Source organism: Saimiri boliviensis, chromosome 5 (genome assembly GCF_048565385.1).
Source record: "Saimiri boliviensis isolate mSaiBol1 chromosome 5, mSaiBol1.pri, whole genome shotgun sequence".
Taxonomy (NCBI): Eukaryota; Metazoa; Chordata; class Mammalia; order Primates; family Cebidae; genus Saimiri; species Saimiri boliviensis.
In genome coordinates this window covers 107731402-107875580 of record NC_133453.1, presented here as the reverse complement: position 1 = coordinate 107875580, position 144179 = coordinate 107731402, and positions in this window count along the sequence as shown.

The following is a 144179-nucleotide window of genomic DNA, read 5'->3' as shown; positions in this document are numbered from 1 at the left end:
CAAGCTGACGCTCTCACAGGGGGGCCAGGGGTAAGGACAGGTGTCAGTGGCTCCCAGCCAGTGCCCTTAGGCTGGCTCAGCAGTGCTGCTCCTCTCCCAGCTTCCACTGCCCCCAGGATACCTCCTCTCAAGCTCCCCCAGAATGGACCACACCTATTTCTGCCTCCTTCTTTGTCACGGGAATCATCAGCTGTGTGCCTCGCATCCCACCCCAGACTGGCAGCCCCAAGGGTGGGTGATGATGATCATTTTGGGGTATCCAGGGCAGCACAGGGCTGGATGGCAGGTGCTCAGTGGGCATGGGAGAAAGGGCAGCAAGACAGGCTCTCCTGGCTAGTGTGAGTGGAGAGGCTGTTAATTCTGTTGGAAGGTTGCTGTTCTTGGTATGTGGGGATTAGCTACGTGGCCTTGAATGATCTTCCACTCTCTTCTAGCCTGATGTTGCAGGTTCCCTAACTCCCAAGGGCTGTGGGCTCAGATTTCTTTAGCATTTGGCTTTCCTTGGGGACCCCTTAACCTCTCCTCCCACCTCTGAGCCTGTCTTGTCAGGGACCTCTGAGCCCTTGCTGCAGGCCGCAGTCTGCAAAGCATCTTTGCTTTACTGACGGAATTAGGAAGCCCAGAATCTTCTCTCCTTATGTCTGCTATGCCTGTTGGCATCCTGGCCGGGCCTGGCCCTGCAAACTGTGCAAGAAGCTGTTTGCCTGTGTGCCCCTCCGAGACCTTCCCCCTCCAGTTACCCTCCTGGGACCAGAGCCTGCAGGAGATAGGAGGTGTGGGCAATTTGGAGGGTCCCCACTCTGGCAGTGGGCTATATAGACAGAGTAAGGTTGTGTCTCAGCTTGGATGCTGACCAGCCGGGTGACCGACCCTGTCACTTTGCCTCTCTGGGCATCTGTGGGATGGCAGGTGGGAGGCAGGGTGATTGTAAGTTTCAGCAAGGTACCTCATGGTGAGCTCTGAGCACGGTGCTTGCTCAGAGCTTGTAGCAGGGACTACTTCCATTCAGACCACTGAACTCCCAAGAAATCTGAGCCTGGCAGTGGCATTGCTGCCAGGCTCAGATTTTCTGGGAGCTCAGTGGTTTAAGGAACCTCTTTTGAGGTGGTATTTTCCACTTGTGGATGTGCGTGGCAGCTGCTTCCTTGGTCTCTGAATAACTCAGCTCAGTTTGGAATGGCGGTGAAAACCTTAGGCCTCAGCCCAGGCAGGGGCTCAGCACCTCTCCGGGGCCGGCACAATCCCATTTTCTGATTCTTGGAAATTCCTCTCCGAGAAAAGACAAAATTTACTGGCCCTTGGGAAGCTCTTGGCAGTGCTGGGTTACATTTCAGCCCATCTGTGCGAGGGCCCAGTATTCCAGCTAGAAACCACAGCCCGCCTTGACTGTGATCTTGACGAATAGGAGAGGGAAGTGCATTCCAGATGGGATTTCCGATTCACGCAATTACAGGGAGCCTTGGCTCTGGCTCCTGATGGGGAAGACAATAAATTAGTTGCAGACTGACATAGGAGAGATGACACCCTGTGTCTCTGAGCTGGTCCCGCTGCTGTCCGGGCATGGAGAGTGCTATTGCATTGTATGTCCAAGAGAGTTGTGGCAGGGATTCCATTCTGCTGCAGAAGGACTGCAAACACCTGCCAACACTTTCTCAGCCCTGAGGATAGTGGCAAGGATTCTGTGTGTGTCCTTAGGCCCTGTGCTCAGCAGAGGAAGAACCGACAGCCTGGACGTCGCTCCGCATCTTTAACCAGCAAGGGGACTTTTACCTCTGTGAGAGCTCATTGTAGCCAATGCCTGTAGGTGATGCCATCCACACAAGCGACCTGGGGCCTCCAGCGTGTCGTAGAGTGGTCCAGGCCCCTGCTCGTGTTATCCTCAGCCCTCGGGCTTAGTCAGCAGTCTTTGCCTTTTGTTAAAGGGATGCTTGAAAGGAAGAAATGCAGCTCTCCCTACCCATTTCCTGCACAGTGTTAGATATTTTACAAGTGTTTTCCTTTCATCTTTCAAGATCTTTCCAGCAATAAGCACTGTTGAGCCAGGTTAAAGATTTCAGCTTAAGAAGATGGGCAAGTTGGGACTCAGCAACGTGAAGAACTTTTCAATTCAGTAAGTATAAGTATTCTGCCTGCCAGTACTGCTCTAGGCACTGGACAAAATAACACAAATCTCTGCCCTTGCAGAGCTTCGGTCTAGCAGGAAGGAGACACATCACCAACTATGGGCATTCTATAGTATATTAGGAGATGGTGCTTGAGACATTCCAGTAGAGTAAGTGAGATTAGGAATCCTAGGTCGGGCAAGGGCCGCCGGAGGCAGCTTGCAATTTTGTGTGAAGTAGTCAGAGCAAGCTTCCAAGCCAAGGTGATGGTGAGCAAAGGTTTACAGGAGGCGAGGGAGTTAGCCGTGGGTTTATCTAAGGGAGGAACATTCCAGGCAGAAGGAACAACGAAGCTGGCCATGCCTGAGTGCTCCAGGAAGAGCCAAGAGCCCGGCAGGAGAATGTGCTTGCAGGAAGAGCTGTAGCTGGAGTGAGGGAAGCCATGCTGTGGGGGGCTTTGAGGGCACAGCGAGGATTTGGGCTCTTCCTCCAAAATGGGGTACAGGGAGGGTTGGAGCAGAAGAGCATCATAATCAGGACTTTATTTTAAAAAGGTCACATGACTGCTGCGTATGGAGGCATGGGTGGGGCAGGTAGAATCCTTGGTGGCTACTACACTAATCCAGGTGAGAGGTGGTGGCAGCTCATGCCAAGGCCATAGCGGTGGAGGGTTGTAGCCAGATTCTGGATATATTTTGCATAGTGAGCTCTCAAGATTTCCACATCAATTAGAGCAGATGAGTCGACCATGACCTTAAAGGTTTTTACCTGAGTGATCAGAAGAATGGAGTGGAGCTGGGCAAGGTGCAGGCCAAGGGGGTGGAGGAGGATTGAAGAGTTCAACTCCTCCATGGTTGAGTTCGAGATGCCCATTTAATATCTAAGTTGGACTTGTGAGTAGGTGATAACCCTTGATTCCCTGAGCATATTAGGAGCAGCTGGAAGGGGAATTAGGGTTTCTCTCCTCTCTCTGTCCAAGCCTCTCTCTGTTACTCCATGATGATTTTCTCTCTTCCAGTGGTTTTGGAAACTAGAAAGTAGTTTATGTCACTAATGTCATATTTGCTTTAGGATTTGAAAGCTAGAATGTCCCCAGTTCCAGGGGCCCTTTCCTTAAACGCCTTGGGTGGAGCTGGCAGTTCCCACCTGGCGGTGCACGGCCCTTTGTGCAGATATCCATTTGGCATCCTCTGTGCAGGGGTGTGGGTGTTCGTGGCTCTCACTCTCCCTTTGGAATGTGAGGTCCTAAAGGCAGGGCTGGCTGACTCATCTCTGGGCTTCCCATCGGGGCTCATACCTGGAGAAGTTAGTGTGAGGCTGAGGTACAACAGGGCCTCCCAGGGACACCTGCCTTTACTGGGAGGTCTTGAACATCTTTTTCTGTGGCTCCCCTCTTTTTATGAATTGCTCATTCACAGTGTTTACGCATCAAAAAAATTGGGTTATTTGTCTTTTTGATTTGTAGAAATTTTTCATATATGTTGATTACTAATTGTGTGTTATTAAGTGGCAAATATCTTCTCCCAGTATGGGCTTGTGTTTTTATTTTGTCATAGAATTTAGAAATTTTGGCTCTGCATGGTGGCTCATGTCTGTAATCCCAGCACTTTGGGAGGACAAGGCAGGCGGATCACTTGAGGTCAGGAGTTCGAGAGTAGCCTGGTCAACATGGTGAAAACCCATCTCTAGTCAAAATACAAAAATTAGCTTGGCATGCTGGTATGCACCTGTAATGCTGCTTGGGAGGCTGAGGCAAGAGAATCGCTTGAACCTGGGACTTTGCAGTGACCCGAGATCACATCACTACACTCCAGGATGGGCAACAGAGCGAGACCCTGTCTCAAAACAAAAACAAAAACACAAACAAAAACACCCAAAACCAAAACCGAAAACAAAAAAGTAATTTACAAATTTTACTATTGTCACATTCATTAATCTTTTCCTTTATGGATTGTCCTTTTTGTGTTCTGTGTGAAAGCCTTCTTTATAGAAAGGCCATGAACGAAAGATGCTTTCCCATATTTTCTCCTAAAACTTTTACTTTTCATGTTTAGCTTTTTAGTTTAGTTTGAATTGATTTTTGTGTGTGGTACAAAATGAAGATCTGCTTTTATATTTTCCTATACGGATAACCAGTTGTCTTGGTATCATTTATAGAAACATCTGTCCCCACTATTTTTTTTAAACTATGTTTTATTGTTATGGAGATACAAATTAGGGCTTGCTATGTTGCCCAGGCTGGTCTCCAACTCCTGGCCTCAAGTGATCCTCCTGCCTCACCTCGTTATGCGCCAGGACTGCAGGCCAGAGACACCATGCTGCTCAGTCCTCACTGTTTTTAATGCCAACTCATACATTATCTCCACATATGTGTGGCTCTGTTTTTGGACTTTTTATTCTGTTCCACATTCCTATTTGATGGTTCCTGGGTCAATGCCACACTGCTTTAATGACTATAGCTTTATTATAACTTCTGATATTTAATGGGATAGATATTCCTAGCCACTTCTTTTTATTAAACATTTTGCTATGGCTCACGCCTGTAATCCCAGCACTTTGGGAGGCTGATGCGGGTGGATCAGGCGGATCACGAGGTCAAAAGATCGAGACCATCCTGGTCAACATGGTGAAACCCAGTCTTAACAGAAAATATAAAAATTAGCTGGGCGTGGTGGCATGTGTCTATAGTTCCAGCTACTCTAAAGGCTGATGCAGGAGAATCTCTTGAACCTGGAAAGCAGAGATTGCAGTGAGCCAAGATCATGCCACTGCACTCCAGCCTGATTGACAGAGTGACTCCATCTCGAAAAAAAGAAAAAAAAAAATTGCTGGTCTCTTGGTCCTTAGTTCCTCAGATATTTTTCAGAATCAGTATCATTACTTTGTCAAGTGCCATGAAATAGGCTGTTGAATTTTAATTTGAATTACATTTAATTTATAGCATAATTTGGGAAGAATCAATATCTTTGTGATGCTAGATCTTGCTCATGAACATGGTAAAACTCCCCATGTATTCACATTTAATTTAAACTTTTTCAATGATGTCTTAGAACTTTTTCTATAAAGGCATGGCTGCAGTTGTGTAAATTGTGTATCTCAGTCTAGTGATATGCCCTGGAGTTATGCAGTGTACAAAGGTCATTGCTGCACAGAGTAACAATGTGTACAAGTCTGGTACACATTTCTTAACTTTATTCCTAAGTACTTATAATTTTTATTGTCATTGAAAGTTGTATCTTTCAAAAATTTGCTTTTTAAATTTAATGTGGCTGGTATGAGTGTACACCCACCCCCCCCCACACCATCATCATCATCTTATATCCAGTGAACCTGCTAAACTCTTCTCTTAGTTCTAATAGTTTGCAGATTCTTTTAATTTTTTTGTGCAATCATATTACTTGCAAATAATAAAGTAGTATTTTCTCTTTCTAATCCTTATACTTTCTCTTCCCATTGCATTGGCTAAGACCGTCAGCACAATGATGAATGAAGTAGTTATAGTAGATACTTTTGTCTTTGATTTCAAATAAGTATGCTAAGTTATGATTTTTTTCACTGGATTTCGAGAGATAGGCTTTATTGAGTTAAATAAGTTTACTCCCATTCTTAGTATATGAAGAGATGCTTTACATTGAATTTCAAGAATCTATTTATAGGGAAATTATTATTATTATTGTTCTTTTTTGAGACAGAGTCTCACTCTGTCACCCAGGCTGGAGCGCATTGGTGTTATCTCTGCTCACTGCAGCCTCCCCATCCTGGGCTCAAGCAATTCTCTTGCCTTCGACTCCTGAGTAGCTGGGATTACAGGCACCTGCCATTAAGCCTGGCTAATTTTTGTATTTTTAGTAGAGACAGGGTTTCACCCCGTTGCCCAGGCTGGTCTTGAACTCCTGGCCTCAGATGATCCACCTGCCTTGGCCTTCCAAAGTGCTGGGTTTACAGGTGTAAGCCACAGTAACCAGCTGGAAATTATTATTTTATTCCCTTATTTAATATTATTTCATCCCTTTCTTTAATCTTAATAATTACATTGGTGAGTTGCATCCATGTATTTTCTTTTTTTTAGACAGAGTCTCGCTTTGTTGCTTACTGCAACCTCCGCCTCCTGGGTTTAAGTGATTCTCCTGCCTCAGCCTCCCGAGTAACTGGGACTGCAGATGTGTGCCACCATGTCCAGCTAATTTTTGACATTTTTAGTAGAGACAGGGTTTCACCACGCTGGTCGGGCTGGTCTCAAACTCCTGACCTCGTGATCCACCTTCCTCGATCTCCCAAAAATGCTGGGATTACAGGCTTGAGTTACTGCGCCAGGCCAATGTATTTTCTAATAGTAAATCAATCTTGCTTTCCTGAGAGCAACTTGATCATGATATATTGTTGTGTTTATTCATGACTGGACATGGTTTTCTAATAATGTATTTATGATATTGGTATCTATGTTCATGAGTGTAATTGACCTATAGTTTTCCGTTTGTATATTATCCCAGTTTAGTTTCGCCATCACAGCTACACTAGCTGCCCAGTAAGCTAACGTTCTATCTATGCATTGAAATAGTTTGCATAATAGTGAAATTATTTATTCCTTGAGTGCTTTTCGGAACCCACCTTAAAGCCATCTGGTATCTGGGCTTGATTCTAATCTCTGTCTCTGTCTCTCTCTATAGAATTTTAAAGCTCAAGCAATCCTCCTGCCTCAGCATCCAAAGTAGCTGGGACTACAAGTAAGTATCATCCTGGCTTCCTGGCTGAATTTTTTTTTTTTTTTTTTTAAAACAGAGTCTCTTTCTGTTGCTGAGCTGAAGTGCAGTGGTGCAATCTCGGCTCACTGCAATCTCTGCCTCCCAGGTTCAAGTGATTCTCCTTCCTCAGCCTCCTGAGTATCTGGGACTACTGGCATGTGCCACCATGCCCAGCTAATTTTTGTATTTTTGGTAGAAATGGGGATTTCACCATGTTGGTCAGGATGATCTCGAACTCCTGACCTTGTGATCTGCCCACCTCGGCCTCCCAAAGTGCTGGGATTACAGGCGTGAACCACTGTGCCCAGCATGCCTGGATAATTTTTAAACATTTTTTGTAAAGATGTTTAAAAATTGATGGGATGTTGCCCAGGCTGGTCTCCATCTCCTGGCTTCAAGCAATCCTTCCACCTCAGCCTCCCAAAATGCTGAGAGTACACATGTGAGCCACTGCACTCAGCCTGTTTTACATTTTTATTGAGTGGCTGCCATGAGTTGACACTTTTTAAAAATTCAAGAACGCAACAAAAAATATTTTCAAAGAAAGGAAATATATCCTCTTCCAAACGAGTAAGCCTTGTGCTTTGATGAGTCACATCCCTGGGTCCCAAGGTTACTTTAGCTTCTGGTTCTGGTTTCTTCATCTCAAAGAACACGGACTTGCATCTGGGGCTCTTCAAGAACTCCCCGGCTGAGAGGACTCTTGGCATAGTGTATGCTGGGCCTGGTTCATCCGTATGCCAGGAGGGAGGCTGAACCTCAGGATACATGCCAGGAGTTTCAGGACAGGGATCCCCCGTTTCCTCCTTTCCTGCATCGTCATCTTCCCCGTTGCTGTTGGCTCATTCCCACCAGCATGCCAGTGTGCTGCAATTTCTCTTACCTGGGAAACCACCCTCTCTGACGCTTCGTTGTCCTCCAGACATCGCCAGGCATGGGGCATATTTGTTGCTGGAGCTGGCAAGGTGGCAGGTGGGTTGGCTGCCTTACAGAGAATGGTGTTGTGGCTGTCACTGGGGCATTTTGTGTTTCCTCTTTGCTCTTTGGGGATCTGCAGGTTGCTCCAGGTGAAGCTGATTGAGTTCCTGGGCTGGAGGCAGGGGTGGAAAGGATCACAGCAGGGGAGGCCCAGCCTCTTCAGCCCATTCATTGCCCATGAAAGACTCCTGGGAGCCTGGAGCGTGTTGTCACCTGGTCTCCAGACACAACCTGCCTTCCCTGCTGCAGCCAAATGGGGCTCACCTCCCAGGCACAGTGTCTTCCTGCAGAGGGGGTGTGTATTAGGCTGTTCTTGTATCGCTATAAAGAAATACCTGAGACTGGGTAATTTATAAAGAAAAGGAGTAGAACTGGTGCATGGTGCTGCAGGCTACATAGGAAGCATGGCAGCGTCAGCTTCTGGGGAGGCCTCAAGAAGCTTCCAGTCAGGGGGGAAGGCAAAAGGAGAGCAGGCAGTTACAGGGCACAGCGGGAGCAAGTGAGAGGGTGTGTGGGGTACCTCACACTTCACACAACCAGATCGTGTGAGAACTTACCTGTAACCTCTAGGACAGCACCAAGGGGATGGTGCTCAAGCACTCATGAGAATTCACCCCCATGATCTAATCACCTCCCACCAGGCCCCACCGACTGCCACCATGGGGATTACAGTTCAACTTGAGATGTGGGCAGGGACAATTACCCACCTTCATCAACGTGGTGATGCAGCCCAGGGGGACTTTCTGGGACAGTGCCTGGGCTTGGAAAGACTGAGCCATTGAGGGACGTCAAGTCCTAGATAATCTAGGATTGGCAGAGCAGTAAGGAGAGAGACTCCATGATGTCCACTCCCAGGGGCAAGGAGACGAGGGCCCTTACCGCAGGCGTGGACAGCTGATGTTCTGATCACTGACCATGGCTCTGGGTTAGTCTACACCTCGTCAGCACCAACACTGCTGTTCCCCCAGTCAATCAGGCTCAGAAAGCCCAGGCCTCAGGCCCGCTTCCGAGCTGGGGGTGATATGCAGCAGGGACACTTTCCCAGGCCCCGCCTGACCTCCCTGTCACTGCAGTGTGACCTCCCAGGCCTCACCTCCTTCCCTTTTCCCACGGAGACACCTCCTGCAAGAGGCCAGGAGAGCAAAGAAGGCCGTGAGTGGAAAGAGCCCAGCTCTGGTAGGCACTTGTAAGTACGATTCCCCATCCTGCGTCTCTGCTTGGGATGGTGGCGAGGCAGGCCTTGAGCCTCGGTTTAATCATTTGCTAATCAGAGTGAATAACTCAGGTTCTCCTAACCTCCCAGGACTACTGAGAGAAACACATGGAAGAGCGAACATGCTTCATCCATACCTAGGGCCAGCTTGGCCTGCAACCAAGGCATTCCTCGTCTGCCACCTGCTGAGCCCTGGGACCCACTGGCCTCTTTCCTGGGATGACTGCCTTTTGCTGTTAAGGGCCGGTGCTTGAGTCACCTCCCCTGAGGAGCCCCCAGCCCGCCTGCTCCAGACACGACTGGCACAGGCCCTCCTGTGTGCCCTGCAGCCCCACACCCCCGCCACCGCAAAGCTTATCACGTTCTGCCTTGCCTCCTTGTCCGTCCTCCTGAGCAAGAACGAGGTCTAATTCAGACCTGAATCCTTGGACTCAGCAAGAATTTATAAACAAATGGCTGCACGAATGGCTGGGTGAGTGTCAGTGAGCCGTGAGCAGGGCCCAGCTCAGGGAGGGGGCACGGAGCCACGCTCAGGCCATGGAGGCCCTCACTGGGTGCGAAAATGCCTGGGTTTCCAAGTTTCCCATCACGCTGGTGTTTAGCTCAGGGTGACCCCAAAAGAAGCCCCAGCCCTGATGAAAGGTGGGTCCTGAGGCCACACTCAAAATCCCTGTCCTGCCCTGGGCTCATCTCTTGGGCGTCCTCTTTCTAAGCATCAACATTTCTCATGGACTGAAAGTCGAACCATGAAAATGAAGATGCCGGCCGGGCATGGTGGCTCATGCCTGTAATCCAAGCACCCTGGAGGCCAAGGCAGGCGGATCACCTGAGGTTGGGAGTTCAAGGCCAGCCTGACCAATATGGTGAAACCCCATCTTAAAAAAAAGAAAGAAAATGAAGATGCCTCTATCAGTTTTACGATCATCCCTTGTGTAAGTCGGTTACTAGAGCTGCTCTTGGCATACGCTCTCATTCTCACCTGCGTCCTGCTCCACGGCCTTCCTCCCCAGCCATTCTACCAATGACCCTGGCCTCCCACCCCCACGCTGCCAAATTCACGCTTCCCATTCTCTCAGCACCATCACCCGAGGGACCACACCTGAAGCCCTCCCTACTTCATGCCATTTGAGGCCCCATTCTGTGTGGCTTCCCCCTTCCTTCTCAGATTTGGTGAGGCTCGTTCCATCTTCCCAAGGTCCCTGAGCCCTGAGGGCCCTCATCTTTTCTCCCTGAGCCCATCCATCACGTGGCCTCCAGCACTGAGGCCTGGGCGTGCTGGTCCCTCCAAGAGGCGCTACCTGATCCCATGATTTGGATGCCCAAGAAGTCGCTCCAACTCAACATGCCCCAAACAGAATCACTAATTTTTTCACTGAAATCTGTTCTCTCTGGGTCTTTCTAAGTCTGTGTGAGCCACCTCTGTCCACCTTGTTTCTCAATGTCCAGTCTTAGAAATTGTCCTGGGTCCTCTTACTCCTCACTCTCTGCATCCGGCTCATCGGCCAGTTCCGCTGGCTCTGCCTTTACATGCATCCCCAATCTGTCCACGTCTCCCTACTTGTTGCCTGGGTCCCCCCTGAGATATAAGCTCCCTTACGTGCAGGGACTTTGTTCTGCTCACTACTGTGGACCGGACCCAGGACCTGGCCAAGGGCCCGCTGTCAGTGAGTTCTAAGTTCACTGCTGTTGAATGAATGACCAAGTCTCATTTCCTCTAGCAAGGAGCCCTGCAGAGTAGGAAGAGTGAGGGTTATACCCCCTCTTTAAAAATGGGGCACAGAGAGACCTGAAGCAGGCCATACCTCAGGTCCTGGGAGGAAGTGGGACTGGGCCCCAGCCCCTTCTGTTTCTCTGCCTTCCCCGCCACCATCTGGCTCAGGAGTTTAGCAGGGGGCTGAGAGCACAGCGCACAGGTGGAATATTTAGGCTGTGATCCACACCCCCCACCCCGCATTCTTAAATTGCCTCAGTTTCTCTGACTGTAATTTGGGAAGAATCCCATTGCCATGTTATGGGGTTGCTGTGAGATCTAATGAACAAACCTATGGAATACCCTCAATGCAGCATGGGCACTGGCAGCACGCAGGGTGTGCAGGGTGCTCCTCACCACGTCACACGCCCAAGAGGCTGGCACCAGGGCTCTCGGCAGGGCAGTCCCTGCCGGCGGCCTCTGCTTCACTCCCTTTCACCCCCAGTCACTTGCGTCCAGCTCGTCCCACCCCTCCGCCAAGCTACCTGCTCAGGGCCCACAGGCCAGGGCAGCGTGAGTCCAGGCGCACCGGTGGCTGCATCTGACCGGCTCTCACAGAGCACCTGCTTCCTCCTTCCTGAGATGGTTTGTTATGCCCCCATTTTCCTCCAACGTTTGAGTTTCTCTCTCTCCCTCTGCTGGCCCCAGTCTTCCTCCTCTACTGGACTCTAAGGATGGCTCTGTCCTCCTGGCTCTCGGCCTTCCTTGCTCAGGGTGGACTCTCCTCCTAGGATGCTCTGTCCGCCCTGGTAGCAGCCCCAGCCAGCCTGCCCCCACATCCAGATGTCTGAGTCTTCCTGACACTTGCTCTTGGCATCTCCCGACATGGCTATTGTGCTATGTCTAAACTAGATGGTGCCCTTCCCTGCCCTTGCCTTTTCCAGTCTCAGCACAGGGCACCCCACATTCAGGACTCCTTCTCAACCCCGTCCCTTCCTTCCACACTCATCTCCTGTGTGGGTCACCTGCCTCTGGTTTCTCAGCTTCACTGGCTTTTTCCATCTCTGCAGACGTTGGCCTGGCCCACATGTGTCATTTTTCACCTGGACAGATTACTTTGCTTCTCCAATCCCCTCTCCACAAAGCAGTTTCTGTGATCTTTTCAAAACTCAAATCGGATCACGTCGCTTTCCTGCTTAGAACTCTTCAATCTTCGCCTGAGGCCTGATGATAAAATCCCACATCAGACATGGTGCCCGCTCACTGTGCTCTCAAGATGTCCCCTGTGTCACCCATCTCCACCCCTGCTTGGCTGGCTCACCTCGGTCTCACCTTGCTGGGCCCCCAGACCAGCTTGGGACCCGCCACTGCCCAGGCCCAGGGGAGCTGCTTCTCCGATGCCTGTGGCTGCGTTGAAGAGCTGTGCCTGTCATTTTGCTACTTGTAAGAGATGCTGCCAGGCATCTCCTGGTATTCATGTCCACTTAAATATTGATGCTTCCCAAGTTCTGCTCTTCAGCCTTGACCTCTCCCTGGGCCCTTGGCCTGGATAACTGACTGTCCACTTGACAGCTCAGCGGGGATGTCCAGCTGGTATCACAAGTGGAACCTTCCCGAAAACCTGATTCCTGCTCCCTGCCCATGCCCAGCCACACCTGCCCCTCCCGAAGCCGGTGCCAGCCCAGGCACACCGACATCCCCCGTCCTCACACTTGCAGTCAGCTCTCACCTGCTGGTTCCACCTTCCAAACATACCCTGAGGCCCTGAGATTAGGTTATGAGGGTGGAGCCCCGCTACAGGATTCCTGCCCCTTTAAAACAGAAAGAGATAGCAGATTTCTCTCTTTCTGCATGAACCCAGGAAAGGCCAGGCCAGGACCTCGACCATGCTGCCTCCCTGAGCTTGGACTTTTAGCCTCCAGAGCCTGAGGAGGGAGTGTTTGCTGTTTAAGCCACCAAGTCTATGGTACTTTGTTACGGCAGCCTAAACTCACCCAGATACCCCTTTTCTGTATGGCAGAATTATTATCAGTCATAGTCATGAAATAAAACTAACAACCATGTCCAGAAAACAAATGCAGAGTGTAAAGTGTCTTAAATTGAACTTTGTATGTATAATCATGCCATGATAAAAGTGATTTTTTTTTTGAGACAGAGTTTTGTTCTTGTCACCCAGTCTGGAGTACAGTGTCGCGATCTTGGCTCACTGCAACCTCCGCCTCCAGGGTTCAAGTGATTCTTTTGCCTCAGCCTCCTGAGTAGCTGGGATTACAGGCATGTGCCACTACACCCAGCTAAAATTTTCTTTTCTTTTCTTTTCTTTTTTTTTGTATTTTTAATAGAGACGCGGTTTCATCATGTTGGTCAGGCTGATCTCAAACTCCTGACCTCAGGTGATCCACCTGCCTCAGTCTCCCAAAGTACTAGGATTACAGGTGTCAGCCACTGTGCCTGGCCAAAAGTGAATTTCAATAAGACAGAACTGACCATAAGAGGTGCAATTTAGGTCACTGCTAAATGATATCACTGGTTGATTTGGTTTGGATCTGTACCCTCACCCAAAAATCATGTTGGATTGTCATCCCCAGTGTTGGAGGTTGGGCCTGCAGGGAGGTGATTTGAATCACGGGGGTGGATTGCCTCCTCAGTGCTGCTCTCATGAAAGTGAGTTCTCATGAGATCTGGTTGTTTAAAAGTGTGTGGCACATTACTCTTCTGTCTCTTCCTCCTGCACCAGCCACGTCGGATGTGCCTGATCCTCCTTTGCCTTCCGCCATGATTGTAAGTTTCCTGAGGCCTCCCCAGCCATGCTTCCTGTACAGTCTGCAGAACTGTGAGCTAATTAGACCTCTTTACTTGATCAATTACCCAGTCTCAGGTATTGTTTTTTTTATCGCAGTGTTGAGAACAGACTAATACAGTGGTGAAACACTGTATTTCCTGGATTTTTAGTTTTATAACAATCCTGGATTTTTAGTTTTATAACAATCAATTAATAATAAAAGTCTAATTTCATTTTTAAAGGTAGTATTTAATATCAGCAGTATTTCACGTATGAACAAATATGTATATTTGTCAAACAAAAAATGTTATACCTTGAAGTTCACAATGTTACCACTTTACATATTTTAAACACAAATAAACATCCCAAGTCGTCCCACAGACTGGCAGAGTTGAAGTAACTGGTGTTCTGTTTCCTTGTTTTTATTTTATTTTATTTTATTTTTTTATTTTTATTTTTATTTTTTTTTTGAGACGGAGTTTCGCCCTTGTTACCCAGGCTGGAGTGCAATGGTGCGATCTCGGCTCACCGCAACCTCCGCCTCCTGGGCTCAGGCAATTCTCCTGCCTCAGCCTCCTGAGTAGCTGGGATTACAGGCACGCGCCACCATGCCCAGCTAATTTTTTGCACTTTTAGTAGAGACGGGGTTTCACCATGTTGACCAGGAGGATGGTCTCGATCTCTCGACCTCGTGATCCACCCGCCTCAGCCTCCCAAAGTGCTGGGATTACAGGCTTGAGCCACCGCGCCCAGCTATTTTATTTTATTTTATTTTTTTGAGACAGGGTCTCCCTCTGTTGTCCAGGCTGGAGTGCAGTGGTGTGATTACAGCTCACTGCAGCCTCAAATTCCTGGGCTCAAGTGATCCTCCTACCTTAGCCTCCCTAGTAGCTACGACTACAGATGTGTGCTACCATACCTGGATAATTTTTATTTTTATTTTTGTAGAGATGAGGTCTCACTACGTTGCCCAGTCTGAACTCCCACCTCAGCCTCCCAAAGTGTTGAGATTACAGTCATGAGCCACTGTGCCTGGCCTTCCCTTCCTTTTATAATTGTTGTGCTGTCAATGTTTATTTTAAGTGTCCTGTTTACTTGAAGGGGTTGCAGACCTGATTTTGCCCATGGTGGTTGGTGTGATTCTGAAACCCATGAACTTTGGTGGGAGCCAATGCCTATGCTCCTATGCAGCTGGGAGCTCTCCGAATTGACGTGTCTATAGAGCACCATGCTGACGAAAGGAAAAGTGACAGAGGCACAAGCTTGAGGTTCACACACATGTTATTAGAACTCAACAATCACAGCAACAGTGGTAGAAATGAGAACATGTTTTGAAGAAGTATTTCATCAATGAATATATTATTGTTTGCACATGGTGATATTTTGAAGTCACCAACTTTTCATCAGTGGCATTGGTGGTGGTAAACTCACTGTGGACCATGTCTCCCTTACTGCCTTCACCTGGGCAGGCCATCCCTGTACCCTACCTCAGTGCCTGCCTGTGGGCTCTGACCCCTGCTCACCCTCTTCCCTGCCACTGAGATGGCCCCAGCCCCCAGGATGCCTCCCCAGGATTCCTGTCATTGTCACTGTGGTGGGATGAACTGTGATCCTCCCCAAAAATTCATATGGTAAAGTCTTAACCCCAGGACTTCAGAATGTGACTGTATTTGAACCTGGGGTTTTAAAGAGGAGATGAAAGTAAACAAGACCACATGGGCAGGGCCCTGATCCAAGGTGCCTGGCGTCCTTCTGAGAAGAGGAGATGTGGACACAGACACACAGAGGGAAGGCCACGTGAGGATCATGGAGAAGACGGCATCTCCACGCCAAGCAGAGAGGCCTGGAAGGAACCAGCCCAGCTGACACCTTGCTCACCGGCTCCCAGGCTCCGGAACAGTCTCTGCCAGGCAGTGGCATTTGCCATGGAGCCCCGAGCTGGCCGGTGCATCACCTAGGAGGTTCCCCAGCCTCCCCTGCCTCCCAACAATCCTTCCTCACACAGCAGCACGGTGCTCCTCGACTCCAACTATTTCCCGCTTCTGTGCAGACCCCTTCCAGGGGTCCGAAGTGTCCGGCAGGGGCCACAGGCCCCACCTCCTGCCCACTCTGGCCGCTTACCTGCTCCTGGGCCCCAGGCCTGTCATGCTCTTCAAATGCCCACCCATGGCGGGGCCTCTGTCCACGCTGGCTCCTCAGCGGGGATGCTGATTCCTTGGCATCCACATGGCCACCTCCCTCACAGACTTCTTCGTCCCAAAGCCACCCCTTGTTGAGGACCTGCTACCCAGCATGCCCCATGGCCCTGGCCGTCCCCTTCCTGCTTACTGCATGGAGTCTCGTTCTAACACACTTTGTGAGTGCCCTGTGCGTGCCACCGGGTCTTGGCACCTGGACCTGGGTTGAGCACAGCGCAGAGCAGGGCATGGTGGGGGGGTGACTGAGGATGCCAGCCCTGCCCCACTCTCGAAGGTAGGGGGTCAGCTTGGGGCACATTAGCCTCCATCCCCAGGGCCTTGGAGCAGATTTACAAAGATAGCCAGATTGTAGAACCAGCCCCCCAAGGCCTGACTTTTCCCATAGGAGGAGAAATGGGATCTTGGAGAAGAAAATTGGAGAAGCTTGAGGGGCTGTGGCAAGGATGTGGGGTTAGTGAAAATTTCTAGAAGTTACCCCACCCATGCAGACATCGGGACATGGGAGAAGATGGTGTCTACGCCAAACAGAGAAGGCTGACAGGGACTGCCTAGCTGACCCCTAGCTGGGATCAGATAGGTATACCTGGAATCTAGACAGAAGAAGGGCTTTGGGTGGGAGAGGGGCAGCCCTGAGTCACTGCCCACTTCATCTTAGGGCACACAGGGCAGGGCAGAGCCGCACAGCATTTACTAAATCAGCAGGCACACTTCAACACCCCGGTCCCAGCCAGGGACCCCACGGGATTCATCAGCAGCCTCAGTTTCTTTCCCTGTCCCTGGACTTTTCCTGTGAGTTCTCCTTATGGAGACCACACTCCTCCCAGGAGGGGCCGGCCTTGAACCCAGGCCATGCTGAATTGCCAGTGGTCTGGCAAGGCCCTTTGAAAAGGCAGGCACTTTGAAAGCGTCATTTCGGGAAGGGCTTTGAAGTCAGACACATGGGTCCTTCTGCAGGTGAGGACAGGCAAGTTTTCTCCTTCTGAGCCTCAGCTGTCACCTGAGGAGGGGCATGCTGGCCTGGCAGGTACGAGCAGGGTCAAGAATGGTGTACAGGGAAGCTCCTGTCCTGTGGTCTGCACTGAGGCAATCCAGGGACAGCACTGTCTACAGAAATAGCGCCAACACCACAGTGACAAACAGGGGAGGCAAGTGGGCATCTCCACGTCTGGAAGAGGCACAGGCACCTGGCGCGGCCACCTCCTCCTTCCTGGCAGACAGCTCAAGGCCGGTGACAGTGCTGGAGCTCTGCGGTCCCCAAGTGACAGGACCATTTCCCCTTAAGGACTTGAATACAGCCCAGCCCGAGTCAGCCTCAGGAAGGGAGGGAGGAGCCTCCTGTCCCCAGCTCTCCCCCGTCCCTCAGGAAGGTACCACCCTCTTCTGGGTGCAAGGGACCTTCATGTCATGGGCAGCCTGTCTATGCCAGACAGCTTGTTGTTGAAGGCTGCCATGTATGTTAAATGTGTGTAGGGCTGCAGGTCTTTAAAACCCTATCAGATAAAGGACTCTTTACTAACTTCAGAGCCTGAGTGATGGGACAGAGAAGGCCAGAATTCCCTTTGGGAATCAAATTCCATTAGTAGTGAAGAGATTCTCTTTCGCTGATGATAGGGTGCTCGTAAGAATGGGGAATCTCAAAGGAAGCCCCAAATAGTTCTGAGCGCATCTTGGCTGACACCTGAAGATCACAGTGGCCTGTCCCAGAGGAGCCTGGGGAGACATCAGATCCAGGCCCTGGTGATGCAATGAAGCCCTCTGGGGTTGGGCCCTCGGAGGGCCATGTGAGTGACAGGCATCTCAGCCCACCTGTCCCAGGCTTAGCTCTAAAGTGCCGTCAGCCTAGCACGGCCTGGCCCCGGCAGTTCTGCGCGATGGTCCACACCGCCTGGCCACCACCATAGCTACAGCCATGAGTATCCCTCCCGCCCTGGCTATGGGCTCCATACCCCGACCCCCACTTTTGATCTTCCTGATGAGATCAGCGTGAGGGCTTCAGGGACGGTGTCAATTAAGCCCATGGTCAGACCCTCGGTGCCCCCTGACCCTGGAGTGTTACAGGGGGAGAAGGGAGGATGTAAGTGTCTGGATTTAATGGCTTCTAATAGACCAGAAAGCAGCAGTGCAGCCTCCGGGGAGTGGAGCTCCTCTGCTGGGGTCTCGGAGCATTTGCGCAGGAAGATCTAGATTCCCTGGGGGAAAAGTTGTCATTTAACTCGCCTGGATTAAGGAATTATTTAGCACACTTCTTTGAATCCTGGGTCTATCGTTGTGTGTAAAGCTCAGCTTGATGCTCCTCCTAAATGGGCTTTAATGCTATGTGTGCCTTCATGGAATGCAGCTTCTTCCCTAATGAGATGCTTCCCAGATCACCCACACCATCGTCTGTCCCTTTGGTACAGCTGTGCTGACGGATGTGCGGAATTCTGCCATGTGAATGAGCTACATTCTCTTCTGTGTGGCACCTGGGATGTTTCAGCAGTTTTATTCTGTGAATGCTGACATGAACATGATTGTCCCCCTGCACTGGTACACATGCGCCAGAGTTTCTGTTGGATATGCACCTAGGGTTGGCGCTGCTGGCCGTAGGGTATGTGACTGGTCACATTGATACGCCAATTATTTTTCAACTTGGCTGTACCTGTGTGCACTCCCACCAGCAACGCGGTCGTGGTCCGCACCTGCATCCTCTCTCTCTAGCACCACTTCTGTTTAGACTTTTCAGTTTCTGCCAAATGAGAGTAAAATGGAATTTCACTGGGGCCTTGCTTTGCATTTCTCTGATCACTAATGAGGAATAACATCTTTTCTTATGTGTACTTCTTCTGCGAAATGCATGTTTGTGTGTTTTGCTCATTTTTCTTGAGTTTTTAAAAAATATGGATTTGTAAGAGTTCTTTATTGATGCCCTCTCCAATCACCTTTTCCCCTTTGTAGTTTTGTGCATGGTTTTTGTTCAACTTGATTTAGGGACTCCCTGTTGGTGTGGGGGAGAAATTTACCCTACAGCTTCTGGCTGAAGGAGCCACACAGGGTTTATGTGGCGTGGGCCCAAGGACATGTGTCTGGGCAGGCGCCTGAAACCTCACCTCCTCAGATGCCACAGTGAGTGAGGGAGGTCAGTGAGGGAGCACCCTCCGTGAGTTCACGAACGGAGAGACCGAGCACCAGTGTAGACATCTAACTTTCTGCCGCAGTGTGCTAGGGGTGGGGCTCTTATTATTACTATTTTTTTTTTTACAAAAACATTTAATAACTTCCAGGTGAAAACTTCCAAAACAATCATACTCAGTTAAACAAATTTTTAACTGAGTATGATTGATAAGGTACTGCCATATGTATACATAGAAGTTTTTTTAATTACCAAAATTACGCATCTATGAGGCTGAAGGTGTGGAAAAGCCCCACAAGGTTTGTTAGGCAAGGCCACAGTCCCTCGTCTCACTTCACAGTTTCTGGCTCCCTGTAGGACTCCAGCCCTAGCCGTTCTTCTGATGGTGTGTTCGTAGCTCTAAGTAAAATGCTTGCATGGCTAATTTTGGCTTTCCAGTTTCTGGTGTTACCCCTTTACTCCCCTCCTTGGAAGGCGAGGAGGTAGGCAGTACCACACAGAGATTCCCCACACTTCCAATCCCCCTTTATCAGCAACACAGTTACATCCTAATTCCGCGTGGCTTGAGAATACTAACGTTCCCACACTCCTGGGAAAAGACTCATTGTTCTATAGCCATGGCAACAAGCAGCAGCAGGACCGGTTTAAAACTCTTTCAGTAGCCGTAGGAAATCTGTTTTGCAGCCAGCCAATCAGTGTCAGCCCCTCACTGAAACTTAGCCAATCAGGGAACAAACTACTCGACAACCCAGGAGTGCCAGCCAATCAACCACAGTCTCTTTCACCCAATAACCTTCAAGGGATGGCTGACGGCATCACCCCCGACTGGGTGGTCCGCTAATTCCTGCACTCCCAGCTCTGCCTCCCCTGGGAGGCTGCCTGAGCAGCAGCCTTTTCCCTTCCTTGAGTGGGCAATAAGTTGAGCTCTGCTTTTTATTTTGAAGTTGAGGAGGGTGGTCCCATCATGCTTGACAAGATTAACATCCAGTGTTTATATTGTGACTTTGTGACTATGTTAGGGCCTTTCACAGCCAAGCCCATTCCTGCATAACTTTTTTGTTTTACCTGCAGTTGATGATTGCTTTATATTTTTCACTTACTTCATTTTCTTTCTTGCATAACGTTTTTGTTTTATCCGGAGTGAATAATCATCTGTATTTTACAATTATCTTTTTTGTCCTTGTCCTTAATTGAGCTCCAAACTCCTCTCCTATTGCAGGTGCCTCTTCCTGTTGGTGTGAATTTCCTCTCATGGTGTTCCAGCACTTTAGCTGTTCCATTAATTTCATTTTCCTGCAAAGTCTCCCTGGGAGCCCCTGACCTCCCAGCTGCCCTGGCCATTCTGGCCCTGCTACTCGGTCATCGTGGAGTCTCCTTTCATTGCTAGCCTGGAGACTGTCCTCAGCTCTCCGCTGTTTCCTGCAGCCCTGGCAAGATGATGCCAGCCTTGATGATGTCACGCCCTTGGTTTGGAGAAGCTCATTTCCTGAAGGGCTGGAAGGAATGGTGCATGGGAGGGCAATCCAAAGAGCTGCATGTCTGAAAATGTCAGGTTTGTCTGCCTGGCGGTAAAAGCTGAATTGTGTCCCGCTGCCTCCCAGACTTGCATGTTGAAGTCCTAACCTCTGTACCTCCGAATGTGACTGTATTTAGAGGTGGGGCCATTGAAGAGGTAATTAAGTTAAGATGAGGCTGTTATGGTGAGCCCTAATCCTGTCTAACTGGTGTCCTTATAAGAAGAGAAGATTAGGACACAGGCCATACAGAGGGATGACCTCAGGGGTCATAGGGAGAAGGCGGCCCTCACAAGCCAAGGAGAGAGGCTTCAGGAGAAGCGAAACCTGCCAACACCTTGATCTCAGATGTCCATCCTCCAGGATTGTGAGAAAATACATTTCTGTTTAAGCCAGGCTGCAATACTTTGTTACAGTCACCCCGGCAAACTGATAGAGCTGGTATAGAATTCTCTGATCCAAACGATTTTTCTTTAGCATTTTGAAGGTATTGCCATATGTATATATAGAGGTTTTCTTCAAACAGATTTTAGAATTACTAACAAGACTCTCTGGCATTGCAGTTCCCGGATTATTACATCTAACCCAGGTCAACTTATTTGTATGCCTCTCTTGAAAGCTTGTAGGATTTTCTGTTTGTCTTCAGTGTTCTGAAATTTGGCTGGGCATGGTGGCTCACATCTGTAATCCCAGCACTTTGGGAGGCTGAGGCAGGAGGATCACTTGAGCCCAGAAGTTCAAGACCAGCCTAGGTAACATAGTAAGACCTTGTCTTTACAAAAAATCAAAACATTAGCCAGGCATGGTGTCTAGCCCTTTGTAGTCTCAGCTATGCAGGAGGCTGAGGCGGGAGGACTATTTGAGCCCAGGAGTGCAAGGCCTCCGGGAGCCACGATCATGCCACTGCACTCTGGCATGGGTGACAGAGTGACATCCTGTCTGAAAGAAAGAAAGAAAGAAAGAAATGTAATGATGTCAATCTCCTCTATCCCAAGTGTTTTCAGTTTAAATTTACTGCCTTCCACCCCAACCGCCAAACTTTTCTCCCTTGGCTCAATCCAGGCTCTGGAAAACCGCAGCTCTGGGAAACCGAGGTAGGGCTTTAGAGCTGGTGAGAGAGAGCCAGGGGGTCTCCCTTGCTAAGTGTGTCTGGCCCAGGCTGGGTCCTGGCGATTGCTGTCTATTCCACTGGTGTCTGATGGGGCACCCAGGTCCTGCCTTGGTCTGTGGTCCTCTGATACTTGACACATACTCTGCGCCCTCTCTGCATGGACCCCAAGGCCACACGCATGTGCCTGGCCACGCTGTTGCTCCTCTAGGCACGGGGCACGGAGAGGCTCACTCGGGCCTTCTCTGCTGCCTACCGGGGTCTCTACAGGAAATGTTCTCATAGCTCTGGGGGTGTCCTGAGCTTGTCTTGTGGTGTCTCTGCCCTAGGTGCAGGCATCTCTGGGAGTCTGCAGGAGGCTGCCACATGGGTTTTCTGTCACCCACCTGCTCCTGGATGATCTCAGCTCCTGGAGCTGCCCTCGCGGCTCAGCCCTCCTTGCTTGTCTTCCTGTGACTTCCCTCCAGCGCCGCTGCTTCTCTGACCTGCGCCTGCCACTCTCCCTCTTGTTCTCCTGCTCAAGGCAGTGCGCCTTGGTTTCCTTCAGCCGCCTGACTGACCTCAGGGCCCTTGAACCACTTTCCCTGCCTGGACACTGTCCCTGTCATTCAGGTCCCCTGCGTCTTCAGCAGAGGGGCCGCTCCTCTTCGTGCCGGGAGAGCCTCTCTTCTCTTACCTCTGTTAAGAACACTTATGGAAGAACACAGGATGCCAGGAGCGCCCGACCCTCTGTGCTTTACTTCACGAGTGGTTTCATAGCCCCAGACTCGCCTTCCCAGGGCAGGACCTCACGGCTTCCAACTGCAGCCTCCAGCCTGACTCGGTGACTCGTTCGATGCTTGTATTAGCGACTCTGAAGCAGAGAGTTGACTCACGACACCACCTTCTCTCCTCTGCTGTGAAAAGCCTTCCCTGGGAGCAGGACCGATGCGGAGCCCCTAGGCTGCCCCGCTTCCCAGCCAGGAAACCCACACACACCTGCGCACAGGAGGCAGTGGAGCAGCGTTCCTTGGGCCGAGAGCAGCTCCCCTCGTGTGTGCTCCTTCGACCTCTGGACGTCACTCTACGCCAGGAGCTTTCCTGCCTGCCAGTCTCCACCTCTGAATCAGGAGCACCCCTGCCACCCCCAGCCAGGCCCCACCTCTGAGCTCAGAGTCTCATCCTGGGAGGAGAAGGTTCCTGGGCCTGCCCGATGTCCTCGCTGGACGCCTCGTCTGATGGCCCGTGCCTCTTCCCAGCCTGCGCTCTGCTTCTGACTCTGCGCAGGCATGGCTCAGACACTCCACCTGTTTTCACGCCAGCACACCCCCAGCCCCATGCAGCCTCACTGGGGGCTCCTCCTCCTCCCGGGGTCCACTCTCTCTTCCCCACAGTTAGGCCCAGACCCTGGGGGCTGAGTAGGGGGCACACTCACGCGTGATGTCATTTGTGGGAGATGAAATCACGACCGCCTCTACAGCGCATGCGATATACATCAAGAAAAGCAGCAAAACCGTCAAATTCTTCACCATTTTCACGGGCCGAATAGAGATGAAAGTTGTCTGAAATTAAGGGTTTAACTGATTTAAAAAATGTTGCTGGCCCTCTCTGCTAATTTGTTCGTGTTCTGCTCTGCCTGGGAGAGCAGGTGATCAGCAAAGCGACCCCACTGCTCTAGGCTGTGCCCAGGATTACCCCGCTGACCCCTCATTCTCTCGCCCCGCCGGCTGGGCCTCTGCACTCCTGACTTCTGATTCCATGAAGCCTTCCAAGAGGGCGGCAGAGTGCCCAGATTGTGCCCACAGCCCTCAGAACTTGGCCACCCCATGTGCTCGGTCAGGCTTTTGTTCCCAGTACCTGAGGACTTGCCCTGGAGCCACACTGGCTGTTTTGTCCTCTCTGTGGGAGCCACAAGCATACCAGGAATTACTATTCCACAAAGCTGTCAGCAACCAAGGACACTCAGGAATTTGTATGAAATCTGCCGGCTCCCTCCCTGGGCAGGGATAACTCTGAGGTGTGTGTTCTGTGTGTTCCTCAGAGTTTTCCTATGGAATTAAGGCCATATGGGCTGGTAAATTGTGATCAGCTGGCTCTCTGGGGAGAGGAACCTGACTTGTAGTGTTCACTGATTGTTGTGGTCTAAAAACTCCCACCAAGGGCAATTTCAGCCACTCTCGTGACATCACTGAAGATGGAGCCGGGAGGAGATGCCTCCACCATCAGCTCTGCTAGCAGGTGTCCGCCTGCTCCAGCACGCCAGGGATCATGCTCTCCTCCATCTCCCTGCCTTCTCTTTCCTTTCATCCTCTACCTCCTCCCTCCTGCTGGGATCCTGGCACCTCTCAAACTATTTCCACTTGAATCCTTGCCTGTGGCCTGCTTCTGAAGGAGCCCACTTGGAGACAGTGAAAGCTCTAGAAGGGGCTGCAGAGATCATTCATTCTGCGGATTGGGAAGCACCGGCCCAGAGAAGGGAAGCGACTCCCCAGGGTCCCAGCTGGCCCGCAGCAGACACGGCTTTGGAATTCCCATTCCTTGGCCACCAGACCTGGGCTGGTGCTTGATTGCCTCCTCTACAGTTTTATGCCTGAAAGCCGTATCAGCTGTGCAGAGACTGGGGTCACACATGGCTACAAGGCTGGGGAGAGCATTGTTTTCCATGTCCGGGGGACAGGCCTTCTGTAGGTGAGGTGCCGAGGAGCCCTGCAGTCCTGGATCCTGGCAAGACAGTAGGAAGGGAGGAGGGAGCTTGCAGCAAAGCAGCCGGGTTTCAGGATTCTCACTCGATCATTTCTAGGGTGAGCCTGGATACATCACTTTCACACCTGCAGCCTGCCCATTGCTATACGGTTGCGGCAGTGATGCTGCCCAAAGGGCCTTCCTAGAGTTCCACTTAGTGCCCAGCACATGGCCATCCTCAAGGAATGGTGAGGAGGATGCCAAAGAGAGTCACAGAATGTCCTCTAAGCCTCACCCTCCTCATCTGCAAAATGGGAGTACTGCCTGTGCCAGCAGGCCGGCTGGTTGATGGGCACTGGTGAGCTGACCAGTGTGAGGGAGTAGATGAAGGAGCGAAGGGAGGGTCTGCACTGGCAGGCATCCGGGGGTCACCTCGACATGGTGTCCTGCGTTCTCTGGGGTCCAGGGCTGTTCTGAGTCCCTTTGGAGGCAAGGAACATCCCAGCACATTTGTGGCCCTGAGCACTCAAGCCCCCAGCTCCTCTCATGAGAAATGGGTCAACTGCAGAGCTGCTGTGGTCAGGAGTGGGTGTGTGGCTACGGCTCATTACTGTTGCATAGAAAATGTGGATCATCGCTTTGCCAGAATAAAGGTGGCAGGGTGTGTTGGGTGAGGGGTTAGCTTGGATTTTTGTCCTGCACATTTGCAGATAATAAAACTATATGTTATCCATGTCATCTATGATGATGATGATGATGATTTTATAAACAGAAAAATATTTTTCAAAACAAATCAGAAAAGGTCAATTGTCACCAGTTACAAAAAAGCTGAAAGGCCCACAAGGTATAGTTACTAAGAAAAATATTGTTCACATCATTGTGTTTGTTCCTTTTATAAATGTCACGTGGGCATTGTGTATTTAAGACACTGTGAGCACAGATTGGTTGATTAGTTTTTATTTGCATTTGGGCTATTTTTAAAAGAAAGATAGCCAGCAAGAGATTAAAATTCTCAGGACAAGTGCGATACATTAAGATCTAAGATGTATTAAAAAAACCTATATATTTAGAAAGTATGTTTATGCAGCTCCCCATGGCAAATTTCCCCTTGTTCTTCTATATCCTGGTGAAATAAATTGCTCAATGACTGGTTAACTGGAACTTTTAAACTTTTGTTGAGGATAATTATCAAATGTTTGCCATTGGAATTAGTAGGAATTAAAAAAAAAAATCAAATGGAACATTTGCAGCATTCTGAGCTTCGGCTGTTCTGGACAGGGAGGCAAGTGGTCCAGGCAGCCCTGTGCTGAGGTGAGAAGGGGCCAAGCTTCCCTGTCCCCAAGGACACTGCCATTGCAGAGGGCTGTCCCAGGTTCCAAGGACTCTGTGCTCAGATCACCAGGAGTCTGAGGGGCAGCCCAGCATGGGGAGCGGGCGGATTTGAGTCCATACCCTGCTTTGCCTGTGTGACTTGAGGCTGTTTGCTTCTGCTGCATTTCTGTCCCATGGTTGTCACACCCACCTTGGACGATGATGAAGATGCAGGAGCCACAGGGAAAAGCTCAAAGTCCAGTGCCTGACCTGGCACAGGGTGGGCACGGGGAACTCACTGATCTGCTTCTCTGCTGTGTGCACACTTGTTGCAGGCCTGGTCCTTGCCCCCCAGGGACTCTGATTTCTTCCGGGCCCCTGTGAGAAAGAGTGTGAGGTAATGACCTGTAGTAGTGGGTCCCACCTGCTGGTCACTGTTCTGAGGGTCCACATGATGTCTTCATCCAGCCTTCCCAAGAGTCTTCTTCCCACTTTACAAGTGAGGAAATTGAGGCACAGGGAGATTAAGTAACCTACCGTAGGCTTCAAGGCCAGAGTGGTAGAGCTAGGATTTCAACCCAGGGCCCACTTTCTTAAGTCCTGTGATCTGCTGTGTCCAACATGCATGCTCCTTATACCAACAGAAGGGAGCATGGTGAAGCCCTCCTGAGGCCAGGTGGATGTGGTTTAGGTCGGCTGTAGGGCTCACTTCAGAGGGAGCTGAGGAGGCAAAGCTGTTAGGCAGTGTTAGGCAAAGGGTGGGTGAGACCACAGGAGGGAGCTGCACCCCATGACCCCAAGCCTGCTGCCGTAGGAAGCCTTCCTCCGACTCTGACACTGTCCAAAGGCCATGTGGGCTCAGGATTAAAGCTAAGACAAGGGGTTGGGTAGCGTTGCAGGAGGCAGGAATTGAAAAGCAGACAGAGACATGTGGAGGGTTTTGCTGATGCTCTGAGCAAGGCAGGAGGTGTGGAATGAAAGGCTGGGAGCCTTGCAGGACCTGGCCGTGGAGGAGCTTGGGCAAGAAGCAGAGAACCTGTGAGTTTCACCCAAGGGCTCTGGGGACCCTTGGAAGAGTTTACAGCAGGGCAGGGTGTGATGGGATTTTTTTTTTTTTTTTTTTTTTTTTTTTTTTTTTTTTTTTTTGGCCAGGAAGGGGACACTGGCGGGTCTGTGTGTCTGTGTTCCCATGGGGAACTTTCACAGAGCTCCACCCTCCCACTCGTGCCAGCCGTGATAGTGATAAGCCAGCAGGGCCACCCCTAGGCACCACTGGACCACCTTCCCAAAGGACTCCAGCTGAGACCCACTCATCTCTCTACATTAATTTTGTTTCAAATCATGCAACTGAGCAATCTGGTTTTGGGAAGTCCCCTTGTAGAAAAAAGATTTTCACTTCTTAATTACAGCCTCATGGAATTCTTGGAATTGCAGTTGCCAGAGGAGAGTCCTTTCTGAGCTTAGCATCTCGTTCATTTCCAAAATCTTCTTAGATATAGGGGCCCAGTGAACACTTGTGGGCATAGCCTTCCGTAGCATGACAGTGTACTTTTTTGTAAATAATCTGAACAATTGTCAGACTGAATTATAAAGTAAGACCAAACTATATGCTTCCAATGAGAAATTCACATTAAATATTAGGATATAAATAAATCATAAGCAAAAGGGGAAAAAAAGATGTAACATGCTAACAGTAATCAAAAGAAAACTAGAGTAGTGATAGTAATATCAGACAAAGAAGATTTTGGAGTAAAACATATAACCAGTGACAGAGTGGGTCATTTTACACTGGTAAAAGAATTGATTTATCAAAAAGATTGAACAATCCTAAACATCTATGCATCTAATAACAGCGTCCCCAAATATGTGAAATAAAACCTGACAGAAATGCAAGGAGAGATAGGCAAGTCTACAGCTGGAGTCAGAGATGTCAGCATCCCTCTCTCAATAACTGCTAAAACAAGGAAACAGAAAATCCATAAGGACAAAGAAAAATTGAAAAACACCATTAAGCAACTTAACATATTGGCTTTTATAGAATACTTCACTCAACAATAGCAGCACACTCACCCATCATATGACTCAAGCATTCCACTCAGGTATCTGCCTAAAAGTAAAGGAAGCATATGCCCATAAATATTGACTCATGAATGTTCACTGCACCTTCATGTGTAGCAGCCAAAATCTGGAAACACCTAAATGTCCATCCACAGGCGAATTGACAAACACACGGGTGTATTTATACAGTGGAATACTACTTAACATATAAAAGAATGAACTATGGATACGGCAATATGGATGAATCCTAAAATAATTACACTTACATTGAAAACTATCAAACAAGATTGAAAAAAATTGAAGAAGACACAAATAAATGGAAAGATCACCATATCTATGGATTGAAACAATTAATATTGTAGGAAACACCCAAAATAATACTACTATCTGAAATGATCTCCTACCCAAAACTACCCAAAATGATCTACAGATTCAGTGTAATCCTTATCAAAATTTCAATGGCATTTTCCACAAAAATAGAAAAAACAATTCTAAAATTCATATGAAACCACCAAAGACCAAAAATAGCCAAGACAATCAATCTTGAGCAAGAAGAGTAAAGGTGGAGGCATGATGCTTCCTGATGTAAAAGTATACTACAGAGCAAAAGTAATTAAAGGAGTATAGGAGTGCCATTAGATCAGACATAGAGACCAGTGGAACAGAATGGAGAGCCCAGAACTAAATCCATACATTTATAGCAAATTGATCTTCAACAAGGATGCCAAGAACACACCATGGTTTGAGGATTGTGTCTTCAATAAATGCTGCTGGGGAAACTTGATATTCACATGCAGAGGAATGAAAGTGAAACTTTGTTTCATCTTATATATAGCAATCAATTCAAAATGAATTGAAACATAAACTTAAGACCTGAACCCATAAAACTACTAGAAGAAAACAGGAAAAATCTTCTTGACATTTGATCTGGCAGTGTGGTTTTGGATATGACCCCCCAAGGCACAGGCAACAAAAGCAAAAATAGACAAACGAGATTGTGTCAAACTAAAAACTTCTGTACAGCAAGGGAAAAAAATCAGCAGGGTAAAGAGACAGCCTACGGTATGGGAGAATATATTTACAAACTATACATCTGTAAGGGATTAATATGCAAAATATATACAAACTCAAACACTCAGTAGCAAGAAGACAACCTGATTAAAAAATAGGCAAAGTGCCAGCCCCTGTGGCTTATGCCTGTAATCCCAGCACTTTGGGAGGCTGAGGTGGGCAGATCACTTGAGGTCATTGAGACCAGCCTAGCCAATATGGGGAAAACCTGTTTCTACTAAAAATACAAAAATTAGCCTCTAGCTTTTCAGGAGGCTGAGGCATGAGAACTGCTTGAACCTGGGAGATGGAGGTTGCAGTGAGCTGAGATGGCACCACTGCACTCCAGCCTGGACAACAGAGTAAGACTCTATCTCAAAACCAAAACCAAAGCCAAAAACGAACAAAAAAAATAGGCAAAGGACTTAAATAGACTTTCTTTTTTTTTTTTTGAAGGAGACATACAAATGGCCATCAGGTACATGAAAAGGGGCTCAATGTCACTAATCATCAGGGAAATGCAAATCAGAACCTCAATGAAATATCACCCCACACTGGTTAGAATGACTAACAACATGCTCTCTCACTCATAGGCGGGTGTTGAACAATGAGAACACATGGACACAGAAAGGGAGCATCACACACTGGGTTCTGCAGGGGGGAAATAGGGGAGGGACAGCGGGGGTTGGGGAGTTGGGGAGGGATAGCATGGGGAGAAATGCCAGATATAGGTGATAGGGAGGAAGGCAGCAAACCACACTGCCATGTATGTACCTATGCAACAATTTTACATGTTCTTCTCATGTACCCCCAAACCTAAAACACAATTAAAAAAAGAATGACAACAACAACTACGAAACCCCCAAAGATAACAAGTATTGGTGAGGAGCTGAAGAAAAGGGAATGCTTGTTCACTGTTGGTGGGAGTGTAAGTTGGTACAGCCACTGTGAAAAATAGTATGGAGGTACCTCAAAAAAATTAAAAATAAAACTAATACATGCTCCAGCAATTCTACTTCTGGGTATATAGTGAAAGAAAATAAAATTAGTTTCTCAAAGAGATATCTTCAGTTCTGTGTTCATTGCAATATTTTCACAATAGCCAAGACATAAAATCAGCCTGAGCACATGATATATATATCATATATGATATATATCTCATATATATCATATATATAAAATATATATCATATGATATATATCTCATATATATCACATATGATATATATCTCATATATATCATATCATGTATCTATCATATATATCACATATATCACATGTCATACATATGATATATATGATATATGATGTAAATGAGAGATCTATATGATACATGTATGATATATATAATATATGAGATATATATGAAATATACATATATTTATGTACACACACACACACACACACACACACACACACACAGAATGGAATAGTATTTATCCTTAGAAAGAAGAAAACCTGTCATTTGCAACAGCATGGATGAACCAGGAGGACATTAAGTGAAATAAGCCGGGCACAGAAAGACAAACAGTGCATGATTCATTGACATGCGGAATCTAAGAAAGTCAAACACGTAGAAGCAGCGAGCAGAATGGTTGTTTCCAGGGACTGGGGATGGAGGGAACCAGAAGATGCTAGTCAAAGAGCACAAGGTTTAGTTTCAGATATTCAGGACGAATAAGTTCTGGATGCCTCATGTATAGCATGGTAACTAAAGTTGATAAGTCGATAATGCTGCATTCTATACTTGAAATTTACCAAAACAGTAGATCTTAAATGTTTCACTATATAAATAAAACGAAACAAAACAAAATTTTGCTGTGCCACAGAAAGCAAAATACAAAGAACAATTGTTATATAGTTTAATTTCTATATAGTTGTAGAAAATGCAAAGTAATTTATAGTGACAGAAAGCAGCCTGGTGGTGACCTGGGGACTGGGAGCGAGTGGGAGCCAGGGGCGCCTGGAAACTTTAGGGACAGTGGATATGTTCACCATCTTGGTTGTGGTGTTTCATAGGGGTATAGTGAAGGGAGCCAACCCTACATCATTCACCTCACTTCATTTCATCATGTAGGTATTTTGTTATCTCACGTGATCACAAGAAGGGTTAGTACAGTACAGGAGGATATTTGGAGGCAAAGAGAAGGAGAGCACCTTCACATAATTTTTATAACAGTTTATTGTTACAATTTCTCTATTTCATCATCAGTTACTGTTGTTGAGAAAGAAAAGTGTTTTAGAGCAGTCTTAAGAGTGTAGGTCTGCAAAATGGATCAGGCGCAAGGAGGCATGAGTGTGAGATTTCAGTCACATCCCCTGCACCCGAGCCCAGGGTTAATTGTTTAAAGTCATTCTAGTTTCTTTTTTCCTTCCCTGTAGTTTCCAGAGCAGCTGGTTAATTACTGAAAGTGTTACCAGTGGCACAATGTGGCCCTTGCCCTTTATTTTCATGTTCCTGGAATTTGTGACACAAAAAACAGTGTACAGCCAATGAATAGGTTATGCCAACTAGGGAGCTGCCTGCTCCTCCTTTTTCTCTTTATTTTTATTTATTTATTTATTTATTTATTTATTTATTTATTTTTGAGACGGAGTTTCGCTCTTGTTACTCAGGCTGGAGTGCAATGGCGCGATCTCAGCTCACCGCAACCTCCGCCTCTTGGGTTTAGGCAATTCTCCTGTCTCAACCTCCCAAGTAGCTGGGATTACAGGCACGCGCCACCATGCCCAGCTAATTTTTTGTGTTTTTAGTAGAGACGGGGTTTCACCATGTTGACCAGAATGGTCTCGATCTCTTGACCTCGTGATCCACCCGCCTCGGCCTCCCAAAGTGCTGGGATTACAGGCGTGAGCCACTGCGCCCGGCTCCTTTTTCTCTTTAAAAACCCACTTTAACCGCTGCTATCAGAGCATATATTCAGGGAAACTTGAGTCTACGTCCCCTGGGTTGCAGTCCTCAAATTTGTCCCCAATAAACCCTCTATCATGTTAATTTTGCCTCGGTTTCTTCCTTGGGGTCGACGTCGACATTTCATAATGATGTCCCCTTGCCACTGGGCGCTCTTGGACTGGGCCCTCAGTACCAGGATGAACCTTGTGTTCCTTTGACTCCAGAGGTTTCCCTGGGTACAAAGAGTGAGTTCTCTTGAGTCCAGACCTCACTTCCTTTAAGCTGAGGTCTAGATTTGGTTTTCCAGCCCTCTCTTTCTTTTAAAAGTGAGGGCTTTCATCTCTATCTCTGGACAGGAAATCGGCCTCTACTTCATGGCAAAAGGTTTGGGTTACAGTATTGGTAATCTAGCATAAGTTGTTTCACTTTATTTTTTGGCCTAAAATTACATAGCACCCTTTAAAAATTGCAGCTGCTTCCGATGATTTGTAATTTGGACTTATATTTTAATGTAGTCCACTCTTGCTAGTTTTAAACTGAAAGGAGCATGTGAGTGAGTTCTCCCACCCAAAGTTAAGAGACGCTTGCTCCCTCCAAGCTAGCAGGGGACTCTAGGCGACTAGAGACTTTATGGAGGTATCGAAACGTTTGCTTGCAATACCTAGCAGCCTCTTAGGACCTCCCTTTAAGAAAAATATCTGCAGGGACTTTGGGCTCGGCCAGAAGGTGCACATAAGGGCTGCTCACCTGGCACCTGGAGCGCTCCGCCACCGAAAAGCAATGAGAGATTCTGAGACGTGTACAGAGTGAATCATGACTCACTTGTGACTGACGAATGGCACTCACAAAGCAGCACATGTCAGCCCAATACATTGTTCCAGCCTCGGTCACTTTTGAAATGAAACTTCTAAAATGATGGAAAACTAATGGTCAAAGCTGGGCTTTCCCGTAAGGATCACCCCCTGGCCCTCAGAAACACCAGCTGCATTTGTGTATAACACCTGTGGAGCTCCACCTGGGACCCCCACAACTCAAGATAATCCCAAGTAGCAATGGCCAAGTTGGGGGTCTTTTGAAATTTCTAAATTAATACATTTGCATGCACAGTGGGAAAATGCAGGTGTTAGAACCGGAACCAGACAGATGAATGGGAATCCTACTTTCTGACTGGCCTGGCTGAAATCTGATAATAAGAGATTCGAAAGGATTTTCTAACCAGCTCTATGGCCAAAGTTGGTTGAAAAGCTGGTTTTTAAGCTATAATTTTTTAAAAAATACCTTTCTTCCTTTTCTCTTATGGATCCCGTTTCTGGGAATTGTTTTTAGTTGACGGAATCTCCTCTTCAAATACATTTGGTCCCTCTATTCTCTTCCTTTCTTGTTGGCATGATACTTTGCTGACAAAAATGTAAAATTGGTCTTCTATTTTATTTATTTGTTTATTTTGAGACAGCGTCTCAGCCTTGTTGCCCAGGCTGGAGTGCACTGGTGCAATCTTGGCTCACTGCAACTTCTGCCTCCCGAGTCCCAGCGATTCTCCTGCCTCAGCCTCCCACGTGTCTGGGATTACAGGCCCCTGCTACCACACCTGGCTAATTTTTGTATTTTTAGTAGAGATGGGGTTTTACATGTTGGCTAGGCTGGTCTCCAACTCCTGACCTCAGGTGATCTGTCCACCTCAGCCTCCCAACATTGGTCTTTTAGAAAGCTTAAAGTCTCCTCTAATGGGCTTCTCCAAGACTTATTCTTCCATTTCCTTCTATTTCTGCGCCTCCTTCCTTTTGCTAGATTTGTTACATACCACATGAAGAAATCTAGAGTAGATTTCCAACAGCCCTGAGCCCCCTTGAGGACACAGGAGAGGGCACCACAGCCCCTTTGTGAGGCCTTTTGCTTTCCTTGGGGGGTTGCAAGAGTAGTGAGTAAGCTCCTCTCAGGGCTAAAACTCTGCTCTCTTTTGCGTTGAGTTACCAGATGGCTTTAGCTTTGAGGGCACCAGAGATTCCTCTGTATTATGAGAGGGAACGTGATCTTTGTGTGTGTGGTAGCTGGTGTGACACTTGCGCGAGCTGCAGTTTTCGAGGTGGCTGCAGCAGGTGCAATGAATGTATTTTCTACAGGAGTTACTTGTTTCTTTGTGTGTTTAGATAAGAAAAGTGTGGTTTGGATACTTGCAGGCTGTGGGAACACTCACCGCCGAGGGACAGGACTCCCATGGGGACTGGGCTGATGGCAGAGGGGGCCGGTTGGTGTTGGACCACCCAGCAGTCTCAGGTGACTGTCTTGTAGTGAGGCGCACTGAGGAGTGTTGCAGGACCTGGTCCCATTGTATTTTCCTGTTTTTCTTGTTTGGGGGACGTGGGATTCAACGTAAAGGTAGAATTCTTGATTTCTGAAGATCTGAATGCTCTGTTTTTGACATTTGCAAATATTAGGCCCTGGAAGCTACAAACGCTTTGTGGGCTCTGTTCATTAATGGGCTTTGCCCTGAGCTCGGTGGCCCAGTTGGAAAACAGAGACCAAATTAGAAGCTACCAGCTAAATAACACTGGGCTGCTTATCAAATCCTGTGGTGAATTCCTCTGGTTTTGTGTGACCCTGGCATCCATTCTTAATCTTTCTCTCACAAAACCAAATCCCTTCTTGAAAATGTAAATTCTTTCTCTGTGTTTTGTGATGTAAATTTGCTACACTGTTTTCTCCAAAACCCAGTAAGGGCTTCAGCCATGTGGGACAGATAAACTTGAATGTGTTCCACTTACAGAGGCACAGTGTAATCCAAGTGTCCTTTTAAACCAGTGAGTTTTACTTGTCTCGTGGCTAAATTTTTAAAGTCAAAGCTGTAAAGTTTTTGTGCCCATCCGATTTTGTGCTTATGTGGGTACATGTCTGTGTGCATGTGGTCTGCATGGTACCAAACTGACTTATAAATGCGTGAGTACTCACAAATTAAATAGCTAGCCCAAATGCTTTCAAGTTTACAGGACTTCAGCAATCTTTGGCAAATAAAGCTAGCTTAAAAATCGCTGCTAAAACAAAATAGGAATGTCTTCAGAATTTTAGACATTTTTTTTGACCAAGTCTACTGGTGAACAAATATATACTGTTTCTGCTAGATGTTTTAAGGTCATAAAACTGTTGCTTCTGTGATACTTTTGGTGCTTGTGTGATTTTTCTGTGAGCTAAAGCTGGGAAGGCAGGCGGCTGGGCTTTGCTGGAGTCTTTTGCGCATCTTACTGTGAGCTTACATCCTGGTTTTGAACTTGAGATTCTGCTGTCCAGGAGGTGACTATGGTGAGAACTGAAGTCATATGGATGTCCACAATGCCTAGGCCACCAGCTGTGGAGCAGATCCAAGCCCAACACATCCTCGCTGGCCAACCTCTGCCTCCTGGCCAACTCTGCCTCCTGGCCATGCTGGGAGGGATCGGATCCTGCAGGCATTGTCTTCATAGCTCTGTCCTCTGTCCTGAGCTCTGTACCTGATATATAACAATTAAAATTGCTTACTTTCTTGGTTTTTCACCAGAAATTAAGGTTGCCAAGAGTAAAGATTGTAGTTAATATATATAATTAAAACTATTAGGTATAAGAAAAACAATTCTATAAGCAGAATGTATATAAAAAGTAGGAGGGTGGTTGAGGTGGCTCATGCCTGTAATCCCAGCACTTTGGGAGGCCGAGGTGGGTGGATCACGAGGTCAGGAGATCAAGACCATCCTGGCCAACATGGTGAAACCCCATCTCTACTAAAAATACACAGATTAGCTGGGTGTGGTGGTGTGCACCTGTAATCCTAGCTACTTGGGAGGCTGAGGCAGGAGAATGGCTTGAACCCAGGAGGTGGATATTGCAGTGAGCGAAGATCACGCCACTGCACTCCAGCCTGGTGACAGTACAAGACTCTGTTTAAAAAAAAAAAGGGAAATTAGAATATGGTTTTGGTAAGAAAAATTATAAGAAAGACAGACAATGTGTTACTTTGCTTAAGAACAGGTAATTTTGCCTAGTTATTTAAAGGTTGTTTTAAATTGAAAGAATAAAAAAGAATGATACATAAAATTGAATGGATATAGAAAGTTGCGGAAAGAAAAAGAATGGGAAAATGGTAATAAATTATGAAAGATTTATAGAAATCTTATTTTGTGGTCAAAGTTGATTAGATAGACCTGTTTATAAGGTTTATTAAAATTAGGTTTAATATTAACAATACACTAACACAAATGTACAAATACTGAATTTGTTTGAATAAGATTCTTTTTTTTCTTTTTGAGTCTCGCTCTGTCACCCAGGCTGGAGTACAATTGGTGTGATCTTGGCAACCTCCGCCTCCTGGGTTCAATCGATTCTCCTGCCTCGACCTCCCAAGTAGCTGGGATTACAGGTGCCCACCACCATGCTGGCTAATTTTAAAAATATTTTTAGTAGAGACAGGATTTCACCAAGTTGGCCCGGCTGCTCTTGAACTCCTGACCTCAGGTGATCCACCCGCCTCGGCCTCCCAAAGTGCTGGGATTACAGGTGTGAGCCATGGCACCCTGCACCTTGAATAAGATGCTTTTGTAGTATTAATAAGAGGTAGTAAAATATTTTTGTGCACCTTTTGAGTAAACTGAAAACGAAAAGCCCAAATTTCTTTGCCAATTGCATCTTTAATCAGGGCCATGTTAAGTCTTCCTCTCTTTTTTTCTGGGGGAGGTTCTTCTGAGCTTCACAGCAGCCTGGCAACCCATTTTGGTGTCAAATCCTTCATCCTGCTTATCATTTTCGGCCTATTTTTCAGCATTTCTGTTGTGCATGACACCCTCAGTCTTCCAGACCAGTGGGACGCACAAATGAAATGGTAAAAATCAGTCGGCACAGGAGGCTGAGACGGGCAGGTTATCACCTGAGGTTAGGAGTTCAAGACCAGCCTGGCTAACATGGTGAAACCCTGTCTCTATTAAAAACACAAAAATTAGCCAGGTGTGGTGGTGAGCGGCTATAGTTCCAATTACTCGGGAGGCTGAGGCAGGAGAAATGCTGGAACCTGGTAGACGGAGGTTGCAGCGAGCAGAGATTGTGCCACTGCACTCCAGCCTGGATGACAGAGCGAGACTGTGTCACATATACACAAAAAATAGCTGGCAAGGCTTGCAGGGACGTGTAACCTTCCCTGGCCTAAGGCTCTTCTGTTGGTGTCACTAAACTTACGTTCTACCCCATTTGGAAAGCGTCAGCTTTGTGTGTTTGGGATAATAGCAGGAAAGCCCACCCACCCAGATGAAGGAGCAGAGTTAGCTCTCCTTAAAATGTGACATTCTTTGTTATTGCCAAGGCCTTATAAAGCTTCTCACTAAAAATTCTAAATTAATTAAGGATTATTTTAACAGCGAGCTCCCCAGAGATGAAGTCATCAAAGATCATGGCTTCCAATTTCATTCCAATTTTATTTATTGGAAATGCCACGAAATAAAGAACTCCCTCCAACCATGCCGGAAGGGTCCATATCAGGAATTGTCAATCCATCCTTGTGCAGCTCAATGGCATTGACGCACGGGTTCACATTCCTCATTTTAAAAGGGCAGCCCTGCCTAAGTGGACATCTTCCGTCACCGAGATCTCTGACTGAAGCTGGCCCACAGCCAGGTGCCTCGTTCTTCGGAGCAGGATGAGAAGTGGAAACTTGGTCAGGAAAAAAATCACTCAAAGGGTAAGATGGCTGCAAGATGTTGGAAAAACAGACCGCTTACAGCATTTGATTGATTACCTTCAGGAAAAGGAACACTTGCAGGTCTGGATTTCAAGTGCTTTTGTTAATGTTGGTCCTTATTTGCATATTTTTTGATCCTTAAATTGACCATGCCTTGTATTTCTAGATATCTAACGGCAATGATGAAAACTAAAATCATGATGGCTGGTTGCTTAGAAATGATCCAACACACAGCTGCTCCTTTGTATGTGACGGCCTGAGTAGACCTCACTGCTCTGACCCGTTGTGTTGCCAATCAACTTGGCCTTGAGGCCTCACTGAGTTCTTAAGCCATGGTACCTCTTCTCCTTCCATCCGACATGGGATGAAATCACCTGGGAATGAGCGTCCCCAGTGACATGGGATAAACTTACATTTAAAATGTTGGTCATCAATGCTTTTTTTTTTTTTTTTTTTTTTCTTTTTTTGCGACGGAGCCTCACTCTGTCACCCAGGCTGGAGTGCAGTGGTGTGATCTAGGCTCACTGCAACCTCCACCTCCTGGATTCAAGTGATTCTCCTGCCTCAGCCTTCCTGAGGAGTTGGGATTGCAGGCACTCACCACCACGCCCAGTGACTTTTTTTTTTTTTTTTTTTTTTTTTTTTTTTTTTTTTTTTTTTAGCAGAGACAGGGTTTCACCACGTTGGTCAGGCTGGTCTTGAACTCCTGACCTCAGGTGATCTGCCCACCTCAACCTCCCAAAATGCTGGGATTACAGGCGTGAGCCACTGTGTCTGGCTGATCAACACTTTTATAAGAGAAGGATGTCAACCAAAAGGGGAAAATGAGAAAGAAAAATAAAAATGACTCAGAGCAATCAAAAGAATGTGAGGTCTGCAAAATGTATCAGGCTCAGGGAAACATGAGCGTGAGATTTTAGTCCTGCACCCTGCACCCATCCCCAGGGCTAGTTTTAAAACACATTTTGATTTTTTTTTTCCTGTAGTTTCCAGACTACCTGATAAATCATCTATAATGTTACCACAACTTTCACAATGTGGCCTCTATCATTGCCTCCATGTTCCTGGAATTTGTGATACAAAGAACAATGTGTAGCCAGTCCATAGCCTTTGTTCAACTTAGGAACTGCCCTTTCTTTTTCTCTTTAAAATCCCTCCTGGATCCGACTTTCAAGATGGCCGCCTAAGAACAGCTCAGGACTTCAGCTCCCAGTGAAAGTGCAGAGGGTGAGTGGACGCCGCATTTCCAGACGAACTCTTATTGCCCACAGACCAGGAGATACCCAGGCAGAGGGGTCGCCAGCGTCGCAGTCCCAGCCGGTGAGGCTGTTTTGGCCCCCGCGGGGCTGATTCTGCCCGCGCGGCTGCTGTGACCACTCCCTGTTGCTGCGGTTCTCCGTACAAAAGCCACTGGTCTGGGAGCCCTCTTAGCTGGCGAGCAGAGCCTTGAGACGGCAGAATAGCCCATTCATCTGAAATAGCAAGCCAGGCCAGGAGATTCCTAGGCAAAAAATCCGCCAGGAGCTGGCGCCGCGGTTCGAGCCGACTCCGTGAGTCGCAGTACGGGAGATCCCGGCGCCTTTTCAACAAGCGACCGGAACGCGGGGTCGTTCAACTTAAAAGAAAAGACTCTGAGTCAGGGAGCCAGGTGATCAGGCTCGGTTGGTCCCACCCCTCCACCCCCAACAACAATGAAAACAAAAACAGTAATTGGAAACCCTCTGGGTTGAGCCCTTCAAACCAAGCACAGCTGAACCGGGACGGTCCGGCTCCGTGGGGGAGGGGCTTCCGCCATTACTGAGACTCTCCACCGCTACAGAGGCAACCCGCCGTTGCCGAGGCAACCTGCCACAACAGAGAGAGTCCGCCATAACAGAGGCGGGGCCACCATTGCCCAGACAGTTCTAACTACGCCCATATAAAAAGGACTACAGGGAAGAGCTCAGGGCAGCTGGGCGGAGCCCACAGCAGCTCAGCAAAGCCCCTGCGGGCAGGCAGAGGCTAGGCGTGCTGCTAGCTGGGCGGGTCCGACCTGAAAAAAAAAAAATAAAAAAAGGCAGTAGTGCAACGGAAACTCATAAAGATCCAACTCCCTGGGACAGAGACAGACAACAGGTGGATAAACCCACAAAAATGGGTAGAAACCAGCGTAAAAAGGATGAAAACTCCCGAAACCAGAACACCTCTCCTCCTAAAAGTGATCACAACTCCTCACCAGCAAGGGAACCAGACCGGATGGAGAAGGAGGGTGATGAAATGACAGAATCAGACTTCAGAAGATGGGTAGTAAGAAACTACAATGAGCTAAAAGAACATGTTCTAACCCATCGCAAAGAAAATAGGAACCTTGAAAAAAGATTGGACGAACTGCTGACGAGAATGGACAGCATAGAGAGGAGAATAAGTGAATTGATGGAGCTGAAAAACGCAACACGAGAACTTCGTGAAGCATGCACAAGCTTCAACAGCCAAATTGACCAAGCAGAAGAAAGGATATCAGAGGTCGAAGACCAACTCAATGAAATAAAAAGAGAAGGCAAGAACAGAGAAAAAAGCGCAAAAAGGAATGAACAAAATCTTCAAGAAATGTGGGACTATGTGAAAAGACCTAATCTACGTCTGATAGGTGTACCTGAATGTGATGAAGAGAATGAATCCAAGCTGGAAAATACTCTTCAGGATATTATCCAGGAAAACTTCCCTAACCTAGCAAGGCAGACCAATATTCAAATCCAGGAAATACAGAGAACACCACAGAGATATTCCTCAAGAAGAGCAACCCCAAGGCACATAATCGTCAGATTCACCAGGGTTGAAATGAAAGAGAAAATGCTAAGGGCAGCCAGAGAGAAAGGTCAGGTTACCCACAAAGGGAAGCCCATTAGACTCACAGCAGATCTCTCAGCAGAAACCCTACAAGCCAGAAGAGACTGGGGGCCAATATTCAACATCCTTAAAGAAAAGAACTTTCAACCCAGAATCTCCTATCCAGCCAAACTCAGCTTCATAAGTGAAGGAAAAATAAAATCCTTTGTGAACAAGCAAGCACTCAGAGATTTCATCACCACCAAACCTGCTCTACAAGAACTCCTGAAAGAGGCTCTACACATATAAAGGAACAACCAGTACCAGCCACTCCAAAAACACACCAAATGGTAAAAAAGCAGCAACACAATCAAGAATCTGCATCAACTAACCAACTAAACAGCCAGGTAGCATCAAAATGACAGCATCAAATTCACACATAACAATACTATCCCTAAATGTCAATGGACTAAATGCCCCAATCAAAAGACACAGACTGGCAAATTGGATAAAAAGCCAAAACCCATCAGTGTGCTGTATCCAGGAAACCCATCTTACATGCAAGGATACACAAAGGCTCAAAATAAAGGGATGGAGGAAGATCTACCAAGCAAATGGAGAGCAAAAAAAGGCAGGAGTTGCAATTCTCATCTCTGATAAAATAGACTTTAAAGCAACAAAGATCAAAAGAGACAAAGAAGGACATTACATAATGGTAAAAGGATCACTGCAACAAGAAGAGCTAACGATCCTAAATATATATGCACCCAATACAGGAGCACCCAGATACATAAGGCAAGTTCTTAATGACTTACAAAGAGACTTAGACTCCCACACAATAATAGTGGGAGACTTTAACACCCCATTGTCAATATTAGACAGATCAACCAGACAGAAAATCAACAAGGATATCCAGGACCTGAACACAGACCTGGAACGAGCAAACCTAATAGACATTTACAGAACTCTCCACCCCAAATCCACAGAATATACATTCTTCTCAGCACCACATCACACCTACTCTAAAATTGACCACATAATTGGCAATAAATCACTCCACAGCAAATGCAAAAGAACAGAAATCATAACAAACAGTCTCTCAGACCACAGTGCAATCGAGTTAGAACTCAGAATGCAGAAACTAACTCAGAACCGCACAGCTTCATGGAAACTGAACAACTTGCTCTTGAATGTTGACTGGATAAACAATGAAATGAAGGCAGAAATAAAGATGTTCTTCGAAACCAATGAGAACGAAGACACAACATACCAGAATCTCTGGGACACATTTAAAGCAGTCTCTAGAGGAAAATATATAGCAATGAGTGCCCACATGAGAAGAAAGGAGAGATCTAAAATTGACACCCTATCATCAAAATTGAAAGAGCTAGAGGAGCAAGATCAAAAAAACTCAAAACCTAGCAGAAGACAGGAAATAACTAAGATCAGAGCAGAACTGAAGGAAATAGAGACACAAAAAACTCTTCAAAAAATCAATAAATCCAGGAGCTGGTTTTTTGAAAAGATCAACAAAATAGACAGACCACTAGCCAGATTAATAAAAAAGAAAAGAGAGAATAACCAAATTGATGCAATAAAAAACGATAAAGGGGATATCACCACAGATTCCACAGAAATCCAAACCATCATCAGAGATTATTACAAACAACTCTATGCACATAAACTAGTAAACCTGGAAGAAATGGATAAATTCCTGGACACCTGCAACCTCCCAAGCCTAAACCTGGAAGAAGCCGAAACCCTGAATAGACCAATAACATGGTCTGAAGTCGAGGCAGCAATAAAGAGCCTACCACCCAAAAAAAGCCCAGGTCCAGATGGGTTCACAGCTGAATTCTACCAGACATACAAGGAGGAGCTGATACCATTCCTTCTGAAACTATTCCAGACAATCCAAAAAGAGGGAATCCTTCCCAAATCATTTTACGAGACAAACATCATCCTGATACCAAAACCCGGCAGAGACTCAACAAGAAAAGAAAATTTCAGGCCAATATCCATGATGAACATAGATGCAAAAATCTTCAATAAAATACTGGCAAACCGATTGCAACAGCATATCAAAAAGCTCATCCACCATGATCAAGTAGGATTCATCCCGGGGATGCAAGGCTGGTTCAACATACGCAAGTCCATAAACGTAATTCACCACATAAACAGAACCAAAGACAAAAACCACATGATTATCTCGATTGATGCAGAGAAGGCTTTTGACAAAATTCAACAACCCTTTATGCTAAAAACCCTCAATAAACTAGGTATTGACGGAACGTATCTCAAAACAATAAAAGCTATTTATGACAAACCAACAGCCAATATCATACTGAATGGGCAAAAACTGGAAGCATTCCCTTTGAAATCTGGCACTAGACAAGGATGCCCTCTCTCACCACTCCTATTCAATATAGTACTGGAAGTTCTAGCCAGAGCAATCAGGCAAGAAAAAGAAATAAAGGGTATCCAAATTGGAAAGGAGGAAATCAAATTGTCTCTATTTGCAGATGACATGATTGTATATCTGGAAGACCCCATCATCTCAGCCCAAAATCTCCTGAAACTGATAAACAACTTCAGCAAAGTCTCAGGATACAAAATCAACGTGCAGAAAGCACAAGCATTCCTATACACCAGTAATAGACTTCAAGAGAGCCAAATCAAGAACGAACTGCCATTCACAATTGCTACAAAGAGAATAAAGTACCTAGGAATACAACTAACAAGGAACGTAAAGGACCTCTTCAAGGAGAACTACAAGCCATTGCTCAACGAAATAAGAGAGGATACAAACAGATGGAGAAACATTCCATGTTCATGGTTAGGAAGAATCAACATCGTGAAAATGGCCATACTGCCCAAAGTAATTTACAGATTCAATGCTATTCCCATCAAGCTACCAATGACCTTCTTCACAGAACTGGAAAAAAACACCTTAAACTTCATATGGAACCAAAAGAGAGCCCGCATAGCCAAGTCAATTCTAAGCAAAAAGAACAAAGCGGGAGGCATCACACTACCGGACTTCAAACTATACTACAAGGCTACAGTAATCAAAACAGCATGGTACTGGTACCAAAACAGAGATATAGACCAATGGAACAGAACAGAGGCCTCAGAGGAAATACAACATACCCACAACCATCTGATCTTCGACAAACCTGACAAAAACAAGCAATGGGGAAAGGACTCCCTGTTTAATAAATGGTGTTGGGAAAACTGGCTAGCCATGTGCAGAAAGCAGAAACAGGACCCCTTCCTGACACCTTACACCAAAATTAACTCCAGATGGATTAAAGACTTAAACATCAGACCTAATACCATAAAAACCTTAGAAGAAAATCTAGGCAAAACCATTCAGGACATAGGTGTAGGCAAGGACTTCATGACCAAAACGCCAAAAGCAATGGCAACAAAAGCCAAAATAGACAAATGGGACCTAATCAAACTCCACAGCTTCTGCACGGCAAAAGAAACAGTCAGTAGAGTGAATCGGCAACCAACAGAATGGGAAAAAATTTTTGCAGTCTACCCATCTGACAAGGGGCTGATATCCAGAATTTACAAAGAACTAAAGCAGATCTACAAGAAAAAAACAAACAAGCCCATTCAAAAATGGGCAAAGGATATGAACAGATACTTTACAAAAGAAGACATACAGGAGGCCAACAAACATATGAAAAAATGCTCATCATCACTGGTCATCAGAGAAATGCAAATCAAAACCACATTGAGATACCATCTCACACCAGTTAGAATGGCGATCATTAAAAAATCGGGAAACAACAGATGCTGGAGAGGATGTGGAGAAATAGGAACACTTTTACACTGTTGGTGGGAATGTAAATTAATTCAACCATTGTGGAAGACAGTGTGGCGATTCCTCAAGGACCTAAAAATAGAAATCCCATTTGACCCAGCAATCCCATTACTGGGTATATATCCAAAGGATTATAAATCATTCTACTACAAGGACACGTGCACACGAATGTTCATTGCAGCACTGTTTACAATAGCAAAGACCTGGAACCAACCCAAATGCCCAACGATGATAGACTGGATAGGGAAAATGTGGTACATATACACCATGGAATATTATGCAGCCATCAAAAACGATGAGTTCACGTCCTTTATAGGGACATGGATGAACCTGGAAACCATCATTCTCAGCAAACTGACACAAGAGCAGAAAATCAAACACCGTATATTCTCGCTCATAGGCGGGTGTTGAACAATGAGAACACATGGACACAGGGAGGGGAGCACTACACACTGGGGTCTGTTGGGGGGAAATGGGGGAGGGGCGGGGGGTGGGGAGGTGGGAAGAGATAGCATGGGGAGAAATGACAGATACAGGTGAGGGGACGGAAGGCAGCAAAGCACACTGCCATGTGTGTACCTATGCAACAATCTTGCATGTTCATCACATGTACCCCAAAACCTAAAATGCAATAAAAAAAATAAAATAAAATAAAATAAAATCCCTCCTGTAATTGCTGCCAGTTGGGGCATATATTCAGGGCAACTTGAATCTGTGTCTCCTGAGTTGCTATCCCCAAACCTATTCCAAAAAACCTCTCTACTTATGCTAACTTACCTCAGTTTCTTCCTTTAGGTTGACATTGGTATTTTACATATACATGTTTTTTGTTTTTTTGTTTTCTTGAGAGTCTTGCTCTGTTGCCCAGACTGGAGGGCAGTGGTGTGATCTCGGCTCACTGCAACCTCCGCCTCCCGGGTTCAAGCGATTCTCTTGCCTCAGCCTCCTCAGTAGCTGGGATTACAGGTGTGTGCCACCACACCCAGCTTATTTTCGTATTTTTATTAGAAAAGGGGTTTCACCATGTTGGCAGGCTGGTCTTGAATTCCTGACCTCGTGATCCACCTGCCTTGGCCTCCCAAAGTGCTGGGATTACAGGTGTGAGCCACTGTGCCCAGACCTTGAGCCCATGTGCCTGGTCTAGGTTGACATTGTCAATCTCTTGTGCCTAATTTATAAATTAAACTTTATCAGAGGCATATATGTATAGAAAAAAACAGAATGTATAGGGTTTAGTATCATCTGCAGCTTCAGGAATCCACTGGACGTCTTGGAACGTATACCCGGTGGCTAAGCTGGGACTACTATAGTTATTGTCATGTTTTCTCAATGAATTTTCTGGTTTACATATTAGATATATGATGATGGAAATATTATTTGTAAAGCAGAGCCATATAATATACTATAGTTATATATATATTTTCACTGAAATTAGTAACTGGCTTATTTTTACTTTTCATTTGCTTCGTTTTTTCTGTACTTATTCTTTTCATATTCTTCTGTTACCTCTTCATGACATTTCTCACAAGGTCAATTACACTGGGTTGTTTCACATTCCTGAGTTATATCCTGGAGGTCTCCAGCCTCCTTCTCTCTGGGCTGATAACCCTCCAGGCCTGCTGCGTGACTGTCTTATGGGGAATACCTTTACTCTCATCCCCAACTCTTTCTGGGATGGAACCCCTGTATCCCAGACCCCAGGTCCCTCTTCCTTATGTATTCCCGTGGTTGGACATCTCCTCTGTAGTTCCACTAGGGTCAATGGGGGTAGAAGATCAGAGGCAGGTGATGGCAGCCCTGGCCGACTCTGTCCTTTGAGCCACCCTACTCCAGTGTGGACCGATTGACCTCTGGCTTACACGGTTGTCATGTGGGGTTTTCCTTGGCTTTGGTCCTGGGGATTCCTTTATATTTCTCCCATGGTGGGGGGGGGGGCGGGGTTCTCCTGTGTCGTGAATTCTGCGCCTGCCTATTTCTTGGTTGGCGCACATTCTCCAGTATCTTCTGAGAAAGGAAGCATGAGATACCTGTTTTATGGTGCACATTCTCCAGTATCTTCTGAGAAAGGAAGCATGAGATACCTGTTTTAGGACTTGGCTTATCTGAAGCTATCTTCGTTCTGCTCTTACAGATGATAAATAGGTGTCTGGGTATAGAACTCTGGTGGGAAGTAATTATTCTTTAAGAAGGTATTGCTCCCTAGTTTTCTAGCTTCTATATGCTTCTGAGAAGTCCAAAGGCATTGCTAAGTCTTCCTCCAATGTATGGGGCCTGTTTTTCTCCTTGCTGAAAACTTGTAGACTCTGATTTTATCTCCGTGATCTAAGCTGTCTCAGTGAGGTGACTCAGGGTGGCTCTGTCTTCATCCATTTTACTGGGTGCTCAGCAGACCCCTCAGTCTGGAAATCTTCAGTTCAGGGATTTTTCTTGTTTATTTGGTTACCTTTACTCTGTTTCTCTGTTCTTTTGATTTACCAGATTTTTTTTCAGTTATTATTTGAATATGTACACTGTCTGGGGTCAGGTTCCCAGAAGCAAGCCTCTAGATGAGGTTTGAGTGCAGTGGGTGAGGGAGTTGGGAAGCGGGGGAGGGAGGAGGTGAGATTTTAGGTGAAGCCCCGTGGAAGGGTCTTCGGTTGGTCCAGCAGAGAGCTGGAGTGTGAAAGCTGAAGCTACAGTTCAGCGTCTTCCTGCCCTAAGGCAAAAGAGCTGGCTTTTACATTCCTGCAGCTGGCTGTCACTGCTGAAGGCCACCCCGGGGGATCTGGGCTCCCAGCATTCCCAGTCCCAGTGGGTGCAGGCCAAGTGACTCTGGTGGCTGGAGAGGAGTCCTGCAAGAGGGTGCAGTTGCAGAACTGAGAGCAGAGCACCCCAACGCTGGGAGAGATAGAAAAAGATGCAGATGAGAGCGGATATCCGGATGGGGCAGTGACAATGCTGGCTGCATGGCCTCATTTCACAGACAGGCCCTCTATTCAAAACGTGGTTTTCTACCCTGCTTTCTAGCTCTTCGATTTTTCTCTCCTTTCTGTGAAATATCCTCAACTGTTTATTATGGCCATTGTCTTTATTGATGTAAACTTTTATTATTCGGTTTGTAATTTCCAGGAGCTCTGTTTTGTGTTCTGAACACCCTTTTTTAGAGCGCCCCTTCTTATATCCTGGCCGTAATACTTTGTGTCTCTCAGAGGATAGGACTCGTGGTTCCGTTTGCGTCTCTCTTTCTGTGTGGGTTCCCTTCAAGTTGCTAGTTTTCTCTCGGTCACGATGGACACTTTCCTCAGATGTCTGATTCTTCTTGACCCAAGAGCAGGAGGGAAGCCACTGGCTGGGAGCTGTGAGTGGGAAGGTGGGGCGTGTGGAGCGATCTGGAGGGAAGCGGTCCTTGTGGGGACCCCTGTGTCTTCATCTTTAGGCTTTTCCTTCGGAGTCCCTAGAGCTTGAGTTCCTTTCTCTTCTTCTGCTTGAGGGGTAACAGGTCCGGCTGCCCTGTTCTGGGAGCCAGGAAGGGGAGCAGTGTGTGCAGACGGCGCATGGCCCCGTGCTGGGAAGGGCACAGTGCCCTCTGTGCTGACCAACTGGCCTCACACTCTCTGCTTACCTGCCAGAGGGAAGCCTCCAGTTATCTTCAGGGGGTGGAAGTGGCGGGGGTGAGAGTTTGGGGGTGTGGGGACATGGGGGTGGGGGGGTTGGGGTGGTGGTGACGGGAAAGGCAAGGGTGCTTCCCTTGCTAGGTGCAGAGTGGAAGAGGGGCCTGGGGCGGGGGGGGTCTCATGACGTCTCCAGCAGCCTCCGGATCTTATCTTCACCCCCTGGCCTGGTCTAGGAGTTGCTGGGGCTGCAGCTTCTGTGCGATCTGAGGGGTCTGCAGGGCGAATTGCACTGATTCTTCGACTCCGTTACTGCTGGCTCAGGTTTTCCTCCTTCCCGTGTACTTCCCACATTTTCCAGTGTTTGGTGTTGCGTCTCTCCTGTTCTCCTTGTCCTTGTGGATTTATGGCTTTTTAAACACTTTCTTTCTGTGTTGTTTGTTTCGGAGTGGGGCATCAGGAGGAGGTGAAACCAGGGCTGCACGCTCAGTTAGCCGTCTGAAGCCGGGAGCCCTTTGTCTCCTGGTCCTTCAGAGGCCATGTAGCCCCTCGGGGAGCAAGTGGGGCCGTGCCCTGTGTCTGTGGAGTGGCCGAACTCCACTCGGCTGCTCCTGCTCTGTAAGCCAAGCACGTCTGGAACACCGCTGGGCCTATGGGGCCCGTGAAAGTGCATGGACCCTGTGCTGGGAGCCGTGAGGCCGACATTGGCCTGTGTGGAAGAGGCTATCCAGCCTCGGGGAGGCAGGGGCGAGAGGAGGCTCCAAAGGGTAGGAATGGTTGGGAGGGTTCTGGGAGGGGGACTGGGCAAGGTCAGAGGGATGGTGCCCTGCACTCACGGGCCACTGTCCTCATTCACCAGCTGGTGTCTATGTGGCACCTCGTACCTGGGACATGCTTGTCCTCCTGACTTTCCGATTCTCACAACGACCGAGATTGTTACTGTCATTGGCCTTTTAAAATGAGGCGGGGCAGGGCCAGGCAGGAGGGCCCGCAGAACTAGAAGCTGGGGAGGGATGCATGCCCAGCTCCACGCAGGCCTCCTTGGTGCACCTGGGGACATCCTGGAGGCAGAGGCATGGTGGCCCCAGGGTGGGTGTCTGGGATTGGGATTTTAGCCAATTGTTGCGTTATCCGTATGATTTTAAACACTTTACCCAACTTCCCTTTGCACATGCCTGTGGTGAGTATTTATTCTTTGGCAAAAGAAATACTCAGAGAGGGAAACAAGCGCGTGAAGAGCATGGGGCTTGCCGGGGGCCTGCGCGGCTTCATCAGAAACAGGTCGTGGCTTCATGACTTTCAGTTTCACTGGGCAGATAGGCTGAGCTGTAAGACCCGGCACTCTTAAATAAAGTACACTGTGAGTTCTGGAAAACTATGACAACATTTCTAATTATGTTGCTGTGGAAAAAACAGGAACAGAGCACCACATGGCGGGGTGACTGCAATTAGATGGACACAAAGTAGGCCAGCCTTCTGCACCCACAGCTTGGGCGAGGAGCCACATAGATTCAGACACATTTTCTATACCATGGCTGCAGGGCTGTGTCTGTGACTGTGACAGTTCATTTTAATCAATGACCTACATCATGGCAGGCAGATGGAAAAAAAAAAAAAAAGCTGGTGGAGAGAGATGCTTTGTTGAATGAGCAGGAGTCAGAATGGTGACCAGACCAGGAAGGTGAGGCCTTGGAGGCACCATGGAGGCCTGATGAGCCCACAGGGAGGATGAGCTGGGGTTGCCATGGAACTCAGACACAGCAGGTATGATGTGAAATGTAGGCTTTCCCAGGGTTTATGGTACTTAGACTGCAGATAGACTTTCAGGATCTCAGAGAAGTTAATCTGAAAAGTCCAGGGTGAATCTTTTTTTCTTTCACAGTCATTCCTCACTCACTTTCCTACCAGCCCTCTCATCCATGTCTCCACTGCCATTTACCCATCTACCCCATCATTCAACCCACCCACTCATCCACCCACCACCCATCCATCCAACTACCCATCTGTCAGTGTACACAACCATCCATTCACCCATCCATACATTTACCTACCCATTCACCTACCCATTATCCATCCATGCACCTATCCTTCCTTCCAACCACCGATTTACCTATTATCCACCAATTCATCCATTCACCTATTACCCACCCATCTGCCCATCCATTCGCCCATTCTCCATCCATCCATCCACCCATCCGTCCACCTATCTATGCACCCATTCATCCATCCACCCATTATCCACCCATCCGTGCAACCATCCATCCACCCATCCACCCACCTATCTATGCACCCATCATCCACCCGCCCATGCATCCATCTGTCCATCCACCCATCTATCCACTTATCTATGCCCGCATTCATCTATCCATTATCCATCCATCCATCCATGCATCTATCCATTCCATTTATCCGTAATTCATACATTATCCATTTATTCATCCACCCATCCATCCATCCACCCCCCAACTCCTCCATCCACTCACCCACTGATCCATCCATCCACCCACCCATGTATCCATCCATTCACCCACCCATTCATCCACCTACCCACCCACCCCCCACTCACCCTCCTGTCCCGTTATCTTCCTGTCCAGCATACCAGGCACCGTACTGGGTGCTGGGAGCTAGCACATGAACTAGACACAGCCTCTGCTTTTAAAGAGCTCAGAGCCTATTCATGTGTGTGAGTGGAAAAACAAAGGAAAGAGTCAGAGAGGGAGTGGTAGTGGAAGGTTCCTGGAGTCAAGCAAATGGTGGAAAAGGATGAGGCAGGCGTTCAGCAGGAAGTGCCATGGCAAGGTTTGAGTGTTAGGACCCTGTCATTAGCAGCTCCGGGCAGGCGGATTGGAGGAGAGCCATGAGAGGCTCGATGGCTGGCAGTGGGTTGCAGTAGCCTCCAGGAGGGATGACATGGCCTGGGGAGCAGCAGGGGAAAGGTCAAGGAGGGCCACGGGCAAGACGCTTTGATGTGTAGGATTAGTTGAGTATTTCAAAAGTAGAAGCAGAGACCAGTCTGAGGCTCTGGGAAGCACTGGGGCCCTGGAGGCCAAAACATCATTATTGCCTGATAATGGAATTCTCTTAATCCCCAGGCTTGGAGGCCCTCGATTCTTCCTCCTCCTGCTATCTGTGCTTTTCATGACACATGCTCCCTTTTCTAGAATTGTGAGAGCCAGAAACAGCCAAGGGTCAGGGGAGAACAAGTGCATTTCCTGTCTATAAATCACTGGAGAGCACCGCCTCTTCTTTGCCGTCTCACCCCGACCAGCAGCCACTGACCTGGATAATGCATTTATTTATTGCCACTCCACCATCTTGCATGAGATATATGTGCAAAGCAAAGTGCCAATGATTTGCTTGCAAGCATCAAAGGTAGGAGAAGAAAATGAACTTGGGCATATTAGATTATTTGGTATTGAGTTCAATGTCTGCAGCTCCCCATTTTTCTCCATCACCCGCTTTTCCTGCAAATCAATTTACAAGACTTTTGCTGGAAGTATTACTTAGTATCAAAATCTGTGGGCAGAACCCAGCCGCAGGATCATTCTCCTAGTAGAAGGCGGTGAGATGTTGAGTGGGATGGCGCCAGGCTTGTGCAGGACAGACCTCCTGCCTCCACCCTTCAGACCCCACAGCGCTGGGGCAGGAGCGCAGACACACGCATGCACAGCGTGTGTGCACAGTGATCTGGCCCCAGAAAGCTTCCTGGGCTTGGGGAAGTCACAGGGAGAGGCTCTAGGTCCTCAGGAGAGATTTGGGGCATGGCGCCTGCCTCTGCGTGTGTGAGGATCAGGGCTACCATCTTCTCTGGGTGGAGGCGTGAGTGGGCCAGCATGAAAGGATATCTGCAATGTGTCTGGAAAGGTGGTCATTGTCCGGCCACCTGTGCAGGCAGCTGCCCAGCCTGCAGCGCGGCCAGCCAGCTCCTCTCCTCACTCCGAGGGGCCTCCTTGTCCACTTGGCTGCTCCCCGCTGTCCTCTCTCTGACCAGGCTTAGTCTTCACTGTCCTTGCCCTCCCCAGTGGTTTCTCCTCTACCCCAGGCTTCATCCATCACAACATCACGTTATCCCTGTCAATGTTTAATCTTTTAAAATTGCTTTAGAAGGAAAGGTTACCTGGCAGGACAGGACAACTTAGGGACCAGAGCATGGGACGTTTAGGCTCTGACTGGCTTTCTCTCCCCAGGCTTCGCAGTTCCTGGCAGGGCCCTCTCTGGTCTCAGTTTTCATATCTGTTACCTGGGGTGATTCTTGCCGTGATTACTTCTCCAGCCTTTGGAATCACGTGAGGGAATGAATGAACGTGAAAACACTCTGCTAAGTTACGACCCACGCACTCAGCACTTCTGCGGCCTCAGCCCAGTTTCTTCGCTGTGTGACTTGGGGCAGGTTGCTCAGCCTCTCTGGACTTGGGATTCCTTGTCTGTAACACTTCCTTCAGAAGGTTGCTCTCAGGCATGGAGGCAGCACGGTTCCCAGTGACCCTGCAGGCTCATGCTTCACTATGGGCTGGCCGCGTACTGAGCCCTCAATAACTGCTAGTGAGTATCATGCATTTTTAAAAAGACATGAAAACATGTGGATGTTGGATAATTGAGAAAATGTGAATACCTTATGAATCAGAAAGGAATTCAAGAAAGCTGGGATCCTGAGGGGAAAAGGGCCTTTTCTTCCAGGTGGAATTTCTTGTCTTGCTTTGGAGATCAAAGAAGCAAATGAACCTCAGGAGACAGGACAGAGGGATTCTTAGTCAAGCACAGTTCTGTAGCCCTGCTGCCCTGTGGTCCTCGGGCCTTGCACCCACACTGCCCCGGGGCTGGCATGACCTTGCTTAGCAACTCAGGCACCGCAGCAAGCGGCGTGTGCCAGAAGCCCATGGTCCCTCCTCCTTGCCCGGGGTTACTGGGCAACCCCCATGCACGGGCACCTATCCTGTGCCAACCACCTACAACACCTCCCTGCGTCCACACAGCCTTTCCTACCCATCCCTGTCGCCTGCAGGAAGCCAGACTAATGAGGGCACTGGGCTGCCTGCTGGGGCGGACAAAACCACACCGTCAGCATTTCTACAGTGTCTCATAAATTCACAGAGAAACTCCTTGCAGACAGAAGCTCAGCACTGAGGCTCTCTGCTCAGAGAGGCGTCTTCTCCTGAAGCAAGAGTGGAAATCAGTTTCCAGACGGTCCTCCAACTAGACACAGCTTCCTTTTGGGAAAGGCTGAAGAGGGGCTGAGGAGGGAAGAGGGTGGGGACAGTCACTCGGACATCGGACACTGGGGCTTGCCCTCTCTCGCCACTCCCCTTAGTCTTCCCTCCTCCTCCTTCTGCCTTCCTTCTCCTTCCCTCTCTGTCATGTAAGGGTCTGGAGGGCTGTTTACAAACCCTGAAATTCCATCCTCACACTCTACCAGATGAACGCTGCAATTGTGCCCCTACAAAGTGTCCCAGTTCCTGACATGGCTACACCTAACGTCTGCGGCTTTCTTATACATTGCCACTTGGTTCTGGCTGAAAACCTGGAGGTTTTGGAGTTGGGGGACATGGTTTATATTCCCAGTTCTTCCTCTTAGTGGATATGGGGCCTGGGCATGTTCACATCCGTGCACGCAAAGATGCCCAGCACACCAATGGTGCTCAGTGAAGCTGTGGTGTCACCCTAACTCACGAGTATCTCTGGAGCTCCTCACACACACCTTCTTGTTGGCGTAGCAGGATCATTTGATGTCTGAGGTGGAGCCAAAGATTAATAAAGCCAACAGTACTTAAATTGGTGAGAACAGATTTCTTCATGCTGCTGACAGTTGGGGAAGAGCTGAGCTCCCTTTCAACCTATGCAAAGAAGGAAAGAAGGGCCTTTTGCTGCCTGGTTTCTTCCCTGGATGGGTTTGCATTCCTAGCAATGAGTAGAGAGCAGTGAGGCAGCCCCTATTCTTCACAGGGAGGGAGATCTGTGCTCATGAAAGCTGCCTCCTGCAGAACCCTGGCCTGGGAGCCCCAAGGTCACAGGACAGTGTGGGGTGGGAGGGGCGTAGAGTGTTCTGGGTCCTGCAGGGTTGGGGGGCTACTGTGGGTGCTGATCAGGAAGCATGCCAGCTGGGTTGTAGTGGGCACTGTCTGGTCTGGGCTGCCCCACTTTGCTGGGAGCAGAGCACCATGGAGCTGACCCGAAGTGCCCTAAAAGCAGACCTGGGCCTCTCTCTTGGAAGAATAATGTAGGCGGCACATGATTGCAGCATGCTGGGGTCTTTTGGCCTCTGGAGGTGCCGCCTCCATGAGGGATGAGGGCTCCTCTGCTGTGCCTGCCAGCAACTCCCTGAGTGTTCTCATGGGTTTGATTCTCAATCAGAGAAGCCATTTCCCCTTGGCTCTGCTCCTGCCATACCAGCATCCAAAGAGTTGAGGCGTGCAGTGGCAGGGTCAAGCATCTATGCTGGCACAGAAGCTTCCATAGATGGGAGGTGCGGGGATGGGTTGAAGGCTGTGGCTGGGCTCATACCTGCTGGCAGATGTGGTGCCTTCTGAAAGCTGGTGTGGAGACTGGGCCTGGAAGAGGGACAGATCGGCTGGTTAGAGTGGGGTCCCAGCCACTCAGGGGCGAGAGGACCTAGAACAGAGTAGGGGCCTGGAGGGCCAGGCTGAGGAGTGAATGCTGGGTGAAGGGACGCTCCCTCCCAGGTTGAACAGCCTGACCACGGAGGGCTCAGTGCCTGGGAGCTCAGTCCCTGCAGACCCACCCGCGCCGAGGGTGGGAGTCTCAGGCTGTAGCCAGGCCTGCAGTCCAGGGTCAGGTTCTCAAAAACGGGCAACCTGGAAGGAAGTTCAGAATATCACATTGATTAAACACAGCCGGACCAGGATCGGGGAGAAAGGGCCATTTAGGGCGCTAGATTTCCTGATTAACCAGGAGTGTCCCCAGACTGTTCCAGCCTCTTCCTTACTGGAGACATTTCCCTGATGCCCAAGGCCCTTTCTTACCTCTGTACCCATTAATAGGATGTTCTCCAGACTTTTGACTAAAGCCCAGTGCCCACGGCCTGGGCCTCCAGCCACAGGGGAGGAGGTGGCATCAGACCCGCCCCGGGACCTCCAGCAGGATCTTGTCACTGTTATTCCCTCCTCAAAGCAAGGGCAGGGAAAATTCTGGATCACTAGTGCCCAAGGAGCTGGCTTCTCAGGGTACAGGGAGGGAGATTTTCTGAGCATTTGTTATCTTCTCTTTCTTCTAATTGCTGGGGTACAGCCTGGACCAGGCATCCCAGGCCCCTCTGCAGGGGCTCCCACTCTGAGAGACAGGCAGCTCTCGCCTTCCACCAGGTTCTCCTGGATGAAAGGAGCCATGCCTACAGGAACCGTGCACGTGCAGATGCTGGCTGCAGGGCGGGAGCTTCCCTGTCCTGGAGTTTGTTCAGCTGGGAGCCACGTGCCTGCAGATGCCCTGGGTGCAGATGGGAAGTCTCTGATTCCCAGACACCTGCTTGAGAACCCCCTGTGGGCTTGTTTAGCGTTTAGTCCCTGCAGACTCACCCCAGGCCGACAGAGTCAGCACCTCCATGCTGGTGAGCGGTGCCCAGGAACTGCACATAAACAACGGCCTTCAGGCTTGGGGGCTAGGACAGGCTGGCGGCAGGCTGTCTCCCAGCCCTGGATGTGTGGCTGGCCTGGCTTGGGCAGTGCAGCTGCTGGGCCTGGTAATGCTCAACCCTGAACAGAGCCCAGTGAGGACATGAGGAGCCCCTCCTTGGCCACTGAGGGGTACACAGAAGTCAGGGGAGCCACACCTTACCTAGTGGGGCCGGCATTGTGCATAGCAACCTGTCTCTTAAAAACACCATATCTTGGCTGGGCACAGTGGCTCACGCCTGTAATCCCAGCACTTTGAGAGGCCGAGGAGAGTGGATCACTTGAGGTCAAGAGTTCGAGACCAGCCTGGTCTACACAGTGAAACCTCGTCTCTACTAAAAATACAAAAAATTAGCCAGGAGTGGTGGTGGGTGCCTGTAATCCCAGCTACTTGGGAGGTTAAGGCAGGAGAATTGCTTGAACCCGGGAGGCAGAGGTTGCAGAGAGCTGAGATTGTGTCATTTCACTCCAGTCTGGGTGACACGAGTAAAACTCCGTCCCCAAAAAACAACAACAAAAACGCCACCATTTTTCAGAGGAAGTTATTTTCCCTTTGATATCTGTATGTTATTGTCATTTCTTCCAGGGTTCAGGAAGGAAAGCTCTCCTTCCCTTTCCTCAGCTGGGAGCAGTATCCTGGGGACGGTTAGTCCGTGACTGGCGGGGAGACTGCCCTGGGCCACCCGACACGATCACTGTGGCACCCTGGCGGCACCCTGGTTTTCCTCTTGTTCCCAGGCCACTCCTAGCTTCCATGTTTCCTCCAGGCCTCAGCTTCCCCAGGTGTGGAATGCAGATCTGGCTGTGCTTGTTCTCGGGACGGGGATGCCTCTGTCCTATCTGGGAGCCCGGCCTGGCTGGCTCTCTGGCCCCGCTGCCCTCCTCAGAGTCTGGTCCCTGCCGCCCGAGCCCCGGCCTACTTGTCTGGAGAGGCTTCAGTTTCATGGCTCTGGGGTGGAGTGGGTGGCCCAGCACCCAAGCCCTCAGCGGTCAGGCCTCATTGGCAGGGGCATGAGTTAGTACCCGCTCTGTGGTGCTCGCGATGTGATCTCTTCCAGGAGGCCTCAGAAGGGAGCCTGCAAAGCCCTGGGGTGGGAGAGCTGTCTCTACGAGGTTTAGATGGACAGACCCCCGGGGGTCAGGGCTGCTCCCTGTGTCACCTCAGCTTTCCTGACTCAAACATTGGGATAATAAAAGCACCTCCCTCAGGAGTGATGGGATGTCCCATGCCTCTAGATACCAGGGACTGGGCCAGGGCCTTTTGTATTTGGGCGGCAATCTCACACACTCTGCTATTCTTACCCCAGCCCGCCCCCTTCTTCGATCGTGAATGGGCAGTGTGGTGAGGTGGAAAGAGCCCAGCACTCAGGGCAAAGCTGGCTGCGCCCCAGGCTGGTGGGTTGTTCTGCCCATGTGGGTATCCCCAGGTACCGTACCCTAGACCCCATGGTGGATGCACAAGAAATAGTCACTCAGTGCTTGAACAGATGCAGATATGCTGCTGGGGCCAAAAACACGTGGGAGCAAACCAGAAACCAAGAGAATTCCCAAAACTTCCCAGGGCTTTCCCTGGGCTTCTGCCGGCCAGCCCCACTCACCCTGAACTTGTGCATTGATCTTTTCACTTCTGAGGCTTAAATCCAGGCAGACTGAAGCCTCCAGGGGCAGCCGCTCAGGAAGTATGGGGAGGGTCCCACCCCGCCCCACTGTTCCAGGTCCTCCCCCTCTGCGTGGTCTGCAGACTGGCCTCAGCCTGCCGCAGCCCTGCCTGCCCAGATCCTGTCTCCCCGCTGGGCCTGGAACGGCTTGCTCCTGGCTCTCAGGAGTCCCTGGGTCTGTCCACCTGGCACCCTGGCAGCACAGAGCAGAATGGGACTGTCGCCTGTGGACAAGGACAGCCTCACTCTGGCTGGTCCATTGTGTTGTCTGCGTGTGCCTGGTCTTGGAGGTGCCTGGTTCTGGTGCCCCCTTTGTACTCTGTGTAAGCCAGGCCTGCTCTCTGTGGTGGTACACTGCCTCTCTGGGGTGGCTCAGGGGTGTGGAGCACAAATACCCCCTTCTGTTAGAGCTGGCTCTTCCAGCATTTTCCAGAAGATGCCAGCATTACTTGGCTCCTGACCACATCATCCCAGCCTCTGCTTTCATCAGCATGGTGCTTCGTTCTCACTGGGCTCTCCTGCTTCCTTACGGTGAATACTCTGAGGGCCCACCTGGACAATCCAGGGCAGCAGCCCCCTCTCCAGAGCCTCTACCTCATCACAGCTGCAAAGTCTCTTGCCATAGAACATGGAACGCAACTCTGTGGCAAGACTCACAGGTGATTCAGGCAGCCACAGGGAGAGAGAGACAGCAAAGTAGAAGGAGAGTAAATTGGAATTAAGAGAGACTGGTTGGAAATGTGGTCTCCTGCACGTGTGGCCTGGGACAGGTGACTTCACTTCTCTGGGCCCAGCTGTCTGGGGCGGATCTTAGAGCTTCCACCTTCTCTCAACAAGGTGCTGGCTTCGTACATTCTCTGTGACTTGAAATCAAACAACTGAGTGTCTTCCTTTGGGGGAAGGAGAAATAACGGGCATCAGAAAACAAGGTCTGAACCTTCATGTCCCAGCCTGAGATCAGTCAGTGCCCCTCCTTCATCCCCCCGTTGATTCCAGAAGTCTGAAGACTGAGCTTGCTCTTTTGCTCACTGCTGTTAAAAAATGTTCGCCGGGTGCTGCCGAGTGACTTGCAACTCACCGCAAGTTGGATTCCCAGGAAGCAAACTCCAGTATACAGATGGGCTTAGCAGGTGCTGGGAGCCACTCCCGGGAAGGGGCTGCAGGGTTGGGTGGAGAGACCTGCAGAGAGCTCTGAAATGGGGGTGAGGCAGGGGCGGGGACTGTCAGGGTGTCTCAGGATGACGGCAGGGGGACAGGACCTTATATCACTGTATCTGTCAGTAATCAAATGTGCCCATCTGAAAAAGGGAGGGTCTCCCAACAGCTGGAGGATGAAGAAGGACCCTTTTTGCCTCCACGCCTTTGCACAAGGTGGCCCCTGTTCCTGGACCGTCTCTCTTTTCTTCCTGGTCTCTGCAGCTCCCTAAGTACCTTCTACTTAGTGTGCAAAGCTCAGTCTAGGGAGCTGTTCCTGCAGGGGCCTCCCCGGCCTTGTAGGTGACGTCCTCTCACCTCCGTGCACCCGAAGCTCTCGCGCTTGCTCCTGCACACACCTGTAAGATGGCAGGAGCATTTGTTCAGGGGTCATTTTCCCCTTCAGTTCAGCCCAGGGAGGGCAGCTACTGGGCCCTGTATTTCGAATTAGGCACTCTGTACATGCGTAGTGCTTGAGGCTTAGTGACAGCTGCATGATCTTCTGAGGACAGAGGGTTGCAGTGTCTTGAACTCTCCTGGGCCAAATGACTTTTCAAGCCTTCTGATAGGAATGTTGACCTTCTAACCTTGATGGAGTGGCAGATGCAGGGTTTGACTGAGTGACAGCCCAGGCAGCTTAGTCAAATGCCATGCCTGGTACTTGTCCTGTGCAGTGGAATCAGCTGCTCCCACGGGAGGAACTTGTTCTGTGAGCAATGTGGAAATATCATGAGAAGCCGCCTGAAGCGTGGAGCTGACAGTCGATGAGGGCGGGGGTCCCTGGACTGGAGTGCTCCAGAGCCCCTGTCTGTTGATCCCATTCGTAGGTCTGCCAGTGATATTCAGATAGATGTACTCAGACAGCAGACACAGGAAGGCTTGGCTCCTTCTTGATGAACTTAAGTTCTGTGGGTGTATTTCTTTCTCTGTGTTTAACAATGGAATACAATGAACTCTGGGATGTGCTGACAACGAGAGGCTGCTTCTCTGCATGTGGAAGGGAAGGCATACCTTGGACTCAGAACTGTGGGCACTGCTGGATGGGGAAGGAGAGGGGATGCCTGTAGCAGAAACGGCAGCTGCTCATTGGAACACAATGCTTAACGCTCATCCCAGCATGGGTTTCGGATCCAAGAAGGGCGGACACCCTGGAAGCCAGTGGCCCCTGCGATGGCCTGGATGTTTGTGTCCCCGAAAAATCCATATGTTGAGTCCTAACCCCAATCTGGAGGTATCAGGAGATGGGGCTTTTGGGAAGTGATGAAGGCTTTAGGGTGAAGACTTCATGAATGGGATTAGTGCCTTTATAAAAGAGGCCACAGAGAGACCCCTTGCTCCTTCTGCCATTACGGCTAGAAGGTGCTTTCTATGATCCAGAAAGCGGGTCCTCACCAGACACCATCTGCTGGCATCTTGATCTTGGACTCTGCAGCCTTCAGAACTGTGAGAAATACATTTTTGTAGTTTCTAAGCTGCCCAGTCTATGGCACTTTGATATAGCAGCCAACATGGACTAAGGTAGTTGAGGAAGGATGCGAGTTAGAATCACATGGGCGTGTTATTGCAATGCAGACTCCCAGGTCCTCTCAGAGCTCCTGTACTGAGGCCTCTGGACAAGGGGATGGGATATTACAGCTTTTAGAAGGTTCCCAGGTGACTCTGGGGCCACCAGCCCAGCACAGCCTGCAGACTGACACTTGGGGTCTCTAGCCAGGATGGACAAATGCCCAAGCAGACTGACTGTGGAGAAATGTGACATTAGTGGTGTTTGATGGTGTCTCCTCCACTCCCTTGGTGGTGTCACCTCCCAATGAATGTAAAGCTAATGTTAACTGAGCACTTACTATGTGCAAGGTCTCTGCAACCCTGTGAGTTAGGAACTATTATCATCTCCATTTTGCAGATGATGGTATTGAGGCAGAGAGAGGTTTGATTAACCGGTCCAAGGTGCCAGGGCTGGAGGGTGTCAGAGAGTGTTCAAAGCTGGCCTGCCAATCCAGACTCGGCTCATGCCCCCACACTGGATTGCCTCTGTAAGCTGGGTGCCATGGGGCCTGGGAGGGCAGGAGCTTTGTGGCTTTCTGTGCTCTGCTGCTCTCAGCTGAGTGTCTGTGGACTGTTGCTTCCCCCACCAGCCTCTGGCTCATTATTCCAAGCCGTGGGGCTGGTGAGAGCCGGGACAGGAACCCAGTGGCAGCTTTTCAGGCTGGAGCCCCTGTTTCCTTTACACCTGGCTTTGATGAAGCTGCTGTCCAGCTAAAGAATTGGGGGCTGCCTTGCTTTCTCTTTATAGTGTGGGTTTCTCTTCACAGTGTTTCTTCTCTTCTCTCACTTCTGAAGAGAAGAAACACCCTTTTTGCTTCTTCATTTTTGAAAATAAGTTTTTTTTTTTTTTGAGACGGAATTTCGCTCTTGTTACCCAGGCTGGAGTGCAATGGCGCGATCTCGGCTCACCGCAACCTCCGCCTCCTGGGTTCAGGCGATTCTCCTGCCTCAGCCTCCTGAGTAGCTGGGATTACAGGCACGCGCCACCATGCCCAGCTAATTTTTTGTATTTTTAGTAGAGACGGGGTTTCACCATGTTGACCAGGACGGTCTCAATCTCTCGACCTCGTGATCCATCCGCCTCGGCCTCCCAAAGTGCTGGGATTACAAGTGTGAGCCACTGTGCCTGGCCCAAAAATAAGTTTTTAATTGTTTTATCTGATACTGTAGTCATTGTAACACATTAGAAAAATCAAAAGTGTAAAGATGCAGAAAACTCACCACGGTTCTTCCATTCACTGCGAACACTTTTTGTCATTTCCTTTCCGGTATTTTCAAACTTGCTCTCTTGCTGTTCTCAACTGAGCTCATACTTTAAATAAAATTTTGCATTCTGATTTAATTCAGTGTTATATCGAAAACACGTCTGTGTACCTTTAAAACAGCTTTTTTGTAAACATTTTGCACCATTTCATAATATTCCATCAATTTGCAAATTTATTATTTCACCATTTCCCACACCTGGGTTGTTTCAGCTTCTCGCTATGACAAGAATGCTTGATGAACATTTTAGTGTATACGTCTTTATCCACGTCTCTGTGGGATTTTGCAGAAGCAGTATCAGTGGGTTCTTACAAAAGCTCTTGATACAAACCGCCAAATTGCTTCCCTGAAAACTCGTGCTAACTCATCTTCCTGCCCTTGTGAGTTAATATTTGACCTTAAAGGGATGCTCGAAGTCCTCCGTTATGAAATGACCCTCCAAATTAAATTGGGGCAGACAGAATGTGGAGTCAGCCCATCTCTCCGTGAAGGTGGCCCCTGGGGGACCTTCAGCCTCTATTAAGAGAGCACGTGGTCTGTTGGAATAGGGGAAATAAAACTCCTCTTCAGGCAGATTAGGCAGGTCATATTTGCCTGTTAAGCCTGTTATTTGTAATAGATCTCATTTGAAAAGATCCATTGCCAACATAATGTCAGATAATTTTCCATTGAATTGCCTTTTAGATTTTAATATGTTCCTGCTCAGTCACTTAGAGGAGTTATTTTTTTTTAAAAAAATCTTTCTTTTTAAATGTTCCAAGTTTTCCATATCCCCACCCCCTTCCTGTGTCCAGGACAGGCTTTTCCGTCAACCCTGCACTATTTTCCTGCTGGTCCTGGAGACCCCCTCTGAAGTCTTTGTAGTGCTTTACCCCAGGGAGTCACTGCCAATCAAAATAAGCAGCCACACAAGGTGTAAACTCATTTTCTGTCCCCTGCTAACCTCCCCAAATTGTGGCACGTCTCACAGGGGGCTGTAACTGGTGGCTCAGTGGTTTCTCCCACCCACTAGTGGGTGGGCTTCTTGAGAGGAGACGAGTGAGTAGTGACCACTGAGGGAGTTAAGGAGCTCTGGGTGATATTTTGGGGTGCAGTCTTCCGTTGGTCCATATGGGTTGTTTCAGCTGCCTGCTCACCAATGACAACATCATCATCCCCTTGCGCTTAAGCCCCAGATAGCCTGACCTGGGCTTGAGATGCTTATAAAGTGTCTATTTTAAACCTTTGAGAACCCGTTACCCGTGACCTCTCTCTTCTATACTTATTATTTTTTTTTTCTTGGATTCATCTAAGGAGCCATTTTCCAACAGAAAACTTAGGCATCAGAGGGAGGCTTTGAAGACGTGGAGGCAGTGGGCAGGTGACAGGTGGCCTCCTCCCTGCTTGGCCCACTCTTCATGGTCCACCTCTGTCCCATCAGGGACCCATTGCCATTGGCAGCGGTGAGTAGGGCTCTGGCTGATGGGGTCTCCTGAGGCCCAGTGGAGTCACTCTGCAAAGGAATGCAGCATCCTGACTTCCAAGGCCCTCTTTCTCTGTGGACTGGGATCTCCTTGAGAGCAGGGGCCACACCTGTTTCTTTCCTGGTGGTGTCTCTTTGTAAACTGTAATGATGATTTACTTGTTTCCTCCTTCATCAAAGTTAAGTAGCCCCTCCTAAGAGCAGGTACTGTTCTAGGTGCTTGGGATTCCTGCCCCCAGGAGTGTACATTCTTGGAGGATGGGGAGGAATGAAACGACAACCATGATGTGTTTGTAATTTATGCAGCGTGGTAGAAGGTGATTCAGTGATGAAGACGAAGTAAAACGGCCTGAGTGGACTGGAGTTCTGACTGTCATTTTATATAGGGTGACCAAGGTGAGCCTCAATGAGCAGGAGACATTTCAGTGCAGCTTTGAAAGAGCTGGAGGCACTGGCACACAGGTGTCTATGCAGAGAATGTTCCAGGCGGAGGAGACGGTGAGTGAAAGGGCCCAAGGGCAGAGTGAGACTCAGCGAGGTGGCGAATGGGGGCCACGGTGGAGGGACAAGGTCGGAGATGCCCGGGCCGGGTGAGCCTTCTTGAGGGCTTGGGCTTCCCTTGAAGGATAGGCAGGAGCCCTGCTGGGAGAGTAGAAACCGAGTGGAGACAGTTGGGAGGACTCTGCTGAGGGCGATGGAAGTGTTAGCTGTGAGGGTGAAGGGAAGCAGCCAGATTCTGGAAGTATTTTTTTTTTTTTTTTTTGAGACGGAGTTTCGCTCTTGTTACCAAGGCTGGAGTGCAATGGCGCGATCTCGGCTCACCGCAACCGCCGCCTCCTGGGTTCAGGCAATTCTCCTGCCTCAGCCTCCTGAGTAGCTGGGATTACAGGCACGAGCCACCATGCCCAGCTAATTTTTTGTATTTTTAGTAGAGACGGGGTTTCACCATGTTGACCAGGATGGTCTCGATCTCTCGACCTCGTGATCCACCCGCCTCAGCCTCCCGAAGTGCTGGGATTACAGGCTTGAGCCACTGTGCCTGGCCGATTCTGGATGTATTTTGAAGGGAGAGCTGGTGGAGTTTCCAGGTCGTGGGGTCTGAGAGGAGTTAAAGCTGACTCCAAGATATTGAGCTGAGCAAGTGGAAGCAACTGGAGCTGTCATTGATGGGAATGGCAAGGCCGTGAGAGATGAAGGTAGAAGGACCAGCAGCGAGGGTTGGCATGGTGGGTTGGAGGTGCCCACCAGACCTGCGGGAGTGGTCGCCAGTGGGCAGGCTGTGGTCGAGGCCGGTGGACCTGTGGAAACTCTCTGCCACCGTCTCTGTGTCCTTGGTGAAGCAGGACCGTCGTTGCTGAGAGCGAGGATGGGAGAGTCCTGGGAGAGACCGGCAGGTGAGACTCAACGTGTCTGTGTGGATGAAGGCACGCGCCACGGAGCTTCAGGGGCTTTGGGAAGCCCGTTGCCGTGAACTGAGTAGGTGGCCAGTCGCTGGGGTTTGCCTGCCTCTGGCTGTTTGCGTTCAGCTGTTGCACAGGTACTGTGAGGCGGAGGGGAGCTGGGCTTCATCACCACTGGGCTTTGGTCTCCTGTGTAGGACAACGTGCAAGGAAGCCTAGGCTGACCTCCCTGTGGTCCGTTCCCCCTGGAGCAGCCAAAGGAATATTTTAAAAATGGACGTCAGATGAGGACATTCTCTTGTGAAAACCACTCCAAATCTTCCCGTTTCTCTTAGAATGCCATTCAACAGTCGGAAGATGGCCAATAGGGCCCTGCAGGGCCCAGCTCTCACTTCTTCCTGACCCACTTTTCTACAAGATTGTCCTCTCTCACTGCTCCAGCCACACTGGCAGGACCCAGGGCCTTTGTACACATTGTCCTTTCACCTGGAACAGCCCAGACCCTGCAGGATCTCCCTCAGAGAGGCCCGCTGTCTGAAGCCGCCCTGAGCATTATCTATCACTTTCCTCGATTATGTTTTCCCCATCATGGTTACTGTATTACGTATTTATTTATGTTCTCTCTTCCAAAACAGAACAGGGGCTCTGTCAGGGCAAGCATGTGTCCTGAGGCTTCAACCCGGAGCATGCTGCCAATACATGAATCACTTGACAAAAGCCACAAAAATGATTCACATATGAGTTTAAAGTAAGAAAACGTTAACATCTTCTGAAGGTCAAAGAAAACCTGAATAATAAAAACATATCGTATTGGATAGCAAGACTCATAATGAAGGCATCCAGTCTCCCTCTATGAATCTGTGACTCCTGTGCGATCCCAAGATTCTAATGAACGTCATTCTAACGTTCTGAGCTAAGTCTAAAGTTCACTTTGGGACCAAAGGGAACATGTAAAAACAAAAAGAAAATGTCTTAAAAGGAATATAGTAAGGGAGAACTAACCCTACTATACAAAAAATCCTACTATACAGTAGTTAGGACTTTGTGTCTGGCACAAAGATAAACGGAAATAAAAGAATAGAACATAAAGAAATTTCTGGAAAAGAATACAAGTATATATAAAAATATAGGGCTTGAAGCAGGTGGCATATCAAATCCATGGAAGAAGAGGACTTAGTGGCCATGTGAAAAAAGAAAATAAATGAATGAATGAATGAAGGAATGAATGAACCTGGATCCCTAGTTCACCTCAAAACCAAAACAAATTACATATGGATCAAACATTTATTGCAAACAAAAAACAAAAAACAAAAACCTCTAAAATAATTACAAGAAAACAGAAAATGCTTAAAAATTTAACTTTACATTGAAGAAAGACTTTTAAAGCAAGACACAAAATTTTAGCAAGACTTTTTTTTTTTTTTTTTTTGAGACAGAGTTTCACTCTTGTTACCCAGGCTGGAGTGCAATGGCGCGATCTCGGCTCACCCCAGCCTCTGCCTCCTGGGTTCAAGCAATTCTCCTGCCTCAGCCTCCTGAGTAGCTGGGATTATAGGCGTGTGCTACTATGCCCGGCTAATTTTTGTATTTTTAGTAGAGACGGGGTTTCACCATGTTGACCAGGATGGTCTCGATCTCCTGACCTTGTGATCCACCCACCTCGGCCTCCCAAAGTGCTGGGATTATAGGTTTGAGCCACTGCACCCGGCCTAGCAAGACTTTTAAAGCAAGTCACTTTAAAGGCTTGACCATGTCCACTACAAAATAAGTTTTGAAACCCCTCTCAAGCAAGTATTTTAAACGTAAAACAAAATAATGAAAGATCAAAATTTGAAGAAATAACTGCAGTACTATCATGAATAAAGCAATAATTTAGTTAATAACAGGAAACAAAGTTTTAATAGGAAAAGAAACAAACATGTATAGTCAGGTCACAGAAAAAGCAACACAAACAGCCAATAAATGTGTGAGAAGATATTCTGTCTCATTCACTAATCTAAAAAGTACAAATTAAAGCAAGCATATCGGAGTTTTAATCTATCCGGTTAGAAAAGACAAAACTTTGATTTTATGTAGCAGTTTTAGGGTGTGGGAGGAAAGCACCTGTATTCTATTGCTGGGAAGACACATTTGGTGCAAAGTCTGGGTAAAACAATTTGGTTGATTTAAAATGCAAAAGGCAGAAAGCATTTCAATCAGGGATTCATTTCCTGGGAACTTAGTCTACAGGTATGCCATTGGGGGAAAAAAAAAAACAAAACACCTCATTTATCAGGATGCTCCCTGCAGAATTTTTATGGTAGCCCAAGACTGAAGAAGCCTAATTATCCATCAAGAGAGGAATTGTTAATTAAATTAAATCATAGTATTCCTATACAACGAAATATCTTATAGCCATGGGAAAAAACATGAGTCAGTTCCAAATATGGTGGTATGAACAGTCTGCAAGACAGATTAATAAGGAAAGCAAAGGGCCCAGATTATACACAGCATGCGCTCTCCTCCTGAGTCTGGCAGGACAGTAGCTTCTTATGCACATGCTTGCATGAGCACCACTATGCAGGAACATCTGCACAGAGCCAGGGTAAGAGCTGCCTCTGGTGGGGCCTGGGGAACTGTGGGCCTGGGGTGGGAGTGACCTAATATTAAATTGGAGACCAAGCTCCTCCGAGGGAGGACCAGGCATTTTCAAATCCCACAGAACTAAGGGAGCTGTAAAGAAGCCAGGTCTTCCCCCGTGAGCCCCTACCCTTCATACCACCACCAGGCCACCAGCCCAGGGCATTGTCTTGAAATGTCTGCATATTTGCAGTCAGAGACCCAGTAGGCCAGGAAGATCCTTGGTTCTGCATGGGGAAAGAAGACAGGAAAGGGAGGAAGAGAAGAAGGGGAGGAAAGAAGATTCTAGAACATTCTAGGCCCAGGGGCAGGAATGTAGAGAAGGATTTCGCTTCTGCTGTTTGCTGGGATCTTGAATGGTGAGGAGAGGGTGTGGAACACAGGGAGCTCCCCTCTGGACACCAGTGACACTGCCTTGGCCCCTCTGTGGTGGGCTGTTCCCTACACCAGGGGCCGCGGGAGGAGCTCTTCCTCCAGGTGGCAGCTTGTGCAGGGCAGTTTCCTGCACAGGGTGATGGAAGAAATCAGCTTCAGCCCCTTGCAGCAAGGAGCTCACAGCTTGGCAGTGAGAACGGTGCAGCGTGGGACGGGCCCTGGCTGGGAGCTCCTCCAAGGCTGGAGCTGGATCTCCCTTGACGAAATTAGCTAACATCAAAGGAATGAATGAGCTAGCCAGCCCAGGGAGCTCTGGAGTAGCAAGCGGGGGATGCGGAATCTCACTCAGAGTGGGACCTCAGGCCACTCTGGAGCAAGGGCTGTGGAAGCTGAGTCAGAGGGGTTGATAACAGGAACTCTCCCACCGCCCGGTGGCGGGGGCGCAGCCTACTCCAGCAGACAGACACTGGGCCCCTGGAAAACCACTCAGCCCCCTGCCTCCTTATATCATGGAAAGTGCAGAAAGCACAATGACTCTCTGCCCGGCAATAGACATTTTTCTTTTCTTTCTTTCTTTTTTTTTTTTTGAGATGGAGTCTCGCTCTGTCACCTGAGCTGGAGTACAGTGGAACAATCTCAGCTCACTGCAACCTCTGCCTTAAGTGATTCTCCTGCCTCAGCCTCCGAGTAGCTGGGACTACAGGAGCATGTTACCACACCCAGATAATTTTTGTATTTTTAGTAGAGATGGGGTTTCACCATGTTGACCAGGCTGGTCTTGAACTCCTGACCTCAGGTGTTCTGCCTGCCTTGGCCTCCCAAAGTGCTGGGATTATAGGCGTGAGCCACCACACCCGACTGGATATCTTTCTGAATGCAATTTGCCTTCCCTGTCTGCTGTTTCTTAGTCCCACCATGCATGGGTGAGAAATAGAAGCCGGCTCATTGTCACGACACGCATGGGTCTCACCATGCCTTCTCACCCAGAGCTGCTGGCCAGAGAGGACTTGAGAAGGCCCACTGAGCCTCGGGAACAGCACTAGCTAAAAGTCTGCATGTGGCAGGGTTGGGGTCCTGTCTTCAGGACCTATGTATGCCTTGAGCACGGCCACAGTTGGATGCAGTTTCTCCCAGGGCCAGACACCTGGGTCTCGGAACCAACAGGCGGATGCGTGGAGGGCTCCTTTCTGTGATCACTAAGTCCTTTTTTGTAGTGTCGGCTTTTGGTTCCACAGTCGTGGTCCCTGCTTGTTTTCATGGAAGTTTTGTTCCTATGGAAGAAATGTGACAATTGCTTCGTGGAAGTTAATTTGTGAATGGCCCTGGGCTGCTTTGGACTCACGACATCACTGCCCAGTGAACAAAGCAGAGGACTTCCGCCCTGGCTGGCTGGGTGGCTGGGCCCAGAGAAGAATGTGTCTGGAACATGGGGTGCCTCTTTGTGCTAGTACATGGTAAAAACCAGCGGAAAGATACGGAAATCTAATATAGGTCATGGCTTAGGTCAGGCGTCCCCAAACTACGGCCCGTGGGCCGCATGCGGCCCCCTGAGGCCATTTATCCGGCCCCCCGCCGCACTTCAGGAAGGGGCACCTCTTTCATTGGTGGTCAGTAGAGGAGCACAGTATGTGGCGGCCCTCCAGTGGTCTGAGGGACAGTGAACTGGCCCCCTGTGTAAAAAGTTTGGAGACGCCTGGCTTAGGTCCTTCAGGAATGAAGGTTTGGGTCCCCCTGCCAGATAACGAACCATGGCCAGCCAAGGTGCCGGCTGCGGTAAAGGACACGTGGCATGGATGGTGGGAAAAGGTGGTTGTCAAGGCCCACCAGGGCTGTAAGAGCTCTGTGTGAATTCGTCCTTGCTTTATTGTGTATTTGTATATCGTTACCCAGTTCTCTCTTATCTCTCTGTCCACTACTTGCTAATATGAAGCACAAGTTATGGGTTCTCCAGCGGGGGTCGTGACTCAGCTGGAAATGCGACGAATGTTCTCCGGAGGGGGATGCCTGATTTATGGGCCTTTGCACCTTCCCTTTTTGAGGAGGGATTGAATTTACGCTGATGGCGTGAGGGATGGCTGCATTGTGCAAGACAGGGCACACCGCTGCTCTGGCTGCTTGGAGGTTTGGTATGGGTGTAGGGATCTGAGGTGGCAAAGGTGTCGGCTGTGCTGGATTGCCTGTTGGTGACTCAGCTTCACTGCCCCACATTCTTCTCTTCATGGCTGCCAGAGGAGCTGACAGCTGAGCTTCCTGCAATCCCCTTCCTCAAGGTCTGGGTAGAGTCAGCCAAGTTGGGTCACTCCTATGAGATTTAGATGATGGAGAAAGGGAACCTGGTGGCAGCTGATGGCAGGTTTTGAGGGTCCGCTGCCTTGGTGCTGTGAGCAGCTGAGATAATTTCTGGTGGCCTCCTTGACCCTTGCACCCCAGCGTTCCAACAGGTGAGCGCCTTGCATTCCCCTTGTCAAAGCTATTTCCATTCACCATGGAGGATCTCAAGTGGTTTCCATTTTCCTCACCAAACCCTGCCTGATGCAACCCATTTCAGCTGCTGCAGTCTGCTGAGCCACGCACACCCAGAGAGTGCACATGGGCTGGAAGATATTTACTGGTAATTTATAGACAAATTGACGTAGGCACCCTCACCTGGCCTCTCTGCAGGGCAAAGTTCTCAAGGCAGTGTGGGGTTCTGTGGTCGGGATCTGTTTGCTGGCAGGGTCTGTATGCTTAGTTAAATGGATTTACAGGTGATTTCAACTATGTTTAACTAAACTTTCCTCATAAAATTGACAAGTATTAAAACGTTTCTGCCCATAAACTACAGATTAATGATACAACTAATAATGAAAGCGGATGTGATAGGAAGTACCGGAATGGGCATTGTACTCCTAGGGGCTTTTTGCATCCACATGATGGCATGGGAACACTGCTGAGCTACTTAAATTTTATGCATTTGCATCACTAATACATTTTACAAATACAATTTTTAAATAGATAAAAATTAACAGATCTTTAGGTGATTGTGTGTAGTGTTTATAGTGTTCTATGTTACAGTGTTATGTGTTACAGTACATTAATAGAGAAGCCCACGGTAATCTCTCATGTACGGATAAGAGCGTGTATCTGTATCTTCACTTGTCCTGGTGGTCTTGAGTGGTCAGTAAGGTGGAGGTGGAAAGAGGTTACACGGGGAAAGGCTTTTGTTTTCTTTCTATTGCATTTTAAAATAATAGTCAGCTACGTGAATATTGTTTTTGAATATCAATTCCATGTTTAGGCACTTTACTGAATTCTCTTATTTTTCAAATAGTTTTTCAATTGATTCTTCTGGTTCTTCCAGATATATGAATAACAATAATTTTGCATTCTTCTTGCCCATTTGTATGTCAAACCATCAGACCCAGATTGAATTCTATATCATCAAAGGATAGAATTTGAATGCACATTTAAGCTCTCCAAGCATTTAGAGAGAAAAGGAAAACTTTAAAATTATTCGATTGTGTCAGCATAAAATTCACACATCAAAACCAAACAAAAAGAGCACAGAAATGAAAACTCATATCAATTAATGAAAAACTTGAAATATAATGTTAGCTAATCAAATCAATCACTAAAATGGAAAACAAGGCAATGCAATCAGGAGAGGCTCATTTCAAAAATGCAAAGGTGTTTTACCATTAGGAAATAGTATTAACAAAAGATTGGGGGTCAGGCGTAGTGGCTCTCCCCTGTAAACCCAGCACTTTGGGAGGCCTAAGCGGTGGATCGCTTGAGCCCAGGCGTTCAAGACCGGCCTGGGCAACATGGCAAAACTCTGTCTCTACAAAAAACACAAAATTTAGCTGGGCGTGGTAAGCACACACCTGTGTTCCCAGCTACTCAGAAGGCTGAAGTTGGAGGACTGCTTGAGCCCCAGAGGTCAAGGCTGCAGTGAGCTGAGATCATGCCGCTACACTCCAGCCTGGGTAAAAGAGCGAGACCCTGTCTCAAAAAAACCCCCCAAAAGCTGGGAAATAATTTTGCATATTACAGGGTTATTAGAGGGGGAAACAAACTCATGATGATCTGTATTAAAGTCAAAACGGTATTCCATGTAAGCGTTTAGTCATACCAAAACAGGAAGAGCCAAATACTTCCTTAGCATATCGAGAGAAACAAACTCAAACATGCCACCAGCTTCCTATTGAGTAGGGAAATCCTGAAAGAATGCCATTAGAGGCAGAAATAAGGCTATTTCTATTACTATTTCTGTATAATAAATAGTATTTCTATAGTACATAATTATAAAGCAGGAAAAGGCTGCCAAACCTCTCGAAAACGGAACTGGGAAGGAAGGCGTGATTTATTAGAGCGGGAGCTAGGCAGCAGAGTTGCCTAACAGCCAAGCTCCTCTAACGAAGAGAGTCCCTTCCCTTATAAAGGCTTACAACTCCAGAAATTAAACATGAAAGGGTCCTGGGCTTACACCTTTAGAAATCACATGCGAAAGGGTCTTGGTCCATGGAGTAGGCGTGGGGTGAGGGTTTGATCCTGTTTAAGTAAAAACAATGCCTTCCGGAAAGATTCCTCTATACCATGCCTGTGATCTATAGGAGGGTGATTAAGGTGACAGCTGGTCTGCCAGCCTTCCCTTCTCCTGTCGAAATGCAGTGTGGAAGTCAAGGGGGAGGTGGTCTTAGATGCTTAGGTCTCCTTCCTCGATAGTATTTCTACCACTCTTTTCACTACTGCTATTTGAGCTTGTGTGGAAGGGACTAACACACACAGCTAGAAAACAATAACAAAAAAAAAAAAAGATATAAAAACTGGGATGGAGGGAGCAAAATTATCACTATTTTCAGGTGGCTTAATTTGTACCTGAAAGAAGTAGAATTTAGTGAAAAACGACTGGAAAAAACAAGAGAATTCAGCAAAAATAATGGAATTGAGATCTTTTCCTATGGTAACGTATCTCCTATTTTTTCTACATTCTATATATTTTTTATTACATTCAACTTTGATAAATCGTATTTTCCCAAAAGGTAATTCATTTCTTCCAGGTTTTATGTGCATTTGCATAGATTTGAGCAAAATATGCTTTTATTATGTTTTACAATTTTTTTCTGATTCGATTGTAGTAATGGCCTTTGAATTCCGCATTTGCACCTCTCCAATCTGTTTTTCACCCCTTTCTGCCCTGTTCTGGGCCCCAAGAGGCTGATGTTTTTGGCTGTGTCACCTGAGCAACCTTGCCTCTGGCTGGCTTCCAGGTGGGTTCCAGGCAGGATGGGGGAGGGGAGCAGAGGGCAGGAGGAGGAGGCTCCTTCTAGCTCACCCTGCCAGTTACTCTGCTGGAAGTTCCTGCCCTCGCCAGGCTTCCTGCTTCTTCATTCCTAGGGTGGGCAGGCCTTCTAGCCGCTGCTACTCCCCGGGTGCCTTAGCTTCCCTCACTGATTCCCTTCACCCTGTCCACAGCTCTGTAAGCATATCAGTCATCGAGGTCCAGGCCCAGCATTTGTAAATGACCCATAGATATTGAAAAGCAGGTGGGATTCTGCTTGCTGGGCATAATGTGAGATATACTTATTCATTTTGTTACATGGACCCCCATCCTTAATCTCTCGTCATTGTTGTTATTTATGTGATTGATGATTGGTCATAGGCAGAGAGAGGAGAGTCAAATCTGTTGCTGCTGTTGCATTTCTATTTTTCTTTGTATTTACTGTAGTTTTTCCTTGTATAATTTGGTGCCCTGTTATTTGGCACATAAATTTTCCCGACAGTTAGAACTTCATTGTGTATTATACTCTTCATCATTCCAAAGTACCTTTCTCCTTTCCACGGTGCCTTCCCGGATCGCCTTGACTGATGACCTCATCACACAGCCCTGGCTTCACTTCGTCTGGCTTTGCCCAGCCATTTACATTCAGGTTCTCAGTGACTTTGCTGCAGATGTATCTCCTTGTTTTCAGTAAACACATTTCTAAAATGTAATCTTTAAAATGTGGGTTTATTCAGTTATACTTATTGATATGTCAAGAAAGTCTGGTCTTACTTCTATCATCTTTTTAATATCACGTTATACTGAGGGATTTTTCCCCCTAACATTATTGAGGTATACTTGATAATTAAAAATTGGGTGCATTGAAGGCATACAACATGATGATTTGGTATATGTATACATTGTGAAATATACTCCACAATCAAGCTAATTAGCATATTCATCACTTCCTATAGTTACGAGCGTGTGTGTGCATGTGTGTGTGTGTGTGTGTGTGTATGTATGTATTACATTTTCCTGAATCATTCATCCATTGACCTTAGTTGATTCCATATATTAGTATTGTAAATAAGGCTTCAGTGAACATGGGAGTGCAGATATCTCTTTGAGATACTGATTTCCTTTCCTTTGTATAAATGCCCGGAAGTGGGATGGACGAATTATATTCTATATTGATGAAATATATTCTATATTCTATCTTTAATTTTTTGAGGAATTGCCATACTGTTTTCCACAATGGCTATACTAATTTTCATTCCCACCAACAATGTGTAAGGGTTTCCTTTTCTCCAAACCCTTGTCAACATGTTGTCTTTTTTTTTTTTTTTTAAACAGTAGACAATATTCTGAGTGTTTGCATGTTTAAGGTTGCCCATTGCTGAACGTGGCTTTATAAGAAGTTTTTGGTCATAACTTACTTCTGTGAATTTCGAATACCTGTTTCTGTGGTTTTCCAGAATTTGGTGTTATTAGGAGAAGTCTAAAGGCAGCCTGATTTCTCTCTTGGTAAGGAATTTTTTTTTTTTTTTTTGGTGTGGGGGTGATGGTGGGAGGGTAGCCTGATTGCCTAAAGAATTTCTCTTTTTTTTTTTTTTTTTTTTGAGACAGAGTTTCGCTCTTGTTACCCAGGCTGGAGTGCAATGGCGTGATCTCGGCTCACCACAACCTCCGCCTCCTGGGTTCAAGCAATTCTCCTGCCTCAGCCTCCCGAGTAGCTGGGATTACAGGCACGCACCACCATGCCCAGCTAATTTTTTGTATTTTTAGTAGAGACGGGGTTTCACCATGTTGACCAGGCTGGTCTCAATCTCTTGACCTCGTGATCCACCCACCTCTGCCTCCCAAAGTGCTGGCATTACAGGCTTGAGCCACCACGCCCGGTCAAGAATTTCTTCTTTATCCTAGCAAATGATTTGATGTTGATTTTCCTGTATTCTTATCTTCTGAAATATGGTGTGCCCATTCAAACTTGAGTTATAATTCTTCGCTTTTTCCAGACTTCTTTTCTTATTTGCATTGGATATTTTAATTTCCACTTGGTAGGTACCCTTATTTAGGAATACCATTTATCCACAAGTTGGATACTTGTCTTTTGCTTTTCATATCTATTGGCTTCTGTTTAATTACTTCAATCACGTTATCTTTTCATTCTGCATTAATTGTGATTATATTCAGTATTTTCTCTATGCCAGGAACTTGGTAATCAGTCATGTCTTCTCTTTTCTAATTTACGTATTAGTTCTGTAAAGGCTCTCTGTTTCCTTAGCTCCTTAATCACCCCTTGCTATGCCATTCTACCATTTTCATCATCTTTAAAATCTGTAAATCCTCCGTAGTGTACAGAGTTCTTCCACATTTATCTCATGTAATCCTTATGACAATTGTAAAGAATAGATACTATTTTTTTTTGCCTCAGCATTTTACCATAAAAACTTTTCCCATGCAGAAAAGATGACAGAATTTTACAGTAAATGCCCATTTTCTTACCACCTGAATTCTGCAACCAAGATTTTATTATACTTGCTTTACTCTCTCTTTCTCTTTCTTTCCATCCTTCAATCCCTTGCACTTCAAAGTTGCAGACATCAGTACACTGCCTCCAAATACTTTAACAGAACCACCAATTTTTGCATTCTTTCATTGCCTTTCTGTTTTTTTAAGATTTTCTTTACATGAAGCACTCTTGGGGAATTTTCTGCTGCTTTTCTTTCCTCCCCTCTCCATGCAATGGTTGATTATTCATTTTTTTTCTTTCCTAGAATGTTTTAAAATTTTATCATTTATTTTTGTGATCTGATATGAGGTGACTTCAAAAAGTTGAGAGAAAAATAGGACTAAAAGATAAAAATAAAATGTATAAAATTTATTTCTCAGTGTAACTTTCATCAAGTTCAAGGCATTTTTGTAAGCGATGATACCAGCCTAGTTAATCTGTAAAGAACTGAGGGTCCTAGGAATTTAACCATATCAGTACAGGCTTTTTTACATTATTAGCTGAAGAAAAATAGGTGACCTTTAAATACATTTTAAAGTTAAGAAGCAAAAAGAAGTCAGAGTCCAATCAGTACTATAAGGTAGATGCCTAGTATTTCCGACTGAAATACTCAAACACTGCCCGTGTTTGATGAGAGGAATGACCAAGAGCATTGTTGTGGTGGAGAAGGACTCTGGTGAAGCTTTCCCAGGTGTTTTTCCACTGAAGCTTTGGCTAACTTTCTCAAAACACTCTCATAATAAGCAGACGTTATTGTTGTTTGTCTGTCTACAAATCAACAGGCAAAATGCTTGCATCCTGAAGAACTGTGACCAAATTCCTTGCTCTTGACAGGTCCACCTTGGCTTTGACTGAATCTCTTCCACCTCTTGGGAGCCATTGGTTTGACTGTGTTTTGTCTTCAGGATCACACTGGAAGAGCTGTATTTCATCTGTTGCAATTATTAGAAGAAATGGTTCAGGGTCTCCATACACTTGTTTAAGATTCCCATTGGCAACCTTTCTCTTATCTGCAGCTGATCTTGGCACAACAGTTCGGGCACCCATTAAGTGGAAAGTTTGCTCAACCTTCATTTTTCAGTGAGAAGTGTGAACAGATTGAGATGCCTGTGGTGTTGGCTATTTGTGCTGTTCATCACCAGCCCGCTTCAATTAGGGCACAAACAAGATGAGTTTTTTCCTGGCAAGTTGAGGTAGATGATCTGGTGCTGTGGGCTTCATCTTCATCATCATCTCATCTCTTCTGGAAAAGAGTTATCCGTTTGTGAACTGCCGATTCTTCTGGAGCATTGTCCTCACAAGCTTTTCATAAAGCATCAGAGATTTCACCACTCTTCCACCCAAGTTTCACCGTAAATTTGCTCTTTGTCCTTGCTTTGATTTTAGCAGAATTCATATTGGTCTGATAGGGACTCTTTTTTTTTTTTTTTTTTTTTTTTTTTTGAGACAGTGTCTCACTCTGTTGCCAGGCTCCAGGCTGGAGTGCAGTGGCACAATCTCGGCTCACTGCAACCTCCGCCTCCTGGGTTCAGGCAATTCTCTTGCCTCAGCCTCCCGAGTAGCTGGGACTACAGGCGCACACCACCACACCCAGCTAATTTTTATATTTTTAGTAAAGACGGGGTTTCACCATGTTAGCCAGGATAGTCTCGATCTCTTGACCTTATGATCTGCCCACCTTGGCCTCCCAAAGTTCTGGGATTACAGGCTTGAGCCACACGCCCGGCTGGGACTCTTCAAATTAGTGTCTTATGTTTCTTAGCTCCCCAAACTAGATTCTGTTCAGACAAGTTAGTACAAGTTTATTTGGTGCAAAAAAAAAAAAAAAAAAAAAAAAAGGAAATCCCTGCATAGTTTTTTTAAATAATACACATTGTCCATGAACCTTTTGAGGACCCCTCCATAGTTGCTATGCCATCTCTTTTCATTTTAATGTAGGTAGCTCCATCAAGACTTCCCACTGGTTCCAACACGGTGTGGGAGATGCCTCCTGGCCTTGCTTTGCATGTTATAGGACATTATTCTTTCTTCCCCTTGGAGTTTCATTTTGAGAGCTAGGCATATCATGGTTTCCTGTAGCTGGATATGGGACATGTGCAGAGGGAGGTGGGGGTGCTGAGCTGTGGTCAGCTAACGCTCTGGATCTAAGCATGTCTCTGCCCTGCTATTCCATTGGGAAGTTGCTTCTGCTAGGGTTCTCTTCTGCTAGGAGACTTTAATCCAAATCAGAGCCCTCCTCTCCCATGGCTCCTCTGCAGGCATCTTGTCTCAAATGTCCACGCCCCTCTACCCTAGGCGTTTTGGAGGGCTCCCTCTGCCTTCTCTGTGTGTCCGTCTCCCACTGTGGGTCTGAAAGGAGCCCCACAGAACTGCACCCAGCCTCACTGTAATGACTGCAACTCACGTCGCCGCTCTCTTTTTATCATGATTACTTTCTGAAATTTATGTTGTGGATATCTCAACTTCAACTTAATTTGAGCCAGGTTGTATTCACTTAATACTGATCAGATGTGACACACGCTATTCACAATGGCTGCAGTTAGCGAGGCTGGGTCAAGCCTCCTGCTCACCCCGTCTACCCGTCTATCCCAGCACCTCATGGCTCCTCAGATGGGCTGTGCTGCCACCATCCCTCCTCCATCTGAAGAGCTAGGAATGGCAGAGCCAGCCACAGAGCTCCAAATGCAAGACACAAGTGCTCAATCACACTGGTCTCTGCCCCTGGCCTGAGGGGACAGTGTTCCCACTCAGCCCACTCAGGACATTGCTTTGGTGTCATGACCCATGTGGGGCTCACAGTGGGGCCTATTAAAGAAAGAATTTAAAAAGACTTAAAAACCCTCGGCCCTAGGCTCAGGTTTGAGTGTGTCACCCAAGGACAGTATCAAGAAAGGAGAAAGACAAATGATCCTCCAGAAAAACGGTCACAGAACATGACCCAGCACCTCACAGAAGAAAAATCTCTGGTGGCTGATAGGCATGGAAAAATATGCTCACCTGCCCCTGCTGGGGCTGAGGAGTGCCCATTCATATGGCCATGGGACACCCCGAGACAGGGTGCAGCAGGAACAAGAGGGCTGTGGGCTAGGGTCACGCAGGCCGTGCTGCCAGGAGGAGAGGACCCTAGCCGGCCCTGGAGGACAGGTGAGCCCTGATGAGGCCGAGTAAGTACTCCCGGAGAGTCTAGCACCAGGCACCCTCCATGAGAGAGGAAGGCGGGAATAAGTTTCAGGAGCACTATTTACACTAGTGAAAGATCGCAATGCCCACTGCGGGGTGGGGGTGGGGAAGGACTGGATAAATAAATCACAATGTATTCCTGTGCACACATTCGAACAGCAATGAAAATAAATGAACTAGATTTACATGATCCACTCCAACAGCACTTAGAGCAATAATGGTGAGTGAAAAAAGCATGTTTCTGTATTAAAAATTCAGTGTGACTTGGCGTAAATAGTAATCAGTAAATACATAGACCCAACTCCCAATACAGGTGTGGTGGCTCACACCTGTATTAAAGTCTCCTAGCAGAAGAGAGCCCTAGCAGAAGCAACCTCCCAATGGAATAGCAGGGCAGAGGCATGCTTAGATCCAGAGTGTTAGCTGACCACAGCCCAGCACCCCCACCTCCCTCTGCACATGTCCCATATCCAGCTACAGGAAACCATGATATATCTAGCTCTCAAAGTGAAACTCCAAGGGGAAGAAAGAATAATTAAGCATAACTCTACACTCTTTAAATGAACAACCAGATTAAAGTATTCTTCTCAGGACGGGAAGAAACACATGCTAACTTCAGGAGAGGGCTTTGCTTGCTGGGAAGGGAAAGGGACAGGGGAGGGGTACAGGGCAAAGCTCAGTTGTCGCTGTATTATTGTATTTCTTTAAAACTTTCCTAGGCACCTTTGGGAATGTGAAGAGCAGCTGCCTGGGCATCCTCCGTGGAACGAGCAGAAATGGTGTAGGGCCCTCTTTCACTGCCTGATGCTTAGTGAGACCCTCTGCTTTGATTCACTTCTGGAAGTACTGCATGGAGTGAGTGAGCGCTTGGTGGAAAGGCAGCTGTGTAATTTACCTGCGCCTGCTGAAATCCAAATCTGTCATCCAGGACCAAGTGAATTCAATAAAGGAGGAGACACCTACTCAAGTAAGCAATTAGACTTTGAGGGCAGAGACAGGAATCTGGGCCTAATGAAGAGCTATGTTAGCTTTGCTCTACAATGCAGTTTACATTGACTTCTTTTTAAGATAATGTGAATTCATTGCTTGGTTGACATTCTCATATTTGGGCACGAGTGTGATTTCACCCCATTGTCCACAGCATGCTGAGTTGCACTCGGAACAGCAACGCAGCAAGAGTCAGGCTCAGCTTTGTGTCTGCAGTCTGACCTCCAGCAAGCCTGTTTATCCTTCTCAGCCTCAGTTTCCTCATGGTAGAATGATGGACGTCACTAGATAATCTCTAACGTGTGGCCTAGTTCTAACATTCAGAGGTAAAATGAACTGCATGTAAGAAGCACCCAGATGTCTAGTGAGGAGCCCCTGCCTGTGTTTTGCTACAGAACAGACATAAGATAGAATCAAATCGGGATAGAGAAGCTGTTCTAACATTCTTTCAACAGTTTGCACCTCCTGACTTTCCAGCTGTTTTAAGAAAATTTGCTGTCAAATACCAACATTGTTCACTTCTAGACTTTCCACTATGCCTGGCCTCAACAAATGCTCTGCTTTGCATCAAAAGCCCAGAGACATGAAGTGCATCGTTCTTGAAAAATTGGGAGGTGGGTCTATGTGTTTACTGATTATGAAAGTTATAGATTCTAACAGGGAAAATTTGGAAAATATAGAACAATTTAAAGAAGAGGCTGGGTGCGGTGGCTCACATCTGTAATCCCAGCACTTTGGGAGGACGAGGCCAGTGGATCACGTGAAGTCAGGAGTTTGAGACCAACACGGTGAAACCCTGTCTCTACTGAAAACACAAAAATCAGCCAGGTGTGATGGTATGCACCTGTAATCCCAGCTACTCGGGAGGCTGAGGCAGGAGAATCACTTGAACCCCAGAGGCGGAGGTTGCAGTGAACTAAGATAGAGCCATTGCACTCCAGCCTGGGCAAAAAGAGCAAAACTCTGTCTCTAAATAAAAAAAATAAAGAAGAAAAAAAAAGAGGAAGAAATGAAGATCACCCAGAGGACAGCATCGTTATATTTTATGTACTTTTTTTCCAAACCTTTCAATGGGATATATAAATTCAAGTATAGACATCTTAAAATTGCAAAAAACTAGAAATATAACAAGCAATTGTATATCTACCGTACAGAACTAATGACTGTCAATCTAGATTACCTCTCTGGCAAGTCTTTTTTGCTTTCTAAGGAGTTAAAAAATAGTATAGAGTTGAGGCCCCCTCGATGCCTGCCCCCCCTGCCCCAGGCCGGTCCCCACAACCAGTCATTCAATGTGTATCTTTTCAGTCCGTTTCAGCCCATTCAGTTTATGTGAGTATTAACCATGAGTGATTTGGAATATTGTTTTTTGTGTTTCTAAGAATGCATATAAATGATATGACACTGCAAGTTTTATTTAGCACTCTTTTTTGATTAAACATATTTTTTTTGAGATATATCAAGGCTGATTCATAAAGATGTAGTTTTTATTAACATGCTGAAGAGTCTTTCATTGACTGAAAATATTCCATGTTTTATTTTTCCGTTCCCTGAGTACTGGACATTTGAGTTTATTCCAATATTTTGCTGTTATAATGGTGCACAGGAGGACACTTGATGCATATGTCTCTAGTGTAATCTTGAACTTCTCCCTAGAGGGGTGGAATCACGGAGTCATACGGGAGTTGCATCTTCCATTAGTGTGGACATTTTGGGTTACTGGACTGGTCTCCCTCTCTCTTTCTCAGTCTCTCTCTCTTTCTCTGTCTCCCTCTGCATATGTGTATGTATTATATATGTTTTTACATTATACTTTTTCAAGAACTATTTCAAAATGAAAACTCCCCTGTATCACTGGTGCTTTTAAAAACATTGTTGGTGCATATGGAGCATCATTCTATTATGCAGATGCAGGAAACCACTAACTGCACAGTCCAGCATTGGTCAGGAGCATCACTGAGCTGTCCACTACCATGGACCCGTGAACACCTTTGCACTGGAGGGAATCAGTGGCATCCGTGGGCTTCAGGCTGACCCGCTTTGCCTCTTGCAAGCTGGGTGGCCTTAGTAAGTTCCCTGACTTTTGGGAGCCTCTGAATGCCCACCTGGACGAAGGGACCATAATAACATAGTCAGCTCCGAGGGCAGCGAGGAGTACTAAACGCAGGCGTATCAGCAGCCATCACCATCGTTGGTCATAATTAGGGTTATGACTGAGAATGTGAGAAGTTGGTTTTCACTTCTGGACTAGTTTGCTCCTGGAAGCTTTAGAGCTACAGGTGTTTTCTTCAGGGACGTAGGCAGAATCTAGCTCCAAGCTTTTAAACTACAAAGTGCACTGTCGTCTCCTGGAGGCTCTCATTGAGATGGAGATTGTCATCAGTAGGTCTGGGCAGGGCCGGAGATCCTGCCCTTTGAGACCCTACCCCTCCAGGCATGGCTGACCTGACGCTGCGCTTCTGAGCATCGAGGCTTTGCAGCAACTCCCCGGAACCCTGTCTTTTCCCACAGGCAGCACATGCGTGGGTGGGGAGTCAATTAGCTTTCGCAATTCAGGATAAGTGGGAAAAAAACCTCTTAGCTTAGTAAGATACGTCATCCTGCCCTGAGATCCTAATCAGTATTTTCCCGTACTCTGGACTCAGCATTTTGATCTGAATATTTGTGTCCGCCCCAAATTCCGATGTTGAAAACTAACCCCCAGTGAGATGGTGTTAGGGGGTGGGGCCATTGGAAGGTGAGTGGGTTTTGAGGTGGGGGCTGTACAAGGGACTCCAGAGACCTCGCTTACTCTATCTCTCTACCATGTGAGGGCACGGTGAGAAGTTGGAAGTCTGCAGCTCTGAAGAGAGCTCTCCGCAGAACCTGGCCATGCTGGCGCCCAGCCTCTTCAACTGTGAGAAATACATGTCTATTGTTTATGAGCCACCCTGCGCATGGTATTTCATTGTAGCAGGCCAAGCTTAGTCAGACACCCAGGAAACAGTTTCATATTATTTAATAACCTGAAGGCTTTTGACCACTTATTAAAAACAAAGGAGTAAATCTCACTCAGGAATCTTGGATAACGGATGAAGACTGTGTTAACTGGATGTGGCGACATCCAAATAAAAAGCAAGACATTCAGTCAGCTAGAGAGTTAACCTCTTGTCTGCACGTGCTGGAGGCGGGAAAGGGCAAAGCGAGCTTGCTTCCTTCCTCCTTCCCTCCCCTCCACCCTGGAGAGACTCCAGAGCAGAACGACCCTCCCCAAATTGCTTCCAGTTGCTGGAGGCAGTGAGGTGGAAAGTGAGTCCCTCCGTTCCCTCTCCATCACCTCATGCTCCGCTCTCACCTGGAGATCCAGGTGGCCCGAAGACCCTGGGCAGAGCCTGGGCCCCACCTTAGTGGCTGTCTTTCAACTGGCCCTGCTCCTGCTGGACCCTAACCCTGAGCCATTTCTCCTGATTGTCCACAGTGCACACACAGCAGAGGACAGGGCTGTGTGCGTCTGGGCCCTGCCCTTATGCCATCTGCAGGTTCCCTTTCTCTGAGGCCCTCCACCCGTGGGTGGCCTCCTCGCCTCCTGATTCACTACGCTTTCGCCTGATCACTTCCTAACTCTGCCAACAGCTCCCAAGCTATAAACCCGCAATGCCCCAGGGTTGGCTGTGGTACTGCTGGATTCCTTAGCCCTAGGAATCCATCCCTTTCTGGCCACCTCTGGCTGGCCCTCCCACCATGCTGTCCAAGCTCCACATTATTTCAGCCTGCCAGCCCCCCAAGGGCTGCCTTCTGAGCTGCCCCAACACCTGGACCCCAGCCGACTATGGTTTCTTATTCAAGAAGTTCCTATTCTTGTCCTATGCCCAGATGACCCTCAATAAACATTTGTTCAGGGAGTGAGTCAGATGAGCACTGATGACTCTCAAATCTGCATTGCTACCTCTGACCTCTTTGCATTGGCTCTGTGCAATTTAATAATTCAAACTTAAAGCTGTTGGAATTTTGAATTGTTCTGAGCCTTGAAAGAAATGTGGCTATGCCGCCCGAGTCACGTGGCATATAGCTGCAACTTCTACCTTTTTTCCCTGTAAATAATAAAGACCAAGGAAGTGGTGCCCGAGGTAAAACCTGCTCAGATCACTACCCCTCTTCATGGAGTAATAAGACATTCTTTCTTGGCATGTGACAATCTGTAACCGATCAAATCCCGTACCATATATGCTTGTCTTGTATGGAAAATGTTCCTGCTAAGATTTCCCTGTCTCTCTCTAGGTAAGTGAAAGCTTAACTTCCCTTTGGGATGCTGACCTCATTTGTTTGAAGTTGGGGTCTCCCAGGCGGCCATCCTCAAGCGTTGTGTTCGAATAAACTATAGTTAATCGTATTTTCTGAACCTCATTATTTGAGGTTGATAGCTTATGTGCTAGTTGCCACTGCTGGGATGTCACGAGCAAGCCAGCCCCAAGACATCCAAAAGTGATTCTGTTGTCTTCTTCCTTAATCGGTATGAGTCTGGGGCCCCCGTGGCCCAGGTGCCCAACCTGCAAAATCTGGAATTATAATTGCTTCCCTTCTGATTGAATGAGCACTGTCCCCTTTCAATCACATTCCATCTCCCACCAATTTATTTCCACTCGGTTCCTTTCCCTAGGACTCAGCAATGGGGTCCAGACAAGAATAGTCTGGTGGATGCTGGTTCCCAGGTGCCTGGTCCATGGAGCCAAGACCAGGGCAGGAGTTTCTCCGTCTCAGACACAGGGCCTCAAGGAAGAGCCAGCACCAGGCGCGCACCCTACTCCCTCTGTGTGCTGCCGCATAGGGAGAGGGTGAGTGGATGCCGCCCCCACCCGGGTGTCCCAGCTGCCTCATTGCCAGCAATAATTTGGCAAGAAAAAATTCCAAGCTTGCTCTTTAATCTGTATTGGAAGCATAATCTATGCTAGACACTTCTGCAAAGTGAGAAACAATAATTCTACCAATTGACATAAAATATTGATCACAAAAGCTGTCTGTAAAATGACACAAAAGAACCTACAGTATTTAAATAATAAGGTATCAGAAGTGGTTACCACAAACAACATGGTCTTAAGGAAGAGCAGCCTTCCTACTCATCTTTTACGCTGTTAGTGAAGAATGTCCGATGCCTAAGGCAGACAAACAAATAACTCAGTCTCTCAAAATTTAAACCCAATATCGGGAGAGGATGAGAGAGGAAATCCCAGACTCCAACCCTGGACCATTATCATAAGAAACTTCGGAAATATGAAAAACAATATTTTATCTCTGACTGAGTTGGTAAGAACAATTCCCAAATTTACTGAAGATCAAATAAAGCCACTGATGGCACCGCCACTCAGGTCCAGAAAAGTAGACGAAAGGTTTGGGGAAGTGCTTCAGAGTGCCTGCCACACAATGCCACTGGAGACAGCCCATCCTCACACCTGTGCCCAGGGAACATGGCGTGAATAAGTTAAGGTAGATCATATGGCCCCGGGCAAAGGCACCTGCTATTTTTTTTTTTTTTTTTTTTTGAGAGAGGGGTCTTGCTCTGTCACCCAGGCTGGAGTACAGTGGCATGATCTCGGCTCATTGCAATCTCTGCCTCCTGGGTCCAAGTGATTCTTCTGCCTCAGCCTCAGCCCCTGCCTCAGCTGGGGTTACAGGCCCCCGCCACCAAACTCAGCTGATTTTTGTATTTTTGGTAGAGACAGGGTTTCACCATGTTGGCCAGGCTGGTCTGGAACTCCTGATGTCAGGTGATCCACCTGCCTTGGCCTCCCAAAGTGCTGGGATTATAGGCGTGAGCCACTGCACCTGGCTGAGGCATCTGCTTTTGTTTTCCAGTCATTCCTTCTTTGCTGCTGCTTGGCCAGAGGCTCCTGCCAGATCTGGTTTTGTGTCTGAACTGTTGAGACGGTGAGGACTTTCCACCCCAGGAAGGGTCCCATCTTGCGCAGGGAGGCTGTTGCACCCAGTTTAAAGGGTTGGCTTGCTGCAGAGCCCTCTCCTTACACAGCTGGATGTCCCCAAAGTCCAAGCAAGCAGTTGAGGGGCTGAGGACTTCCGAAAGCTTACCAGGTCAGCTGCAAGCCCCCTTGGCTTGGCAGGACCAGGGGAACACTGCTTGAGACCACATGCCCCCAACGCAAGCACTAATGCAAGCCTTGGTGCCAATTCCAGCTGCTCAAGGTGTAGTGCAGTCATGGGTCATGGCTGCCAGGTTGAGACAGCAAGCAGATGTGAGGCATGTGACAGTGGCCTCTGGACAGCATTGTGGGCCACTGTGCTGCTTTCTTTGGGCCGATCTCCACATCTACAGCCACATCTCCCTTGGCATGGGGTTGGGCACGTCGTTTACTTTAGAACCAGACTAGCCAGCTCCACCACACACTCCTGTCCCCTCCGCTTCATCCTCATCCTCATAATTGACCCCAGACAGCAACCCTTCACACAGAGGACTTACGGTTAGAGCTGCCTCCTGCTCGTCCCTCAGGACTCGGTTTGAAGCCTCCTATTCTGGGCTGCCTTGTGGCCCACCTTGGCCAGGTGAGGCCCTTTGGCTGCCTGGGCACCATACACCTGCACTCTGCAATGTGTTGCTGGCAACCGTGTGGGCACCTGTCAACCCGTTTGTCTGTGAGGCCGGCGACCTGCCTCTAGCCACGGAGCTGCGGACATGGCCTTCAGCTGCAGTCCCTTGCTTCTTCTTCCTGTGTGCCACTCCAGCAAGTGGGTTCTGTGGGAATGGGCTGGGTACTGCCTTGTATCTGTCACAGGAACACTGACTGGCAGACCAGGCCAGGCCAGCTCCAGGAGCCAGCTCCCCAGAGCCTCACTGGGCCCAGGCCAGTCTCTTGGTCCCTGAGTACAGAGGACTTTAGGACTAACTGCTGGCTAATGGCACTGAACGTCAAGTTTCCAGCGCCCTGTGTAGGTCAGAAAATAAGAAAAGGAGGGGGTTCGATTGGTGCCCCTGGCCTCTGGGGAAGACTTGCGTGGAAGAGGCCCACCCAGAAGGAGGACCCAGAGTGTCTGAGCTGCACTTGCTTGGAGGCAGAGCTGACAGGTGCACATCCCCGGGTGAGCCCAGGTAGGGCTTCAGGGCTGGCCTGCAGCCTTTCGGAGGAGCTGTGCAACGCTACTGCAGGGGGACTCCACCTTCCTTCCGCTCCTGTGACTTATTTGACTGTCTTTACGACAACGCCAGCCTGTCATGTAATTACTGGAGCTTTGTAACCGGTGTTGAAATCAGAGTGTTAGTTCTCTTTGTCCTTTTTTTCCCCCAAAGTTGTTGTAGATATTCTAATTCTTTTTCATTTGCGTATAAATTTTATAATCGTTTTGTTAATATGTACCCCAAAAATCTGCTTGAGTGGGATTAGATTGAATCTGTATATGAATTTGGGGAGGACCGACATCCTAATACTATTGAGTCTTCTGACCCAAGGACGTGATGGATGTCTCATTTAATTTCTCTCAGCAGTCTTTTGTAGTTTCCAAATCTGTCATCAGGTTTATCCCATAACTTGTCCCATATTTTCTGATGCTACTTTTGTGGTATTTAAAGATTTTTAATGTATGATTTTTATTGCTAGTATATAGAAATACTATATATATGCATATATATATATATATATATATATATATATATATATATATATATAATTGTATATGACACTATAACCTGCAAACTTGCTACCACCCTCACCTAGCAGTGTGAGGTATTTTAAAACAATTTCCACTGAATTTTCTACATAGATGATCATGGCACCTGTGAATAGAGAATTTTAATTCTTTCTTTCCAATCTGAATGCCTTTTCTTTTTTTTCTTTGTCTTTTTCTTTTTTCTTTTTTCTTTTTTTTTTTTTGCCTTATTGTACTGATGAGATCTTTCAGTGCAATGTTGAATAGAATAGAAGTGGTGAGCAGACACCTCGTTCCTGGTCTTACGGGAATATCCTCAATCTGTTACTATTAAGCATGATGTTTCTGTAGGTTTTTTTTTTCTTTTTAGACATTATTAGGTTGAAGAAGCTCCCTTCTTTTTATACTTTGCTCAGTGCTTTTGTGAAGAATAGATGCTGGATTGTTTCAAATGCTTTTTCTCTGTGCATTGAGATGAAAATACAGTTTTGCTGTTTTAGTTTGTTAAATGGAAATCACATTGGTTGATTTGGGACTGCTAAATGAATCTTGCATTCCTCAGATAAACTTGGCCGTGATATACTGATCTTTTTATATATTGTTGGATTTGATTTACAAAAATTTTGTTAAGAATTTTTATATTTATATTCACAAGAAATACTGATCTATATATTTTTTTTTTTTAAATTTTTTTGTGATGCCTTTTCCTGGCTTTGGAATCAGGTAATGCTGGCTTTATATCATAAGTTAAGAAGTAGTCCTTCTTCTTTTGTATTCCAGAATAACTTTTTGGTAGAGGTGGTATTATTTCTTCCTTAAATGTTTGGTAGAATTAGTTAATTTTTCTGGGCCTGGAGTTTTCTCTTTGGAAAACATTTTACTGTAATTCTGTTTTCTTAATAGTTACAGAGATAAATAGGTTACTTCTTTTTGAGTGAGTTTTGGTAGCTTGTTACTTTCAATAAATTTGCCCATCTCATCTAAATATTCAAATGTATCGACATAAATTTGTGTATAATTATATTACTTTCCTGTTTCCAGCAAATTACCGTAAACTGAGTGGCTTAAAACAACAGAAATCTCACATTTGTGAAGCTGGGAAGTCCAATACCAAGGTATGGGCAGGCTGGTTCCTTCCAGAGGCTCTGAGTGGAACCTGTTCCACAACTCTCTCCTGGTTTCTGGTGACTCATGGAAATCCTTAGCCTTCTGTGGCTTGCAGGTACTTTCGTCCCTGCCTCCACCTTCACGAGACATTTTCTCTCTGTGTCTCTCTGTATCCAAATTTTCCTGTCTTATGAGGACACCAATCATTGGATTTAGGATTCATTCTAAGCTAGTATAAGCTCATATTAACTTGATTACGTCAGCAACAATCTTATTTACAAGGTATGTCATACTTACAGGTTCCAGACAGACACATTTTTAAAAAAATTTTATTTAACCCAGTACAATAATATTCCTTTATTAGCCTTTTAATTTATGAGTAATGTCCCTTCTCCCATTCATGATTTTGTTAATTTGTGACTTTTTCTCTTCTCCCTATGTGTTTAATAATATTATGAGTCTTTCCAAGGAACTGATTTTTGGTTTTGTTGATTTATATATATTGATTTTTTTTTCAGTTTCATGTACTTCTATTTCTATTATTTCCTTTTTTCTATTTACTTTGGGTTTCATTTTCTTTTGTGTTCTAATTTCTCAAGGTGATATCATTGATTTGAGACTTTTCTGATATTTTGGTATGGGAGTTTCTAAAGTGCTACAAATTTCCTGTCAGTACTTCTTAAGTGGCATTTCACAAATTTTGATATACTGTGTTTTCATTTTCATCGGTTTGAAATAATTTCCAATTTTACTTTTGACTTTTCTTTGTTTCATGTTATTTAGAAGTGTGTTGCTTAGTTTTCAGATATCTGAAATGATTTCAGATGTCTTTCCGATTTTGATTTCTGTCATAATTTCTTTGTGGTCAGAGAACAGATTGTATTCCTTGAAACTTCTTAAATTGATACAGATGTGCATGTGTTTTCTGGTCCAGAATGTGGTTTATCTAAGTGAATGTTTGGAGTATGCTTGAGAACAATGTGTACCAGAAACGTTCTGAGTGTGTTTGAGAAGAACATGTACAGGGAACTTTTGGAGTGTGCTTGAGAGGAACGTGTATGGGAAATATTTGGCATGTGCGTGAGAGGAATGTTTGTGGGAAATACTCGGCTTGTGCGTGAGGAACGTGTGCGGGAAATACTCGGCGTGTGTGTGAGAGGAACATATGTGGGAAATACTCAATGTGTGCGTGAGAGGAACGTGTGCGGGAAATACTCAGCGTGTGCATGAGAGGAACATGTGCGGGAAGTACTTAGTGTGTGCGTGAGAGGAACATGTGCGGGAAATACTCGGCGCGTGCGTGAGAGGAACGTGTGTGGGAAAGGTTGGCGTGTGCTTGAGAGAAATGTGGTATATTCTGCTTTTGTTGCATGGAGTGTCCTGTTAGTAGCTTTTGGGTCAACTTGGTTGGCAGAGTGATTCAAATCATCAAAATTTTTACTAATTTTCTTTCTGCTTATTTTATCATTTATTGAGAAAGGCGTATTGTAATGCCTAACTATAACTGTAGGTTTATTTATTGCTTCTTGCAGTTCCATCAATTTTTTATTCATGTAATTTTGGAACTCTGCTATGAAGGGCAAACATGGGTGTGACTTTTATGTTTTTGTGGTGAGATTACCACTGTATTATTATAAGATAAACTTTCTAGCTCATGGTAATATAGATATTTTTGCCATGAGACCCTACTTCATCCGATATTAATATAGTCACTCCAGATTTCTTTTTCTTAGTGTCTTTAGCATGGCATATCTTTTTTCTGTCCTTTGAACTTGTTTGTGTCTTTATTTAAAGTATATTTCTTATAGACAGCATATTGTTAGGTATTGATATTTTATCCAATCTGACAATATTTGCCATTTAATTGGGGGTATTTAGGCCATTTATATCTAACGTGATTCTTGACATTGTTAAGTTTAAATCCATTACCTTACTATTTGTTTTACGTTGCTCCCATCCATTCTTTGGTGTCTTTTACCTCTTTCTCTGCCCTCTCTGGGATATATTAAATATTCTAAAAAGCAATTTTGTTATCTACTATTTTGGCTTTGTTTTCTTATTTTTGCGGTTGCTTTAAGTTTTATAGTATACAGTCATACGCCACTTAGCAACAGAGATATGTTCTGAGAATGCATTATTAGGCAATTTTATCGTTATGTGACCATCATAAGGTGGATTTACACAAACAGAGGTGGGATAGTCTACTACACACCTACACCTACACTATATGGCATAGCCCATTGCTCCCAGGCCACAAACCTGTACAGCAAGTTACTATACTGAATACTGTAGGTGATTGTAATACAATGGTGAGTGATTATCTAGTTAAACATAGCTAAATATAGATAAGGTACAGTGAAAATGCTGTAAAGATAAAAAAATTATACATCTGTATAGGTCATGTTCTACGAATGGAGGTTGCAGGACTGGAAGTTGCTTTGAGTGAGTCAGTGAGTGAGTGGTGAGTGCATGTGAAGGCCTGGAACATTACTGTACACTACTGTAGGCTTTATAACCACTCTACATTTAGGCTACATGAAAATTTATAAAAATGCTTTTTCTTTTTTTGTTAATAAACTAATTTTAGCTTACTGTAACCTTTTTCCTTTATGAACTTTTTGATTTTAAAACACCTTCGGACACTTTTATAATGTATAATATGTTGCCTTAAAACACAAACACATCATACAGCTGTATAAAACACCTTTTTCTTTATATCCTTATTGTATAAGCTATTTTCTTTTTCTTTTTAACTTTTGAAACTGTTTTGTTAAAAACAAAGACACAAACACACACATTGGCCTAGACCTAGGCAGGCTAGGTTGGGATTGTCAAGACGTCACTAGGTGATAAGAATGTCCCAGCTCCATTATAATCTTATGAGACCCCCATCATATATATGGTCTCTCACTGACTGGGACATCCTCAGGCTGTGGATAACTGTGCACTTTGGACTTAACGGTTTGTATTTGCACAAGGCTGAGAGTCTGTATCTCCTAAAAATTTGTGCCCTCGGTGCTGCTTATGCCTCGTCCCAGTCCTGGCTCTGGCTTGTATGCCTTTATCTGCTAATTCTAACATCTGTGTCAGTTGTGGATCAGTTTTGAGTGACTAATTGAGCTATTCACTGTCAGTTCTATTTACGTGTGTCTTTGCTTACCTGCTGATTTTTAACTGATGCTAAACATTGTGAGTTTTACATTGTTATATTTTTATACATAGTCCTGAGGTTTGTTTGGGGGCACACTTAAGTACTCAGAAACAGTTTGATCATTTTGGGCCTTGCCTTTGAGCTTTGTTAGTCCCCATGAATCTTGCAGTTTTCAGTACAGTGGGTGGGCGCAGGCACTATTCCCAGCCTTGTTGCCTTGTTGATGGGAACTGTTACCTCTAATTCTTCGGAGTGGTACTTTCCCTGGCCTCTAGTGGTTTCCTCTGAAGCTTGCATTGATCAGTGCTCAGCTGAAGACTTGCAGCAGATCCTCTTAGAGCAGCGGAGTTTTCTTCCTAAGCAGCTCTCTCCCTCTCAGAACGCTGTCCTGTGGACTCTAGAGGCCTCGGATGTCTTGGGCTCTCAGCTCCATCTCTGCAACAGGGAGTCTGCCAGGGTCCTCCCGAATTTACCCTCCCTTGGTTTTGGCCTGGAAACCCTCAGGACAACAAACTGTGGCAATTTGACGGCTCACCTCACTTCCCCCATCTTTCCGCTATCATGGTCTTTTGCCGCTCTCTTACTCTGTTTCTGTTGCTTCAAAGAAATACCTGAGGCTGGTGTTTATAAAAAAGAGGTTTACTTGGCTTACAGTTATGCAGGTTGTACAAGAAGCATGGAGCCAGCATCTGCTTCTGACAAGGACCTCAAGCTGTTTCCACTCATGGTGGAGCAGATGTCACGTGGAGAGGAAAGAAGAGAGAGAGGTGGGGCGGGAGGTGCCAGGCTCTTTTTAGCAACCAGCTTTCTTGCGAACTAATAGAAGCAGAACTCATTCATTGCTGCTAGGACAGCACCAAGCTATTCATGAGGGATCTACCTCCACAACCCGTACACCTCTCACTCAGTCCCACTCCGACACTGGGCATCACATTTTAACAGGAGATTTGGAGGGGACAAATGTCCAAACTCTACTAGTTGCCTTAAGTATAGTGTCTGCCAAATTTTTGTTTCCTTTATTTGGTCAGCTTTTTTTTTTTTTTTTTGAGATGGAGTTTCACTCTTGTTGCCTAGGCTGGAGTGCAATGGTACAACCTCTGCCTCCTGGGTTCAAGAGACTCTCCTGCCTCAGCCTCCTCAATAGCTGGGATTATAGGCGCCCACCACCATGCCTGGCTAATTTTTGTACTTTTAGTAGAGATGAGGTTTCACCATGTTGGCTAGGCTAGTCTTGAACTCCTGACTTCAGGTGGTCCCCTTACCGCAGCCTCCCAAAGCTCTGGGATTACGGGGTGAGCCACTGCACCCGGCACAGGTTTCTATTGTTTTGTTTTGGGAGAAAGGGCAAAGCAGTGTTTATTTCCTGGTGTTGGCATTAACAGAGGTCCCTGTTCTACCCATTTTAAAGCCTGGTTTTAAGCATACACACCCCTTACAGGAGCTTCCTGAGAAGTTCAAACTTTCATTGTCTTCAGTTTGTCTCAGCAGAAATATACTTTCATCTTCAAAAGCCCTTTAAACTCTTAATTTGTTCCTTGGAAGTCAGAACATCACTCTTCCATTGAGACTTCAAATTTTCCTTTACCTTTAGTGCAACTAGTTTGTCAATAAGTCATTACAAATTTCAACGAGTGGTCTCACCACACATGAATAAAAATTATCACTTTGATAAATGTTATATTTACACACTGTAAATACATTTAACTGCTCACTTCTGGTGCACACGCACACACACGCACAATGCATCATATTTCTATCTTGAAGAAGAGAATGAAGAGTACATTGAATTTTGAATAAGACGGAAGTGGCTTTCTTGAAACCAGCCCTGTAAATGAAGCTTCTCTTTCCTCCCAGTCCCTACTTTGTAAGCATTAAATGAGACACGTGAAGTGCAGGAACACTTGGTAGGTGTTGACAACCCTCCTCTCCCTTCTGCTCTGCGGAGGCCAAAGTGACTGTTTCGGGAGCTAATCTTCCATGTTGGCTTCTGATGAACTCTCATTCTGAGAATGCCTCTAAGATTTCCAGTTTACCTATTGTTCCTTGTGTTAGAGCATGTGTACTTACTGTAAATGCTGCCCTTAGGTCAAAACAACCTTGATGTTATCAAGGAAGTTACTGGCTGTGATGCACACAGTATTCTCGCCTTTTCCCGGAAGGTCACCCTAATAGAGCCTGTAAGTCCTTTTTCCAGGGTAGAGAAGTCCTCAGCCTGGGGGGTAACACTGAGATCTACTTGTTTTGTGACCGTCCAAGACCACGCTTTTGTCCATAAATACCCGAATACACCCCCCTCGACTGGCAAACTGGATTCTCCTGTCTGTACTTTGGTTTTTGGGCTCCTTCTGCATTTGGGGATCACTTTGCATATATGACCCTTTCTCGAAACATTCCCCATCCTCGCTGGAAGCTATCTCCTTTCTCCTATTTCAGGTAATTTCTTTTGGCTGAAATAAGTAAGCCACCAGCAATGGGAAATCCAGGTTTTTGGTTTTTTGTTTCCCCTGAAATACACTGAAATCCCTTGGTGGGTGCACGTTGGGTAGATGGATGAACAACATCTTGCAGTTGGTATTTGGGGCAGCATTTCGCCATGTGGAGTTGTTTTGCTTCAGGGAACACACTTCCCCCAGTGGTGGGTCTGCCTCCCCAGCACATTTTCGGAGTCACAGCTCCTCAGAGTAGCGAAGATCTTGAGGGAATCAAGGGATGGAGCAGCCCTAGCTGCCTGCTGGAGGGAGGGGTGAGCCGCAGAGCCTGGTGGGGAGGAAAGTGGCTTGAATGGGGCCCTGGGCTGGTGGGGTGAGGCTGGACTCCAGGCTCATCTCTCCTGGTTCCTGACGCAGTGTTTGTCCTTACGCTGTGAAGAGTTCTGCCCTTGCAGACATGCTACGCACAACTGACGAGGAATTCTCAGAATCATTTGGGCCTCATCTGGACTGTGCCTCAAGCGGTTGGGGGCTCGGAGTGCCTCTGTGTCATGTTAATTCTGTTGGCAGCAAAGACGAGGCACAGAATCGCCCGGCTGTGTCTGCTCTCTTCTGTGCGAGACAAAGGCTGTCCAGTTAAATTACGTCGTGTGCCCCTGCCGCTATGAATTCAGCGTTCAACACCTCCTTCCCTAACGTGCCGTACCCTTCACTAAAAACGCACTTCTCTATTAACAAGAATTTAAAAGCCAGAGAACTAGAAAGAAGACTTTTAAAATCCCTGTAATCCTACTGAACAAAAATGACCACTGTTAACATTTTGGGATACTTATTTTCCATTTTCTATCTAGGTGTGATTTTTTGCTTTTTCTTTTTTTTTTCTTACATAATTGTGATCATACTCCATAGAAAATTTTATATTCTGCAATTTTCATCCTGTATTAGAAGATTTCCTCAACACATATTATAAATTCATTACAAAAATAAATTTAGTTGTTGCAGAAGATCCTATCCAGGTAATGTATTAGGGGACTTAACCAGTTGGACGTATGACTTCTGCTGTTATAAGTTCTAGAGCTGAAATGACCAGCAAAAGCTTTAGAAAGTTTGGTAACATGTTATTTTCGACATCAAAATAGTACATGAACATTGTAGAAGCATGCACAACAAATAATCAAAAGTCCAAGAGAATAGAAAATAAAAAGCAAACTTCTCCACTTAGCCACTTTCAACACCCACCGCCCAGCCATTCGCTCTCTGTGAAGCCTTTATAATTTTTCTGGAAATTGACTCTCCAACTATAAATCAGAATTGACAAACATCTAAGACCCTTTGTAGTAATTATAGCATACCCCGATACGGCTATACTTTTCTCCATATTTCTGTCCCCTTTCCTACTCTCAATTTCTCTAAATATACCACTTGTTCACATCGCCAAGGTTTCTAACATTTGAGTTTGAGTTTGTGAAGCTTTTGGTGAGGGTTGCCACTGAGCAGAGGTTGCTTTTGGAGCAGCCGTCACTGGGGCAGGGAAGGGCCAGACCAGTGCAGCACATGTACAAGAAGGTGGGGGCAGCAGCCCAACCCTGCTTCGTGATCACATCCCAGGAGAGGCGTCTTTCCAACACAATGGGCCCATAACAAGCGGGGACAAGTTGCAGGGACATTCGCCATGCTTTTCTGCTGCTTGGCATGGGGAAGTCTCATGCCCTCCTTGAAGGGCGCGGGGGTAAGGAAGACATTTGCATGGGGAGTCCTTCCTCCTGCCTGCCCTCCCTGCCATGCAGAAAGCATGGACTTCTCTCGGGGCTGTGCAGATGGGTCACCAATGGGGTAGTAGGTGCTGTCCAAGAGAGGGGGAGGGAGGGGAGGAGCGGGTACCTACCCTGCTGATGATCCCCACGATCCGTGCTGCTCCAGAGCTGCTGCCTCTGCCGTGGGCTGTCTGCTGTCCCTGGGGACAGGCTCAGTGGCTTAGACAGTCAGCGTTCTAGTCTGGAAACTGGTGGAATAATGCCTTCCTCTCAGATCTTACTCTAGGAGATGTGTTTGGGATGTCCCCTTCAGGAAGCCTGGTGTTATGGACTGCATGTGTGTGTCCCCCCAGAATTTGTAAGCCTTACTCCTCCATACAAGAGTCTTTGCAGGTGGGGTCTTTGGGAGGTAATTAGGTCATGAGGGTGGAGTCGTCATGAATGAGATTAATGTCATGAGAAGAGGCGTGAGTCAGATCATCTCTTTCTCTCCATCTCCCTCTTGCTCCCTCTCTCCACCATGTGGGGCCACAGCAAGAAGTCAGCTGTCTGAAAGCTGGAAAGAGGACCCTCACTAGGAACTGGACCTCCCAGCATCCTGAGGTTGGGCTTCCAGCCTCCAGAACTGTGTGATAACCTCTGCCGTTTAAGCCTCCCAGGCTGTGGTATTTCATGACCGACTAAGACCTAGCAAAAAGTTGGGGCGCAAATAAGCAGAGCCCTTGCCTTGACCAGCCTGGCTCCCACCAAGCCAGGCAGGCATCCACGCTTCCATCTGTTCATCCTTACAGAGGGACCGTTTCTCTGAGTAGCCTCCGTGTTCTAGGCCCCAGGGATCAAAACAGACAAAAATCCCAGCCCTGAGGGAGCTGAGTGCCATTAGAGGATGACAGGACAGTAGGAAAACCCAGTGTCTTCCTTGTGTTGGGTATCAGAAGGTGGTGTGTGTTCCGGGGAAAAATGTAGCGGAGAGGGCTGGGAAGGTGGTGGGGCCCTGGGCTGTCACCGACCTGGATCCTACCTCTCCCTGGCTCGGCAAGTCGGGCTGCGCTTCCCTGGTTACCCTATGGTCTCTTCCTTATGCATGGGAGCCTCTTCTGGTATTTCCTCCCACCCCTAATCACTGCATAGGGATGCTCAAGAGGGTGTTCTGGGGGAAGGGTGAGCAGACAGTGGTAATGACAGGGAGGGAGGAGTTCCTGGGACTGTCTCATCAGTGCTGCTGGGCAAGGATGGAGCACTGGGAGGGCCGGGGGTCAGTGCTGGGCTTCCTCAAAGGAGGATGTCCTGGAGGGCGTCACACACAGACCCCTAGCCTTCAGGAAGGGTCCTCCTGCCTGGTTTCCTCTGCATGCATCAGATAGAAAGAATCCCTTCCTCTGGCAGGTGCAGGCTCAGAAGTGCAAGCTGGGGCTTGGGCTCAGTGGCTGGTTGGCGGTGGTCCTGCAACCCAGCACTGCCACAGTGCAGTGATGCCGAGTCCTCCCTGCTCCTCAGAGTTTTCCCGAAAGCTGCAACCTGGTTGTGACAGAGCCTGGATGCCAGTTTCACCCACCACTAGCTTTGTCACCTCCATCCTCAATTACCTACCAACAGGAAATCCTGCCTTCCTCCCCTGTTGCTGAGGCCTGGCACTAGGTGGTCCACCCTCTGGCTCACTCCTTCCATCCTGGCTGAGCATCTCTGATGGGCCATCTCTGAGCAGGCAAGTCCCCGCACTCTGGAGCCTGTGGGCTGTGGCTGGCTGTGGGAGGGGTTGGGGCCCTGAAAGGGCTCCAGGGGGAGGTGACTCAAGACTCCTTGGAAGTCAGATAGGCTTCAGATGGGAAAGGGAGGAGAGAAGCCATTCCAGGCATTGGATGTCCCATGAGTGCTTGAGGAGTGGGGGCACCACAGGGAGAGGTACAGGGACCTGTGGCCACAGTGGACACGCTAGACGTGGCTGCAGAGATGCCGGCGGGCCAGGGCACGCAGGCTGACGGGAGGAGAGAAGAGAGTTCTTTCCAGGACAGCTGGGGATATCTCTTCATTATTCTTTTGCTCAGAATAGAATTATCTTTTGAAATCAGATTTGACAGGCAGCCCAGGCACTTTGCCTGCACTGTCTGGAGGAACTGGCTTTCTCGCCTACAGATACTTCTTTCCCTTCCAAAGGAAGAGGGCGTAGGTTCTGCTGGTTTTAGAGAAAGTGGGAGTGAGGAGGTAGAAGTGCAAGCCGTGGATTTAGAAGGGTGAGGGAGGGTGAGGCAGGGCAGAGTGCGGCGGCATGCCGGCTGGGGTGAAAGCCCAGGGTGGCCTGAAGCCAGTGCAATCCCTGCTAGAGACACAGAACCCATGTTGCTGGCAGGTGGGCAAGGGGCTCAATTCCTCTGAAGCTTCCCCTGGGCAAGTGAGGGGGACACACAGGGTTGGTGGCCCCCCAGAAGTCCCTGGGATGCAGCCCTACACAGCAGGGCCCTGGCTGACAAGACGGTCTGGCCCAGGCCTCTGATTCTCATCAGGAACAGGCATCTGCAGCTGTGAAGACAAGACGAGGGTCCACTGTGAACCCTGGGGGAAGAAAGAGAAGTGGAGTGAAAGGAGGAGATAGGGGGGTGGGGACCAGGGGAGCTAGGGAATGAGGGATACTCAGAGATAACAAGAGAGGACCCAGGAAGCCAGAGAGCAGGGCTGGGACCTGGCTTGGCACTGCTGCCCTTAGTCTCCCCACCTGGAGGAGTGGGTGGTGCAGACCCTTCCAAGTGTCTTGGGTAGTTGGCGCCGCTGGGGGCAGACCCCGCACTGCATGGCACCCTCTGTAGCAGCTCTCTGTCCCTCTGCCTCCTTTTAAGCTACCTGTCCCTGTCCACTCCTGTCCCTGGGCTGGGTCTTGTTGCATCTGATCTACCACTAATTTGCTCTCATGCCTGTCACAGGGCCTGGCCCACAGAGCACACATAATACCTGTGCAGTGAATGGATGAATGGATGAATGTGACAATGAAAAATCTTTGGGGAAACCTTTAACAAGAGGTAGGAAGAAGATTCTTTTCAAACTTGGAGAGTTGAACACAGGCACGTCCTGTCTCCTGCCAAAATGTCATTCAAGTAACAGTACAGGAGTTAAAAGGGCATAAACTCAGAAGCACAAAGAGAGCGGGGGGACACATATGAGACAAGAGAATATACCCAAAGGAATAGAAATCATTCTACTGTAAAGACACATGCACGTATATGTTCACTGCAGCACTATTCACCATAACAAAGACATGAAATCCACCTAAACGCCCCTCAACTGTAGACTGAATAACGAAAGGGTGGTACGTATATGCCATGGAATACTACACAGCCATAAAAAGAACACGATCATGTCCTTTGTGGAAACATAGATGAAACTGGAGGCCATTGTCCTAAGTGAACCAGTGCAGGACCAGAACACCAAACACTGCATGTTCTCATTCATAAGTCGGAGCTAAACATTGAAATTGAGTAGATATAGACACAAAGAAGGGGCCAGTGGACACTGGGGCCTGCTTCTTGAATGGGGAATGAGAGGAGGGTGAGAATGGAAAAACCACCTATTGAGTACCATGCTTATAACCTGGGTGATGAAATCCGTACAGCAACCCCCTGCGACACGCTATTTACCCACATAATAAGCTGCGCATGTACCCCCGAACCTAAAATGTAAGCTAAAAAAAAAAGTGCAGAAAATGTTGAAAACCTGAAAGTGGAAGATAAGCAGTAAACGACTTTGCAAACCCAAGAAAGCTGAAAGCTAACAATCGATAAATGGATGCAAAATCCAGAAAGGCTCAAGAGAAGGTGCCAGGTGCTCAGAGGAGAGGGACTGGGGTGGGCCTGGAAACCAGAGAACTGGACAATAGCTTTCAAGGAAAACCCACCCAGCTTCAAGCCCTGAAAATGAACCTGTCCCAACTGGCTCCGTAGCCTGTGTTTGTGCTTCTCCTGCGCTACAGGGACAGGCTGGGATTTCTGAGCCCTGTGAAGGCTGAGGAGGAAAGGCACGTTCTGGCGAAGAAGCCCCCAGCCTCAGGAGAAATCCCAGCTGCAGAGCCAGACTTCTTTTGTCTGGCCTGGTCCCCGTCCGTCCGGGCAGCACATGGCTGGAGGATGGCGAGTCTGGCTGTGATGATGGCTGCCTTACTTTCCTTTCTACTCCCGCAATCCCGCCTCAGGAACAGCTGCATGAGAAGTAAATGGAAATTTCGAGGAGATAGCCCAGCAGTCACCCCAGGGCTGGTGACACTCCTGCCTTTAAGGTGTCCTGGGCAACCGAGCAGCTGTGGGCTATGGCTTATGCTTTCTCTGACTGTAGATGGCTTTATCGGGATGTGAGACACGGGCCATTCGCCTTTTACCCCAGGCACGCAGCTAATCACCACAGCGTTTCAGCGTCTCAGCCGCGGCTGCAAAACACTAAGCTGATTATGGGAAAGTGCAGAACACGAATGCTTTTGTGGAATTTTCAGTAGAGATAAGCGTTTGCTGAGACTGAGTGTGATGTGAACTCAGCTCTCTCCACCTTACCGCAGCCCAAAGCCCAATGACCCAGTCCCTGGGTGGATCCTGGTCCTCAGTGGCCCCTTCCAGGCAGGACAGTGGTCTTCATGCACTCGATCAGCTGTGGCTGGTACCTGTCCTTACCAGGCATCATCTCAGGTAAGACTAGGTGTGGGCTGTGGGGCTGGCGGAAGAGAGAACCCCCAGCCCTGGAATGGCTGGCGGGGAAGGTCCTCCAGAGCTCATCCCACCATGGCAGCTGGGAAAGATGAAATAGCTTTCCCGTTGCGTCTCCCCAGCACACAGACCTGCTGTCAGTGACTCCAAGGCCAGGAGGAGCTCCAAAAACCACATATTGGAGAAGATCGATCATGGTCAAGTCCCACAGGGAGGCTCTCCGCATGCCCCATGGGACCCCCACAGATGGCCACAGGACCTGACAGCACCTCTAGGTTTCCAGAAGGAAGAAAACAGGACCTTGGGTGTTGGCAGTGGGTCCCAGGAAGCTCCTCTCGGTGAAGCCGCCTCGTTCTTCCAGGGACTCATGTCCAAAGCCCGGAGCCTCCTGGCCTTCCTCTTCCCTCACTCCCTATCAGCATATATAGTCACGACGGGGCCTCTGCTCCCTCCTGCCCTCCCCACTCACCCCTGGGCCAAGTGTCCAGCTTCTCGCCTGGATGACCTTGGGGTGGGTCTCTCACCTGTCAGATTATAGCTGTTACACGTGAGTGACGTCAGGTCCCGCCTGTGCTCAAACTCCCCACTGCCCCCAGCCCTCCTTCTTGCCTTTTCCTGCCTGTTTTTCTCCAGTGCACTTGCTCGTAGCTGGCCTGGCTTATATTTCCCGGTTCATTTGCATTTTGAGTCTACCCCACTGCAGGGTGAGCACCACGTGAGCAGCATTTTGTTTGCTTTGTCAATAGCTGTATCCTCAGTGCCTACAGTGTCCCCAGGATGGAGCTGTGCTGAGCATGATGCAGTGACATGGCCAGAGCCGCAGGCAGAGGCCCCGTGGGTGGTGCCGTGACCTCGGCAGCACCTGTGAGGTCGCCTGTGATGGCAGCCGTGCAGTCCAGGCTGTGGAGCTCCATGCCTCAGCCTCACACACAGCCAGTAATGGCAGCCCAGATCCTTCCTACCCACCATGGGTCGCCTACGATGGCAGTCGTGCAGTCCAGGCTGCAGAGCTCCATGCCTCAGCCCCACACCCAGACAGTAATGGCAGCCCAGCTCCTTCCCACCCACAATGCACCTTTTAGATTGAAGCATGGGCTCAGGTTCCTTGGCCTCAATGTTCTTATCTATTAAATGGGATGATGACACACCTCTCTCAGTAATAGTAATGCAGATGGACAGATCTCCAAAGTGGATGGGACAGTGGGACCAGCACACCTCTGTCCCCAGATGTCACTGCCCTGTGGGGTTTCTCTTTTGGATCTTGCATGTCCACTTCCCTGAGCCCTGGACTGCTTGGTGCTCTGGTTCATAAGTATCCCTGACGTCTCCATTCCTGAATTCAGCTGAGGCAGGGTGGGATGTGAAATCAGCTTCCTGCAGGCGCTTCTCTGACCTCCTCTGACCTTCCCAGCACAGCTGTCTGGAAAGTAAGCGGGCGAGGGGCTGGCATCTCCATCTTGTGCCGTGTGTGGCTGGTTGGTCTTTCCCACTTTCGACCTGCAGAGGACCAGGGAACAGCTGGTGTTGGGGACTCCTCCCTCAGCCCTTGCATGCTGAGGAGCTGGGGTTCCAGTCCCCACTGCCCTCCCGGGAGCTGGGCTGCCTTCTTCTCCCTACTCAGCGCGGGGCAGAGCTGCAGCTGCTCCTTGGGAGCCCCTCAGAACGTGTAGACATCTGACCTTTCGTGCAATGACTTCCTTCCCGGCTCTCAGCAGCACTCCCAGGCTGCCCTGTCTCGAAGAGGAGGACATGCCTCAGAGGAGCTCTGAGGTCACCTACGATGGCCTGAGCCTCTGGTGACCCAGCCTGGCAGGAAGAGTCTAGAGGGTTTGCAGAATGGGCACTTGTCCAGGAAGGGCCTGGCAGGCTCCACCTCCTTGGTCATCTATGGGCAGACTCTTGAGGGACCTCTCCTTACAGCTGGGCACCGCTGGGTGGTGAGACGCCCCACACCCTGACAAAGTGAGTGTGGCTGGGACGGCCTTCTCTAAGACGGGCTGTTGTGACTTTCATCCGTGTTGGAAGAGAACCCTGCTCTGTTCTTGGGACAAATGTAGCCCTGTTCTCTGAGCTTGATGGCCTGGGGTTTGTACAGGCTGCACTGGAAGCGTGCGGCTGGGACAAGAGGGGCCTTTTAGCTCCCTGGTCCAGAGTGAGAGGCTCCTGACTGAATTCTACTGGCCGGGGCAGCCACTGGGTGATGCAGGCACGCAGGCCCTTCCCACACCAGTGGTTAAATGTCCTTCTATGGTCAGCCCCGACCTGTGGGCTATGCTCCTAAAGCCTTGTGGTGCCCAGGAGCAGGCTCTGAGGATTCAAAGCATCCCAGATGCATTTCTTCTAGAACAGGTGGAGAGGAGCTAAAGGGGCAGGTCTAGGGTAGGGTGGGCCCAGCAGGGAGCCCTGAGCAGCCCCGAGGAGTCAGAAGGCAGGGAGGGCGTGGAACTGGGCTCCAGACCTGGCTCGTCAGGGCTCAGCTCCCAGGGCGCCTTCTCCAGCCTTGCAGCCTGCTGCTCCAGTTCCCCTGACAACCACTTACCGGCCTCCCACTGGGCCCTGGGTGAGCACAGGCTGGGAGGGAGATGGAGCCCGGGTCAGGTATGCAGCGGAGGCTGTGCTGGAAGATGAAGTGGTAGGTCCCGGCTCAGCCTCAGGGAGCTCCAGCGGAAGCAGGTCAGGGAGACCTCCCGGAGGCACTGACCCCAGCCAGCCCAGAGCGTAGGCGGCAGCGGTGCAGGAGAGGAGGCCGAGTGAGGCCCGGAACTGCAATCTGTGTGTGTGTGTCAGTAGTGTTGGGTGTCGTGGAGTGGGGAAATGACACACGTCGCACAGGGGCCTGGGTAGTGTTCAGGAGTTTAAACTGTCTCTTGCAGAGGGGGTCCCGGAGAGGAGCTTCGAGCTGGGGAGTGACATGGTTAGATTTGAATTTGACACCCGGAGGAGTGTGGATTGCAGGGAGGTTGGCTGCAGGAATGGACACTGAGAAGGAGACGGGGCAGGCAGCTCAGCAAAGTGAAGGGTGCCCCAGCAACGGGGAGGGAGTGACCAGGAGGGTGGAGAGCTACTCGGGAGGTACTCAGGGCTGGGGTGTGGTCCTTGATTAGACATGGAGGACAGGCCAAAGGGAGGAGTCCTTTGCAGCAGCTGTGAGAATAGAGGACATTAGAAGCCACCTAGCTGAGACATCCTGGAGGAGTCTTTCCTGGATGTGGGGCCCAGGATGGCCACGTGGAGTGGCCAGAGGCTCAGGGGCCTTCTAGCTTAAAGCATCCTTGAGCTATAAGCCTGGCAGGCAAAGTGCTTAAATATTTATCACAAACAGAAATTGATGTTGGAGAACTAAACTCTCAAAAAGGAAGTTGAAAGGAAAGGGAGGGTTGGGACCTCTGCATCCTAATTTGTAGCACGCAGCCTCTGCATATTTCATTAACTCCTCAGAGTGTGGCAGGCCCAGATGTTCAGGATGTGAGGAGATTCTGCTGTTCACACTCCGGTGCTCCGCCCCTGCAGCAGCTCATTATTCTGGGGCTGTGTGAGGAAGGTCAGATGCGAGGATGCTCGGAAAAGGAAGAGTGAATGAAATTGTGATGGACGGGGGAGGACTTGTGGCAAGCTGCTTAAGGAATAATAAGAAGGAGAAGTGAGTTGAGAACTGAAATGAAAACCGGGAAAAGGCAGCAGGGTGTTTAGAAAGAGCACTGACTTTGGAATCAGCCAGACCTCATCCATTTCCAGCTCTGAGAACTTGAAGAAATTTCTTGACGTCTCTGGATTTTACAAGGTACAGATAATATGATCTACAAGTATCATCACCATCATCATTATCACCGTCATTATCATCACCACCTTTATAATCACTATCAGTACCATCATCACATCATCATCACCATCACCATCACTGTCATTATCACCATCTCCATAATTATTATCATCACCATCACTATCACCATCACCTTCAATGTCATAAATACCACCTCCATAATTATCACCCCCATCACCTTCACTGTCAATATCACCATCTTTATAATTATTATTATCACCATCATCACATTATCACCACCACTATCACCACCATCACCTTCACTGTCATAATCACCATCTCCATAATTATTATATCACTATCACTATCACCACCATCACTATCACCACCATCAGCATCACTGTCATAAATACCATCTCCATAATTATTATCACCACCATCACTATCACCACCATCACCATCATTGTCAATATCACCATCTCCATAATTATGATTATCACCATCATCCCATCACTACCATCACTATCACCACCATCACCTTCACTGTCATTATCACCATCTCCATATTATCATCACCACCATCACATCATTACCACCATCACTATCACCACCATCACTGTCACCACCATTGCCATCACTGTCATTATCACCATCTCCATAGTTATTACGACCACCATCACTATCACCACCATCACCATCACTGTCATTATCACCATCTCCATAATTATCACCATCATCACATCGTCATCACCGTCACTATCACCACCATCATCACTGTCATTATCACCATCTTCCTAATTATCACCATCATCACATCGTCATCACCATCACTATCACCATCACCATCACTGTCATTATCACCATCTCCATAATTATCACCATCATCACATCGTCATCACCATCACTATCATCACCATCACTGTCATCACCATCACTATGATCACCATCACCATCAATGTCGTTATCACCATCTCCATAACCATTATCGTCACCATCATCCGATCATCACTACCATCACATCACTGTCACTGTCATTATTGCCATCTCCATAATTATTATCACCATCATCGTTCCCATCACCCATTATCACCTCATTACATCATCATCATTACCATCCTCATTGCCTCATCACCATGATCACCATCATTATTATTATCATTTTCATTATACTGATAACTTACTAGGTGCCTGTCATCTGAATCAATCTGTTCCTCAAAACAACGGTGTCACTATAGGCTACTGTCATGCCTATTTCACAGTTGAGGAAACTGATGCATAACCAATTAGGCCCAAGTTGACCAAGAGCCATGAAATGGCAGAGCGCTTCTGCCTGTCAGCACAGGTGTCTCTGGGTTTGAGGGTCATTGTGAGCATTAAGTGCATGTTCGCGCAGTGATTCTTGCAAATTGCTGGCTGGAAGCAGGTCTTGTTACATGGAAATGCTTGCTGCCTATGCTTTTGTTGTTGAAGAGCAGCTGTGTTCCAGTCTTGTCAAGGGGTGGTGCGAGTCATGTTCAGCCTTGTGAAGCATGAACAAAGTCCAGAGAAAGACATTTTTCAGACCCTTGTACATGCTGAGCAATGTGCAAGTAGACACCAGGCTGTGAGGCGCTTGAGTCCAGCACCAAGAAGCCTGTCTTCATGGCTCTGCAGCGAGGTCCCGGAAATGCTTCATCTGCTGGGGCAGGTGGAGGCGCCTGCCCACTGCCCAGTGAACCATGGCCCGGTGGCTGCTATATCACCTCCAAGGGACAAAGCCAGAGAGACAGGAGCTCGAACTTGGTCAAAAACTGCTGCAGTGCCAGCAGAGGCTGAGGGTCTGGCAGCTTCTGCTCAGGTGCCCAGTTGAGTGTTCAGCCAGTCATGCCCAGGCCCTGCGTTAATCAGCAGAAATGGCTTTAGTCAGAGAATTGGTCTTTGACATTTTGAGAGCACCCAGCTAATGGATTTGAGTACATTTTGATTACTTTAATAAAGCACACCCACCCAACAGAATGCATTTTAAGGGCAGAAGGAAGGAGGGAGGGTTGTTGCAATTATCCCACCCCACTGCATAATTTATTTCACGTGCTGTAGAGTCACCTCTGGTATTTCGAAGTCTTCTATTGTGCTTTTGGCAAGGGGAAAACAGGCAGAAGAGGGAGACTTTTTTCTTATTGGGTTAAATAGTCTTATCCACCTCATTAAAGGGGGTGGTATTTATTATCAAAAACCCAAGTTAGGGTCTCGCCTCCCAAAGTTTAACCATTTGTTAGCATTTTAAGAATGAATCCTTTCATTTATAAAATATTATGAATATTTTTCCTTCTTAACATTTTTGTTAAAAAAAGATAAGAGGAAAAATGGCAGCAATTTAGGATTAAGAAATGTTTGGGGGAAGGAGCAGCTGTGGGAGGGTGTGAGCTGTCATGGAAAGAGGGTTGTTTTGTGGTCTTGTAAGTGTGGGTGAAAGTCCTGCCCAGTCTGTAACTCTGACAGCTCCAGAGTTTCTGTGTCTCAATCTCTTATCTTTAGTGCGGAGACCATAGTGTCTGGTTCTGGGGCTTGTGTGAAGTGAAGGGAGGCGTACTAGCAAAAGCTTTGCAGGCGCTCCAGTGGGTGCACAGTACTCGCTCCATCCCTTCCCTCCCACTTCTGCCTCTGCTGAGCCACAGCTGCACAGCTGCAAGAGCCCTGGGCACTCTGGACCACACAGAGTGACATACTGCTCCCATGGTGGTGCCTAGGATCAATTAGTTGCTCAACATGAGTGCATGTACCATATACATGCATGCATGTTCACGAAGATGCACACACACATGCCTGCAAAGTTGTCCACATGCATGTGTATATGAAGATGCACACACACGCTCATGAGAATGTGCACACACATATGCTGTGAGGATGCATGCACATGCTCATGAGAATGTGCACACTCACATGCCGTGAGGATGCATGCACACACACACTCATGAGAATCTGCATGCACACATGTCGTGAGGATGTACGCACATGCTCATGAGAATCTGCACGTGCACGTCGTGAGGATGCACGCACACGCTCATGAGAATCTGCATGTGCACATGTTGTGAGGATGCATGCACACGCTCATGAGAATGTGCACATGTACATGCCATAAGGATGCACACACACACTCACGAGAATGTGCACATATACATGCCTGTGAGGATGCAACACACAAGTACCTGCACACACGCACGCACACACACCAGGGATAAAGGGTGGTGCTGTAGATGCAGCTAAGGAGGGCTAGACGACCCTGCAAACCAGGCCAGGAAGCCTCCCCGAGGCAGCAAGCCTGTCCAGTGTGTGCGTGCCCTTGCTGCTGTGGGAGCTGTCTGCTGTGGCATGCAGACCCTCCACTCAACCTACTTTCCTGGGGGAGCTTTTGAGGAGGGGAAGCTCCATCACCATCGTCAATCCCCCTGGGGGAAACCAGAGGCAGTACTGCAGACCAAGGAGGGGTCTCTCACTGCCGCTGGGTGAGTGGGCCGAGGCAACTGCTCTCTGCCCATCAGAGGCTGTCCACCTTGGCAAGCACCGTCAGCTGCAAAGGCCCTGCAAGGCTCAGAGACAGCACTTGTGACCCTGGGGACCATGCACATGGACAGGCTGAGCGCCCCTGCTCTGAGAGACACTTGGAATAAAACAATCCTGGCACTTGGAGGGTCCACAGAAGGGTATGTTCCAGTCTCAGTGTCTTGATCTGAGGCCCCTGGATGCTGGGCTTCCAGAATCAAAGAGAAAACCTGAGGCCTGAGTGTGCCAGGAACATTCTTGCCTGTCTGCAAGGCCCACCTGAGAGGGTGGCAGTGCCAGATCTCCCTGTGGGATGTGATGGGGAGGCACACTCATTCCTAGCATTCATTCATTCCATAGGCGTTGTTTGAAGACCCCTCCTTGCCAGCACTCTGCAACAGGCTAGGGGGCAAGGGAGTGTGGAAGGGACAAGGGTCCCTCCATGTTTCTCCCCTTAACCCTGGGCAGGCTGGGGCCACTGCGACTAAGAGAGAGCAGAGGACAGGAGGCCCCACAGTACAGAGGACTTACAGCTGATTGGAGGGTATAGGATGGCGCTGATCGGCCCCGTGCCCTGGACAGGTGCTCTGTCCACCCTGTCCTGACAGACTTGCTCCTGGCATGTCTGGCTGAACTCAGTGGGTTCTGACGTTCCAACGCCACCATCCTCTCCCAGCAGGGAAGCTGAGGCCCAGGGAGCCGAGGAGCTGGTCTGGTACCCATCCTGGAGGCGGCGCTGGGATAGAGCAATTCTCCCTCCACCTTAGGCCACAAATGTGTGGAAAGTGCAGATTTAAAATGCGAGAAATTAAAAAATCAAGACATGTGGACTAAAAGATGAGCTGTGTAGAGGGCAGCATGCCTCTCTCAGGGGCTTCTGGGCCGGTGGGAACTCGGGGATGCTGTGGGGGCCGAACAGCCCCTGGCTCTGAGCTCCCTACGTGGGCTTTGGCCGTCCCGGCTGCAGGGTCCAAAGTTCTATGATGTGAGTGTGTGAGTATGAGAGTGAGTACACACACACCGCTGTACACACACCCGGCTGTGTACATACCACAGACCCCCTGCCACCACAGGCCCCGCCCTCCTGGGTGGGCTGAGTGTGCCCGGGGACGAGGAGAAGCAGGTGGGTGTCCATCTGCCTCCAGGACCTGCCTCTGGCCTCGGAAGACAAGGTGGAAGGTGGGTGGGTGGGGTCAGGGCTCGGAGACCAGCTGTCACAGGTACTGCCTCCCCAGGTGCGCCCAACTCAGTCCATTTCTGGAAGAGGGAGAGGGACGTTGGCGGGAAGGAGGCCCTGGGACTGTTTTACATGTGTGGTCATACAGGTGGAACTGTCAGGTTACGATTCACAGACCGAGACACAGATGCACATGGTACCTAATGCCTGCCCTGTGGCCACCATGGCCAGCACGTTGCTGAGCTTCCCAGGTCCCATGGTGAGGGGCCAAAGCCCAGAGGAGCTGAGTGCCTGGTCGGCCACGGCAGAGGAAGCCCAGAGCTGGTTTGGTCTGCCTGGGACCTTGCCGCAGAGCCCGTCTGCTGCTGGGGACACGCCTGCACAGCAGGGTTGCAGGGTTGGAAGCCAACCTGATGGCGAGCTTACGGGATGGGAGGTTGGGCAGCTTTTATTACCCAGAATTGTTGTGTCCATTTTTGGAAGAAAGAAAACAACCACCATCCATTGTTGGCTTGTGTCGGCTCCTGAGTGATCCTCGCCTGGCTGAAGCAGACAGCCCGGAGGCCTGAGCATCTCACCCAGACTGGCTGTAAAGTCCGAGGGATCCAGGGCAAAATGAAAAAGCAGCGACCCTTGTTCAAACACTTCTGAGTTTCAAGATGGTGAAAGCACAGCACGGAACCAGCTGTGGGCCATTCTGAGCACACAGCCCTGGGCGACTCCATGGGCCTCCCGTTGTGATTTTAGCCCTGACCTCCCGTTTCCTCCATGTCCTCCTGCTTGTGACATGTGGCGCACAGAGCACATGGCCTACACACCCCGGAGCCAGGTTACAGCGCCTGCCTTTGGCCCGCAGGGACCGAGTGGCAGCAATCTGCCCAAGTTCAGGCCCATGCGGCTGGTCTAACTCAACCTGCGGGTGAAGCCCGGCGTGAGGATTTCAGAGACGGCCTTTCAGGAAGGCTCCTGACCTCAGTGATTCTGGGGGACCAGGGGTGGTCTCCAGAGTGGGGAATCGGAAGGGAACAGGAAAGGACTGCCCGCTGGGGTGTATGTGGCAATTCTGTCAACCTCTCTGAGCCTCAGTGTCCTCGCCTGGACAAGGCCACAGCCCCCTCTCTCAGGGTGGTGGAGACACCTGACGTCTGAACAGCCACATCCCCACTTGTCCACTGCCCAGCCCAAGGCCCTGCACACAGGGTGGGCAGCATGTACCCCTCTTCTCTCTCCCTGGATGAGAAACAGCTTGGATCAGAGGTGACAGGAAAGTAGGTAGACTAAAATAAATCAAAAGGGACTTGGTTTTGAGGGTTTGGGGGACACTCATGGTAGGATTATGGCTGCACCTCAGGTCCAGCCCAGCAGGACCACAACGGCCACTTCCCTCACCTTCTGGTTCCCATGCAGGCTCCTTCCTGCTCTGGTCCTCACAAAGGACATGGCAGGCAGCCCCTGAGAGTCGCCCCTCACAGCCCAGTCACCCAGGGAGGCTGGCCCAGGTCCCAGGCCAGAGCCCAGAGAAGCACCTGGGGCCCAGCTGGGGTGAGGGATCGAGGTCCCAGGGAGGATACTGGTGGATTCTCCAAAGGGGGCCTCTCCTGCCCTGCTCCATTCAGAGACACCAAATACACGCGCTGTTTTGGTCTGTGTTCCAAATCTCCCTTTGAAGGACATTTGGAAGCCCTGAAACTAAAAAGGGAAAGAAGAAACCACCTATAACCCAACCCCTTAGAGATAACTTAATCTCTGTTACATCCTGATGAGTCTCCTTCCTTTCTTTGTAAAATATCAGTCTTTTAAGATAAGTACAGTTGGCCCTCCTTATCTGTGGGTTCTGCATCCGTGGATTCAACCAAACACAGATCAAAAATATTAGAAAAAAATGAAAATAACAATACAACACTAAGATAATACAAACAAAAATGCAATAGAACAACCATTTACACAGCATTTCCGTTATATCTGGTATTACAAGTAATCCAGACGTGATTTAAAGTACGTGGGAGGATAGGTATAGGTTCTATGCAAATACTATGCCATTTTGTATCAGGGACCTGGGCATCATTGGATTTTGGTATCCTCAGGAGTCCTAGAACAAATCCCCTGTGGATGCCGAGGGATTCTGTGCCACTATTTCCCCAGCTGAAGAGAAAAGGAATTACCATGTGCTGAAAGAAGGTACCACCCCAGCGCGTCCTGAGCACAGGCCGTGCCATCCTTTGCCCACCTGCAGGAAGTGGCCAGCGTAGAGACTGGGGGTGCCTGCCAGTGTGGACCCCACTCCAGCACCAGCTGTGAGCACTTGGGCAGCTTACCTCCCCTCTCTGTGCCTCAGTTTCTTCACCTGAATGGGAGTATTAACAATTCTCGCTTCCCAGAGCCAGGGTTAGGGCCAGGGGAGTTAGCACTGTCCCTTCTTTGCTGCTAGACTTGGGCCTGGGTCATGGTGGATACTGTCTTGGTGGACGCTGGTGACTGTACGGTCATGCCAGGTGCAGGTGCCAATCGGAGTCAGTGTCCCCTGGCCGCTGTTGAGGGTGTGTGCATGACTGCCCCTTCTCCAGGACCTGGGAAGTTACCACCCTGCCCCTGGAGCAGCACACACCTGCTGCCTGCTCATCCCAAAGAACAGCTTCTCACCCAGGAGAAACCAGCTCTTCAGAGCAGTCTGTGCTCGAGCCCAGAGCCTCCCCAGACCTGGCGGGTGGAGACTGGTATCACCTGAGCTCACACCTTGCTAGGCTCTTCCCTGCCTGTGCTGCTTCTGCTCTGTCTCGTGCTGCCTCCTGGAAGCTCACTGTCAATACACCTTGGGCCAGCAGATCTTAGCTCTGGGCTCTGCTTCTACGGAATCCAATCTGAGAGGGCTGTATTAATTTCCTATCACTATTGTGACAAATTGCAACCAACCTGAAGCAACTTGAAACGACACAAATTTATGCTCCCACAGTCCTGGGGCCAGAGAGCTGAAACCAGCCTCAGCAGATGCAAAGGAGTCAGTAGGGTGGGTTCCCTCCGGGGCTTGAGGGGAGTGTTCCTTGGCTTTTTCAGCTCCAGAGGCCACCCTCGTTCCTTGGCTCTGGGTCTCAGGAGTACCGGGTACACTTGGGTGCAGGGAATGTGTGCTGGGGAGGCCTTTCCCAGCCTTGAGGGGGCACAACATGCCCCATGAGCCCTTTCCAGGAATGGGGGTGGGGCCCTCGGGTGAGTGTGGCCAGGCTTTCCTGGTGAGCGTGCCTGCCCTCAGGTGTGGAAAGCTGCTGTTTCTTGACAACTCCCTTCACCTTCAAAGTTGGTCCCTCCACCTCTCCCCTCCAGCATCTCCTGTGGCTCCTCTGTGTCCCTCTGATGAGGACCCTTATGACTATATTGGGCTACTTCCATAAGCCCAGTAATTTCCCCATCCAAGATCTTTGATTTTATCACACCTGCAGAGTCCCTTTCGCTGTGGAAGGTGACATCCTCAGGTTCTGTGGTCCTAATAATCTCAGACTAGAATGTGGATATCTTTGAGGTCATTATGCAGCCTCCTACCAAAGCTGTTGTGAAAAATCCTCCTTCCCCCAGGCTGGCCCAGCCAGATCCCTCTTCCAAAGCAGGGAAGGCATGGGAGGCCAGGAGGGGCAGGGGCTGCCAGGCCTGGGGCAAGAGTTCAGGTGGGATGGCTGGGGCTGCATCCACCCTCTTCCTGCTCCACAGCAAATGCCAACTCAGACCTGTCCCTTCTCCGTTCCCACCCTCCAGAAGCTCCCACTTGTCTCAGAAAGCCCAGGCCCAGGCTCGCGCCTGTTTTGACCACACTGGCCCCTTGTTTCCTGAACTTGCTGAGCACACGCCGGCCCAGGGCCTTCGCACGCACTGCTCCCTCTGCCTGGACGGCCTTCCCCAGACACCCTGTACTCCCTTCCAGAGTCAGCTCAGGTTTACATGGTCCAGGTCCTCCTGGGTCAGCCTCTCTGAGCAAGCCCTCCCACCCTAGTCTTGAACGCCCAACTCTGCTTTGTTTTCCTTTTTGACAGTTCATTGCAACTGACGTGCATTCATTTGGTTATTTGTTTCACTTGTGTCTCATCACAGGAGAATATATGCTGCTGATGGCGGAAACGTTATACCTAAAACAGTGTGAGGTTTGGGAAATATAAAATGCATGCCTGAATGAATGAAGGAAGGAAGGAATGTCACAGACTTTTGGAAAAGCTCCTAAAACGTGAAGTCCAGTATCAGCCGAGCTGGATAAGAGGTTCTGAGCTGGGATTCCTGCTTTAGGTTGTTGGCAATCTCCGTCTTTGCCTCCTTCGAGCTCATAGCTTGCTGGGCATGGTGCACGTGGCTGAGCCTCCTTCTGAAATTAATGGAAGTGTGCAGGAAGTGAGGGCTGTGGCTGACCACCCAGGGCGAGGGAGTGGGTTTTTGAAACCAGCCTCATCAGCACCTCTGCTGCGCCCCTCCCTCTTCAGGCATCCTGAGCCTGCTAATGACGTTGGGACCCAGAGGAAAAACGGCACTCTGTAAATAAGCTCTCTCAGACTTAAAATTAAATTCCACATTTTCCTGAGCTCATGGGAATTGACACTGCCATTAGTCTGTAATTTGTTTCTCAAAATTCTTCTATTTTAAGAAATTAAGCAGGAGGAGCAGGGGGTGGAAAACGAGCGGGAGGGAGAGGGACTGGGGGAAATGAGGACACCCAAAGGCAGACAGACGGGGGGCGGGGATGCGCTGGGGGGCGGGGGAGGTGAGAGACAGCCCGAAGCCTGTGTGTTCTGTTTTTTCTCCTCCCATGGTTGCCGCAGCGATTTCTCAGCTGAGAGTGCCTTTGCCTGCCAGCCTGTGTGGGGGCCTGGCAAAGCCCAGGCGCTTCCAGTGGCATTGGGGAGAGGACTTTTCTCAGCCAGGCACAGAGTCCCAGGTCACTCTGGCATGCCCCGGTTGTGCAGAGCAGTCATCCCTGCCCATTCTGGGGACTTGGACTTGACTGTGAGTGAGATGGCAGCTCCTGTCTGTGGATCTTGTGGGCACCAAGTTCAGGAGGTTTGCACAGCACAGCCCTTTCCACTCAGAGCCTTGCCTGAACACTGGCAGCGCTCTAGGTCTCGGGAATCCCAGGTGCACTTGGGTGCAGGGAGTGTGTGCTGGGGAGGCCTTCCCAGCCCTGTGGGGGGCACATCCTGCCCTACAGGCTCTTCCAAGGAAGGGGCATGGCGGGGCGCTGGGGTGAGTGTGGCTGGGCTTTCCCTGTGAGTGTGCACTCCCTCAGGCGTGGAAAGCTGCTGGTTCTTGAGAGCTCCCATATTCTGCACTGGAAACAGACCCACTAATCCTCGTTAACCTTAGACTCATTTCCATGAATGAGGGTGACTGGAGCTGGTGCCTGCTTATGAATTGACACTACATTCCCGACTGCTGGAGGAGGCAGGAATGAGCCCTAAGTGGCATATTTGGGTGAATGGCTGCCTCGAGGGAGATCAGCCAGTGCAAAGGCCCTGAGGCTTGTCTGAGGAGCAGTGAAGAAGCCAGAGTGAAGTCCCGGGGAGGGGCAGGAGATGTGCAGCCCACGTAGGCAGCCTGGGGACTCGGGCCTTGCTCTGAGTGACAGGGCAGCTCCTGGGTGTAGACCCAGCAGGGCGCTGGTCTGGCCTGCCTTATAGAAGGATCACTCTGGCCACTGTGCTGCAGGAGACACCATGTGGAGGGTGGAAGCAGGGAAACGCGTTAGGAGGCGGGAGATGAGGGTGGGTGTGGCCCAGCTGGTGGCAGGGCAGCGCTGGAGAAGGGGTTGGGTCTGGGTATATGGCATTGGAAGGCAGACCCCCATGTTTGTTGGTGGAGTGGATGAAGACGGATGGGTGTGGACCACAGAGCTCTGGTGGAGGCAGAAGGAGGCCGTGCGTTGGGAGGCGCTGCTCCAGGGCACCGGGGTAGTAGCGGCAATGCACGTCCTGCCTGCCCGGGTCACCAGGACTGAGTGGGGAGAGAGGAGGGCATGCCTGCTCCTGGGAGACCATGCCAAGCCTCCCTGTTTTCAGTTCTCATGTCTAGGTTGACAGAGCCACCTGGGAGCTTGAGCCTCGCTTGCTGAGGATTTAGGGGCTCATGGCACCAAGACTTGCTCTCTCAGTTCCTCAGCCTGGCCTCTTGCACTGTTAGACCAAGTCCTGGAGCCTTCAAGGCCACTCCTTTGCGGTGAGCAGGTTGCTCAGACTGCAACTGCTGTCTGAGCCAGGGGCGCTGAGGACGCTGGCTCTCCCTGCACCTCCTCAGCTTGGCCCGTCTGCACTCAGGGCTGCAGCCCCTGCGATGTTGGTGCACAGGTCCGCTCGAAAGTCCAGAGCAAACGCCTGGCCTTTGCCTCCCCTGGACCCTTCCAGTTCTGTTCCGGGAGGCTTCTTCCTTCTCTGCGGCCCCCACCGGGCCCTCTGCAGGTTAGTGGCAGGGGAGCTTGGGTGCTAAGATAGGCGGAGCCCCCTTTCACTCTGATGATTACTTGGAGCGCACCATGCTCCCCTGGACCTTCTTTCACCTTTGAACCATGACTTTCTTCTAATTTTTTTTTCATAGCTTCTGTTGTGTGTGTGTGTATATATATGTATATGTATAAAATATATATTTATATGTATTTTTATTTTATATATATATCAAATATATATTTTATATATAATAAATATATATTTAATATATACATTTAAATATATATTAAATATATGTATTATATATTATATATATTAAATATATGTATTAAATATATATTATATATATTTAAATATATAATATATATAATATATATAATACATTTATTATATATATTTTATTGCATTTGTTATATATATAATACATATAATACAATATATTATATATATATATTTTATTGCATTTTAGGTTCTGGCATACATGTGCAGAGCATGCAGGATTGTTGCAAAGGTACACACATGGCAACGTGGTTTGCTGCCTCCATTTCCCCGTCACTGATATCTGGCATTTCTCCTCCTGTTACCCTTCCCCAACCTCCCTAACCCCCACTGTCCCTCCCCTATTCCACCCCAACAGGCCCCAGTGTGTGATGCTCCCTCTCTGTGTCCATGTGTTCTCATTGTTCAACACCCGCCTTGAGTGAGAACATGCGGTGTTAGATTTTCTGTTCTTGTGTCAGTTTGCTGAGAATGATGGTTTCCAGATTCATCCATGTCCCTGCAAAGGACATGAACTCATTGTTTTTATGGCTGCATAATATTCCATGGTGTATATGTGCCACATTTTTCCTGTCCAGTCTATCATCGATGGACATTTGGGTTCATTCCAGGTCTTTGCTATTATAAACAGTGCTGCAAAGAACATTCGTGTGCATGTGTCCTTATAGTAGAATGATTTATAATCCTTTGGATATATACCCAGTAATGGGATTGCTAGGTCAAATGGAATTTCTATTTCTAGGTCCTTGAGGAATCGCCATACTGTCTTCCACAATGGTTGAACTAATTTACACTCCCACCAACAGTGTAAAAGTATTCCTATTTCTCCACATCCTCTCCAGCATCTGCTGTCTCCAGATTTTTTAATGATCGATACTCTAACTGGCGTGAGATGGTATCTCAATGTGGTTTTGATTTGCATTTCTCTAATGACCAGTGATGATGAGCATTTTTTCATATGTTTATTGGCCTCATAAATGTCTTCCTTTGAAAAGTGTCTGTTCATGTCCTTTGCCCATCTTTGAATGGGTTTGTTTGTTTTTTTTCTTGTGAATCTGTTTTAGTTCTTTGTCAGGTTTCCCAACACCATTTATTAAATAGGGAATCCTTTCCCCATTGCTTGTTTTTGTAGATTTGTCAAAGATCAGTTGGTTGTAGATGTGTGGCATTGCCTCTGAGGCCTCTGTTTTGTTCCATTGGTCTAAATCTCTATTTTGGTAACAGTACCAGGCTGTTTTGATTACAGTAGCCTTGTAGTATAGTTTGAAGTCAGGTAGCGTGATGCCTCCAGCTTTGTTCTTTTTGCTTAGAATTGACTTGGCTATGCGGGCTCTCTTTTGGTTGCATATGAAGTTTAAGGTGGTTTTTTCCAGTTTTGTGAAGAGGGTTATAGGTAGCTTCATGGGGATAGCGTTGAATCTATAAATTACTTTCAGCAGTATGGCCATTTTCACAATATTGGTTCTTCCTAACCATGAGCATGGAATGTTTCTCTATCTGTTTGTGTCCTCTCTTATTTCGTTGAGCAGTGGTTTGTAGTTCTCCTTGAAGAGGTCCTTAACATCCTTTGTTAGTTGTATTCCTAGGTATTTTATTCTCTTTGTAGCAATTGTGAATGGCAGTTCGTTCTTGATTTGGCTCTCCTTAAGTCTATTATTGGTGTGTAGGAATGCTTGTGATTTCTGCACATTGATTTTGTATCTTGAGACTTTGCTGAAGTGGCTTATTAGCTTAAGGAGATTTTGGGCTGAGATGATGGGCTCTTCTAAATATACAATCATGTTATTTGTAAATAGAGACAATTTGACTTCCTCCTTTCCTATTTGAATACCCTTTATTTCTTTTTCTTGCCTGATTGCTCTGGCTAGAACTTCCAATACTATATTGAATAGGAGTGGTGAGAGAGGGCATCCTTGTCTAGTGCCAGATTTCAAAGGGAATGCTTCCAGTTTTTGCCTGTTCAGTATGATATTGGCTGGGGGTTTGTCATAAATAGCTTTTATTATTTTGAGATACCTTCCGTCGATACCTAGTTTATTGAGAGTTCTTAGCCTAAAGCGCTGTTGAATTTTGTCGAAGGCCTTCTCTGCATCTATTGAGATAATCATGTGGTTTTGTCTTTGGTTCTGTTTATGTGGTGAATTACGTTTATAGACTTGCATATGTTCAACCAGCCTTGCATCCCTGGGATGAAGCCGACTTGATCGTGATGGATAAGCTTTTTGATGTGCTATTGCAATCGGTTTGCCAGTATTTTATTGAAGATTTTTGAATCTATGTTCATCATGAATATTAGCCTCAAGTTTTCTTTTTTTGTTGAGTCTCTCCTGGGTTTTGTATCAGCATGTTCTTGGTCTCATCAAATGATTTGGGAAGGATTCCCTCGATTTGGATTGCTTGGAATAGTTTCAGAAGGGGTGCTACCAGCTCCTCTTTGTATGTCTGGTAGAATTAGTCTGTGAACCCATCTGGACCTGGGCTTTTTTTGGTTGGTAGTCTATTAATTGCTGCCTCAATTTCAGCCCTTGTTGTTGGTCTATTCAGGGTTTCAACTTCTTCCTGGTTTAGGCTTGGTGATCTGTAATGGCAGACTGCCTCAGTAGTGGTGGACTGCCTCAGTAATGGCAGATGCCCTTCCCCCAACAGAGCTGGATCGTCCCGGGTCCAGCTGCCCTTACTGTGAAACTCTCAATCCGTAGCATTTCAGATTGCTGGTCTTTGGAAGGGTGCAAGTGTCCAGGAATTTATCCATTTCTCCCAGGCTTACTGGTTTATGGCATAGAGCTGTTTGTAGTAATCTCTGATGGTAGCTTGTATTTCTGTGGAATCTGTGGTGATATCCCCTTTATTGTTTTTTATTGCATCTATTTGATTCTTCTATCTTTTATTTTTTATTAATCTGGCTACCGGTGTCTGTCTATTTTGTTGATCTTTTCAAAAAACCAGCTCCTGAATTTATTGATTTAAAAAAATTTTTTTTGTGTCTCTATCTCCTTCAGTTCTGCTCTGATCTTAGTTATTTCTTGTCTTCTGCTAGCTTTTGAGGGTTTTTTTTTTTTTAATCTTGCTCCTCTAGCTCTTTCAATTTGGATGATAGGGTGTCAATTTTAGATCTTTCCTTGTCATGTGGGCATTTATTGCTATAAATTTTCCTCTAGACACTGCTTTAAATGTGTCCCAGAGATTCTGGTACGTTGTGTCTTCATTCTTATTGGTTTTGAAGAACATCTTTATTTCTGCCTTCATTTCGTTGTTTATCCAGTCAACATTCAAGAGCCAGTTGTTCAGTTTCCATGAAGTTGGGTGGCACTCTGCTTGCATATCTGTCTGCATGCCCCACGCCTCTGTGTGGCAGGGACCATCTTTACTCATTGGCACCCAGCCTTTCAGTCAATGTGTCCAGGGTAGGGGCACAAGTGATGCTTACGCCATGAGTGGCTGCTGCACTCTTACTTGCAGATGGGCAGAAGAGCTGGCTGCCTCCCTTACGCCACTCTTCCTTGCTGCGTTCCTGTTCAGGTGCCAGGATGGGGGAAGCATTGTCCTTAGGGAAGCTGGGCCCCCAGGCAGAAGGGGGATTCATGATTGATTCACATCAATCGATAATCCTATATCCGTCTGCAGGAATCCCTGTGGTGGTGGGAATGTAGCTCAGCTCTGATTGATGAGGCCTGAGGGAAAGTTGCCTGGGGGTTTCTGGGAAAACGTCTGTTCCCTCATAAAACAACTGAGTCTCACAGGAAGGAGCTCTTTCTTCCTGTTTCCTGTGATGGAGGATATAACGCAGCCATTCTGTGCTCATGAGGAGAAACGCAAGTGACCCAGAGCCCTGACCCAAGAGCCTAGAGCCACTCACTTCCTGATTTCTCCACAAAACCCAATAAATGTTCTAAGTTGTGACTGTTACCCCTCTGTTTCTTGTACCCAGTACACCCTGAGTGTGCTGCCCCTCACAGCCACTCCAGGCTGAGCTGGAAAGAAGAAGGGGCTCAGGGTCTCGTCTAAATCTCTGGCCTTGCCCTTGCTGGGGGTGTTTGAAAGCTGTGGACACAAAAGGAAACTCTCTGCTGGGCGTGGGGATGAGGTTGCCTTGCCATGGGTAAATGGAAGGAGTGTTTTGAATCTTTCTACCTGGGAGAGCAGGGGAGAAGCAGGGGAGAGAGGCTGGGCCACCATGGCCCGGCTGGGAGACTTCGGGCCATGAGCGTGCCAGGGCTGTGGTGCAGACCTCCCCAGGCCTGAGGGCAGGCCTGCTACATGCAGGCCTGTCGGTGCTGTGGTGCACACCTGTCTGTGTGTGTAGGTCAAGGGAAGGGGGTGATTCTGGTGCTTCAGTCATGGCCAGATGATGGTTATGGGTCAGCTGCAAGCCAGAAATGAAAGAATTTAGTGGGAGGAGGTGATGAGAGTTGGGGGGGCCCAGCACTCAGCCCCTTGAGTTTCCCAAAAATATCAAGGAGGCATTGGATCTTTAATTGCACTTGGCATGGGTCAGGCCAATTTCCAGATGGAAGTGCCAGGGATCCCTGAGCTGATGTGGCATCACTCCTGGACCCCTCTTCTGTTCCATCAAAATGCTTTCAGCTGGACATCGTGCAGCAGGCAGAACAATGTCCCCAAAGATATCCACACTTCCATTCCAGAAATCTGTGTATATCTTACTTCCAGGGCAAAGGGACTTTGCAGGTGTGATGAAGAGAAGCCCCTTGCAGTGGGGAGAGCATCCTGAATTATCCAAGTGGGTTCAATCTAATCACACAACTCCTTAAACAAGTGGAAGTGAAAGACAGGAGAGGAGGGTCAGAGAGACTCAATTTGCTGAAGACAGAGGAGGGGCCATGAGCCAAGGGTGTGGCAGCCTCTGGAAGCGTGACAGCCACCAAGAAAACCAGGACATCAGTCCTACCTCCGCAAAGAAATGGATTCTGCCCTGGAGGATACAGAGGCAACATTGCCAACACCTTGATTTAGGTCCAGTGGGACCAGACCAGTTGAGCTTTGTGTGGTTTTAAGCCACTGAAGTGGTGGTAATTCTGTTGCAGCAATGTACAGTAAAGAGTTAATTCTGCAGACAGGGGTTGCCCAAATCCCAGCCTTTCCAGAGGTCTGCAGGGCTGGCCCTTTCTGGGCTCCTGAGGGGTAACTTCTGAGCCTGGGACTGTCTGCTTGGGGAGAGGGTCTTTGTAGATCTCTGCAGATGTGAGGCTGCGGGCCACACAGAATCCTGCTAACAGCGTGATCTGTGGTGGTCTTAGACTTCCAGGCCTTTCCAGGGCTGCCGTAGAAGAGTGCAGCAGGCTGGGGCTTCAGCAGCAGAAACTCGCACTTCTGGAGGCCGGAGGTATAAGATTGAGGTGTGTGCAGGGTGGTTCCCCCTGAGGCGTCTTTCCTCGGCCTGGGAATGGCTGCCCTCTCTGTGTCCTCATGCAGCCTTCCCTCCCTCCATGTCTGTGTCTTCACCTCCTCTTCTCGTAAGGACACAGCATACTGGAGTAGGGCCTGCCCACAGGGCCCATCCCACCTTCATCACCTCTGTAAAGGTCCTCTCTCTGCACGCTGTCCCATCCTGAGATGCTAGGGGTTAGGGCTTCAGCATAAGGATTTGGAGGATGGGTACAATTTAGCCCACAATGATGGCAAATGCTTGTTTTTGTTTGCCTGGGACCCTGAGCCATGCTGAATACCATTTGGTCTCTGGGGCTTGGGGATGTAAGGTTAGCTGAGAGAAAGGAGAGTAGACCCAAAGTCAGGCAAGCAAGTTTTATTAACCTGCCAGGCTGCCCCATAACTATCAGAGGAGGCAGCCTGAGGCTTACAGAATGAGGGGTTTATGTGGGGTGAGAGGGGAATTAGGGTGTTTCAGGACTGAGATAATCTATCAGCTTGTATCAGGCACAGAGATAGTTTGTTGGCTTGTGACAGACTTACAATACGTTCTCCTGTGACTTTTGTGGCTGTAGTTTTAGAAAACAGGATTTTACAGGTATGTATAGAATAGGAATTTACACGTTATGGATCACAAACATTTGTTTTCCCTGTCCTCCCCCGCCCTCCACTTGCCCAGATGGCTGTAATCAGGCTTTGCTTAACTGTAACACATCTGGCAGCCTTGTCGTGATACCTAGGTAGGTGTTTGGGAACGCAGCTGCCCAGCGATCAGAGCGGGGAGGCAGGCTCAGCACGCGTGGAGTGGGTTTTCCCAGGCAGCTTGTCCCTAGCAGGGTGCCGTAGCTGAGGTCAGTCATACGGACTCCCAGTGCCTATAAGACTGATCCTGCTGAAACCCTGTATGGCCACACTTCACACGCAGTCACACATCGCAGCTGGAGAATCCAGCACTGCCCATGTAACTCCATGAGAGGCGACACCTGGACCTGGACCTGGCCTCTCCGGGACCCTGCCCTATGCACCTTTTTCCTTTGCTGATTTAAATCTGTATCCTTTCACCACAGCTGTGGGAGTTACCAGCTTTTCTGAGTTCTGTGAGTCCTTCTAGAAAGTCATTGACTGAAGGAGGTCATGGGGACCCCCAATATAGGCAGCAAGATAAATAAATACATAAAGCAAAGAAAGCCAAGCCCCTGGGACCTGACTGCTGTGGGAACACTGTTCATAGATTAAAGTGCTGTGTCTCCCAGTGCAGGTGGGCCCGCGCTTTCCCTGGCATGAGCAGGGGCGGCACAGAAGAAGGCATCCGGCGTCACGACAGAGATGGTGGTGGTTTCCTGGCTGGTGGGAAGAGCTCTGCCACACCCCTGGGACCAGCTAATTCCTGCTCTGTTTTTCTTTTAAGAAAACATGTTCTTTAAAAAGTCTTAAAACCAACTCTGAGGCGGGCCCAGTGCCCCCATTCCTGGGAGCCTCAAAGCTGAGTGGCTGCTGGTGTCATTATTGCAGGGTCGCCCTGCCTCATCGAGGGATGCTGGAACTGCCTCCCTGCTGCCTGCTGTCCCACAGCAGCTCCTGGAAGCAGTGGCTCCTCTCACTCATTTCTGGCTCAGGCCTGGCCAGGGTGAGCCACGTGTGAGTGGAGATGCTTCTTTGTGATGAGCTCACGTGCGGCAGAAGATGCCACCTGGGAGATGACCTGATGTTGTTCCCCTGCTGCCGCTAGGCCTCGTGCCTTTCCCAACATCTGGCCCTTCCCACACCAGGCCTTTTGCTACCCTGGCCTTTTCTTTCCTTCCTTCTCCTGGTTGGTGTGTGTGGCCCCCTTTGCTCTGCCGCACCTGGGAACTGTGGCTCTGACTCATTCCTGATTGCAGGGGTCTGGGGCTTTCCAGGCATTATGGACATGGGATATGAAACAAGTCAGAGTGAACACCCACAAAGCAAAATGATAACTGCAGAGGAAATGGGATAATGCTGATATGGTTCGGGTCTGTGTCCCCACCCAAATCTCCTGTCGAATGGTGATCCCCAGTGTTGGGGGAGGGGCCTGGTGGGAGGTCATTGGATTATGGGGCAGATTTCCCTCTTGCTGTTCTCATGACAGTGAGTGAGTTCTCATGAGATCTGGTTGTTTGAAAGCATGTGGCGCTTCCTCCTTCACTCTCCTGTTCCTCCATGGTAAGACGTGCTGGCTTCCCCTTTGCCTTCCATCATGATTTTAAGTTTCCTGAGGCCTCCCAGCTGTGTTTCCCGTACAGCCTGCAGAACGGTGAGTCAATGAAACCTATTCTTTTGGTAAATTACCCAGTCTCAGGTAGTTCTCTACAACAGTGTGAGAATGCACTAATACAATCACCTTGCAGATACTGTAAGTGGGCAAAGAGACAACAGGCAGGCGCTAAACCTCAAGAAGATTCTGGCCTTCGGAGCTACAGTCACGTGGGACACACACACAGAGGGAGTGCGCCATGCAAGGGCCTGGCTTACTTCACCTCACTAATCACAAAGGCAATGAGGGGGGCAGTGCAGAGGGCCTCAGTGCCGTGTGAAGGCAGAGCCTACACCAATGAGTTGAGGTGGAATTCGGCTGGGGTTCGTTATCAGCCAGACAAGATCACCAATAGCAGCCTTCCTGCTAAGAGTTGCAGATTCTGGGGAAATGGACGGAAGCAATCTGCGTTCTCTCTGCACAGGGTGTGTGTTGAGCCCTGCTACATCTCACACCTGAGCTTTTCTGTGCTTCCTGCTGAAGGAAAGTGCTCACCCTAGCATCAGGGGAAGGCTGGGGGACTGAGTGTCACCCTGTGGGCAGAGGGACGTGGCCACGCCCTGGCCACCCCTCCCTGCCTTGCCCAGCATGCACCATCTGCACGCTGCTCCCAGCGTGGCCACACTGGACTGCGTAGTGCTCTCCGACAGACGTGGGGCTGGGTGGTGCTCTGAGACTGTGGTGGGGAGGAGACAAGCCTGTCATGTGTCAGGCATGTGAGCAGTGACAGCGTGAATTCACAGGAAAGGCAGGGACTGTTTCGGATGGGGGCAGGAGCTGGTGAATGTCCCTTTCTATTGGAGCCTCCTTGCCTTGTTCTGGCACTTTGTATATTGTGGGGATTGGGTGGTGGGACTGTGCTTATGGCTTCTTGGAGAGCGTCCTCGCCAGGGTGGGAGCCCTCCAGTTGGAGGGAATAATATTCCGGGAGTGTCCAGGGGCTGTGCTGGGGGCCTTGCTTAAGTGCCCCAATTCACATCCCATAGGATCACTTGAGGGAGGTCCACAGGCTTATTTTAACAGCCAAGGAAAGTGGAGAGCCAGAGAGCTCAGACAGTTGCCGTACTACAGATAGGAAGTGGAGCTGGGGTTCCGCCAGGACTCCGGAGCCTTCATTTGCGCTGGTAATGCTGCTTGTGGGAGACAGTTTTCCCCAGATGTCAGTGACACCCAGGGCCCACGGAGGGCGGGGGCTGCGAGTGCACCCCTGCAGGTCAGAGCGCTGCCTGCCCCTGACACACCTACCCTGATGCCAGGGCCCGCAGCCGGGTCCTCCCCACGTGGTTCATTGGCATGGGGCCATTCGCAGTCTGTGTGGAGCTGAAGCTCCTGCCTCTGCGCCTGTTTTGGTTTGGATGTGTGTCCCTGCAAACCTAGTGTTGACAATGGATCCCAGTACCGCAGTTGGGACCTGATGGGAGGTGTTTGGGTGATGGAGGTGGAGCCATCATGAATAGATGAATGGCCCCTCTCAGAGTTGGGGGCAAGTGAGTTATTGCTCTATTCCCTTCGGCCTAGAGCTGGTTGTTGAAAAGAACCTGGCGCCTCCCGTCTCTCTTGCTTCCTCTCTCGCCATGTGATCACTGCGCCTGCCTGTTCTCCTTTACCTTCTGCCAGGAGTGGAAGCAGCCTGAGGCCCTCCCCAGATGCAGACGCCCAATCTCAAACTTGCCAACCATCAGAATTGTGAGCCAAATAAATATTTGTTCTTTATAAATGACTCTGGCTCAAGTATTCCTTTATAGCAACACAAAATGGACTAAGACAGTGCCCCACTAAATACAACCCCCTAACGCCACAGCCCCCAACCCTCAGAATGTTCCAGGCCCACGGGAAAACAGCTGGGCACTTAAACCCCAGCAGCGTGGCCAAGTCCCTGACTTCTTGGGTCCACTGCTCTCTGGGAGACTGTGTCCCAGCACCCTTGGTTACGCTGTCTGCCTGTGCTAGGCTCCCTGTCTTTGCCAGACCACAGCCTGATATCTCTGCTCAAGGCCTCAGTGTCTTGTACCAAGGTCCTTGCTGGAGCCCATTCATGGGCCTGGCTCTTGAGGGCAGTGAATCTGCTGGGGGTGGGCAGGTTTCTCTCTTCAATTGCTCCCCTGGATCCTAACTTTGTGGAGGAAGTCATAGGACCCACCTTGCATGACAGTACCCCAGGTGCACAGGGCAGTCAGCAGGGCCAGGGTGTGGCCATGTGCATGTGCACAGGCACACAGACACATGCGCACACAACACAAATGCCCATACAATACACACACATACAATACGATACACACATACACACAAGAACGTGCACATATGTGGACACATAAGTACACACATTTGCACACAAGCACACACACACACACATAATATACATATGCACCCACACCAATTTTGTTTTTCTCTTCAGGGAAATATTCATCGTTCATCATTCACTCTCTGTTTTTTTTTTTTTTTTTTTTTTTTTTTTTGAGATGGAGTCTCCCTCCGTCCCTCAGGCTGGAGTGCAGTGGGTCTATCTTGGCTCACTGCAACCTCTGCCTGCTGGGTTCAAGCAATTCTCTTGCCTCAGCCACCCGAGTAGCTGGGATTACAGGCGCCTGCCATCATGCCTGGCTAAATTTGCATTTTTAGTAGAGATGGAGTTTCACCATGTTGACCAGGCTAGTCTGTAACTCCTGACCTCAAGTGATCTACCTGCCTCTGCCTCCCCAAATGCTGGGATTATAGGTGTGAGCCACCACGCCCCGCCTCTCTCTGTTTCAAACCCTCCAGATAAGACCAAATTCCAGACTCCTCACCTCCCTGCTCTGAACACACCCCAGCTTGTCACCGTCAGCCTCGCGGTGGGGTGTACCAGGTGAGCCCTGCTCTGTGGGCTCTGGGCTGTGTGGAAAGGCTGTGGCAGGGAGTGTGGGAGCGTATCCCGGCTGGGAGGCATCGGGGTCGGATGCAGTGGAAATGACAGCTGCTCCTAGGAACACGGGCTGCTGGCTGTCCTCGGATGCAGGGATGGCATGTGCCCCTCTGTTTTCAGGGCCCCTCAGCTCTGCCGAGGAAACCCCTTCAAGCTGTCGTCTGCCTGGAGGAGGCTGGGCTGAGCCGAGGTCCTGGGGAGATTCCCCGTCCTGGGTGGGGTGCTTTCCTCCTTCCCTGACTTTTGGTTCTCCATAATGGAGAAAGGCCACTGAGCCTGGCAGGCCTGCACAGGGCCACCATAGAAACACCTTCTTAACTCTCAGCAAGAGGGCAGGACCACCCCTCCTGTGGGGAAACTGAGGCCTAGGCCGGGCAGGGTGACACAGCCAGGATTTGAGTGGGGGTTGCTGCTGCTCACTGTCCCAAGGCTGTTCCTGTCTCCACACACCCTGCTGTTCCTCCTGGGTCCTGGGATTGGGAGCCGGACTTGCTGCAGGGCTGAGTGCCTTCCCAGGGAGAGAGCAGCCTGCCTGGGGGAGCTGAGACTTGCCCCCTCCTGCACAATGAACTTGTTTAGATTCTGAGCAGCCCCTCCCTGGCCTGACAGCCTTTTCCCTCACCTCCAAGCTGCAGGGCACGGGCCATGGGGCTCTGGGTTCAAGTCCGTGTCCTGCCCCTTTCCTGGAGGGCACAAACAGGGCCCTGAATATTTGTGTCCCCACCAAAATTCATATGTTGAAACCTAATCCCAACTTGGTGTGGTGGCTCATGCCTGGAGTCCCAGCATTTTAGGAGACTGGGGCGGGTGGATCAGTTGAAGTCAGGAGTTTGAGACTAGCCTGGGCAACATGGTGAAACCCTGTTTCTACTAAAAATAGAAAAATTAGCCAGGCGTGGTGGCAGGTGCCTGTAATCCCAGCTACCCGGGAGGCTGAGGCAGGAGAATTGCTTGAACCTGGGAGGTGGAGTTTGCAGTGAGCCAAGATCACACCACTGCACTCCAGCCTGGGCAACAGAGCAAGTCTCCATTCAAAAAAGAAAAGAAAAGAAAAGAAAGAAACCTAATTCCACTGCGAGGACATTAGGAGGCAGGGCCTTTGGGAAGTGATTGGATCAGGAGGGTGGTGCTTTTGTGAATGGGATCGGTGCTCTTACAAATGAGGTCCCAGGGAGACCCCCTCACCCCTTCCGCATGTGAAGAAATGGCAAGAAGACAACTGTTGGTGAACCAGGAAGTGGGCGCTCGGACTGGAATCTGCCAGTGCCTGGGTCTCAAACTTCCAGCCTCTACAACCTTGAGAAAGGAATCTCTGTAGTTCGCTGGCCTCCCTGTCTGTGGCGTTTTGTTCTGGCAGTTTAGATGCACTGGGACGTGGCTGGCCTGCCCTTCACATCTCACTATTGGAGCTGGGACCTGATGGGAGGTGATTGGTCATGGAGGTGGAGCCATCTCCTCTCCCAGCCTCTCCTCTCTTCCTCAGAATGGCCCCTTTGGTCCACTACCATCCCTGGGCATCTGGCCATGTGGCTGCAGGCAGGAGTTCCCAGTGTGCTGGCCCCTGGACACCTCTGGTCGTCCTTCTGTTCTTTCTTAGCTTCAATCCTTGCCTCTGAACCTGCCACAGCCCATCACCTGTGCTGCCCCCACACTGAGATGCTTGTGACACCTGGCAGAGATTCCTTACCCAGGATTAAAGAATTCCTTCAAGTCCCAGCCCTGTCCGTGGTCTTGAAGGTTCTATGATCTACCTGTTATCTGGACTGGATACTGTATTCTTTTATATGTTCCCCCAATATCTGACTATGACTCTCCAAATGACCATGTCCAGTTTTCTTCATCCTTCTGGCTTGAAATTGCCATTGTTTTCCCAAAGCCCAGCAAGCTGAAGCCGGACTAGTTGATAGAAGCTTCAGAGCAGCCGCCTCAACAGCTCATGCATGGACAAACTTGTGACCTCCAGGCTGCAAACCAGGAAGGGCTGTCATTGCTGCTGCCTGCTCCAGCTGAAGGGGCTGCAGGCCTAGCGTCTAGAAATCTCCTTGACAGGTTGGCTGCCTTCTGGACTCAGAAACTGAGTTTATACTTGTTCCAATAATTACTCTTTGTTTTTCTTTTATTTTCATAGAAACTCAACTCTGCTCATTGCTACCAAGTCCCAGCAGATGATTCAGCCGGTCCTTAATGAGCAAAAGGTGACCCAACAAGAAAACGGACTTACGTTATGCAAAGGAAAGAAGAGTGTCTTTTTTTCCCCCTTGAACAACAGAGGGGACTGGGAGAGGTTCTCTGCTTGGTTAAATGTAGTCCGGTCCAGCTCCGGAACTTCCTTCTAGGTCTGTCTGTGCATGCCTTTGTAAATTCCAGTTTCAGCAAGAACCCTGCTCGGTCAGGTTAGCAAGAAGCCCCTTCCCTCAATACCTCATCACCCTCCATATCTGATGGGGTTCCTCATGCTCCACCACCCCCCTGGTGAGGTCTGACTACCCTAGCCTGTCTTCAGCAAGAATCCTATGGGATCGGTTTAGCCTGAAGTCCCCTTACCCCCGATGGCTCCTCTTTGTCATTTTCCATCCACTAACCCCTACCCTATGCCTCAGTTATAAACTCCCTCTTGTCCATGCTGTGTTTGGAGTTGAGCCCAACCTCCCTCCCCGGCTGCAAGCCCCCCTTGCCACGGTACCGGCTCCTATCACAGCGGTCAGGAGTAAAGTCTTCCTCACCGTGCCTAACATGCATCGCTGAATAATGTCTTGTTCATTGCCTCCATCGGTTGTGATCTGGATTGCGTGGGCCAGGACCGCACACAGGACGCTGTGCGGATGGCCTGCCTCTGCTCTGTGGGGTCTGGGTCTCACTGGGAAGAGGTTAAGTCTAGGGCTGAAGCCATCTGAAGGCTGATTGCTTATGGGCCCGGTGGCTGATGCAAGCTGTCAGCCGGGAGCTCCTCAACCTCCGGTGGTGACTTCTGTGTGTGACCTCTCCACGTGGCCGGCCTGGGTTCCTTGCAGCACAGTGCTGCTGGTTTCAAGAGAGCCAGGCAAAAGTGGCATTGCCCTCCTGACCTGGCCTGGAAGTCACACGGTGCCACGTCCCTGCAGTCACAGAGCTTCCCAGATTCAAGATGAAGGAACACAGACCTTGCCTTCCCGTCGGAGGAGGACCAAGTCACACTGGGAGACTAGACCTGGGATGGGAGAGATTATGGTGCCATTAACAAAAATACGATCCGCCGCAATGCCCATGCATGAACCATTCCTTCAACGATACCGTCCAAGGTCCTGGTGGATGCCAGACTCCTGCTAGCCACTGGGGACACAGACCATGGGCCAGTAGTGTACTGGGCTGAGCAGAAACAGGGAAGAGCAAGCCCCAGTGTGGACAGGCTTCTTCCCCTCCCCTCCCCCACTCTCAAACCCCACTTGTTCTAAAAGGCTTTGTTTGGAAGGCTTTAGAATTCCTGAAATGAGACCTAGCCAGAGCTTTCAGCAGCCCCCCATCCTTAGACCTTGAAAGATGGGGCCAGGCATCAACTTGCGCAGACTCACTCGCCTCTCCTACAGCGCAGGCGTGAGAAACCGTGGAGTATCGGTGCCCTCTCTCTCTCATTCTCTCTCTCTCTCTCTCCCCCTCCCACTCTCTCTCTCTCTTTCTCTCTCACTCATGCATTCTTTCTACACTTGTCCACCAGGCTCAGGCACTTTCCTGCTCTGTGCCAGCTGCAGCGTAGGCCATGCAGGTAAAGAATGAACGGGACCAGGTCCTGCCTTGACCACAGCCTAGGGAATGTGAGCCAGACCCTCCGCTTGCTGAAGCCGCCGTTCGCCCGTGCCCTGCCCAGCTCTGTACTGATCTATCACAAAGCTCAGTGTGCCTTTGGGAAAGCAGAGTGGGCCTGGATTGTGTGTGTGTGGGGGGGCACCTGGACGTTGTGGGGCACTGGGCCCTGGGGCTAGAGAGCCAGAATGAGCCTCCGTGCCCCACCGCTGGGCTGTGGGCAGCCTCCTTGCTCTCATGTGGCCGAGACAGAGCCACAGCAATGAGACAAGGCAGTGCCACCGCCCGCCAGGCTTCCCGGCCACATGTGTACCTGAGTGCCTTTAGCAGTTCCCTGAAGCCCATGTATCCTTCTCAGAATAATGGCTTTCAGTGCATCCAACAAAGTCATTAGGAGTAGGGACGAAGCCAATTACAGCGAAATGCAGTCATCAAAATGTCTACAAGGCAAATTTGGGTGTGCGTAGTGCATGGGTCTCTCCATTACCAGGGGACATGGTGATGGGTGTGAGGGCACTTTGCAAAGTCTGGAGACCTGTGATGGGAGTGAGCCTGCCTGTGATTCCGTCGGTCCCACTGGTCCTAACGTGGCTTCTGCTCATCTCCATCATGGCAGGAAGTACTGAGGCCCAGCAGCTGCCCAGGCCCCTGATTGGGGTGGGGGGGTGGGAATCCCCATTCTGCAAGCAGCTCAATTCAGCCCAAGCCTGGGCGGGGTGGGGGGACGCCTGAGCTGCTTCCCAGAGGCTGATTTTCCTCCTGCTCTGAGCAGACACTCCTCAGATTACACTGACATTTGGGGTTTGGGTTTCAGCCACATTTTCAAATTTTTCTCTTCATTTGCACGGAAACCTGAGCAGCCTCTGTGGTCTGATTGCATCATTCATCCCGGTGGGTTCTGCGCCGGCTTGCTCAGATGGGAAATCTCTGCTTTGTTTCTTTTTCTCTTTGGCGTTTTCACTCTTTGCCTCTGACGGAAGGTTAGACAAGTCTTTGCTCTGTGTCTGCACAGGCTCTTCCCAGACACCGACTCCCTCCTCCCCACCCCCGGGCACGTCCGGCTCCTCCCTGTCCCTTGTCCACATCCAGTCTCCTCAGTGCAGCCAGCAGTGGCTTAGTCAGTTTGCATCCCCACTGTGGCCTGAGGGCTGGGGGGTGCACACATACAGCATGCCCACACCATCCACACGCACACGCACCTCCACACATCCACACTCAGTCACAACAGTCTGCACGGAGCCTCGGGGGAAGTGGGTGGACATCCACAGTCTCAGCAGCACATCTGCAAAACCAAAATTGCTGCCTAGGGGTTTTGCCCTGAGCAGAGTGGCAGCTCCTGGTCTCTGGAGGTTTATTCCAGTCTCCCTGCTGAAGGAAGGAGGTGCTGGTGACTTTCAAGTCACCTCCTCATGCCCGTAGTGGATATCCTGGGGCTGGCTGAGACAAGGCAGAGATGATCAATGCATTTCAGACAAGACCTTCTCTTTGTCCCTTTGTTCTTTGGTGACAAAGAGCTGGAGCCCAGCATGGGTCTGAGGTGCGTCTAATGAACCACAGCTGGGGCTCTGTCCCTCGAGGGATCTTGGTCTTGTCATCACAAATAGCCTTGCTCTGAAACTGTCGTTGGCTGGCAATTGGGCCTGATGACATGAATCCAGGCTCTGGAGCCCAGAATGGGCACAACCAGGTCATCGGGTGTCCGGCGTGTGTGTTCCAGTTTGGGGCTGCGGTGGGACTTACTTTCGTGGAAGGAAGGGCAGGGAGGGAGCAGGAAGATGAAAACACTGCTTCACTGCCTCCGCAGCAGACCTCCAGCCTGGGTCTGACCTGGACCCGCTTAGGCACCAGCCGCCCTTGCAGACCTGTCCTTCTAAGATATCTGAGCCCTAAACTCCCAGGCAAAGAGGAGACACCTCTAAAGGGAGCATTTTAGGACGACAACAGCAAAGCACTCATAATCTGTTCACATTACTTCCTCCTGCCCCAGCAATTTGGTTCTCAAAGGGGTCCATGTGGGGAGGTGCCAGCAAAAAATCCAGCATCCATGCCAGGAAGATACCAGCCGTGCCCTGGGCCCTCTGCCAAGGGTGAGGGCCATATCACCTTCTGGGGCTGGGACCAGAATCATCTGGAGGCCACCAGGAGAAGCTGGAAAGACCAGGACTTCCCACAACTGGTATTTCACACAGCTGCATCCGGGATCTCCACGGCCAGTGCCCAACCAAACAGACAGAGCCCGTGCCTTATATGAGCAGGCCTCCAAAGTCATGTCTGCTACATTCTGTCAGTTGCAGAGGTGTCTCAGCCTTACTCCCTGTCAAAATGCAAGGGAAGGCAATTGTCATGGAACCGTGTCTAGACGACACTGTTGAGGTGCAGGTGGGATGGGGTACGGTGTCACGGTCACCGCTGGGAGATGCACCATCCACCCCTCTGCTCGCAATGCCCTCCCTACTGTCATGCACTGCGTCAATGATTCCCTTCTACTGTGGGGAAAATCCACAGCCTGGATGAAACCCAACTCCCACCCGCTCTGTGTCTCTCCCAAAGCAGCTAAAAGCACTGCAGGAAGCCCTCGCCCCGGCCAGTCTCACTCTCCAATCCTGTTCTTCCCCGCAGCACTCCGTTCTGTTCCCCTCCCTCAGAGGTCAGCGGTGACCCTCCAGGCTAGCCCCTGCAGGCTGGTCTCCCTGAGTGGAGGGGCCTCCCAGAGCCCCATGTGAATCAGCTGGGGGCTACGTTAAGGCCTCCTTCTAGCAGAGGTGTCCATGGTGGGGTTGGTGGGTCAGGATGCCACCCTCCTCCCCGGACAGACAGCCACCCGGGCAGATCTGGTCTTCACCTTGGCAGCAAAGCCCTGCTGCTGCTGACATCTTCCAGAGCCCCCCCTGCCCCTGTCACTGCTGCAGGAAGCTGGCCTCTTACTGCTTGGCCGCTCCCCTTTGATTAGTGGAAGCCCCCGCAGCTTCCCCTTGCCCACTGGTCTTTCCTGTCCTTCATGTGCGGAGGTGGTGGGACCTGTGCCTGTGTGGCAGCCAATCCCATATCTTCCACCCTCATCTCGCCAATGAAAACCTACTTCCAACATCCACCATGCTAACCAGGGGCCCTCTGGGGCAGGCTTAGCGGTGTGCCGAGAGCTTGCAGCGGCTGTCGCCGAGGCACAGGCTCCCGGTCAGGGTCCTTCCAGTGCCATGCCCACTCCGACGGTCTGCGTGACGGCGGCTTCTGGCACACACCTGAATTGTGCTGTCTGTTCTCAAGTGTGTTAAAGAAAATTGCAGGCAATAGACGATCGCAGTGCCACATGGGTGGCGCCACGTTCCCTTCAGGTTCTGAGAGATGCTCCTGGGAGACAGCCTGTGTACACGTGTTTTGTTTTTGTTTTTGTTTTTGTTTTTTTCCAGCTGTGCACACAGTGGGCACCCATAGTGAGCCTGGTAACTTGGCTCCTGAGCCCTCCTGGTGGGCTGTGTCACAGGCTGGACTCAAGAGGCCCTAGTCCTGATGCCTCTCTCTGAGCTCCCCACGGGAGGGAAGGGAGGAGGGGCACGGGAGGAGGGCTCATGGCAGTTTCCTACTCCCCCGGGAAAAATCATTTCTTCCCAAGGATCGCTGGTCTCTTTTTCCGAAGTTGGCCCAGCCAGCCCTTCTGGCTGACGTGGTGGATAAACAGGGATGCAAGGAGGGGACACATCGCACATCGTGTGACATTTTCCATTCGAGGGAGGCTGAGGACCACACCCCTATCGGAATGCCCCAGTGGGGTTGGGCCGGGCTGCCTCCCAGCTCTGACATTCCGAGCATATGGTGGGTGTGACTGCTTTGTGGGTGTGGGGAGAGCTGTGTGTGTTGGGAAACCCACTGCAAAGCCGAGAAAGCAAACGCGGCTTTGAGACTGGGAAGTCAGGTCTGGGCGGGGCATGCCTCCTTTCTGCTCTTCCATCTTTGAGCAGCTTCCCTTTCCTCTGGGAACCAGCTCACCTTCTGCTTTTCCAGGGAATATGGTTGTGACTTTAATGGACCATCCCAAGATCTGCCTGGTCCTTTGGACACAATGATTTACTGTGATGGGAACTGTTTGCTGTCGGCTCCCATGAGACAGGTACCCAAGTGCCACAGACACCTGCAGAGAGAAGGGAGACCCTCCTCTCTGAGTCCACACTCATCAAGACCCCCCTCCCTGCCCCAGATTAGCTGTGCTGCAGCAGAGACACTGATGGTATAATTCCAACCGGTGCCTTCACCTTTAGAGCCTTCATTTAGTGACACCCATGCAAATATGATAAATGCCTGGTGTGTAATTTTGGTTAGCAGAATATATGTCCCCAGAATCCAATATATTTCTTAACCTCATACAATTTAATAGAGGCCAGTGTGAATTTGCTTGAGACCTTATACACCGTAACTCAGCCTGTGTTTTACAGCTATACTTGGAAAACGAGCTGATGTCACATTAGCGCCACCGATCTTCAAGCATTATCTGTGTTAAGGAGTTAGAAATCAAACAGCCTGCTCTTTTGGGTGTGGGATGATTAACCCAAGCTGCCCACTAGACCTCACTGAGCATTATTAGTCCTTAAATGTGTGAAGATGACACTACTGTCGAGACCACGGCTAGAATCATAGCTCGGTCCTTGCACCACCACTCAGCGAGGACAGCTGTCCCCGTGACTCCTGCGTCGGTTTGTTTACAGATCCATCATAACCTCTCCCAAGGGAAGGTTGATAGCTCCTCCATAGGCTGTGAGGTTCTTGTGGGCAAGTTGGTCTGTTCATCTTTGTTTCCAAACCCCAGCCACTAGCAAGGGTGTCTGGTAAGTAGGAATGGCGTGCTGAGCCCTGGACATCCCGGCCAGCCTTGTTGGGCACTGCCAGCTCTGGAGCAGAAGCATCAGGTGTGAGTTGCCTGATTGCAAGAATCACAAAGCCGGGCTGGTGTGCGTGACTGTGGCAGGGTGGCAGCCTTGGCCAAAGCTGAGGAGGAAGCAGCCCTCATGAGGCCCAACCTCCTGTCACCATCTCTTGAGGAGAGGGGCTGCCTGGTGCTATAAGGCTGAATTCTTTTCTTTTTGTTTCTTTTCTTTTCTTTTTTCTTTTTTTTTTTTCTTCTTCTCTTTTCTCTCTTCTCTTTTCTTCTTCCTTTTTTTTTTTTTTTTTTTTTTTTTGAGACTGAGTTTCCTTCTTGTCACCCAGGCTGGAGTGCAGTGGTGCAATCTCAGCTTACTGCAGCCTTCACCTCCCAGGTTCAAGCAATTCTCCTGCCTCAGCTTCCTGAGTAGCTGGGATTACAGGCACCTGCCACCACACCTGATTAATTTTTTTTTTTTTTTTTTTTTGAGACGGAGTTTCGCTCTTGTTACCCAGGCTGGAGTGCAATGGCACGATCTCGGCTCACCGCAACCTCCGCCTCCTGGGCTCAGGCAATTCTCCTGCCTCAGCCTCCTGAGTAGCTGGGATTACAGGCATGCGCCACCACGCCCAGCTAGTGTTTTTTTGTATTTTTAGTAGAGATGGGGTTTCACCATGTTGACCAGGATGGTCTCGATCTCTCGACCTCGTGATCCACCCTCCTCGGCCTCCCAAAGTGCTGGGATTACAGGCTTGAGCCACCGCGCCCGGCCTAATTTTTGTATTTTTAATAGAGACACGGTTTCATCATGTTGGCCAGGCTGGTCTCGAACTCCTGACCTCAGGTGATTCGCCTACCTTGGCCTCCCAAAGTGCTGGGATTACAGGCATGAGCCACCGTGCCTGGCCTTGGCTGGATTCTCTCTAGAGGGGTCTCTTTTCTTCACCTAAAACACTTCCTAGCACAACTCTTTTGCCTGCTTTTTTTAAATGCTGCCCAGTTTGATAGGAAGACATATCCAGAGGCATTGGGTCTAATTCGTTGATTTGGATTGTGACAATAGCCAGCACATGGCTGGCACTTCCTGATGTTTAATAAATAATACGAATTATCCTAATGACAGGCCTTCTGCTTGCCGCCAGCTCTGCCCTCCTCCCTCCCACGTGCTGCCGGAGGCTTCCAAGTCTCCTTCCACCCTCTTTGCCTTTCTTCACAATTCAGTGGCCATGATCTGAACCGACTGAGACCCTGCTCAGCCTCGTGATGTGTTCCACCTCCCTGCCGGGGGCTTTACAACTGCCGTGAACAGAAACAACTCCTTTTCTTCCAGGATTCGTGATTCATGCTGTTTTTTTTCTTTCTCCAGCATTTGTGGATGACCACAGGGACCCCAGCACAGCTTACAGGATGACCTAGAAGAACTGAGCTCATTTACTGGGGAGCCGGGATGAGTGTTTTCTGGCGTGTTCAGCACAAGTACCATCTCTGCACACCAAGCAGGCAGGAGCCCATGGCGATGAGCAGGGCCTGTCTCGGTCTCCAGGGAACCACCAGCAGGGCATGCAAAGCCAGCAGCTATCCACAGTCCTACCACCTAGATCTGAAAAAGATGCCATGAATAGTGTGTAATTAGCACATTTTTCGTTGATGCCACCAAAAGGCTGATGCTCCTTAGAATGGTGTGTTCCTAGTTCTCCCCTGAGGAGAAACTCTCTTCCTGGATCGAGCAATGAGAGGTCAGTGCCCAGGGTTAGTTGAGCTAGGCTTATATGTCAAATTCTTTGGAACTTGAATAGGTGAAGTTTTAATGGAAACAAGTGTAAGACTTCTAAAAATTTGACTATTATTTGAGAAATGATGCAGCTCTCATAAATTTTATAAACTTTCCCCCATGAGCAATGCTTTGGGTATTAATTTAAAAATGCTTCTGAGAGGCCCTGTGTGATGGTTTATGTGCTAACTTGACTGGAGCATGGCATACTCAGATATTTAGTGAGAAACATTATTCTGGGTGTTTCCATGGGGGTGTCTTGGATGAGATGAGTGTATAAAAGTAGGTAGACTGGGTATAGCAGACTGTTCTCCACAATGTAATGGCCTCCTCAATCAGGTGAAGGCCTGAACAGAACAGAAGGCTGACTCTCCCCAGAGGAAGAGGGCATTCTCTTGCCTGATGCCTTTCAAACAGGGATGTTAGCTTTTTTCCTGATAAACTTTTATATTTATGTTTATTTATTTATTTACTGAGACAGAATCTCACTCAGCCGCCCAGGCTGGAGTGCAGTGGCATGATCTCGGCTCACTGCAACCATCGTCTCTTAGGTTCAAGCCATTCTCTGTCTCGCCTCCCGAGTAGCTGGGATTACAGGTACCCACCATCATGTCCGGCTAGTTTTTGTTTTTTAGTAGAGACGGGGTTTCACCATGTTGACCAGGATGGTCTTGAACTCCTGACTTCAGGTGATCGACCCACCTTGGCCTCCCAGAATGCTGGGATTACAGCAGTGAGCCACCATGCCGAGACCATAAAGGCTCTTCCTGTTTCACAGCAGCTTCCAATCTTCAGATTCAAACGGAGACATCAGCTTTGCATATTTTGGACTTGGCCTGCCTCCATAATTGTGCAAGCCGATTCCTTATAAGCTCTTATCTATCCATCTATGCATCATCTGTCACTTCTCCGGTTGGTTCTGTTTCTCTGGAGAGCACATGGTGTGATATTACGGAAAGAGCTTTGGCCTCAAATGAGACCTTCAGTTCCTCTGTTCAGCACATGAGACCCTTAGGCAAGTCACTGAGCATCTTGGAGCATTTTTATCAACTGGAAAATGCGGGACCTTTCTTTCAGGGTCATTATAGGGATTGGTGCTCAGATAAACATTAATGGAATGTATTAATAATCATGCAGGCCTGGCACAGGGCGGGCAAGAAGGAGGGGAGAAGGCCTTGTCATCAACCAATATCTTCTACGTTCCAAGCCCTGTGGTGTCGGAAATATAGGGAGTAAGGAAATCTAGACCTGCCCGTACAGAGGGCACAGACCTCTCCCTTTGTGGCTTCCTCTCTACCCCCGCAGAGGCAGCCCCGCACACATAGTGCATGCCCGCCGTGTGCAGGAGACCCCACTGTGGTACCTCACACCTCTATCGGGAGACGCTTCTGGGCCATTCAATGCCCTCGTCATCCACTGGCCATGCCCGTCTGCCTCACATTTCACCTGTCTTGGGAGCTGGCTGGGGAGGCAGAAGGAAAGCCCTGCTCCTGAACACCCAGATGCCACCCACCGGGCCTGGCCTCCCACCAGTGGCATCACTGCAGGTAGGCTCCTCAGGAAGGAGAGTGGGGCAGGCCTCTCTGTGCACTGCACTGCAAGTCTGAGCACTTCATTCTCATGTGTAAAATGATCTGCAGTCTCATTGATTCTCGTGTGTAAAATGATCTGTAGTCCCACCGTTCCCAGGGACAAAACCAGAATACTAAGCAGCTTATGAGCCAGGACTGAGCCTGGTGGTCCCCGCCACCCCTCATGGTTCTGCCTCTCTCTCTACACGTGGACTTCCCACGGATGTGGCACCCCTGCTCTTCCACTTCACTAAAACCCAAACTTCATTTCTTAAAAGATTAGCATTCTGTAAGGTCTCACACCTACAAAAGGATAGACACCATGCTTGTGTAGATTCTGCATCAAGATCATGAAATACTCGTGGACTTGCTGCCAGCTCCAGAGCCAGAGCCAGGCCAGCCTGCTTCACAGCCCCCTCCACTCCTTGTGCACCCCCAGCTCTCTGACTCTGTCTCTTGGCAAACTCCCACCCAGGATATTCACCTCTCCACAGGCTGGGCTCTGCACCCCTGCAAGAAGAGGGCCGACAAAACCCACAGCTGCACGGGTGGCCCCCAGGGCAGCCCAGCCTGCGTGCCTGTTTTCCCGCAGGAGTGCCCATGCTCCAGGCTACCTCCTTGCTATTTCTCTGCTCCTCATACCACTCTTCCTAACAGAGGAGCGCCCAGAGCTGCCGCACTGCACCTTCCACCCTCCTACGATGCTATCTGCCTGCACCGAGCTCTCCCGTCACCTGCACCCTGAGGGTTGTACCTTCTCTACTCCTTTCCATGTCTGTCCCCCTCACCTCCTGCCAGCTCCAGGACCTTCTTCGGCATTGTTACCCTCTTTCAACACCATCACATTTTGCTGCTCTCCTTTAAAGCATATCAACCAGCAAGCGAGCAAACAGACAAAGCCACCCACTCGAGTGCCCTTCCCAGGCCCGCTCTCTCACCCATGTCTTTGCTCCCCTTTGCAGCAAAACTTAAGAGCAACTCTGGCCCTTCAGCTGTCTACAGCTTCCCTCTCTCATTCCTTCTTAAGCGTGTTCCATCAGAAATGCAGGCCCTCCACTCCCCCAGACCTGCTGGGATTGCAGTCACCTCCAATCCAGAGGTGATGGCCTCCTGCTCCACCTGAAGGCTCCTGGGAGCTGCAATAACTTCTTTATCTGCTTGGGGCTCTTGGCCCTCTGGTTCCTGTCCATTGGTGAGTCGCCTTTCCCCACACTGACACCCTTCATCTTAATTATTCTGACTTGGACATCTGGTCTCTGGAAGGTCAGCTCGCAGCACCCCCACCCCTGGTGTTGTTTTGGCTCCTATGGGAGTCTCCATTTCCGCTAAAGAAAACCCTGCAGAGCCCACAGACATCATTGTTGGGATGGAAATGATGTCCAATCCACAGATCAATTGCGACCAAACTGGCAGTTTTGTGTTAGGGACCCTTTCAGACCATCTGGAACTGCTGTTTTTCTCTGTGAAAAGATTTTAAACTGATGTTTTCTTTTCTTTCTTTTTTTTTTTGTGACGTAGGTTTTCTCTTTTTGTGTCTATTTAATGAGCTTTATTTTTCTGGGAATTTGTACGTTGTTCATTTGCTTTACTATTTTGAAATTTCTGCTGTATCTGTAGTCCCTCCCCATTACCAATCCTCTTTAAATGCTTGATGACACTTGCGGGAAATTTGGCTCTTTTATTCGTCCTTTCTAGGAAACAACTTTTGGCTTTCAAAAAAGCGTGTGTTCTGTTTTATATTTATTTTCTATTACATTAATTTCTGCATATATTGCTCTTATTTCCTTTATTCCTCTTTGAGCATATTTTGGCTATTTTTCTAACCTCTTTGGTTGAACATTTGTCTCATTAAATTTGTAGCTATTACTATTATTATTTTATGCAAATGGTAACATACCAAGTGTCTCCTACTTCAACTTGCTTATTTTTAGAAGTCAGTTATTGATGTACAATTTGCAAACAGTAAAATTTATCCCTGCAGAATGCTCACTTCACTGAGTTTTGACAAATATCAACAGCCCCGTAAACGTGGCTGCAAATGCAGCTGCACACAGGATGGGAACATTTACCTCACCCAAAACGTTTCCTCCTCACCCTTTTGCACTCAATGCCCTGTTTCCACCCTCCCTACCCCTGGCAGTCATTGATCTGATTTCTTTTTCTGCATGTGGCCTTTTCCAGAGTGTCATGTAAACGTAAACTGACAGCATCATTTTGTGTTTGATTCATTTCACTATAATACTGTCTGTGAGTTTCATCCACACCGTCGCATGGACTTGAAGTTCATTCCTTTATACCACACATATTTTTGGTTTCATTGTCTGATGGACATTTGAGTTGTTCTCACGTTTTGGCTATTATGAGTAAGCTGATCTACGTATGTTTTTCTTTCTCGTGAGTAAATCCATAGGAGTGACATTGCTGGGTGGCATGGTAAGTGTGTGTTATACTTTATAACTAGCTGCTAAACTCTTTTCTAAAGCTGCTGCCCCATTTTGCACTCCCACAGCAATGGATCAGTGTTTCAGTTGCTCCACATTCTTGCCAGTATTAGGTGTGGTCATTGTAAATTTGGCAATTATGGGGGTGTGTAGCAATACTTCGCTATAATTTTAATTTTCTTTCCTTGGTGACTAATAGTATTGTGCATTTTTTTGCTTACCTTTCACATATAGTTTTTGGTGAAGTATCCAAAATCTTTTGTTTATTTTCCATATTAAGTTTGTCTTCTTATTATAAAGTTATAAATGTTCTTTCAATATTCCGGGAAGGTCGTTTATCAGATACATGTTTTGAATTTTTTTTCCAGCCAGATGCAATGGCTTATGCTTGTAATCCTAGAACTTTGGGAAGTTGAGGCAGGTGGATCACCTGAGGTCAGAAGTTTAAGACTAGCCAGGCCAACATGGTAAAACCCCGTCTCTACTAAAAATACAAAAATTAGCTGGGCGTGGTGGCACATGCCTGTAATTCCAGCTACTCGAGAGGCTGAGGCAGATCGCTTGAGCCCTGGAGGCGAAGGTTGCAGTGAGCTGAGATCATGCCATTGCACTCCAGCCTGGGTGATAGAGTGAGACCCTGTCTCAAAAATGAAAATATTTGGCTGGGCACGGTGGCTCACACCTGTAATTTCACCACTTTGGGAGGCTGGGGCAGGTGGATCACCTGAGTTTGGGAGTTCCAGACCAGCCTAACCAACATGGAGCAAACCCATCTCTACTAAAAATGCAAAATTAGCCAGGTGTGGTGGTATGTGCCTGTAATTCCAGCTACTCGGGAGGCTGAGGCAGGAGAATCATTCAAACCCAGCAGATGGAGGTTATGGTGAACTGAGATTGTGCCAATTCACTCCAGCCTGGGCAGCAAAAGTGAAACTCCATCTCAAAAAATAAATAAATAAATAAATAAATAAATAAATAAATAAATAAATAAGGGTTTTTTTTGCAAGTCTGTGGCTTGATCTTTCATTTCTTAAGATTGTTTTTTAAAAAGAGAAGCTTTTAATTTGGGGGAAGTCCAATTCATCAATTTTTTTAGCATTACGGTTTTGTGCTTTTTGTATTCTATTGGAAACATGTTTGCCTAATCCAAGCACCCATGTTTTTCTCCTATCTTTAATGAGGTTTAGGCTTTGGTTTTCTCTTTAGGTTTATGCTGTATTTCAGTGGTTTTGGTTTTTGTTTTTGGGGTAAGGTACATGGTTAGTGTTATGGTGCATTTTAAAGTAAGAATGCCCAGTTGTTTCTGCCTCTTTGTTGGGAAGAGTGATCTTTCCCAGTTGAACTGCTTGTCATGTTGTTGCAAGTCAATGGATCATGTATGTGTGGGTGTATCTCTGAATGCTCAACCCAATTATATTCTGTCGCTCTGCATATCTGTCCTTGTTCTGATACCACACTATTCTGATTACTGTAGCTTTTTATTTAGTATTTAGATCTGGTGTGAGATTCCTCCAACTTTCTTCTTTTTTTCTTCCAAATTGTTTCGGCTATTCTGACATTTTTTGCTTTTCAATTTAAGTTTCAGAATCTACCTGCTAATTTTCTTCTCAAAAGTCTATAGAAATTCTCAATGCATTTGCCTTGAATTTACAGATCCGTTTGGGAAGAACTGCCATCTTAACAATGCTGAGTCTTCCAACTCATGCGTTCAATACTTCTCCATACATTTAGATCTTTTAAAATTTCTCTCATCAATCCTTGGGCATTTTCAGCATACAAATTAGGCATATATTTGGTGAGATCTATTCTTAAGTGTTTGATTTCTTTTAATGCAATGGTAAACTGTATTTTTTAAAAATATATAATTTGGTTTCCAATTGTGTGTTGCTAGTTTGCAGACATACAGGTGAATCGCCCTTCCATGCCTGTTGCCTTCTCCCATTCTGGGCCTCCGAAGACAGACTCCCTGGGATTCTTTGCAGTGGTGGAGAGGAATCCAGCTCTGGTTCCTTGGAGTGGGGGCGGGGGTGGTGATTAGAACACTCTTCTGGTATTAGTGTGTGTTAGCACCAAACCACACTGCCATGTGTGTACCTATGCAACAATCTTGCATGTTCTTCACATGTACCCCCAAACCTAAAATGAAATAAAAAATAAATAAATAAAAAAATTAAAAAAAAAAAGTCTTTAATGTCCTCCTTTGAAAGGCTTTGATGAGGCCCTGCCTGCAATGGTGAGTTGAGAAGGAAATGCCAGCCCCGTGGCACTTCCCTCTCCCGGCCTAGCCCCTCCCTACCCTGGATTGGTCACAGCCCCGCCTCTCACCTGGGTCCTAGTGATTCACAGCAAAGTGTCAGGGGAGAAGTAAAACCAGAGCAAGGGCAGCAGCAGCCAGTCCCAGGCTCAGACCTGAATGTGGAGAGCTTTCTAAAGCTTCTAGAGAAGGAGGACATTGGAATGTAGACTAAAATCTGAGTCAAGTTATTTTACTTGGTTTGTGACAAAAGGAAATCCTCTTCTGAGGCAGATTTAAAGTGGGTTCATCACAAAGACAGAGGTTTTGTGGTGTTCTGTATTTTCTGAGATTTGCATGAACATCCAGCACTTGTGAGGAGAAAAGCCTGCTCATCCAAGGTGGATCTCCTTCCTGGGCCTCACTCACACCTTTTCCTTTGCCTGTTCTCTGGGTCTCAGACACACCCTGATGGAGCCGTCCCCCCCGGCTGGGATGCAGGCCTGCTGCTGCTCTCCTTGGTGAGGCCAACTCCCTGGGTGCTCCCAGGCTCCCTCCTCCTCTCTTCTCTGGGTGGCACCGGCCCCTCCTCATGTTGGTACCCCCTGCATCAGCACGCTGTTGGAACAGGCTGTCCACATGCCTGTCTCCCCTCTTGGAGGAAGGACTGGCCACCAGGAGTGCCAGAGCCTCCACAGTGCTGGGCACACGTTCAGCTCTGCTGTATGGAAACAGGACATGAAAGGGCCAGGAGTGTCAACATTTGGTTGGACTGGACTCCGAGACCCTGATACCTCCCCACAGCAGGTGAGTGTTCCTCTGGGCCTCCAAATGCACATTCTGACAGCTTGATAGTTTTCAGGGACATCTAGCTCGGGAGACGCCAGGAGAAAGAGGGTGCTGCCAGGAGTTTGTGTAAATGGAGCACAGGATGTGACACGACAGAAGCCAGGAGGACCTGTCCCCTTCCCAGGACCCATTACAGCCTCCCAAGCTCTCTCGCAACTGGTCTGTCGGACCCTCGCACAGCCTTGAGGAGTTGCTGGCAGCCCCATTCACAATAGGGAAGTTTGACGTTCAAGTCACACAGTTACAAATGTGTTCACTGGGAATAAAACCTATGTCCCTGCCTCTTGGTTTATTGTCCTTCTCGGTAGCAAGCATGGGCTAGAGATGGGAGCACCAAGGCAGGGGGACAGACACAGGCTCTGAGGTCAGAGCAAATCTACACACAGCCTCTGCTGGGTCACTTGGCTCTGTGATGGTGGGTGAGTGACTTTGTATGAGTCCCAGTCTCCCCGTCTGCAGAAGGGAAGACCATGTCAACCTCAAAGGCTCACATGGATATCACTTACACTTGGGATCGGTTTAGGCACATAGAGGAACTCAGCACATCTGTAATATTCTGGTTGTCGTGGTTAAGAAGAGACATTGCCGGTGAGAGTTCTGCTGGTGAGTGATGCCTGGAACGGTGGGAGGTTGTTGGGGTGGACACTCTGGCTTCCACAGCTGTAGAGAGGAGGTAGGGGGCATAGCGGCTCTTCAAACACACCAAGTGCTGACGTTGGGATGAGGGATCAGATGCACTTTGCAGATGTACCTTGTATCCTTCCAGAGGGCAGAGCTTGAATCTAGTGGCAGGAGGCAGGCATGTGCTCAGGAGCACCCCAAATGGCTGGAGAGGTGGCCTCTGGTAGTGAGGATGCTGTCCGCATGTGTTCAAGTTGTGGCTGGATGAGCATTCACTAGAAATGCTGGGGAGGGAGTTTTGGGTTTTGCAGGATGACAGAAACAGCCCCTGGAAGCCTTCCCAGACCAAGTTTTCTTTTCCATTTCTATGGCAGACTGAATAATGCCCTAAAGATGTCCACATCCTAGTCTCTGAGACCCATGAATGTGCTAGGTTGCCTGGCAAGGGAAAGTTAAAGTTGCCGATGGACTAAAGGCTGCTCATCAGTTGGTTATATGTAAACAACAGCGGAGGGGAAGGGGTTCTTATCCTTGATGCAGGTAGCCCCTACTGCGGTGTCATTCTATGGGCTAGGGATGGATCGCACAGTCTAAGCTAATTTCAGTGGGCTATTTTAAAGGGAACAGGAGCCGGAGTGCCAGGTGAGCAGTTTGGCAGGAAGGACAGTTACGGAACAGGTAAGTAAAGGTGACTCAGGTCGAAGCAGGTTACCAGGGGAACAGATGTGAACTACTGATTAGAACTCGAAGGAAAGTTGTTTACTAAAACTAGGGATAAGGAGGTGAGGAGAACCAGGAAGTTAAACTTTAAAATGGAGAACCAAGAACCGGGGAGCTGAACATGCGGATACACTTGTTCTTTGGAAAGGATCTCAGAACTCATTGCACTTAACAAGTACAGGCTAAAACCTTTGAAAAGAAATTTATTATATCCTACAAGCTGACCTCAAGGCAAGGAGCTTACCCCTAGGTTATCTCGGGGCGCCCAGTGTCATCACAAACATTCTTGCCAGTGGAGGGAGAGGGAAGAGGTGAGCGCTGGGTGCTGCAGTGCGGGGCGACTCCGCCAGCCATTGCTCCCTTAGAAGAGGAAGGGGCTCTGGTCTGAGAAACGTGGGTGGCCTCTGGAAGCTGGAAGGACAGGAAACAGATTCTCCCCCAGAGCCTCCAGAAAGGAATGCGGCCCTGCTGATGCCTTCCTTTTAGCCCAGTGGGGGTGGT